We start from the raw sequence: 133,811 nt of genomic DNA, 5'->3' as shown, positions 1-133,811 counted from the left end.
TAGCAAAACCAATAAGGGAAAAGCAATTATTATTATTTTTCCTGTTCAGAGCAACATACACCAGAATTTAAAAAAAACAAAACAAAAAACAAAAACAAAACCTTGACATAGAATGTAACTCTCTTCTCTTGGCTTTTATTTAGACATATTTACTTTTACTTTACTTTGATTTTACTGTGTCATCAGTCTGTCTTTCTTCCTACTTCAATTCAGCAAGGAAAAAAAAAATTGTAAACACCAAATTTGGATCATTTTTTTAAGATTTGGTGTTCTTGTTTTTCATTTTTGGATTCTGACAACAAAAACAGAAAAAATGGCTTTGTTTTGTTTATTTGTTTTTTTTTTTTTGCTTTTGCTTTAAAATGGAAAAAATAAAATAAAGGTACCAAAACCCACCTTCCAGCAACCATAAAACTCACTAATTAACAAGTTATATGTCATCTGCTTAACCTATACAAAAAGTGCTCTGTAATAATTACATGCTTTTTTTTTTTTTTTTTTGGTGAGGTGCAGCGAGAGACATATACATATTTTTTTTAGCCTCATGTATCATACAGAGAGAGTGCAAAAGACATGAAAGAGACATCAATCTCCTTATCTAATTCTCTGTGAGAAAGCTATCAAGCATATTCCCCAAAATGTCAAACTGTTCCTTTTAAAAGGAAGATTGGTTTATTTGGGGAGAATGTAGGAAATTGCACAAAGAGTAATTTTATGTGAGCATGCCAGAATGTATTTTACAGCTTATTAACTTCAAACCAGACTATCTGTCCCTTTATTATTGTGCATCAGACTGGCACACACACACACACACACACACACACACACACACACAAACATAAGTACATTGTTTAGTTGGTGTACCTAAATCTTCACCACTACTTGGTTTTCCAAACCCTTAGGAATATTCACAATTACCACTGATGACATTTTTCTGATTTCTACATTTTATGCAAACCTTTAGTTGCCTCTGCCATCATAAGGAAATCTAGATAAAACACTCACAAGCACACACAGAGCCCCAACTGTGCTCGTCATCAGACTGAGACCCTTGGTGACATCTTGCTCCAATTTGAGGGAAACTGCATGGATTCACCAGCTTTTTCTGATCATAACCAGCACAGAAATTCCCTCCTGGAAGAGACCACAAAATTACAAAGTATAGCAACTGGAAAGTCAGAGAGGAAGGGAAAATGATGAGGATGAAAGAAACAACAAGTTGAGCTGGAGTCTCAGGGCTGCAATTTGGATAGAAGCTTCCTTTGGGCTGGCTGACACACAAATGCTTCTTTTCTCTAAAGAGCCTAAATCCAATACACAGTCACAGATCATGCATGTGCTCACACACACACAAACACACACACGTACATACACAGTATTCTCATTATTGGAAGACTAACATACTCAAACCACAGCCCCTCGCCTTGGATTCATGTGGTAATTACAACATTGCCCAAGAGGCCTGCGAACATTATGTCACAGGCTAAGGCAGGGATTCATAAAAATCCTCCTCCCTGTGTAATGTAACAGTAATTAAATGGAAATGAAATAATTATAATGAACACATGTGCCAGCAACACCCATCAACTGGGAGTGTTGATTACAGCTGCGGGTCAGCACAGGGCAGCGTGATGAAGCTCCTTAAACTCCCACGTCCTTAGGAAAAAGAGAAGAATAGCAGAAGCTGTGACGAGCTGGTCCATTTATACAGGCTATTAAAGCATTCTTTAGACTCTTGGAGAAGGATTGTTAGTGAACTGAGCAGCCTCACAGACAAGGAGATAATCTACTTATAATTTGAGCGCTGAGCAGTAAGATATGAACTCTTTCAAGAGGTTGAAAAAATAATATGTGCAGCTATATCAGAGAAGTTGATGACTTTTCAAACAAAGTTTGTCATTTGATGACAAAGTCAAAAACACAAATTTTAGGATGGTACAATGTGGTTTATGGTTCTAATGAGGTTTTACAGACATTAAAATTGGCTTCTGCTCAGTTCAGCTGAACGTGTGCCTGTGTCAACACAGCCGCATTGACATCAAGATTGTACCTGACCACAAATGCCCATAGAAATGCAAATCCTCAACACTCCAAACATATGCCAGCATATTCAAAACCTAATGCTCTTAATGTCACAAGTAAGAAAAAACAAAACACATTGACAGTAAAATTGAGAGCTGAGAGTGATCGCGTTTGCACTAATTTGAACAAAATGGATTCCTTATGTTTTTGGAAACACTATATTGAAACTAGAACCTCTCTGCTTGTCATCTCATAACACAGACAGACTGCTAATCACCACTGTAGGTCAGTCGTCTTGTTACAGTGGAGCAGCAAGGAATGTGTGGTGGGACGGTGAAAATCACATTGCAGACACTTTTGGTGAAACGACCTATTGTGAGGCTCATTGCCAACATTTTTAATACAAGCTAATTACTCACTAACACACTCTGTTTTCAGTCGACTGCTAAGACCAGTGGCACTCATCAGCCCCGAAAGAACCAAACAAAGTATATACTTGTGTCTGTTGAGACCGCAGTGTAGTTTATTCAGCTGAAAGGTTGAGCCGGGTTGAAGACAGTATTTCCACTGAGGGAAGGAGTTCATTCAGTGTGTGAGATGATTATTTTTAGAGGTATTAGGAGCTGTGACATGATTCTAGCTTTGAGCAGCCAACCTCATAGGTGTGTCTCTGTGTGTGTTTTCTCAGAGTGTGTGTGTGTGTGTGTGTTGGTGGATGAGTGTTGTTCTCACCCATGGGTTAAGACTTGGTTTCAGGGTTGGGGTTAGAATTAGCTGTAGGTTAGGGTTAGGGGTAAGGATTAGGGTTAGGTATTTATTTGTTATGGTAAGGTTAGGGTGTCAGTGAGTGTTCCCGTGGGCATAATGTGTGTGAGCAGAAACTCCTCATTTGTGGTACACTGCTATCACTTTACAGAATAAGGAGTACAATAGGGTTAGGGTTAGGGTTAAAAAAAAACTGCTACCACCTTAGAATATGTTTTGAGTGAACCTCTAAACCCCCACTGGATTCGGCATATCTGTTGTGAGGTCAGGGAGCAGGGCTTGTGTCGTCGATCTATGTACTCTCATAGAGAAAATTAAAATAAGTTATTTGGAAATAAATGGGGGGAAATACAAATAAATGGGGGGAAATACAAATGGAACATAATAATTGAATAAATAATAAATAACATTGATATTTAAATGGGAAAGTAATTAAATTGGGGAATTAATAAATTTATATAAAGGTAAATAAACACAGAAGCAAATTAAAACAGAAATATCAGTTTGATTAATGCCTGTATTTAGTTTTAATATTATTTTTGGTGCATTTAATGGCATATTAATTTATTTACTGAGTCATTTATTTTATTTTTTTATTTCGGCGGTTTCAGTCATAGTCAGTAGTAGCAAGTAAAAATAGTAGCAATTGTAGTGTTCTTTCTAGCACTTGTTTAACTGCTATAATTAGTTGAAACACTTTGGACACTCTACTTGTGCTAAAAATATCTCAACTACTTAAAATACACCTATTACCCCAACCTGTTATTAATGTAATCTCAACCCAGATTTATTTTATGACCCCTAGAGGGCAGACTTGACCATGCACAAACCTTAAGTCATACTATAAACTTTCCACAGAAGAATGAGTCCCCAAAACTGTTAAGCTTGTGCTCAGCATGGCAAAAAGGTGTGTATGTGTTTTGTTTTTTTGTTTTTTTGTTTTTTTTGGTTGAAACTTCCCTTTAAAGCTCAACCAATCTGAACCCTTAAGGAGTCTTCCAATTACTTCTCTTCTCTCATAGCAAACTGCACATCTTATTTTTTCCAACTTCTGGAAAGAGTTTGTGTTTTACTCTTCAGTTCACAAACAAATCCTCTCCAAGAATCTAAATAATGCTTTAACATCCTGCATGAATGAACCAGCTCTTCAGAGCTTCTGTAATGGACACAGGGATTTAGAGAGCTCTTCTCTGAACTACTGCTGATGTCATGGCCTGTATTTTAGCCTCATCTTCAGCCAATATTTATGCTGCTGCCACTAGCTCAAGCTACTTTGGCTTGTTCTTTTTATTAAACGGTTTCTCTTTTAATTGTGCTATTGTCAATATTGCTAATACAACCATACCAGTACTGGCAGTGGTAATAGGAGCAGTTCTGCTGCTACCTACTGGTGCTGTAGAAGAGCCAGGAGACTTATTTTAGTCAACCATCTCTTTTCCACCTTATTTTCTGTTTTGCTGCTCCTTCTGTCTGTCTGTATTTGCTCAGCTAATTATATCCGTCCATGAAAGTATCATTGTGTTTTTCTTTGCATCCAAGCATAGATCATCCGTCTCCTAATGCCAGGAAGTCAACACTGTTTCTATTTTTCAACTTTGTTACTGTGTCCTCTGTTATCTCCCCAGCCTCCTCCTGTTTGTGAGTGAGGACAGGAGTCGTAGCGCGATAACACCAGTGACCGTGACCTTCTGGCATCACGGCCAGAGTCTGCTGGGTAGTCTTGATAAGTAGAAGAGGAAGCAACCAACTGCCAGGTTTCCACTGCAGGGCCTAACACGGCTTACATATTATTTATGTCACACAATTTCCTCATAAACAACATTTTTCTTTTTTGGCATTTCGTAGCTTACTGGCATGGTTTGCCCACTGACTCAGCTATAGTTTCAGAAGAACAAGTAGTACTTTGGATCTTTTGCTGTAAACATTTTAAGCCAATCCTGATCCCAGCAAGTCATGGTTGGCTTCAGTATGTAAAAGTGGCTTATATTTGAACCTTGTGCAGCATCTCTCATACAGCTGTCACTGCTTTAGCCATGCTGCTGGAAGGCTTAAAATAAGACCATGGTGTTTATAAATACGACTGTTGTATTATAATTTACTGGCAGTACAAGATTTGGAGTGTAAATATGTAGGGCTTATCATCCCAGGCCTGTAATTTAACAGGAGAACATCCTGGCAGTGCCCTTGCCTGTGCATCTGTCCATTCTCCCCGACTGTCTGATGACAAGTCTTCCCTGCCAGGTCACGCTCCAGTCTGTCTGCTACATTACATTTTAGTTCAAGCGCCATTATGTCATCATTATTTTAGATGTTGTGTCCATTTCAATCAATCCTGTATCCTGTGTTGTCATTTATTTGTGCAAAATAGGATTGAAGAGAGGAATTTTGATCATTGTGAATCTGTGAAAACAAACAACAGATTAAAAAAAATCTCAGTCTGCATGAAATTCATCATGCTTGCAGTCAGGTCTCTTCCATCAGCTATGGGCAAGAGAATTATCGGGTGCTCACGGTTGTGCAGTAGTAAACTGGAGGTGCATGCAAGGGGCCCTAGAAGTTAAACTGGTCCACTGGAAAGAAGAGTACAAAAAAAAAAGTTTACTGCTGTTTTCAGTCACGCCCTGAGGAAGTGTGGGTGTGAGTTGAAATTGGTCGTCGTTTGTCTTTTTTGTGATATTTTTTTACTTAGATATGCCCTAACTAATAAAGGCTTTTTAAATGCATCCTTGATTTGGCCCCGAGGCCTCCTTTTGTCTGCAGCTCAAAACTCTTTAGGGGGGAGAAATGGGCATTACTCTGGTTTTACCACATTTAAGTTGCACATTTCCTCCCTGGAATTAATTCTCAGCCTCTTCATTATTGCTTCACAGCGTCAAAGCTTATTTGTCAACACATTTGACTCATTTCCTTCAGCTTAGTTCAAATCTCTGTGGTTTTTTTTTTTATTCGGATGTGCATTTAGCAGAGTGATTATTACTTACTACTCACTTAATTACAACCAGAATCTTCACCTTTTCAAGCATGTAGTTAGTGTAGTTTAAATTTGATTGGCCAGAAGGACACATTTCTCCTAAGACCTGAAGTTTAGAAAGAACAGACGTTAGAGTGGAAAAAGACACCACCACATCAGTTTAAATGTTCTTAATTTTACCGACATTAAACATCTGAAAACCCAACTTCCCTTCCCATTTACATCAAACGTAATGCTGCTCTGTGGGATGAAAAGTTTATTTAAAGATTATGTGTTTCTTACAGATTACTTCCTTTTAATGGTTGAATTCTGTAACTGTTCTTGGGTCGGACACAGATTGCAGCAGGCGGAGGGAATGCCGGGTGGCTGTGGAGTCGAAAAACCCTCAGAGGCTCGCTGCGCCACTCTGATGTGGGCCAATGGCAACCACAAGGATCTGACAGCTTTCTGACATGTGATTGGCTGCTGAACCTGTGGCTTCCTGTCTGGACCTCTGTTGGATGACTTTGGGGAACATTTTGTGCCAAATAGGATCTGATTATGTTGAAACTTTCATGTGATATTCCTCTTTTTCATTAGCTGCTACAACTCCTCTGCCATTTTCATGGTTTAAGGCCATGTTTGCAACCTTAGGGGTCTCATATTAAGGCCCTCTGCAAACTATAGTGTATACAGCCCTATTATTAACTCAGTGGGCTAAATACATGATGTGGCACTCATCTCTGACCCACCCAGCTGAGCTATTTTCCTCGATTCCCAGTTTCAAAGTGAGTTTCCGATTGAAGGTTTGCTCTTTTTCCCTCCGTCCATTTAGTCTACAGTTGTCCTGCAATCGTTAATCCACATCAGACTAAATCACATTACCCCCATGGGAGGCCATTGTAGTGGGTTTTACTTTGATGTGGTTAGGACGCCAGCAGCACCAGCAGCAAACCAGAACACCTCAGTGTGTCGCGTTTCACACTCTGTTCACAGGTTCTTAGTAGTTGTAGATAATAGATGTGGAGCCCTGAGGAGTTTCTTGTTGGACTTGGTGCCAATATCAGGTACAGAAATGATAATAATATGTTGTAGTTGCTTAAGTCCACAAGGAGGTCAGAAATCAGCAATAGAGCAACTGGCACCGATTCACTGTCCTCTAAAAAGGGGGGGTTGAACCCAGGTCGGCTCATTTCTAGAGTCCCTGCTGCCTTACTATATTTGTTTTATATTTATTAAATACTCATGTTTTTAAGAAACAGATGGTTATGTTTTTAAGAAACAGATGGTTACCTCTGACACTGTACACAGATACAAGCAGACCGACTCTTTCCACAGTATTCGTTGTTGCAGGGGGAAAAAAGAAAGAAAAAAATACTTTAATTTAACTTAATATGTTTCTGTTTTTTTTCATTCTTGTTTTATTATTTGATAACATCAAGTATTTGATTATAACAGTCTCAAATTATAGATCAAGTCATATAAGTGTCTATCCTTGATGGACAAACATGATGTGTAATGTGGATGTCCTGTTATCATTCACTGAGGAATGTGCACGTTGTGTTCTTTTTTTAAATATTATTTTATTATTACTATGATTTATTTATTTTACTACCTTATATTTTATATGTGTGAATCTTGTGTTTAATATATGTTGTAAAACCCAAACAAAAGCAATAAAGAGGTTTAACCACCAAAAAAAGCACCTGAATCTCCTACTGACATTAGTAAAATTACAGCATTCATTGATAAATTGGCATCAACACTGGATGTGATTAAAATAATATCTCCTATAGTCCCTCAGTTATAAGTTGGACTTAAAGTTCTGCTGGAAATTTTGCTGAATTAGTTTAAAAAGATGTAAAGAAATATTTTTGAACAAATGAATTGCTGATTGAGGAACCAAAAACAAAAATTCACAAGTCAAATTTGTAATGAAACAGTTTGTAATTACTCACATAGCATTTGCAAAAACCTGAACTGCACTGCTATCACAGTCTAACACATAAAATGAAATTCTGTAGCTTGTCTTTTCACTTACAGACTTCTCTTACATGTCAGTCACAAAATCTGTGATGATGCTGTGGTGCAGGAAATATTCACCTCTTATATCTAGTTATTAAGCAATAGGCTTTACTGAGTCATTTACAACTCTGTTAATAAAAACAAGCCTCCGTTTTAACAATGGGCTTATCTGCTTTGAACAGGGTTCATTTCCAAATGTTAAGCTGATTGTTGAAGACTAAAGATGACAAATCCACACTTTTGTTTTGCAGATGCTGACTGATTATCTTGTATCAGTATTATGATTGGCATCACAAAAGTTGGAATAGAGGTTCTGCCGCAGCCGTACCCTTTTGAGTTATCTCCAACCTCTCACCTTACAGTTATCTGGCCCCAGGTCTGTGTAAATTCCAGCAAAAAGGACACATCAGAGAGAGGAGGGTGAGAGGTGGAGGTACTGGAGACGAGTGCTGTGGATAAGAGAGGAGATCCTTCCGTTTGCTGATAGTGGTGGTGCCTGCAGCAGCACCAAAGACAGACTGAATGGAGGTCAAACTGGCTCTTTATCTATCTTTCTTTGAGAAAGACTGTCTTTTTTTTTTTTAATCTCATTCCAGCTCCGTGTGCCTCTTACTGTTTTAGCCAGCCTCCTGTCTCTCTCTGTTGCTTCCTTTTCATCCTCTCTCTGTCTTTCAGCTGTACTCAGATCTGTTGCTGCGGACTAGAGCAGGGATTTCCAAGCACCGGTACATGGACCCCAGGGGGTAGTTGTTCAATTGCCAGGGGTACTGTCTGCAAGCTACTGAGATCCATGCTCTTAACTGTGTGACTGCTGCAAGCAACTGATAGCTATAGTGCCATAATGTGGTAAGAAATGAGCTAACCTTTTTTTTTTTTAAATATTTGAGCTACCTCAGCAATCTCAGCAACCACTGAAATGAGTCAGTTAATTAGTTGGTTCCTTCAGTCAGTTAGTCAGCAGAAAATGAACCAACTATTTTGACTGAATAATTATTTAAGTCTTCCATCAAATATATCTTTTGCTGTTTTATATCATTAGAAATTAAATATGTTTGAGTTTTGGGCTGTATGGCTTTGGAGTGTTCAGGAAAAAGCAATTAAATGATGTCATCTTGGGCTACAGGAAATGCTGATAGACAGTTTTCTGTTCTTTTTTTTTTTTTTTTAACAAAGTAGACAAAATATGAAAGTAGTTTTTTATTTGCAGCCACATCTTACACATAGAAAAGCAGTCTGTATTACAGGCCCATTTAAAATATCTACACTGACCTCCTGCACTATTGCTCTGCCACATTTGGAAATTCCTGTGCCAGTGAAAAATATAACTGAACTATGGGGGTGGGGTGGGGGTCTTACTTAGCTAACTTAACAGAACAGGGTCAAAGGAAATGTAGGCCACTGTGCCACTGCGTTGGGTTAAAGTCACTTCAGCTGTGTGAAAACAGTTAAAGAAACACTTAGAAACACATAATACACTGCTGGCATTAATGTAGGTTACAGCTGTCAGGGGAACACAGTTTTGAAGCAGCTTCACTCCTTAACTCTAACTCTGCTTTCTTTCTGTCAGCATGTGAGAACTCAAACGCCTCCTTACTCTGAGTCTCACTGGAAACATTTGCATTATTACTGTGTCTGCCAGTGAGAATGAGGGAGGGAAGGGGGAGAGAGGGAGAGAGAGAGAGGAAAGAGAGTATACTGCAGAGTATGGTAAACTTCTGGCATCTGTCCTAATTTCTAAAGAGGACCAGCTGCAACTGGCATACTCTTTTATTCAGCGCTCCCAAGTTCCACTCCACAATCCCGATTCCCTACTTCCTCCAAGTCGCTGATTCTATTTGACCGCCCCTTATTGAGAGCACATGTGTCAGACATGTTTTCATAACCCCCAAATCATCATGCAAGCTTTCAGTTTTTTTTTTTCTCCCCTCTCTCATTCTGTGGGGAGTCAGGGAAATACTGTGATTCTATTCATACTCTGAGAGCTACTCTCTTTCTCCATGACGTTCAAATAAATTTAATCAGAATACATGGAATACTTGTGTTAATGCAGTCAGCACATAACGGTGCTCTGACAGACAGATACTGTCTGCAGTGCTGAGCGTATCCTACTGACATGTAGATGACATGTACGGCTGAGCGCGGTGTACGGCTGAGCACACTGAGCTGATGAAATGCAGGGTTAATGACACCTTAATTCCTTTTGCTGCAATTCAGTTATAATAATAGTACAGACCCTTGCAGCGCAGGTGTGTATACATGTGCTTCTGATTCAAGGTCTTTTCAATATTGACTGAGACAACAGCTGAATGTGTTTCAGCCAGGGTTTTGCTCCGTGGAGCTTTGTCTTGCACGCCATGTAACGACACACGCTTACATTCACAAGAACATTCATAAACAAATATGGATTGTACGTGCAGCCCAAAGAAATTGGTCAAGATTGCATTCATGTTACAACCCTGTTTCCAAAAAAGTTGGGACACTGTGTAAAATGTCAGTAAGTACAGAATCCAATGATGTGCAAATCATTTAAACCCATATTTAATTGAAAGCAGAACAAAGACAACATATCAAATGTTGAAACTCAACTCAACAAATGTTTAATGAAAAATATATGCAAAATTTGAATTTGCTGCCAGCATCACATTTCAAAAAAGTTGGGACAGAGTCATGTTTACCACTGTGTTCATCACCTCTTCTTTTAACAACACTCTGTAAACGTTTGGGAGCTGATGAGATCATTTGCTAGAGTTTTGAAAGTGGAATGTTGTCCCATTCTTGCCTGATATAGGTTTGCAACTGCTCAACAGTTCGGGGTCTCCTTTGTACTTTTCGTTTCATGATGCACCAAATGTTTTCAAAGACAGGTCTGGACTGCAGGCAGGCCAGTTTAGCATCTTGACTATACTACTACAGAGCCATGTTGTTGTAATACATGCAGAATGTGGTTTGGCTTTGTCTTGTTGAAATATACAAGGCCTTCTCTGAAAAAGACATTGTCTGGATGGCAGCATATGTTGCTCCAAAATCTGTATATATCGTTCAGCATTAATGGAGCCTTCCCAGATGTGCAAGCTGCCCGAGCCATGGGCGCTAGTGCAACCCTACACCATCACGGATGCTGGCTTTTGAATTGTACGCTGATAACAAGCTGGATGGTCCCTCTCCTCTGTAGCCCGGAAGAGGCGGCGTCCATGATTTCCAAAAAGAATTTGAAATTTGGATTTGTCAGACCACAGGACAGTTTTCCATTATACTACTTTGTACTATAGAATCATGTCTGTTTTTAATACAGTGCCGCCTGAGGACCTGAAGATCACAACCATCCAATATTGGTTTTTGGCCTTGTTCCTTGCACACAGAGATTTCTCCTGATTCTCTGAATCTCTGAACTGTAGACGCTGAAATTCCCAAATTCTTTGTTATTTTACATTTAGGAACATTATTCTTCAATTGTTGCACTATTTGCCCACACAGTCTTTCACAAACTGGTGAACCTCTCCCCATCTTCACTGCACAGAGACCCTGACCTTCTGAGAGGCTCTTTTTATAGCCAATCATCTTACTGCCCTTACTGACACATTAGCTTGTTAGCTAAGCATAACCTCTTAAATATCAGCAGTAAACAATAATAGTTGGCAGTTGTGTGGGTCGATCTTTATTTAACAGTACAACGAGACGTAACAAGCATAGAGACCTTTATTTAACATAGATAAAAGTCACAGGCTTCAGCGGAACAGTCCACTACTGTACACTGGACACTGATTGACTTGTGGCTCTGCCAAAGTAGCATGATGCTAACTCTGTAACTCTAAATCTGTAATTATCTGTTCAAGAGTTTTGAAACAAAAGGAACCTGTGATGGGATGGTGTGCTGCAATGAAGCTTCATCTCTGCTGAGCTTGGGATATTTTGTTCTTTTGTATTTTCTTTGATTAAACAGAAGTAAAAGGACGGTCAGTCTATGTAACTAATCTTTGGCCACCCCCCTTGGATCCTGGGAAAAAGATGAAGGAATTGTGCTAAAGTTGGACTTTTCTCTGTCCATCTCTCCTGGTGTATAGGACTGCCACCTAATGCTCCAGACCTTTGGGAAGAGGCTGACCAGCAGGTGACAAAACCCTTTCTCCCAGCCTGAACTGATCCCAGACTCTCAAGGAGGGAGCTGATTCTCTCTTTGTGTTTTCCCCTTTTTCTTACTTCCTTCCTTCTCCTTTCCCTTTTACCTTTGGGATGTGTGACTACCAGTTGTTCCTTCCCCATCCCCAGTAGGTGCCCACTCCCAAACTGTAGCCTAAGTGGCACTGGCCAACTCGCCACAAAAAAAAAAAAAAAAGAAAACAAAAAAAAAAAAAAATCATAAAAACATATAGAGATAAGATAAATAAATATATACAAATCAGTGAGAGTGTATGTTCTTGTTTTTTCTTGTCTCTCCTTCCTCCTCTCCTTTGTGGTACAGTTCTGTTAATGTGTGGCAAATTACCCTGTAAGAAAGTCTAGTAAGCGTCCAACACTGGGAAATAACGACACGGATCCCTGGCAGCTTCCATAGCCTAATGTTAGTGGCATGTGGGAGCAGAGCATTCAGTTTGTATTGCTACCTTGAAACTCCACAGGACAGGACAACATCCAGGCTACAAGGAATGGGTGAAGAAGCGTCAAGATGTGGTTTGACTGTAGTTCACAGCTCAGTTTTCTTCAAATGAGCAACAAATGACTTTGATTGCTTAAATATAAGCCCATAAAAAAGCCCCTATAAAACACAATTTCTAGAAGAGCATCTAACTTTAGTTTATTGTGGATATGACTTTATGTTTGATTTCTAATTAGAGTATAATTTGGTGTGATACTGTCTTATTAGGGTATGACTGTATATATTTACTATCTAATAAGGAACATATTATATCTAGTTTTTTTCTAGATACAAAGTAAGACTTGCTACATCTTAATAATGTACTGTAAAATAGAGTGCAACCATTTTATATAACAGCATTTTCAAAGGAGGATTGTTTGGACTGGTTGAGAGGGAATGGACAGGAGCACAAATATGGCTTTAACTTCCACTTCTTGATGCAAAACAAACACTTAACCAGTACATTGAAAGTCTTAACCCCAAACAGCCATTTCAACTTGTGGGGTCCAGCGTTTTGGTCCCCACAAAGCTGTCGCACCCCATAAGTATAGTGGGCTCCTCAATATAGAATAAGCCTGCCCTCACACACACATCACTTTACATCTTGGTTTTAGTTCTTCCTGTGAGACAATTTTCCTAAAGTGCTTCAAAAATAAAGCGTTGGTTAGAAATCAGTGGGAAGCATCACTGAGATAGCTTTATGTGCTGGGTGATGCAGAGCTATAGGAAGACTGTGACCACCAAAGGAATGCAACACAAAAGACTATATGGGCATCAAAAGCAGCAAACCTGCAGCAGCTCGCCATTGTTCATTTGACTTAGTGTGAAAAAGACTTGATAAGTGGGATAAGATGTGTGATTGTGTACATGTGCATGCATGCGTGTGAGTGCGGAATATCATTATTGCAGAAGATTCAGCACTTCTTGTCAGATCTGTGCCAGGTGTAAGCATTCCTATGGTTTCTGAGCACACCTCCCCTTCATTTTGTGTGTGAGCGATACTTAAGCGCATAAATCACATGCACGCAGCACTCGGCCTCTTTCTGCGTGCAGGTTTGCGTGGACTCCTCTGTGACCTTTTAAAGTGCTCCAAGAAAAATGTGTGTGCGTGTGCGTCTGTGTGAGTAAGAGATAGATACAGACAGACAAAGACCTCATTAGGTCTAGGAGGTGTCCTGTCTAGACAGTTTGATGACAGGATACAGAACCTCTGTTTAATGTTTCCTCCCCCTCCCTCTGCTTCCAATTCACCCTGCATACACACACATCACCTGCTCTGCGTCCAGGGATACACACACACACAGTTGCTCAATGTCAGGCAAAAATATTTAGAGGTATTTATATGCTTTTTTTTTCAATAATTGCACAACTTGTTGATCAAAGTTGGACATCATTTTAGGCGAATTGACAATAACATACAAAAGCATGGACCTTTCTGTAATTCATGTGAAGAGAAATAGTAATAATCTATCATTTTGCTGAAGTCTAGAGTCAGGAAGCCACTCAACTCTGTCCGTGTGTGTGTGTGTGTGTGTGTGTGTGTGTGTGTGTGTGTGGTGGCATTTGTAGCTTTGATGCTGGTTCTCACTCTTCACATACAGACAAGATAGGCTCTGGCAGCAGCAGCAGGGACACAGGGAGATATGGACACCTTGAGGCCTTATCACCTGAACCATCACAGTCTAAAGGACACGTGAAGACATAACACAGGTTAGGATGAAAGGAACCATAGGAGAAGAGAGGAAATAAGGATTTGAAAGGATTCCTGTTTCTGTCCATCTACAATGTATATGTATATGGATCATGTTAAGCTAGTACTAGATATTGTCATGATTTCAGAATATATATATAGATCTGTGGTATAATTTATAGTATATATCTCCCTGGTGTTGACATGAAGCATTTCTCATACAATTGTTAGAATTTACACTGGCTAATGGCAGAGGTGCAGCCCCACCATGAAGCTGCTTTAACGTCTTGGTTATTTAATTAAACGGCCAATTTAATGACTTCGGGTGATTTGAAATGTGTTTTAAATGAGATCAGATCACCACTCCTTTATGGGCTCTGTGTCATGGCTTGCTGTTTCCCACTTCATCGTCAGGGGTCGTGCCTCAACTGGACATTTACTTCACTTCAGCGGAGTGGACACACCTTAATCCTGGATGTGGAAAGATGTGAACCCTGCGTCATCATAGCAGATCTGACAAGTTCATATAAGTGCAAGTGAAAATTAGTAAGCAAGTAGGTTTTTATGAAGTAATTAAGTGGGGAAATTAAGTTTCTACACGTAAAGCCAAACCGTATTATAGGCCTACACAAAGTGTAACCCTTTCAGAAACATACTACATAGGCCACTGCAAAAAAAAAAAAAAAACCTAACAAATATAGGCACATCCCAAAACTGCTATTTATAACATATAAAAGTTTTGCAAACAATAAACTTGGATTAAGTCCTATCATAGAAATTGCTACGTAATACAATAAGTAATACGTATTACGTGCAATACTTGGGCTGTGCAGAGACTTAACTTGACGTATTTATCAGAATAGACGGGCTGTTATTGTGCAGCGGACAAAATATGGAAATATGATGTTGGAGTTGTCCTTGTAGCCTAGAGAGCTCCACCTCTGGTTAAATGCGCACGGAGTGGGCGGTTTCTGAGCACACACACAGACACAAGCAAACACAAACGTACACGCATATGGGCCGCAACCTGCTGATTCCTGTTAGACCCTCACACACAGCTCAGGAGGAGTAGGTGACAGTCACTGAGAGCAGCCCAACTTATTATTATTATTATTATTTTTTGTCAGAGCGCAAATTTGGAGAGCCATATATATTTTGGAGAGCAGACGTCTTTTCGCGTAAAATGGCTTTTTCTGGAGCGGCTGTTATTCTTTTCCTGGTGAGCTTCGTATCAAACGGTGTCTTCTGACCGACTTCGGCGAGCGCTCACAATAAAGTTTCACATGGTGCACTTTATCCCGGGGCACCACGGCGCGCTACGGAAATCAGAAATGAAAGCAGCACCGACGCTTCTCGGCGCATTTTGCTTTAGGAAGTATTTCAAATGGCTTGATACGCGACTCTTCTCCCGCTTTTGACCTGTGGCTGACAGACACCAGCGAGCTCGGGACGGACTTTGGTTACCATTACGCTCGTTTTTGCATTCGGACAGGCGACTGAACCTCCGGGGCACAGACACACTTGGGACTCCGCGGAGAGCACAGGCGGGACAACACCATGACCAGCTGCTGGCTTGCCTTGGTCGTAATGTGGTGGAGCGCTTATTACTGCATGTTCCCGGTGGCGGGGAGTAATCATTCACTGGATGGAAACAACGAAGTGCACCCGGGTTTCATCCAGCGGCGGCTGCGGACGCATGAGAAGAGGGAGATGCAGAAGGAGATCCTGTCCATCCTCGGGCTGCCGCACAGACCGAGACCGCATCTGTCGCACGGAAAGTACAACTCCGCTCCGCTTTTCATGTTGGACTTATACAACACCATGTCGAGCGACGAGAGAAGCCGGGCGCAAAGCGCGCTGGACGGGTATCAGTCGACGCGGACAACCCAGAGCCCTCCTCTGGCCACATATCAGGAGAGCGCCTTTCTGAACGATGCAGATATGGTGATGAGCTTCGTTAACTTAGGTGAGTCACCTGCAATTGTCTGACGGGTTTTTAATAATGTTTGGGAGGACGGATGGAGTGGGGGAATCGCAGCAGGCGCGGTTGAGCTGAAATGTGAACAGGTGTTGAGAGCAAGGATGAAGTGGAGACCCGCCTAAAGTTTGGCTGACATGAAGAATCTCATTTGTGTGTGTGTGTGTGAGGTGGGGTGGGGGGGGGGGGGGGGTGGGGGGGGGTTATTTCTAAAGATCTTGTGCTCATCTTAAAAAAAGAACAAAAAAAAAAGGAAAGAAAATCCTCTTTCGCACTGTTTGTCACACCTGGAGCTCACAGCTGACGCACACGTCACGACACATTCGCGCCACAGTTGGACCGTGAACTAGTTCGTTGTGTGAATCACACAAAGGCCAAACAATTCCCTCATCTCGTCTGTGGCTCAGCAGAAAAAAAAAAAAAAAACTCACGGGGTATGTGTTGTTATTTATTGTTAGTGCACGTCCTCTCTCCGGGTTGATTGGCCCTCCTCGGCTCATTTATATCCCCGAGATTCTGTGGTCAGTTCTGCTGTGCAGTGTGCTCCGTGATTTATGTCTTTGCGGGAAAAATAAAGACCTATATTCTCAGCAAACCATCAACCACCACCGCTGGTATTTGTATATAAAGGACTATTCCTGCCTTTGACCTCCAGCGCAGCGAGTTTGCGGCTTTTCCTGTGCGTAAATTGCGTCGCATTGTTTGTGTTACCCAAGCAGATTTGTCTTTAATTAGCTCCAGTGACGATAAAGAGCGACACTTTAACGAGTTTGGAACATAAAAGCCGAAAGCCCTTCCTTCCATTAGCAGCTCCAGTGTTTACTGGGAGACTCTAAACAGAGCGCCTGAAGATAAACAGAGCGTCAGAGGCTGGTGGACAAGAAGGCTTAAATCCAGATTGATTGTCACTCTTCTTGGGAACTAAGGGCATTGTCATGATAAGGCCACGGAAACAGTGGGAAAGTGTCATTGAGAAAAAATAAGGTCTCATGTTTTGTTTTGTTTTTTTATTCCTGACCTTTAGCATGCTTTTGAAACAGGAAGTCCTTTAATCCCCACCTTTATAAACCATTTAGTCACTTACTGTAGTACCACACATGAAGAAGAGAGTTATAATAGGTTGGGGCACATAAGTTAAAAAAAAAAAAAAATTGCTTCTCTACTTATTGGTCCTCTGAGTATTTGTGTTGCAACACGTGATGATGAAAACCAGATATTCAAACAGAAGGTGGTTACAGTTTTGGTCTCAGATATCGAAGCCCCTCTGTTGGCTTTTCGGTGAGGGGGGGAGTGACGGCGGTGTGTTTGTGTGTCTGTGGTTTTGGTATTCCTGTGCTGTGTCAGTTTGGGTTTATACTCCTGTGCTGTTGCACATCTGGCTCTCCACTTTGATTAATCACGTCCTGTGCATCTTTTGACGATTCCCTCAGATTTCTGCGGTGACCAGGGGATTAGGTTGCCATCTCTTCCAGCTGTACACAGAGTCCTAACCGCCCTGGAGGAGGGACGGCTTCCTCCCCGAATGTGATTGTAATTAATGTTGGACAGGCCAAGGCTTTCCATCTGCTTTGCAAATAAGGCCTTGCGCGTCTACCGTGTGTCATCGCCATCCGATTAGTTTTTAATGTGTCTCTTTCTCGATTGGAGCAGTTTGTTAGAAGGCTTTAGTAGAAAGTTGCCTGAAACACTTCTGGGTGGTCCTTCTTGTTTAAAAACCAGCCTAAAAATCTGGATATCATGTGTGGCCAAAGTGAAACTACAAATTAAAATCAAGATAAATGAAAGGAAGAAAGGCGAAGAAGCCAAACAATTTGTCTGAAACAATTTAAAAAATATGGGGTTGGATTAACAGACAGGGGCGAAAGCAGACTTCATGGAAAGACACTTCCAAGGCGTAATCTGTGCTGAGTCAAATCAAAGTGAAGAAGACTTACACTGACGATCTGATTTAAAACTGACTTCACCTGTTTACATTAGGAGATTCTTGCTTCACTGACCCATAGATAATAAAATGATGACAGTGATTTAAGCTTTGGCCCAAACTGATGTCTTTAACAGCCAGCTGTGGCAGTAGTACAGATAGAGAGCTCATTTTCTGAGGGTATTCTCTTGGGACACGGATAGATTTAAGAGCCCCTGTGTTACATCCAGTCTCAAGTGTGCTCTCTGCAAACCATGTGCCTCTTCGCCCCCCTCCCTCTGCATGATTCATATAGACCTCATGTTCAGTCATCTGTTCTCCTTAGCTTTCATCACTGGTACAGAATCATCCACTGGAAAAAGAAAAAAAAAATAGGACCAGAAGCATATTTGCGGACTTCTTGCTTTCCACAGAGGTCTAGTGAAGTGACACTGTGTGCTGTATGACTCATGCTGCGTGACATGCTGCAGCTCCGGACATGTCCTAATGCACAGTGGTGCGCTCAGGTAATTACAACGGTCACTGTTAATTAGAGTTTAGGGCTAGTTTACACTCGTTCTTTGTGGCTCAAACAGAAAGAAACACTGACTTCGAGCATGAAATCAAATGAATGTGAGAAAATTATGATAATCTTACATTCAACAGCCACATAAAAAGAAGTCCCTCCTTGTGTGATATTTTAAGTAGGCTACAAATACATCTTTTTTCATATGTGTGGATTAAGTGCGGGGGCGCTGACCAGTATTGGTAAGGTGCACCCCAGTGGAAAACAAATACATGAGGTCAATACTCACAAACGAATGAGGGGCAACATATTGCTGAACAAACACCCAAAGCCACTGTGAGAGCTTTAATAGCCAGCAGGGGAAATCATGATATTCCTATCAAGGTTGGTTTTTGTGGTTGAGCTGTTGAGCTTGTGGTTATGGTGAGTCAAGGATGCACAGAAATGGCTTTGGTTTCATGGGTCACAGAACAGGAACTCCAAGTGTTGTTCCTGTGTCATCTGCATTTAACTGTGATGAGTTTGCTCCGCCATGGCTCTCCCACGCCAGGCCGACAGACAGGTGTGGAGGCCTCTCTGAGCTTGGCTTGGCTCGCAGCGCAGCCAAAGTGCCCGTTGGTTGTTTGCCGTCCGTCCTTTTCCGTTTGTTTGCTGGGTTTTTACCAGAGGGAGGGTCCCATAATAATCCAGAAAAATACATCCATGGTTTTAGAGTCATTCTTGTTTTACTTTTCCTACCATTTTAAAATACCCTTTCATGATTAACGGGTGAGCTTGACCTGGCCCACCAATCTACTCGACAGACTCATTTCTCTTCAAAAACCTATTCGGACATTGTCAGATAAAGTCAGAGTGTTAATAAATACAGTTTTGTTTACATTTAGCCACACATATATCTATTAGCCAGATCACAAATCTGACTGCATTTGTCTTTGTTTTCCCTGGCTACTGCTAAAATCAGGGTTGGTACTACTCCTATCCAGCAGGTGGTTCGATACTCCAGAAGCTGTCTGGTAGAAGCTAGTAGGGTTGTGATTTGCCTGGTAGGACTATGAGCAAGACAAAAGGTTTCCTTGTCTTGTCTTCACAGGGTCTTATATCCGTCTTTCACCAATACAGATCATTCACCGGTTGGACTGATTAGGAGTCAGAAACATTTTATACTTACCCAGAAGAATGGTGGCAAATATCCATGTAAATTATAGTATTTTTACACTTTGATTGTTTTTTTTAATATCAGATAGCTGTGTAGGTCATTTTAAGTCTGTTCCAGTGTCTGGAAAGTTGAATCACACCCCCCCCCCCCAAAGGCCAATTATTATAAAATTATTTTATTCTTTTTGTACTTGTCAGTCATCATGGTGATCCTCATTCATCTCCTCTTCTCTCCTGTCCTTTTCCGCACAACCCATTTCATGAGCTTACCTCAGGCCTCTTACCTCAACAGCCAAGCTTTCTACCAACCTACCTCCCACACTTAAAAAGCAAACAAGCCAGAAAGCTTTAAGAAGTGGGCTTTCAGAAGATTAGCTGGGTCCAGACAGTGCTGGGCTTATTCTGAGTTGAAGTTTCCTCTAAATGGCTGTTTTCCTTGTCTTATGATGCCTGGTTGCATTTCTCAGCGCCTAAGCTCAGATAAGCCACTTCCTTTGCATCGAAACGTGTCCCAAAGCCCCTGCATGATCAAATAATTAGTTGGCTTCAATCAAAGAGTCAATTGTTTGATGTAGAAGGGAGCTTTGGAAAAGATTTCACAAAACTGTCCTGAGACATTTCCCGAAAAGCCTCAGAGACCAGAACAGGGGACCACCCGTTGCTTCACCTCAGCTTGGGGTATACCATAAACAGCATTAACCAGAAGTTAAGCGAGGAATTCAAGATATGCTGAGGTTGAATCAAGGATCTTCTCTGAGACAGGAGCTTGGCAGTTGAAACCCTCCTGCAACAGTGAGAATGAAATTGAAATGAAATTACATTAACAAACTACAAGCCTCTGTGACTGTTTTCATCTGCTTACAGAATCAGATATTTCACTGCCACTGCAAGTACATTTGAACTTGCAGTGATGTTCAAGAAGGGCCCAAGATATACAAATAATTCTGCTTATTGAGTTACAGTGTTTTAAAGTGCTTCCTTTTTCTCATGTTTGGATTGTATTAGTTGTCAAGCTCTCTGGCACAACATACAGCTGCCTCAAGAAACAAACAGGGTTGATGGGGAAAACATATCTGGTTAACCAGAGTATGTCTTTTCCAGTCCAGCTTTATGTCTGTCATAAAAGACGAGGTGTTTCAGGACAACTCTATTGTCCTTTTGAGATGTTGCTACAGACCTAACAATCTCTATGAGTGTGTGCATGTGTCTTAGCTGTAGTGTCCACAGCCAGTGGAACAGTTGACGAAACAAACCTTTTCCTGTGGGTGTATACACAGAGACGTACACACTCGGTTGGTTGACCCTCAGGTCAGCAGATAACCATTTACAAGAGATAGGGTTAACCCTAACCCTAACCCTTCCATTTACACTTGAAGTCATCTCTGTCATGCACCCTGCTCTTAGCACCGTGACTCCTCTGCCCCCCAGCCCATCCTCTGATGATATCTCTCCCTCTCGAGCCATAACTGTCCGACTTGACAAGATAACAGCTGAGATTGGGGCTGAGTACAGAGATTACACTTGCTGTGCATTTTTTTTTTTTCTCTCTCTCTGTCTTCACTTCTTCCCCTGTCCGCTCTCATGTCTTCATTGGACATTCCAGTTCAGACTGATAGTGGCGGAGGGTGGAGGAGTGTGACAGGTTTAGGAGGTGATGGGCAGCGGACTCGCGTCTGGTAACGATCTATCAAAGTGAGCCAGTAACCTTGATGGAACATCTGATTAGGACCCGCTACTCCCATTTATCACCTCTGGGTACAGGCATGCAGGACCTTAGTCTGTTTGCTCTGCAGCACCTCGAGGAAGAGGGGGCAGAGCTTCATTGCTCTCCCTTACATCTGTTGTTTTCTCCCACTCTGCCATTCTCGACACTTTCTCTTTCTCTTGCTGAAAATGATTCCTGTGTTTCATCTTGCTGCATTTACCCAAGTTCAAACATCAGCCGGGAAAAACCACAGGAGGACTCTTGACCCCATGATGTGCCACAAAATGCAACTAATCTGAAACAGACCAATATGATGGACTCCTTCAAGAGCTCATATAAACAGACAGCACATGATATATTAGACCACAAGCACTGTTATAAATATATTGATTATAGTATTGGTTTCACCAAGAATTCTGGTCATCCAGATGCAGTGTTAAAGGCTTTTCCAGGCGCAATTAAAATAATTCTGTTATGAAAAGTTACCATTTAAAGATATTTAAGGCTGGCAAAAAAATATCAGTTCATGGCAAAGTTGATACAAAACTAATCAGCATACAAAAATGTACACGTATTGGCGATCAGGCCTTTGGACTGTGTTCTTGTTGTAGTGCCCATTAAGACTTTTAGAAATTTGTAGCTTTATTCTTCTGCTGTAATGTTAAAACTTAAGTTTTGACGTTTACTATGCAGCCATTCACTGTAAATGTGTAAATGTAATTCAGTACATGACCCTTTTACATGTACATGTGCATTTGAGTGTGTGGGTATGTGTGTAAATCGAGGGGAGGTGGAGAGGGAGGGTGTGTGTGTTTTTCCTCCATCATGACTCTCCTGCTAAAAGTGCTGTAAAAGTGTCAGCCTTCATTTTGTGTTGAACATCTATGAGGAGGCCACGCAGAGGAGATTTTAGCAGACAAAAACTTGGAATTAGTGCTTATTGTGCTTGTGTCAGCCTCCGTTTCTCTATCTTAAGTTTGTATATGTAAAAGTGGGAAACAAAGAGGCACGGACAGAGGGTGAAGATGCAATCTTCTCTGTTTTAATTTGTGCATTTTCCCCTGTTCTCTGTGATTCTGTCAGGTGGGTCAAGGGGAAGTTTGGGGGGATTGCAAGAAGGGAACAACAAATATGTTTTATTACACAATTAATTTGACACCTTAAAGTTATAATCTTCATGATTACAGTCCTGGTTGATTTGTTGTCATCCATGGTGGAAATGGTGTAGTTTAATACTATACCCTCCTTAGATCTTTTCATGATCATAAATTTTATGCTAGGCTACACAGTGTAGGAGGCAAACCTTTTTGTAAACACTGGTAGGTATGTCTTTGGAATTTATGGTCTGCCCCGGTGTTAAAAAAGGTTGTGAACCTATGAACTGCTGAACTCAGACTCGGCATGTCCTTGTGTGCCCAGTGAACTCCATTAATTATTGTAATGACCCAGTCATTTGCTTTGCTGGAGAAGCTCCGTCTGGTAATGGAGATGACCGCGGCCGACAGGAATGGCGTAAATGTCACAGTAAACATTCCTGCTGTCACATTCTTCTCTAATACCACAGAGATGAAGCCTGCTGGGATTTATCTGTAGCACTACTAAAGCAGAAAAGGAGGAGGGAAGAAAGGAAAGAAAAACGGCACACCCAGAGGATGCTTGAGGGTCCGAGGATTCATTCTGACCCTACCAACTGTGTGCCTCAGCATAAATCAAGATTCATCAGACCAGGCTACATTTTCATCTGTCATGTTTTTGTGAACCCGTGCCCTCTGCAGCCTCAAGTTTCTGTTCTTGGCTGACAGGAGTGGAATCTGATGTGGTCTTCTGCTGTTTGACTGATACAGGGATGTCACAAGAACCAATACTTAGGAACCAAGTTGATACCAAAATTCTGACGGTATTTGTTTTTCTACAGTACCATAGTAATTACAAGTATATGAGTATGCTGACATTAGCATTCAGCTCAAAGCACCACTGTGCCTAAGTAAATCCTAACAAAGTTTCTGGTATGGTTTGTTGATCCTTTGCTATTAGCATCAGGATGTGGCTTTAAGATTAATGTTAGATATGTAATAGATTTGTTTAGGAAAATGTAACCCATGGATGCTGTTACATATCACCCATCAGTGATGATGTGTGCCTTCCAAGAGTTATCATTTGTTAAACCCTTGCATTTAACGTTTACTGATCATCCTGCTGGGCCAGTCCATCCGTCTCATTCTTGTGAATCTCAGTAACACCTTGAGGGATTTTCTTAAATAAACTGACAAAACATGGTTTTGGCCTCTTGGATGTGATATTTCAAGACTGTCTTGAGGTAATTTGTCAAGATTTGACACAAACATTAATTTGGACTCTAAGATGAACTGATTAGACTTTGGTGGAAACAGGTCAAAAGGTAATGGCGATCTCATGTTCTTGTGAATGCGATGTATCAGGAACGCCCACAGGGAATTTCACTGTTTCTGGCACAAACGTTCTCTTGGACTCTAAGATGAACCCATTTGAGTTTGGTGGTCAAAGGTCAAAGGTCAAAGTCACTGTGACCTCACAAAAGATGATTATGGCCAAAACTCAAGAATTCATACTCTAATTATGACCCAATTTAACTCAAATGTCTATAAGGATAAAATGAAGTGATGACATTTTATATCCAAATAGTGAAAGTTCAACTCCACTGTGACATCATAATGTTCTTCACCTCTGGCCCTTATTCAGGTAATTCTAGTTTTTGTCTGTGATGACTTCCTCTATTTTCCAAAATGCCTTGCAAGTGTTAAACTATTGCATTAGTCTGATGTCTGGATGTTGGTGTGAAATAGAGAGTTAGCGTATTTTCTGTAGGTGTCAAATACAATACAAAGTCACATTTTTGGAGAATATTTCAACAGTCAGCAAATATCAAAGTGTTTTGTCTTTGACCAGTTGATCTCATGAATTTGAAAAATGCACCACCATAAAACACAGGGGACTCAGAAACACAAGGTAGATCAACAATTGCTGTTTATTTAACAATGATAAGCATGTTGGGGTGGAGTTTTCCTTCAAGGCAAGGGTCAAGGGTTAGGGAATGAATGTAGTCACTCACTCACTCACTCAATGTCTTTACAAGTGTCTGCACTGATAATTTGAGCAAATTTGGATATATACGTGTCAGACAGCATGGACTCCCAACTTGTTATACAAGAAGTCTCCATCAAACACTGGTGTCAGAGAGAAAGCTGCATCCCTTGGCCCCTCAAATGTTCCCAGGCTGGTCGGCTCTCTAAAGAGGACGTGTCTGAAACAACCACACTGTGAAAAAGGGCCCCATGAGCGCCAATGCTCCTGACCCTTCTGAGCAAGTAGCCTCCCTTTCAGCCGCTCTGCCGCTGACAAATTTACAACCCCTAGGTTGACTTTCTAAACATGATACTGACAGGAAAACAGGCAGAGACGGGAGAGATGGTGGGAAGCAGGGAGGAAGAGAGAGATGAGAAAAAGAATAGGAGAAGGAAAGAAGCAAGATGTGTACATGCTGTGTTTTATCAGACACTAGTATTTGTGTAAAATCATAAAATTATCCCATGATTTAGCTAACAAATGTAGTTTTCATCACTGTTTTTCACATATTTTCATTATTGAAAAAACACCTTTTTGTCATTAAGCAAGTTTACAAGTACTTGGGTTAGGGGTTGGACGGCAAGAGGTAGGGATTCAATTAAAGAAAAAATATAGGAATTCAAGTAAAGAATTCAATGCAAATTTGTATACTTTTCATTCTAAAAGAAAGAAGAATAGGTTGGTGAAAGAAAGTAGATAAGAGCACTGACTTATAATGAAACTGATAATGGAGAAAAGAAAGATAAAGAACAGTCAGGTGAGATAGAAATAAGAAAAAAGATGATGGTATTCATATCTCAGTGGGTACAACATTATACTAATATGTTCAGGGGTCAGGGGGTTGACTGCCAATGAGAACACCCAAAAAAAAATGTATCCAATTCCAGTGCCATGAGTCTTTCTGGATAAAAGGATCTTATCACTAAGGATGTGCAGGGGAAACACCGCCCAGTCCTTCCTCCTGTACAGTTACTTTCCACACCTCCAAGCAGCCAGTCTCCTGGATACCTTATCTGAATGTTTAAAAGTCCAGTATGAATCTTTTTCCAACAGGAAGCCTCCCATTTTTCAGTTGTGTACATCTACAGTGTCTTTGTTATACATAGATTAGCTGCTGCCTAAGCCCAGCTGGTATTGTATACACTCTGAGAGGAATGCAACGTTGACATTTATCTAATCAACAGAATAATACAGAATTTTTCACTCAGGTCATGTGACAAATTAGTTATCTGCTATGTTATCTTCAAATAGAAAAATAACTAATGCCTAGACGGTGGTCCAGAATATCATGTCCCAGAGAACCACACAATTACATTTCAGTAATCAAGATGCATCCATCGTTTTGCTAAATAAACAAGCAGTCCCAATATGAACCTCACTCAAGTCCATGTGGCTATTTCTAAGTTTTGTCTACTGCTGAATGTGGTTTCTTGCCAGAGTGGGTGGTGGTGATGGTTGCTTGCCAAGAGCTTCAGCCATTGTTGCGTTTACAATATAAGAGGTTATAATATGCACTATATCTTCAGGGCAGACTGGACGCTACAGTGACTGGCTAATGGTCTGGCTGGACCGGGGCTAGCTGGTAGGCATGCTAACTTCATTAGAGGAAAAGCAGTGATAGGAATAGAAGAACAGAACAAGGGTTACTGTGGCAGGCAGACATTAGACTGAAGATAACTGCTGATGGAGCTAGTGGCTAAGTCTGTACTACAATCCTTCATTCATGAATTGTGCCATTCAAGGCACAAGACTGGCAGAAAAACAACTTGTCATGCTGTTAAGCTCTCAGTTCCAGTGGATTCAGAAAGTTTTCAGACCCTTTCACTTTGTGCACACTTCCTTGTGCTGTAGGTTCTATTTTAAATAGATGCAATGCCCATGAATCTATATTCAATTAGAAATATTTGCAAATTTATTAAAAATCAAAAACCTCTCATTTACATTTTTCAGACCCTGCTGTGGGACTACAAATTGTGGTTAGCTTCATTGTCTTTCCTTTAATTACCCTTGAGATGGGTCTACAACTTGACTGGAGTCACCCTGTAAAAAAACTGAAGTGATTGGACATAGTTTAAAAAGGTGCTACAATTCACGCTGCATGTCAGGACAAGACCATGAATTTCAAGAAACTCTGTAGACCTCTGATAAATGAGTGGCTGGGCAAAGATCAGAGAAAGGACATAAAACTACATTAATGTTGCGTATTCCCAGGAGCACAGTGGCCTCAATAATTGTGAAACAGAAGAGGTTTGAAACCACAAGAACTCGTCCTACAGTTGGCTGTCCAATTGAGTTACCAGGCAAGATAGGTGTTGACTAGGAATGAACTCAACTGTAGCTCTTACGGAGCTTCAGAAGTTCTCTGCAGAGGTTGGAGAACCTGCCACACGAGCCACCATCTCACCTCAAGCAGGCCTTTATGGTAGGGTAGCTTGACAAAAGCCCATTTGAGTAAAATGCATATGAGAAGAACTCCGAGAGCATGAGGAAAATGATTCTCTGGTCTGATGAGACAAAAACTAAACCCTTTGGACAGAACTTCGAACAAGATTTCTGGCGAACACCAGGCAGTGCTCATCACCTGGCTAATACCATCATTATTGTGAAGCATGCTGGCGGCAGCATCATGCTATGGGGGGGCCTCTCAGTGGCAGCGATATGGAGACTTGTCAGAATTGAGAGAAGGTTAAATGCAGCCAAATTCAGAGATCCTTGAAGAAAACCTGCTTCACAGTGCCTGTGACCCGAGACTGCAGTGACAGTTCAGCTCGACAATGACCCAAAACATACAGCCATGAAACCACTGGAGTGGCTTCAGGACAAGTCTCTGACTGTCCTTGAGGGGCCCAGCCAAAGCTCAGACTGAAACCCTATAAAACATCTGTGGAGAGACCTGAAGATTGCAGTTCCCAGACACTTCCCATCCAATCTTACAAAGCTGGAGAGGATCTGCCAGGAATAATGGGATAACCTGCCCAAATCCATGTGTGTGAAGCTTGTAAAGACTTGCCCAAGAAGACTCAAAGCTGGAATTGCTGCCAAAGGGACTTCTACAAAGTACTGAATTAAGGGTCTGAATATTTTTGTAAATGAGGGATTTCAGTTTTTGATTTCTAATAAATTTGCAGAAACGTCCAAAAACATGTTTTCATTTGCTCATTGTGGGTTATTGAGAGCAGATTGGTGGCAATGCTATTGATTTACAATTAAATTTACAACACAGTGTTTACAACAACAAAGTGTACAAAAAATGACCGGGACTGAATGCTTTCTGAAACTACTGTATTTTACTCATGCACGCTTGTTGGCTGACCTGTCTATAATGAGAGATGTAAAATCCCTAGTACACATATTTTATTTGTATTGTATGTAAAAAAGTAGAAGACATAAAGAAATAGATTTACACACTAATTTCCCCCTTTAATGCATTGATTGAGAGAACAGTGTTTTGGGAACAGTTCCCACTGGGGCTCCTCATGCTGAAATAACATCATTTTGAAAGGTCTAGTCAAATCATTTTTATTTATATTGCGCCAAATCACAACGGAGGTTATCTCAGGGCTCTTTTCATATAGAGGAGGTCTCTCTTTTTAATGTCATTTACAGAAACCCTTCATTCCCCAATGAGCATCCACTTGACAGTGCTTCTTGTAACAGGTAGAAACCTTGAGCAGAGCCGGGTCCCAGGTCGGCAGCCATCTGCGATAACTTAAAAAACATGAAGAAAGCCAAATTTCTCTACGCTTTCATCTCACCAATATTGTGTTGACATCAAGGACAGATGTATTATTGAGAACATTAATTACATTTCTTCTGATTTTCCTCAAGGACCACCTGCTTTTTGAATATCCAGCTATCTGGTTACTGCCACTATTGTTGGAGCTGTGCCTGTGTGTAAAACAAGCAGTAGTTCTAACATGTATGTCAGCCCGGGGGGGAGACTGAAGCCGAGCTAGACTGGATCATATGCTCTCACTCGAAGCCAGTGAAATGCATTGTGGTCACCAAAGACTTTCCAAAGGGAGTCCCACTGAGGCTAAACTGTCTGCATGACAGAGAGAGTGAAGGGGGAAGACAGGCCAACAGCGAGGTGAGCACAGGAAGATAGGATGGTAGGAACGATGTGCGGAGATGCAGAGAAGGAGGAGAAAGGGATGTGTTAATTGCGAGAGGGAGGTACGATAGAGTCCCAAACAGCATCGCAGAATGAGCTGGCCTTCCACGTTTGCGACTGTGGAATGCAAAACCACCAATATTTTGACTTCTCCTTTGGAAACAGCTGCGTTTCCTTTTTCAAAGATATTTTTTCCTTATTTATTGGATCCCTCAGGAGAGATCCATCTCCTGGCTCTGACACTGGCTTCCTCCTCTAAATCTGGGACCAGACCGGCCGATCCCAGACACACGTATACACACACTCACATGCACACCTGCTTCACAAAAGCAGACGTTAACAACAGATCACCTCTTTACTGCCTGTACTGGTGCACATGTTTATAGAGGCACACGGAAGACACACGAAAGTACGTGCAAACGCAGACAAATGAAGGCACGGGCAGGCAGCAACTACTTGTAAAACATCCTGAAAATAATGAAGTCGCAAACAATGTTGTATAACCTACAAAGTGTATCACACACACAGACACGTCCCCGTGGAATCAGTCTTCAGACGGTTTCCAAAAAGCCTCACAGACCAATAAAAGCGGATCCTTGATGACCATCATCCCTTTATTGACACAGCATAAATAAAATCAGAGCATATGCCACGGTCATTGACTTTCCTAATGTTAGTATATAGTATTTTGGGTCCATCTGTTATCCTGCATTTGAGCAACAGTCAAAAATCAGTTTATTTTGGTAGGTTTTCAGCACTCCTCCTTTTTTTTTTAGCACAGTCATAGACGCAGACAAACCCTCCTCTGCTGGCCATCCAAATGTTTTTTTCCCTCCATCATATGGCAACCAAAGGACAGCAAATCCTGACAGTCTGACCAACTCTAAACAACTCATCTTTTAGTGTTCAGTGCACTTGGAGATTAATGATTCTGGTTTAGGATTGTTGATGTTAGTCGCATACGTTACACAGCAAGTGTTTGGTGTCACTGGTTTTGTTTATGACTGCAGTGTTTTGTTGTGTTTATTTTCATGTTCGTGTCTTAATGAAACAGCGAAGTAGTTTATCTGCCAAAGAGAACAAGATGGTGGAGAGGGAACAAAATGGTCTCACGCATGAGTCCATTTAGTTTTCAATCTTTTTTTTTTGTTTTGTTTTGTTTTTTGTTTTTTTTAAATTAAGTGCAACCAGCATGCTGTGACCAAAATGGCAGGGCAGAATATAATTTTTTATCTGGTGCTGAAGGATTGTAAAGAGTAGAGTGTATGTCAGTGTATGCCACCAATAGCCTGACCGGAGACTGATGTGACAGCTGCTCTGCTGCAGAATGACATTCTTATTAACTTACCAAAAAGTGGAAAACAGGAATCTTATTTTCCAGTCATAATTTTATGGAATACCCTGGTAAATGTGAAAAACGTGTTGCACCATCTTTTGCTGACAGCTCATTGGCTCAAATTGGCGCCCAATTAAACAAACACTTGTTTTTACTGAGGCTTTATATGAAATCTCAACTGGCCATTAATGTCCAACAGACACAAATGCACTTATTATAGAAATAGCAGTTGATATATGAAATTTTGACATGTTTTACTAATCAAAGGACAAAACAAATGCCATATTTGGGACCCAAAGGATTAGAATGAAAGAGCCCTGCAGGCCTTTTTTTTCTTTTTTTGCATTTTTTCCAGCAACAATCTTTCATGAAATGTGATGCTAACACCATTTGTGATCTCTACGCAATGCTTGCAAATTCATTTTTTGTGAAGTGAGCACCTGAACCTTAACTCAAAGGCCTAACCTCAACTCATAACCCAAGATACAAGATTACTGTAACCTAAAATGGAGCATTAAATCTTAGTTTTTTCTTTGTTGTCTTGCCCTGCTGGTCCTTTCCCATTTCTATAATCTTATTTGATTTATGATATTTTCAACTACAAACCTGTAAAGTTTCATGGCTGTATCACGCAATTTTGTGATGCAATTGCGGCAACAAAAATTTAGCCACGGACGTATTCACCTGCCAAAGTAGTCAAAACTGCCTCTGCGCTGGTCCCTGCTACAGTAGGTGTCTCCAGGACCACATTTTGCCATGATGACACACACACACGCACACACACAGACTCATTGTCGCTGTCACAGTGTGCAATAAAAGTAGAGAAGAAGAAGGGTGACCAGAGCCTTTACTAACAGTGACCATCTCTCAGTGGACCTGTCTGTTCTCAGCTGTAATCTTGCTGTGATTTTCTCCATGATAAAGTCTCTCCATTACATTATGTTGGGGATGGGGGGGGGGGGGGGGGAGCTGTGGCTTCAACCAGGAAACTGTTACCATTTTCTTTGCTATTAAAAGCAGGATCCTCTTTAAATAAATAACTGTCAGGAAGTATACCCAGTATGAAAAGTGATGGATCTTTATTAAAGTTAAAAACCAAAACCTGTTTAATCCTTTTTTGAACACTCTTCCAAAGATTACAGATTTTTTTACTTTTTCTGTCAGTTCCTCAGTAAATGATATTAACAGGCCCTTTAGTTTGGATGGTGCTTTACAAATATTTTCCCATTCCTAAAAGGTTATGTCTTAGGTGTAAGAATTTACGGGCTGGTGGGTGAAGTTCCTGTGTTAGTTGTTCAAAAGTCTTCATGATTTGTCTGTTGGACATTTGTGCGATTATATTAACCCTTTGTTCGTCCATTTTTTATACCCTACATCCACAATAGATGTTAAAAAGAAACCCCAAAACTATGGGTTTGTTGCTACTTTAGCGCCCCTACAAATAGAGTTTGACAGTTTTCATTTCTTTCATACTGACCATATTTTCATCATTCCCCTGATCCAGTCATTACCCATCTTGAGTTTCTTCTGTACCGTTTCAGTCAAGAATGGGAACAATTCCAATGATACATTTTGACATGATCTTTACTCCATTCCCACCCACACCACATCCTTCTCCTTAGCTGTCCACATAATTATAGCTCTAAGTTGTGCTGCCCGATAGTAATTTTTTAAATTGGGTAAATTCAAACCCTCCCTTCTCATTTGGGCAGAGAAGTGTCATATTTAATTCTAGCTGTCTTATTTTGCCATAGGAATTTTGATATGATCTTGTCTAATACTATTACAGTACAACAATTATTCACAAGAAATAATGAGGGGAACAAAACAGCAATCCTGGTAATATATTCATTTTTCCTGTTTCTATTCTCCCCATCGAGTCGGAGGCAAAATCTGCCATCTATCCGAATCCCTTTTCATCTCTGTTATCAGTTTTCCATAGTTTGCTTCAAATAGCTGCGACATGACAGTAGCAATAATAATGCCCAAGTATCTAAACCATTTATTAGTTCATTTGAAATAAACCTTCCCTTTTAGTTCTTCTGAACAGACTGATAGCTTCTGATTTAGCTCCATTGGTCAAATATCCTCGTATTTGACCCCACCACCCCTCGTCCCTTGCTTCCATCATGTCTTTGTTTTGTCTAATAGGCTCACCCAACAGTTCAATATGGAATAATAACGGACTTAGACTGTCTACTTGTCTGACTCCTCTTTTGTGGTAGAGGAAATCTTAGCAACAGCAACAACGCTAACACTGATCCATGATTTTGGATCATTTTCATTTTCATTCATACAATATTTCTACTTCGTCCATTGTCTATGAAAGTTGTGTGAAACCCAAAAGCTGCCAATGTACAGCATAGGAAGTTCCATTTTACCCCTTCAGATGGCTTTTGTGCATCCAAACTGAACTTCATGGTTGAGTGGAAATCATTTTTAGTGCATGATATAATATTTTTTGTTCTACCAATATCGTTAGCACTTTCTCTACCAGAAATAAAACCTGTTTGATTAATTTGGTTACACATTTCTCCATTGTCTGCGCTAGTATGTTTGTCAATATGTTTAAGTCATTACAGATTAAGGTGACAGGTGTATATCATGTGGACATTTGGATCTTAGCCCTCCTTATATAAGACCGAGACGATGGCTTCTGGCTATCTTATGATACAGCATAGTTACAGATTTCAGATGATACTGGGGTGATCTCTAATGAAAAAGACTTTGAAAAACTATCCTGGGAATCAATCTGAATTTATTAGAGTATAGAGTATAAGAGTTTTTATGGTATCAGTTAGGTCCGGCTGTACCTATTATCATTGTGCTATAGGAAAAAAAAACACTTTGGCTTGTTTGTATTTCTTTAAACCAATCACAGTTGTCTTTGGCAGCATTAAGCCCAGGATACAGTGACAGTGCCCCCGCAGAATAGTTGAACATGTTGGTGGAACACTGGTACATAGGGTGGTGGGGAGTAAGAAAATACCGTTTCAGCATGCAGGCTGCTAGCTTGGAGGTTGTTGTTGTTTCCCTTAGCTAAAGGGATTTTGAAAACAGCACCAGGCTGGAAGCGAGAGGGTAGGAAAATGCTGCAAGAGACACGTAGCCAATGGCAGGCTGATACCTGCAGCCTACATCCGGTTAGTCAGACTAGTTTGTCCACGGAATAAAATCTCCTCTTGACACACAGGTATGACATATCTAGCTACCTGGAGGCCAACTGGAGACTCAACAGAGAGTTGATGACTGCTCCCACTCAGCTGTCAGTCCATCGATGGAAAATACTGATACTACACAACCCAACAGCCATACCTCAGTTATCTATCTGTTAGCGAAGCCCCGGCAGGGGCACAATTACAGCACATTATCCGTCTGTCCTGAGGGTTAGACAAACACACACACACACACACACACATTGCACACCAGCTGAAAATCTCTAAATGACAAAAGTTAGATGTGTATCCAGACCTCATTTTATCATCTTGTCTGGAATGCAGCTCAGTGGTGAAAGAGCTCTGGGAGGTGGGAACAAAAGTCAAATACTCTGCCTCTTTGGATGTGTATGAGTTTGTGTGTGCTTGTGTGTGTCTGGAACAGTGCGCCTGACATTATGTGTCATGGTTTTGGATGGGTATTTTGAAAAACCCAAATGGTTCTGGAGGATGATAGCTGCAGAAAAAAATGTGATTATATGGTTCAAATGGGGCTTTTGTTCCTGGGCATGCCTGTCCAGTGAGGTCATTATATATTGTAACCTGTGGGAGGTAATGGAAGAAGAGCAGGCTGGATATCCTGGCCATTGATGAATGTGTGTTTCTGTGGAGAGAATGCAGCCTGAGTTGTAGGCTCTCAGGATCTTCTGTATTAGCTTGTGCTCTTTGCATTTACTAAGTGTTTTGCAGTTGGGATCAGTGGTGGTATGACTCTTGTACTTTGACGCCACAAATGAAATGTATCTATCTGTAGTGCTTGCTTTTACATATTCAGAACTACTGTGTTCCAGTTGTCACATCTGTGCTTTGAAGTTTGTGGCATCCAGCTCTCAGTACCTTGTGATACTGTTCCAGCCGTTTCCTCCTTGTGTATACCTTGTGTTAATGACCTGTTCTAACCTAGCGTTTTTGATGCCTCTGCGTGTCTGAATTTTTGTGTACTGACCCTGATTTGGTTTTTGATTCTACCTGAGTTTTGAGCTGTGCTTTTGAGTCCGATTGTCTGAGCCCAAGTTTAATAACCTGGAGAAATGAAAGATGCATAAGTTGTTAATGTTGATTGTAAATGTCTGATGACGTGTAGGAAAATGGCCACTGAGAAGTTTGAATGTCAGTAATGCATCCCAACTTGGAAAATGTAGTGATTATGTGGTGAGAACTTGTGATTATGATGAGACAGTCATAGAGCTTCTTAGTATTAGTATGATGTGCTCTTTCTTAGTTACTGTTCATGATAACTACCTGGATCTTCTTTTTTTTTACCCAAACAAACCTGGTGGAAACATCAAACATGAAACATCACTTTCCCCAGGAGAGACACCCCTCACCTTCTGTTTTGAACAGTAATTTCTAAAGCTTTCATGAAGTGTCTGCAGGTTAAAATAGTCTTTGGAGCAAATGGACATTTTGTTACTTTTACTTGAAAATATTTAAACACATTTCTTGGCTGATCCAGCTGTATGTCAGGAACGGTAATCAGTAAAATCACTTTCTTGATTCCCGCTGGTCACCTGGGGTGGAGCTGTTGGCTTCTTTCTGTTTAAATGCGACCTGACAGTCACCAAATCAACTGGTCTCCCTGCCTCATATCCTTGCTACTGACTGTAGCAGTCTCTTTGCCACACAAAGTGTGCATGGAAATGTGAGTGTAAGCCCTTTTGTCCTCTTTTTCTCATGTGTGTGTAAGATCATATAAGTGTGTTTTTTATTTATTTGCTTCTACATTGACACCTGTACCTGTGCATATTTCAATGCCTGTAAGCGTGTCATTAGTATAACATCATGCATGTGTGTGAGGGCTTTTTGGACATTTGTGTCCGTGTTTGTGCGCCGACATCCGTCAGACATAAACTGTCGCTCTTGCCAGTGGCCCTTGGCTGGTCCTGTGGTGCTCAGTGTGTCGGCTTTGATGCTGGGTCAGGGGAGAAGATCAGAGCACAGGATGAGTCTCCAAAGACGCGCACTCACACCCTTGCTCAGTGCTGATGAAAAATCCCAGCGGACTACAAGCCCCTTCATCCATATCTCGACCCCAGGAGCTACCCTGCCAGCTGCGTGACTACAAAGAGCCAAAACACTCAGCAGAAGGCGGAAACAGCTCCTGGTGGCAGCCAAGCATAGTGGCAACTCCACAGGCAGCTCACACCACTGCGGTGTGTGTGTGCGAGTACTGTAACCTTTCAGTATTCATCTGCTTTGCAAAAATCCACAGCTGTACCCGTGTGTAACCTTTCCACACTGCACCAATGCCAAAGAGTTTGAAACATAAAATCTGGCTTGAGCCTCTTAAGAAAGACTATTGTTTACAGCATGAATAATTCCAGATGTTTTTCTTTCTTAAGGATTCTTCTTAAGTGGCAATTGGTGAAGAGTTGTGATTGTGTCAACTGCTAAAGTTTCCAAAGAAATTCAATCTGTCAGGAACTCCGAACTCTTAATTAGATGTTACTTTGGTGGAGTTAAAGATGAATGGAAGACAGTGATATATCTGACCTAGCCTCAAAAACCATCAAGTCTGAGAGAAAAACCAGACAGATTATGGACTGGAATTACATAAACACAGATGGATTCTTCTCATGCCTTGGACATTGGGAACATTTTTCTATTGGTTAAGCCATCTGCAAAGTCTTGACAACATTGACAGGTTCTTGGTGTGCAAAAATTAAAATTGAGGAGTGTTTGTGAAACTGTCTGCTAGTTTATTCTCTTTCCTTTCTCTTGTTCGCTTTCATTTTGTCTCCCTCTTGTAGCTTCTCATTGATTGTGATGCATCATTGTAATGGTAAATTACAGATTTAATTCTTCGTCTTTGGGATTCAGTTTTGGCACGCTGCTTATTTAAAACCCCCACAAAGAGGGGTTATTGAGAAGATACTGTAATGTTTGTAGTACAGCAGAGAAAAACTCAAGCTCTTGTTTTTTCAGCTACTCTGGCTTCTTGTTCCCATGGTAGTTCAACAAGGTCAGTGGTTCCTTTTCTTTCAAAGGACTGCAATCATCCTATTTCTTTCAGGAGACATTGAGAGAAAAATGAAATGCCTGCTACAGTGACAGTGAACCAGAGCATGAGCATTTAACCTGTCTCACATACCAAATGTCAACATCCACTCTTTCCTGTTCGGATCAAGAGGAAGAGGAGGAGTACGCCCTGGGTTGTGTGCACTATGAGATAGGGCTGGGAGGAAAAAAGACTGATGAGAGTGAGGCTTACAGGTTTAATTCATGTTCCAATGTATATTCAGTGATAATGTTCAGTATTAACGCAGGAAGGACTGTGTTTTTCTGGGAAAATAAGGGTGTGGAGATCATGGTGGCGAATGGGCAGCAGATGTCACAAGATTAGAGCTTTTATTAAGTGTAACCATCATCAACCACCATCCTTTCCCTGACTTTAGCCGTGCTGTCATTGCCATGTGCAGATCTTACATAAACCTAGGTTTGCAGGATCATCCAATACTGATGTTCTTTAACTCTTTAACACAATGTAATGTTTTTTTTTTGCTCCAGTAGAGTTGTCTCAGTAAATGTGCTTTTGCCAAATTAAGGTACACTGTGCTCTGGAAATTTCCCCTGGCAAACCAGTAGCCTGCTATTTTGATGTACCTGGACTACAACAGATCTGCACATCTCCCAGGTCACATCAGAGCAGTTTCATTTTGCAGTGAGAGCAACAGTGCAAATAATGTTCTCCTGCTAAAAATACCAGATTCCCTGTAGAAATGAAAACACACCCTTACTCAGTTTAACATGCTCAAACAACTTCGACTTTGCACACACAGATTGAGACACTGTATCTAAATATAAATGGCAGTGGCTACACTTTCTTCCTACTTTCTTTCCTTCAGAGTTTCTGAATTAGATTGTGTCACGTACCTACTGGCTAATGCTAACATTAGCTACTTTCTAAACATTGCATGTAGTTCCAGTCTAGCTTACTAAAGTTAGCTAGCTGATAGCATGCTCTGTCATTTCCAATGCTGGCATTTCATTACAAAATGTCATGTAGGCTGTTATCTAATTTTAGCAAACCCTCAATCATGAACAGTGAGACAGTGGAGAATTAGTTGTTGCAGAGATACGTTTTGACTTCAACATAGAGTTTATTATTTCATTTTAATAATCTTTTGTGTGGCTGGTTAACTTTGGGCTTAGTATTTTACCTTTTTGATATTAGCTTTTAAAGAGGCGACTCCTTTGTTTTCACTCAGGAATTCAGGGGTTTTATCTTTTTGGATAACTGAACAATATTAAAATGCATGTGTGCTGACTCGTATTAGCAGTGGTTGAAAGTAATGAAGTAGGCCTACATTACCACAGTGTATTCACGCACTGTACTGGGCTCCCTTTTGCATTAAAAAAAACTGCTCCCCCACCTCCCTTGTCTTTGTATAATTCACACTGATTAATGGTGATGTTTTTAAGGCAGCTGACAACTCAAAATAATAAGAAAGCAAATTTAATATTCCCTGTAGCACAAAAAAAAAACAGAGGTGCTTTGGCATGCTCCTGTCTGAGGTGAAGAGATTTGGATGAGTGTACATGTCTGCAACTGTAGGAGTTAGAAAAAAAATCCTGTTTAACTTGGCAGTACGAACCAGATCTCTCCATCTGTCATCAAACTGGTACTTACTAAAAGCTTAATGACAGATCTAATAAGAGCTCCCTTAAGACTCTGCTATCTGGGTCACAGGTGCTCTTTTCTCCGTAATCTGCAGTGGACCACTAGAAACAACAGGAGCGTTTACAACAGTAATGACGAAAAGAAAAATGTTTTATCAATCAGATAAATTCAAAGAACAGGCAGCTTTAGTGTGGAATCTAATTCTTAGATATTGTGGCAACAAACCTATTCTGGTGGCTTCCTGCACATGACAAACGTCTCAACACCACAATGGAAAAGTTAATTACTCATTTATTACTGTTGGCCTGCTTATTCTGCTTCACACCCAAGATTTGAATTTGGCTTCCTTCCTTCCTTCCTTCCTGCCAGCCTTCTATCTTTCCTTTACTTATAGCTTTCATCCCACTCTGCTCTTTTCTTATTCTTACTTTTCCATCATACCGCCAAAGTTTGCCGTTGCATCCTCACAAACTGTTTATTGGCTGACTTTATTTTTACTCCAGAGGTTGTGGTTATTAATAACTGTCAGATTCACTTTTGTCTCTTCATCTATCTTGTCTGCCTGGTTGTGCACTCATCCAGCCCACCTCTCCCTACAGTCCTCTGGCTTAACGGTTCACTCACTTTTCTGTCTTTCAGCACCTTCTCCCCCTTTTCCTTCCTTTTCCTCTTAAAGTCCCAAACATTGCCTCATGAGCAAGCGCATGACGACAGTGGAGCGGAAAACCTCCCTTTTAACAGGTAGAAACCTTGAACATATCCCAGCTCTTGGTGGATGGCCGTCTGCCTCGACTGGTTGGGCTGAGGGGGAGAGAGAGAGCTAGATAGAGAGGCGGTAGGGAGCGAGAGAGGATGATGGGGGAGAGAGGAAAGAGAACATAGCACAATGCAGGTTCCACATATGTATTATATATATTTATATATATTATATATGATGTATATTCATAATAATGCTAATAATAATAAGAAGAGTAATAAGAAGAACTAACAACAACAATAATAATCATAATAATCATGATAATAATAATAGTGGTATTAATAATTGCAGCAGTGTGTGTTCAGGTCCAGACTCTACAGCTCTGTGGGCAGAAATACCTGCAAACGAGAGAACAGCTCCTATAAAAGCGAAAATCTGCAACTCGTCCCTGTCACTTTCCTTCTGTCACTAGCTGCCTCCATCTCTCCTCCTCTCATCGCATCCCAGACATGTGGTCTCTCTATCTGCTGTGACAAATGACTTTGTCTTTCTTCATCTGGTCTTGTCATTTTATCCTCTTCTCCTCCTGTTATCTTCTCCTCTGGCATCATTTTAACGGACATAAAAAAAAATTTATATCGATATAAAAAATATACAAATTATGCTTTTTGTTTTTTGGTGTAATCCTGTTCCGTTCAGCTCATCCAATTTTATAGATCAATCATTCACAAAAAAAAAATCTTTATATCACAGAATCTTTCCTCAATCCATTTCTTTTTATCATTTCTTCCTCTTCACTACCTCTCCACTTAACCTTTCACTGCTTTTCTCTAAGTCTCTTGTCTTTAGCCAACTTCTCTGTGATACTCACGTGACAGCTCATTTCATTTACAAGATTCAGCAACCGGAACACACTGACAGAGTGTGTACATATACTAAAGGAAACAGGTGAAAACAATGATTAGATGTGGTGCTGAAGCCTGAGCCGGGGTGCACTGCCCCGACAGATATCACATACACCATAGTGTTTAGCAATCCTAACTCACCACAGGGGAAATTCTCTAATTTCTCTTCATCTTACTTTCTCTCTCCAAACTTTCATTCATATGTTCTCAGTCTCTCTGCCTGTATCAGCATTCAAGGAGTCATAATTTACTCTCCTCTCCTCACTCGCTGTCTTTCTTTTCTTTCTCTTTCCGCCTGTTGTGTCTGTCTGTTTCTCATCGTAGAATAAATCACCCAGTGTTTTGGTAGATCATCACAGAATTTCCCCTTTATTGCAAGGTTTTATGTTTGACCTTGGCTGCCTCTGTGTGTTTGTGCATATGTTCAAGGGATTGAGGGATTTGTTTGTGTGCAGTTCAATTGTAGACCCAAAAAAGGGGGCAGGTGAGGCAGAATGGAGATGGCTTAGCGGGAAAGAATGGCGAGGGTTGGGTGTTTGGGGTGGTGGAGGTTGGAGATGACGAGGTGGGACAGGTGAGGTACACTGGAGATGCAATATATAAGTGCAATATCCAAATTGCAGGAGCGACAATGTTTTTTTTTTTGTTGTTTTTTTTTTGGCTAAAGATAAATGTGTCACAACGTACCATAAATGAAGCATTGTGGTGCTACAGAAATTTGCTACAAGTCATTTTCTCCAGATGTAGAGGAACGTGCTTGTTTGGTCCAACACCCAGCAGAAATGACATCATCATCATTTTTTAAATGTTTTTTCAGTAAAAGTGAAATCCAATAACGACCATTCTCTCTGAAATTGTGACTCATATTGCAACCGAAATATCTGCATATCATAATATGAAGCTGCTCAACCCTAACAGTTTGTTTGTCACCAGGATAATGCAAAGAGTAAAATCTATGCTAATTTTTTTTTATCACTTTCCTGAACATTGTGAGGCCTTTTTTTCGATATTTGCAGAAATGTCACAGGAAATAATGTCGAAAAATCAGACATATGAATGTTGTTCAGACTCTGTCCAATTTGGAGCAGATCCCATTAATAATCAGGATCTGACAGAAACATGTAGGATTGTTTGGCCTTGGTGGAAATAAGTGCTCTACCGAGAGCCATTCTAGTTTTTCATGTTTTTGTGTAACGATGTGGGAGTGTGGTAATAAAACAAAGCCATAAATTAGATCCACAGTATTCACACACACACATATAACACATAAACACTCTTTTCCCACAGTTTCCATTGCACACTGTTTGCACCACATCACAAATATAATCACTTTCTTCCCACCTGTAGAATCACTTTGAAGGAATTCCTCCCTGAACCATCCAAATATAAATCCCTTTTCCCATCTGTGTGTTCTCATCTCAAAGCTCACATCATGGTAGTTTAGCAAAAAGGTTACGCTCCCTGTATAAAGACTTCCCTTTGATTTTACATGTGAAACCTCAGTGGAATTCTATCAAATGGCTGGGAAAGTGGAGAAGCAGCAGGAATGCTTTGTGGCTGCTAACAGTGTGGCTCCCAGGCTGCTGCGCTATTGCTATGAGAGATGTGAGAATGTGGCCATCTTCATATTTCATAGTTTTAATTGTTTGTCTTCACTGGATGTGGTTCAGAACGACTCCCTTCTCTGAGCTTAGAAAAAATGATTGATTTGAACTTGAACAAGCTGGTGAGTTGTTAAGTGAGCTCAGGAGTGCTTTGAGATTTTGTTAGGACGTGAAGGAACATGTGTTTGAGGAAATGTGTCCTGTGAATTTCATTAAAACTTAATGAAGTGATTCTTTTTCACCCAAGTGTTTTGTCTGGTTAGGTTTTCTCCTTTTATGATTATATTAAGTTTTGAAACATTTTTTCAGGAAATGCAAAATATAAAAAGTTTCCAGTTGAATTCTAGGACCAGACTGGTAACACCCTTGCTGCTTCGCCGGAGTTGGTTACTGGAAGACTGTGGCTATAATGGACAACTCCCAGATTGTTTATGTGTGGATGTGTTCGGTCCAAGGCTACACAAAGTTAAAAAATGGTTGTAAAGAAGTCAGAGAATGCACTTGGTGCATTTATATAATATTGCACAGACAGTAGCGTAATGAGCAGCCTTGTGGGAAAGAAGAAAAAAAAAAAACTTTCATGTCAGCCTCATAGTTATAAGTTGGTTGAGTCAGAGATTTTGTGAATTTCTCACAGGTGGAAAATCTTCACCATGGTTAAAATAATTATAAAACAATATAATTATTAACATACCTTTAAAATGGCTGCAAAGTAGTAAATAAATACAGTATTATCAGTATTACAACTGATTGTGCAAATTAAAAAGGAACTATACACTGTACGTACAGCAGTTTCAGTTTTTTATGTACCACTATGAATATGTAACAAAATAGGGAATTTAAGCTTAATTTACATTTAGCTCCATCCTGGAATACTTCATGAAGGCTCTCAAGTTTCAGCCTTATGCTCAAATCAAAAAGAAATAATCAAGCTACTCTCGATAATGACATAACAACCAGAATTTTCAAAATGTTTACAAATATATTAAAAAGGAAAAACTGAATCATATCACATTGACATAAGTATTCAAGTGCCTTCCATTTTTCTTTACCTCTGGTAAATTCAGTAAAGTGGACAATATCCGTGTACCTTTTATATGTGTGATAAACTGAACTGCCTATAGGTGGACTCCTATCAAGGTGAGCTACTGTGCAAGTGTCATAGCAAAGGGTCCCAATACTTATGTAATTGTGATTTTCTAGTTTTGCTTTTTGAATGAATTTGCAAAAAACATTTTGCATTGTCATCATGGTGTGAAAAGATCGAAGGGTTCTGAATACTTTCTGAATTTACTGTACAATGCAGCAAGCTGAGTGGATCTCCTCCTCCTCCTCTTGTTTTTGTGCCTCTATAATGCTCTGTCAATAGATTCCTAAAAAGGGAATATGAAATTCAAAGCTGTTGGTCTTTAAGCCTGGGGGTGTTGTGAAGGGAGCGTTGTAAAGTCATTGAGAGTACCATGACCTCAGCTGAAGGCCTCCACACACACGCACAGAAGCCTGGCTGATCTATCCACCCTTCAACACAAGACCAGACCCAATATCACACACAGTTAGTGCGACATCTGTGTGTGTGGGCAGCTTGTGGAGAGAGATGATGAAACGGTCAATGTCACATCTGATAGAAGTCACAGGGAGCCTGATGTGAATAACATTTCATTTGCTGTAGGTTTCCTTTGCTTCACTGGAAAGTGTTTGAAGAACAGAAGGGCAGAACGGGCTGAGAACTGGGATCCTTCACTTATCATAACTTGTTTTGACCGAGTCACAGCACACACATTTTGATTTTCCTCAGAAATGCAACGAAGCCAGAATGTCATGTCTTCCCTCCCTGCCTTCTCAAATGAGTTTGTTAATTATGTTCAGCATTTATGCAGCTTGGAAATGTCTGGGGATAAGGGGAGTTTTGACCTTCCTAGGTGTGGGTACAAGGCGGGGCTGGCACTTTTGGGAGAGTCTGATTGGTTCCAGTGTTCCCACATCAACACAATTTTCTCTTTGGCTATGACTCAGGGAATGAAATGTGTCATTGGTCCATTTTGGGTTAGTCCCCACATCATAAAATAACCAGACAGTTTTAACAAGCCTGGCTCAAGTTAACAAGTAAATTCTTGTTACCTCAGGTTTGGGCCGAAAAAATATCCAAATGAATCTTGAAAATATAATATATGTTAAAATAAAGTAAAAATATTGGGTTCCTATTCCTCCCCTTTACTTTTTTTTTGACTGCCTCAGATGTATTCTATTGTAAATATGTCTTAAGCTGCTGAACATAAAAAAATATGAAACCATGTGATGAGTTAATGCATGAAGCACATGAGTATTAGAGCTAGGGATAAGGCCCCTTAAAATGGTACCCTCTTTTAGATTGGTCAAAAACTCATGACAAAATCATTTGTCAACAATGTGAAAGGGTACATTCGGCACTTACTTTCCCGGGTCAAATGACTCCGCAGTAGTCGCAGGTATTTATCAGCCCCAGTTCTGATCATTAGTGATATAAACATGGCACTCAAGTGAACACACTTATTTCTGCCCCTTTTCCCATGCTGTGACATCTTTCAGAGCACACAAGCACAACAACAGAGCTGTCTCCTGCCCAGCACGGTGCTGTTAAACACCTTCAGCTGACAGTGAGCTGCAGCCCCCAAATAAGTTTTAAAAACACACAATCACTAACTGAAGCACCTCACACAGAGGCTGCGACATTCAGGAGCACCAACCTTGGCATGAGATGTGATGGATCCATTTTACCAGTCTGCATGGCAGCTCACTCATTTCATCCTGATTGCAGACAACCAGTTTAAAGCTTGTGCAAAACAGTGTAACAACATGCATAAAGTTATAAATGCTAAACTTTAGTCTGGTGATCTTAATCCAGCACATAACTCTGTATAAATCCTCAACTTGGTGTTTCTACACTTCAGATTTTGTGTGGGTTGAACAAATGAGATATAATGTGTTGATTCGTGAGTTTTAAGGTTGTTGGTGGGTAGATTTTGTCAGCTTCAGACAGCACCAGGCTAGCTGTTTCCACCTGTTTTCACTTAAACCTGTTTCCACTGAAACACTTTTGGTTTGGACTGATGACAACAGGCGAAACTGGAAGCCAAAAAACCCATTAGACCTCATTTATAAATCACGTGATCATTTTAAAGGCTTCTATGGTTGACCTCAGTGAGGGTTCAGTGAAAAGGTTATCAACTCACCAATCACCTCTGTATATTTACACTGAAACCCTGTTTGTAAATATGCAGTTTCACCTTATTTGTAGGAAAAACTTGGTGAGTAGAACATGAGTGGAAGTCTTGTATAACAGTATTTAATTCATCCAGAGAGAGTAAATAACTACTTTTTCTCTTTCCTTGCCACAGTGGAGTACGACAGCGAGCAGTCGCCACAGCAGCGCCACCACAAGGAGTTTAAGTTCAACCTCTCACAGATCCCTAAGGGCGAGGCCGTCACTGCAGCCGAGTTTCGCCTCTACAAGGAGTGTGTGAGCCGCACCTTCCGCAATGACACTTTCCTACTCAAAGTCTACCAGGTGGTCAAGGAGCACCCTGACAGGTAACACGCACATAGTGATAAGCTATTGACAGGAAGATAACAGGTTTCAATCCCTGCAACAACTGAGAAATGCAGGGTGGGACGCTAACCTGCTAATTTTCCCCTTAAATGTTTTACCATAATTATTATTTTTTTGTTACACTTCATATATAATGTATTCAACAAGTACAATCAACAAGTCAACAAGAAATAGGGAGTTAATGAAAAGAGCAAGTGTACTCAGTTGACTTTTTTTTGGAAACAAAAGAGGTTAGGATTTAAAAAAAAAAAAACAAAGTTTCCTTATCCTGTATGTTACTCTCCATCTCTGTCATTCTCCCAGAGTGTTACACAGACTCTGTGCTCTTGCTATGTTTATGATGTAAAATCAAGCAAAACCACGTCTTACAGAAATAGCACAGCTTCAGAATCCTCCTGTCCCCCTAATGAGCACAGCTAATACATTCCAAACATTTACATTACATCTGCAGGGGTAAATAAACATCCAGGAAGATTCCTTCATGATATTTGTGTTTTATCAAGCTTGGCCTGTGAGAAGCAACGCTAACACGAAGAGAATGTCTGAAATACATTTTTGGGCTAACAGCTTACATATGCCAGTATATTTAGTTTATCAATGGATATACACCAAAGCAACTTTCTACTTTAAAGCTGTTAATATAGAGAGACACTAGTCTGAGGCTAAAGCTCATCCTGTTAGCTAAGTATATTCTTTTGTTTTTCTGAAGGTTTCTATGAGTATCATTAGTTGGCCTATGTATTTGAGGAAGGAAATAACTGTAAAGTCTTTGTTGTTGTTTTTCCCATTTTCCGCCTTTTGCACATCTGTATCTTTTGTAATCGCCCACTCAGCGGGGAGCCTGTTAACTTTCTCATGCTCCTCCTTCCTGTAAAAACCTTGCTCCTGTTTTGACTCTAAGCTGCAATGATAGGCACTTAATTAGCCTGACACCCTGTGTACTTTTCATTTGACTGGGGTGGTTTCGCGAACAGCAGGTAAGAAATGTGAGAGATTACAGTGCCAAAAATGTGACAGGCCTGATATCATCATGAGAAAAGGCAGTTTGCTGAAAATGCTGTTTTTACTGACCAAAACCCAGCCAGCAACATTTAGCCAGTGATTATGCTGTGCCTAACAAGATGCTTTAATAATTGTTTGCCCCTCTGTTTTGTCTTTATTCTAATTCTTAAACTTTTGCTCCGGTATACAGGTATTTAGATCCAGTTATAATAAAGTAATAAAGCAGTTAGAATCTCCTCCTTGTATGGAGAACCTCTGACAACCTGTCCCTCCAGATGTCTAACTTACATGTTGCTTTAACAATCTTACAAATATGCCTTTTCAACACTCAGAAAGATGAAAGCACACACAATAACCAGGCCTGCTGTGAGCCATACTCTCCCACCTTGACCAACAGTCACTGACAAGACTTATAAAGGAGATTTACTGTAGCAAAAAACTCAACTTTGACCCTTGACCTTGTTATTCCAGTTCATTTAAGCAGTCAGTCAATAAGAAGTTTTACAGTAGGCTCTCAGTAGTAGCCTTCGTCCTGCAGGCGGCTCTCTGATGGACCCCTGCCATCCTTCGTCAGCTGAGCTATGTGTGTGTGTGTGTGTGTGTGTGTGTGAGGAAAAACAGGGTGTAGAGGCTCATAAGGAAGACATCAGAAACACTCTCATTAATGACCAATAAAGAGAGGCTGCTGCTGCTGCAGGGGCATTCTCCAAACACCTGGATGATTGGCTTTGATGTTGGCTGCGGAGGAGTGTCTGACTGACCTGATGCTGTGTTATTACTACTGTGACAGCTTTGTTGGATATTAAAGCTCTGAACTTTAAAGGTCGCTTAGTGACTGCATCTTGTGCCATGTTATGTGGGTCTTTTACTTCCCGTTTCAGATGCTCCTCCTTTTTGAAGCCTTATTTCATTCGCAAAAATCATTTTAACATACCTCTCTCTGTCTCTGACTGTCTTCTTGTATCTTTTGAAATCGTTGTAACCTAATGTGCTAAATTTGGCATGTTTAACCTACAGTGATACATGAGTTTGGTATCTAGGCTGTCAAAAAAAATTCAAAGGTGTTTGTAATATTCTTTGTCTAGTTTAACATAGCCTTTGATGACAGTTTGTAGTAGTACAGTTTGATAGTTGCAACTTTTAGCTTAATAATTTTTACCTTACCGTAAAAACCCTGAAAGACTTAAAATCCTGGTTAGCAAATCCAACATTCTTACTAGCTAGCTTGGCTGTTTTGAACTTTAAAGGTCACGTTAGTGAACTGGATAAACTAGTTAACTTGGATGGGCCTCTTTTCCAGTTAGCTAATTTTCCTTCTTATATTTTCCATTAGATGTCTGTCTTGCATTGCATGATCTAGCAAAAAAAAAACCAAAACAAAACAAAAAAAAAAACCTCCACTCAGTTTGAGTTTGTGATTTAATCCCTCGGAGTGGTTGTTCTTTTGAGAAAAGTTCATATGGCTATAAACACATTTCATTTATTACTTTTAATCCAAGCTATTTTCTTTTGTCTCCCATGATCTCCTAGAGAGGCAGACCTGTTCCTGCTGGAGTCTCGCAGACTGTGGGCGGCTGAGGAGGGGTGGCTGGAGTTCGACATCACCGCCACTAGCAACCTGTGGGTGATGAGTCCGGTGCACAACTTGGGGTTGCAAGTCAGCGTGGAGACCAGCAGTGGTAAGGGATATGATTACATTTGTCTTCATGGTAGAAACCTATTGTTTTAACTTCCGTTATTATTATTATTATTATTATTATTATTATTATTATTATTATTATTATTATTGTCTTGTGCCGTGGCTAAATTGCCATGGGCTGAAATGAGCTAGAAACATAAAACTTGGCCCAATAACTGGAAATGATGTGCATGTGCTTCCCAACATGAGCCCAATATACCAGATGGTGGCGCTGTAATTAAGGCTTGAAACTGCAATTTTGGAAAGGCTGCACACCTCACACTGTTAGTCCAACTGGCACACCATGTGAGCTCAATGTGCTCTACAAAAAGCCTCTTGGACTCTTGGACTATGAAGGTCCGCCATATTTGCTGTTTTTTTTGCTAATTTGCATAATGTAAAAAAACAGTAAAATGAATGCAACTTTTTTTGTCCCCCAAATAGGAGGCACCAGAAATACCAAAAATGGGTTCCTCAAAACCTGGTACAGTTTCACCAGATTTGGGAGTATTAACCAAAATCTGAAGGGCCATATTGATTGATGCCAATAGTCAGATATTTGCTCATAACTCAAGATGCCTTACAGCAATCCTGACCAAACTCAATGGAGACATCCCGTGCCTCTTCATATTATTATAATATAATTTTTTCCTGATTCTAGTTTAAATAAGTTCATTCCTCTAAACAAAATAACCATCAATAAGCATAATTGAAAACACAATGTAATTTAGGCAACTTGCAAATCAACACGACCATACTAGTAAATGTTGCCTTGTGTAGTTTTAAGGTGCTGTACCCTCTCATACAGGACAGAGCATCAGTTTCAAGGAGGCAGGCCTTGTAGGACGTGACGGTGCACTGGAGAAGCAGCCTTTTATGGTGGCGTTCTTCAAAATCAGTGAAGTGTTCATCCGCACCACCCGGTCCACCGGGGGCAAACGTCGCCAGCAGAATCGCAACAGATCCACACAACCACAGGAGGGATCCAGAGGGCTGGGCCTAGCAGGTCAGTCTTACGTCAGCTTTAATCATTCTCATCACAGAGTGCAACCATGAGCACAATCAGACACAAAACTGACCTCAGCCTGACCTCACTACAGATCGGTTTGAAGTCTGGTTGAAATAGTCGTCTTTGAGACAGTTAATAAATTGGATGTGGCTTCAGTGGGATCTCTCTAATCAGCCCCCATCAGACAGAAATCCAAGCACAGGGATGATGTCCGAAATCTGTTTTTACTGTAGATTGTCTGAATGGATTAAGTGTAGTGCAGTGTATCACAAAACCTGCCTCCTGAGCAGGGAATATAATGTATTTATTTATTTATTTATTTTCAATGGCAAGATGTGCTTCTTGTGAAAGGGATTGAGAGCTGGGGGTTTGGCTAAAAAGCTAAAAAGACTGTAAAGACAAGATGGTAAAGTTTGAGTATGAGACAGATAGGCAGCATTGGAGTGAGAGTATAGCTTAGAAAGGAGTTTAAGAATTGGGGGCGGAAAAGATGAAAATTAATAAGTGTATGATAGGGATAGAAGTAGTAAACAATGCTTAAAAAAAATGACAAACCTCCTCATCGGTCCTCGCTGCCTCTCTTCCTATTCTGCAGATGATGTAATGAGCAGGTATAAGCCTGATGTTATGAACTCTGCACACTTATCAAATTAAATCAAAACCTAATCCATTTCCCTTTCACCTGCTGCATAACTGTGGATAGACTTCATAGCTCTTAAAAGCTCATAGTGTGACTACTGCAGTACATAAAGCTAGCGCTCAGGGAGCCTGCTGTTAATATCAGCCTGATCCCTGGCTAATTTGACAGATGAAGCGTCATGTTAATATTAAGTCTCCGTGGCTCAAAGCTTTGACTCTGCTACTCGTCAGAGCAGAGCCCTGTGTGGTAGTGGCAGTAAATAATATGTTCCCAGCAGTCAACCTCTATATTTTCAGTTTTGGTGATATTTCTAAGAATTCATATATTTGAAGTTTTCTTAAGTCCGTTGGCAACATTTCAAAAATTCTCTCTATCATTTCCATAATATCTTTGTATGGTAAATACAGTATGGTTGAAGACTTGTGCTTATGGCAAATAGAGTGAGGCTAAGGTAAAGCAAATAAATCTCTAGGTTAGGTTTAATGACACATCATGGCTGTAGCTTATAAAAAGGTGAGCTTTCCATGTCTCTACAAAAATACTTACACTACTTCCTGTGCTAGTACTGAACTTTGACACTGGATATATTGGTGCTGAACATAGATATAATTCCTGCAGATACTGGTTTGTAGGATCATTACACCACAGCCTATAACTTCAATAAACTTAAGCAACTTAAATTAAATCAAATTGCTAGAGAAAATACTTGTATAGTCAAACATGGGTTCAAAACTTGGATAACCTGATTCCACAAATAGACAGATAGGTCAAACTGAGTTCAGGAGAGCTTACATCATACTATTGTCTAGATAGTGCTGTTTTTACACATCCCATAAGGCTGTGTATTTGCTAACCTTCAGGTAGCCAAAATTGTTTGGCCCAGCAGCAGCCTAAGTTCGGCACACCTGTTTTCTGGACAGACTTGTGATAAATGAAGTGTTAGAGTCATTCCAAGTATCCTTGCACTGATTCCAGGGGATGGGACTCTCTCAACGCTAGCCACAGTGCTGCTAACTGAAGCTAAAGCTGAGACCAAAGAGGCGTCACTCTGCACCCCCAAAACGGAGGGAAAATCTGGGTCATAGCTGTCTCACTTTTCGTCCTCTGGTACCTAAGCACATCTTCGTACGCTGACACATAGCCACAAACGGCCCATCTTGGCCGGCTACCTGGGAAATGATTTACCTCTGCTACTGTGTATAATGGCTCTACCATGTGTATGGCATACAGACATATTTGTAGGACGAGTTGGTTTTGTCTTTATTGCTGCTCTCTGAAAATCCTTTGCTGGGATTTGTTGGCTCTATTTTCTGTTTGTTCAGAGCATTTTCAGAGCCTTTCTCAGTAGAGGACACTGTTCTGCTGTTAACACAAGAGACTGTGAGCTGAATTCCTGCAGGGTTTTCCCTCAGTAATTGTGTTAGATAAAAGCTTTGGCTGACATAACAGAGAACAAAGATGTGTCATTTGTCAGGCTACAGGACAGTTAGAGTATACCACAGGCTCCAGACCTATACTCTCCTCTACCCAGCTGTCACCTTTGGCTTGACATATCCTAAGATTTCTCAACACTTCAAGTCAAGATGTTTTTTGAGATTTAGTGATACTGGGGTACACTGAGCTAACATACAAACCATGTGCTCACAATGTGGGTTAGCGCTCCTGTAGGGCATGTCATCTCAGTATATGAGAGATAATTTATGCCAAATGTAAATAAATTCATAATTAAAAAAAAAACAGAAATAGTTTCCTGTTATCATAGATATTTAAATGTATTTTAGGTAGGTTGACTGTAGTCAGCTTTTGTGTCCCAGTCTGTCTCAGGAATTTGAGAAAACTGTGAATCTGAATCAAAAAATCTGCTCTAACAAGGGCAATCTGTTAAATATGTGTCCTGGAGGACTGGCCTTTACATAACCCAAAACATCAAGACCTCTCCACCTCGCCACTCGGGATGACGGGGAGTGTAAATATTTAGATCCTACACAGGAAGCGGGGAGGCCCCCCTCGCGACAGCCGAGTGTCCACAGCCAGCAGTGGACTGCTGGGATTGGACGGGATGGGAGGATCCATGAGGAATTCAGGAGGGCATATGGTTTCAATACCGCATCACTTACTCCAGAGACAGGGAGGAGGACAGGATGGATGGGGAGAGCATCCGTCTTGTGGAGCACACGTGGGGAGGAACAAAAATGTGGACACTGTCCCCTACTTTCTGTTTGGCATGGAGCTGCAGAACATCACTGCAGGCCACCACAACTCGGAGGAGTACATCACTGGTGATTCACCCTGATACTTTCTCCGAGAAAAACACGAGATCTAAGGCTGACGGGCAGCAACGTGATTGTTTTTGATTGCTCTACTGAGCGCTGCCTTTCACATAGAGGCATTTTTGAGCATGAGTTACTTTACTCTGGGTGTTTTCAAAAAGAATTTCCCTCCTCTGCTCAAACTGCACACTCCTGACCTGTGTGGTTAGCCACGGCACTGATTTCACTGCATCTTTTTTTATCACTTTGGTGCCATTTTGTCCCCATCTTAACACTCCGTGATATCTTCAGAGCTATTTTTGTCAATGTTCATTTTGATTTTATAAATGTGATTGTAGAGCTCGGCTTTGTCATGAATAACTAAAATGCCTTCATCAGTCTGTCTAGGGATATAAAGCAACCTTTTAACTAGGAAACTATTATCCCAACTATATTCTCTGTAGGGTTTTGGGTCGTGCTATTTTCTCATTTTCGCAATTTTTTAACGAGCTGGATTTAATATGACGTGATATTAAATTTCTTCCAGATGACAAAAGAGGACAAATTCAGCCAAAAGAATTTCTGCAGAATTAGTTTTGAGATAATTATGTGATTATATGAACAATAAATCATCTTTATTTTTCATTTTTCACCCACAAAGCAGACCAAGCTATTTCTGTCTAATGTCTTATTTGCTTGTCTAGTGGGGAAATTGACCTTTTTAATATGGGTTTTCACTTAAATTTGGAGTTAAGAGGAGAATGCATGAATATTTTTGTCAGAAAGGTGCCTCAGACACCTCTGGGTGTGCCTGATTTGCACACAGTAGGAAAGGCTGCTGCTGTGTACCTTGCCAAAAGAACAATACAACACCTTTAAAGGTAATTTGGGGTTTTGCGGGATAAGAAGGCTTGGGAGGTAATGGGAGTCGGGTTGGGCTTTGGCTGTGGGGGAAGTTAACAACCATCTAAGGAAGGAATACCACGTCCCGGCAGAGCACAGGCGGCCTGTAATTAGGCCTAGCCAGTCATTAGCTGCACAGCTAAAAGACTGACCACGCTAACAGTATCGCTTAAAGAATTATAATAACACAGCACACAGCCAGCTGTGTTTTTTCATCTGTCTCCCTTCTCCTCCTCCTCATTCTCCTCACTCCTTCCCCACCCGACCTCCTTTTGTTTACTGTTGGAGTAATTAGACATAGCGGAGCTCCCTTGCAGGGTTTAATAACCTCTGTGATGAAAGACAGGAAGAAAGATAAACTTCACTAGTAGTGGTTGGCGGTATGGGGAAACGTCAGAGATAACAGTGACGTTCTCCTTTCATGTCTTCATAGCCATCGGCTTCTTCTGGGTTGAGGACCCAGATTTTATTTTAAAGATCGGGCCAAGTTTTCTGTCACCACCACCACCTCTAAGTGAGTTCATGTAATTTCTGCTCTAAAAGCTGCAATCTTTTCGTGCTCTAAAAAGAGTCCTGATTTGAGAAATTGCCGGAGCAAACTATAGAGTGACAGTGGAGTGGTTTGAGGGATTGCAGCTTGCACTGGCTGAAATGATTTCTTAATGTCAAATCTCACACACACACACACACACAGGTCACACACTTCCTACATGGAACACCCGGGCTATAACGACTGCATTGGCACCATTTGATTCTTGTATTTTCAGAATGACATGTGGTAAATATAATTTATAGACTTTCCCTCCTGACAGAGAGGCTGGTGAAAGTGTTTCAGGCGTTTAATGAACTGCAGGTAGTGTAGTGAAGGGTTAATATCAGGCCAACACTCATACAGTTAAGTATATCAAAAGTCTCAGTGTTAAAGAGAGCTACAGTGCTTACATTCAGTAATGAGCAGTGTTTCCCCTGCTATTATAGGCGGGGTGGGAACCGGCAGCCACTGTCCCACCTCAATGAATGCAATATGAATTGGTTTTAGTGCAGCATTTTAGTGTCACATGGTCGAACGGATGTTTGTCTACTCCCAGGGAAACATTGTTAGGTAAGCTGCCGAAATGTGGAAGTAGAGCTCAGCGCTCAGTGCCGCTGGCTCAATTCACATTACCATGACGTCGTAAAAGGAAGTTATCAAACTGCTTTCTTTCCATTTACTATTCAAATATCTGGTTTTAACGGTCATGTAAGAAACTGGTGAAATTAGAGTCCATGGTTTGGTTGTGCTAATGCTCCAGGAAATTGGTCAGTATTTCAGGAAATATATTAGTTTCCCTGCGGAAGGTGAGAAAAAAAGATTGGTACTGCTCTCATGTCTAGCTAAGCTGTAGCTTCATACTGAACACACAGACATGAGAATGGTATCGAGTAAGCGTAATTTCCAACACTGTTCCTTTAATGAATGACAGTGATAAAACCATCTGAATTATGTTATTTTAATTGTTTTTGCAAATCTACTGTGACAGTGTGAAACTAGAAGTATAGTAAGGACAAAATTTGAATTCCCACCCTTGCTCTTTGTCAAGGAAAGCAAAAAGAAATTAATGGAGGCCTCATGGGAGCCAGAGCTCAGCAGTTACTGTGTGGCATTAAATTTTTACAGGCAGGAAGGGGAGAAGAAGTTTATGGGCAACACAAATCTGGGCCTTTGCACTCAGTGAAAGCCCATAGTAAATATCAGCTTTATTCCTCTTAAAGAGAGCCACAAACTGTAAATGCTGATGGCTCTGAAGGCCAAGAGGTGCAAGGAAAATGAGTCGTGTGTAGATATGTGAGGAAAAAAAAGAGAAAAGAGAATATGTTGCTAAATGCTACACCTTGTGCTGTACAGCATATAGAAAAGTAAGATATTCCTGTCAACTGTCCACATTCGATTCAATATGAGTGTGAGCAGAGTGCAAGGATTGTAGGAATCAGCTGATAACATGAGAAGTGACATTACAACAGCATGTCATGGAGAGCGGGGTGGAGGGTGGGGTTCATTTACTGCTTAATGAACCTTTCAACTGACTCACTGCAACTAACCAATTTAATTATTTTTACAAATTTAAAAGTATTTTCATTATTTTATTTTGATACTACAGTGAAAACTGCTGATAGCAAGCACATCTGTCCAGGTCAAACTGATCACTATAAGCAGATGATTGTAATATCCTTCTTCTTGATTTCTCTTGCAGCTTACCATTTAATTGATGGAATAAATATAAAGTATTGAAACTGAAAGCTTTGCCATTTACTGATTTAAAAAATAAAATGAACGGTGCCATGGCCCTCTCCTGCTCCAAGACTAGTCTAAATGGTCATGTAACACACCTGCTGCTGTGAGCGCGTGGGGACAAGCATTACACACTGTTCAAGTCCCAAATGCAAACAGACCAGGAACAGGATGTAAAATAACTCAGCCACTGTGCACAGATAGTGCATGTACACATGCACACATACACACACACACACACACACACACACACACACAGTGAACTTATGTTGGGATAACATGCAGGGACAGTCATTACCAGTACACACAGTGTCCACTTTTTGATCCATATAAGTGGTTGATCACTGTGTCCGTGATCAATATAAATCACTATGAGCAGTTTTTGTTGTACTGTATGAGCGAGTAGGGGGCCTCTGTGAGAATGTGTGTATAATAAGGGTGTATGCAGTTAGAGGCAGTGTGAATGTCAGGCTTCAGAAGTACTCACACTATGTTACTTATGGGAACAATGTTTACTAGCAAACAGATGCTAAACCCAAAGTTATTAAAACCCCAACAGTTCATATTCCAGTTCACACTCATAAATCTCTATACATTAACTCTGTGAAAGCCCTATCATTCTGCAGTGCCGCAATGTGTAATTTCTTCTCTCTGTAAACATCACCTCAAGTTTATATCAGGTCAGCAAGGTCACTCAGGCGGGCTCTTTCAATGGCACTTTTCCTCTGTCCTCAGATGTTTCCTCCTATATAAACACTTCACGCACTGCAAGTTTGCCTTACAATGCATGAATTTTTTTGTTTTTTTTAAATTTTTTATTGTTGTAATTATAGGAAGAATCAATGCGGTCCTACAGCAGCTGGTTCAGGACCAGTCTGTTTCCTTATTAGCGAAGGTTTCCACACAGTAAATCTGCTCAATCCAAATGCTCTTTGCTGTTGAGGACTCTGGCAGGTCAGTCGGTCCACAGGGAGGCAGGATGAAAACATGTGACCCAGTGTATCATTTTCACACACAAGCTCGGCCGTACACACACACACACACACACACACTCATATAAACTCTGTGTTTCCACATTAGCACACATCCCAGTGTACTGCCTTTCCTTTTGGAAAGGAAGGAATCTTAAACTGGGGAAACACCTGACTGCATGTGATGGTTACAGATGATGCCCTTTGACCTCACCCCGTCACTGACTGTCATGAGCAGTCTCACCTTTCATTTCCTGTCGCTTACAGAATTAATGCATCTAATCATATTTACATGTCTTTACATGTCCACAGTGGGCTGCAGTAAAAAGACACACATGCACAGAATCTGATCACATTTAATCTGTATCTCATTGATTTGATCAGGAGATGTTAAATATTTGATCCACTGTAGACATTTCTTGTATTAATTTAGACCATCTTTAGTAGGTAGGTGCTCTTATACATAGTTCTTTATTATTGCAAAACACCTGCGCGGGTGTAGAAGCTGAAGCCTGAACTCAGGCAGAGTGAGTACCGTGGGCCATTTCTTTCCCCCTCTCTCCTCAGTTACTTCAAGCTGAGATTAATCCAAGTGACAAGACCAGTGTGTGTGTGTGTGTGTGTGTGTGTGTGTGTGTGTGTGAACTCTGATTAACTGCACAAGGCAACAAGGGAAAAAAAAAAAAAGACTACAATTTGTTTGTATGGACTTCAGCCTGTGCATTTTTTTTATTGTTGATGTATCACATGACAACAGTTTCTTGTTTATTTGTATTTATTGTCTATGAGTAGCAAATAACCATGATTTTATGGCTGGACGGGACAAGCAGCTACACCTAACAGGCTGACAATGCAATGAGCAAGTTTTAGAAGGTAGAAAATTACTGTTTTGGATATAAGAGCCAGCTGCATATGGACTCAAAGCTCTAAATAGTTTTTCCTTGCAATGTGTTGAGTTATTGTAGCCTAATTAACTTAAGCAGTAACTCTACTGGGCTAAACATGGAATCAGAAACCCGTAATGACAAGTTACAGTAAAAACAACAAAAATAGGCAACCACCATGAGGTTTTCTACCAACATTTTTGATTAACACTTTTATAATTAACTTTTCTGCACTTTGAGCATCTGCTGACCAAGAACCAACTGCAACTAGCATTAACACCTCACGGCCATAAGCCTCTGCCAGCCAGTCAAGTTGCAGTTTACATCCATGTCTGTCCAGACGCATACATGTAGTGAAGACTTTGAATGAATTTAATAAGAGGTTTTAAGTGTATTTTTTGATTTGTGATACAGGGATATATAAATAAAACTCATTTGACTTAAGTTTGTTAAGCTTTGTTGTTCTTGTTCTGTTAAATGTCCTCTGCATTAGTGTGTACGTTTCTTGAAAGAAAAAAAAAAGGTTACTTTCCTAGAACATGTTCAACTGCTTGGCTTTTAAAGCTTATTCTGACAGAATACAAAGCTGTAGCCAAAAGCATATTTGTCACTGTATCACCACCATCACTGCCTTGCAATATTTGAATGCTGATCAATTCAATTAGGTGAGAGACACATTCATACATTGAGAGCCCATGCTGGGTCAGAGGAGGTCTGTGTGCATCTTCAGAGATTCAGTTTGCTGACGATCTGTGTTTCTTTCTCTTGCAGATTACAACAGCAGCGATCAGAAAACAGCATGCAGAAGACACGAGCTCTATGTCAGCTTCCGGGAGCTGGGCTGGCAGGTAGCAAACATTTTCTTATTCCATGGATCCAAACCAGACCCAATACACATATTAGTGATCCTCACACTCTTGTCTCTGTAGAACTTGTCTGATATCCTAATCAGTGTTTACTCAGAGCTACATTCTGACTATAACACAACATTACAGCCTGAGAAAAACATGAATATTGAGTTTGTGAAATGGAATTCAATATGTTGATGCATAGATACATGACACTGGATCTAAATCTACCTATGACAGTGATGACATTTTTGAAGTTGAAGTTTTTTTTTTCTAAACAATACATATGTACATCTACCATGTGCATAGTGCCACTACATCATTCATGCACACATTATAAACACCACTGTTTGTCAGGCTGATGTGAAACTGGTACCACCAAGAAACAGTGGGAAAAAAAGACAGTCACTTAAAGTACCTTGGAGGGATCAGGCTTAAGTCTTGTGTGTATTAGTGTGAAACAGACAGAGGAGGCTGTGAACACAGCACTGACATCTAGAGGGAGACTTCCAGCTTGTGTTTGAGAAAGACAGACAGTCCTACATCTTCTACAGGAGTCAGGTAGACTCCTGTAGAGCATGTAGGACAATGCTGCATCCTATTTTTAAGGTATAAGTACCGACAATGACTATGTCACAGAATGAATGTTGGCATTAATATGCAAAGCTTATTCAGCCGTTTACAGAGATGCAAAGATAAGCGGATATAGTGGAATTACAAAACCAGACGTGACCTTTCTAGTATCGCAAAACAAAGATATACAGTCTTGCCTCTCTAATAGACTAGTTTTATTTACTCAATTTGATTGTTCTCATCTGCTTTTTATGTTTACTGTGTTTCTCTAAGGACTGGATCATTGCTCCTGAAGGCTACGCAGCCAACTACTGTGACGGAGAGTGTTCCTTCCCTCTTAATGCCCACATGAATGCCACCAACCATGCCATCGTACAGACACTGGTAAGACCAACCTGCAGGAATTTATCATGCTGACGACAAGTCATTGTAGGTTTAGGTCCCATCTCATCTGCCAGTATTCTTTGACAGTACGTTCATGGGACTGTGTTATGAACTCAGTGAGTGGAGTTTGAAAGACACATGCATTTACCAGGCATGGAGGGTCTAGCGAAAGATACCACTGAGATGCATTATGGGGAATGTAGTGGTTTTGGAGCTTGACCCATACTAAGGATTAAAGCTCAGGATATGTTGGCTTCTGCTGCTTTGACATTTTTTCTCCCATGACTCCCTCAACTCAATAAAAATGTGATGCTGAATTGCTGAGGGCCTCTTTAAGACCATCTCTTATCTTTTTAATAACTACTTTCCGCTCTAGCGTTGTAATATTTTAACCCCAGTCCACAAATGGAGTATTACGTTTGTGCAATAAAGCATACTTAGTTCATTTTGAATGGGAACAGGGTGGTTTGATGAGAGTCAGTGCTGTGTGCTAAATACAGACTGATGCAAGAGGTTTTAAGTGTTTCCTTTGTTTTTCAGGTGCACCTGATGAACCCTGAGAACGTACCGAAGCCATGCTGCGCCCCCACCAAGCTCCACGCCATCTCAGTGCTCTACTTCGATGACAACTCCAACGTCATCCTTAAGAAATACAAGAACATGGTGGTGCGGGCCTGCGGCTGCCACTGACACCATCACGGACCAGCAGTGCTCGACTGAAAAATGGGTTGGCAAAGGGCTGCAACTGGAGCAGTGACTCCTGGGTGACGCTGACCTCAAGTAGACACCAGTTTTCCTTAGCCTGCAAACAATGTCCAAATTTTATTACAATAATCTTGGATATCTTCAAATATCCATCTAATGACATGATTTTTCGTCAAGGCATCGCAATGAGAGGGGACCATTGCAAAAATGACACCATATGGGTGTCAACTAGAGGCCTCTTCACCCTGCTCCAGTGTTGAGTCACCAAATGGTCTATCACCTTCTCTCCTGGCTTTGGAGAGGAGTCTTTCTTTCATGGGTCTGCAAGTGAATGAATGACTGTGTGTGCGTGTTTGTGTGTGTGTGCATGTTTGTGTGTGTTGGGGAGGGGAGGGAGTGTTTAAGTCTGTATATGTGTTTATGGAAGTGTGTGTTTGATTGCCTAAGAGGCCACTGCACCTTCTCCCTCACAGAGAGGGCAAGGGCAAAACTGAACTGTCGTGGGACCAGTTCGAGCGCTGCTTTCTTTCCCTTCTCCTACACACACACACACATATATATGTATATATATAAAACACAGTGGATCAGTTCTCAGAGGCCCACGTAATTGCTGATGAACACCTTCTCTATAACGCATGACCCCAGGTAGTTGACTCAGTGTTATCGCAGCACTGAAAACCAGCAGTAGTCAGTGACATCACCTGTTCAAATGACAGGATATATGTGTAAATGGTTTGAGTCAGATGGGAAAATACAAGCCCAGTTTCCTTTTCAGTGCAAATGTTGTTAACCCAAACAATCTAATACTGAATGAATGATGCATTTGGAGTCAGTAGTTTCAGATTTCCTTCCTCCTTCCCAGTGTATTTTCTTCTCAAGCCATATTTGCCTTCCTAAAATATAATATGGACTGAACCAAAGTGACCGCATGCAATTTTAGCAGCACACCTCTCCAAATATCCCCTCCATGTCAATATTTGCCAGACTCACGCTGAGCTGCTTTTCACCAGACTGGTTTAACATGATGCACAATCTGGCTAAACTGATGTTTTTCTCCGAAGAACCGAAGAATACAGCCTTATCCCTCTGACATACCACATTTCCATGTTGCTGCGCTCACGAAGTTGACAAACGCTTCCACCCCTGACAACTCATCAAGAGATTGTGGAAAAACATTTAGTGAGTCAAAAACAGATGGCAGAAAGGTTTCTGTGCCAGCTTTCTGAAATTAGCCCTTTGCTTTTTCAACCCTGAGGGTAAAATTATGTTGAGATTTGTGTCCAGTGGCAACGTTCCTGCCAATTGAACATGTTACTGTGAGCTTTATATATACATATATATATCTTTTTTAACATATTTTAATAAGAAACTAATACCATTAAGAATCAAAATACCTTACATGCCTAACCAATCATAAATTACAAAATATACCTCTGGTGAGCTGCTGTTTACATTTGTGATCATGTTTAGACTGTTTTTTGTAAATACTTGTACATTCTCAGTTTATTTATTGCACCTTTTATTAAAAAGAAAAATCACATACCTTATTAATAAAGACAAATGCAAAAACACAATGAAAGCATAGACTTATTTTTGAAAAAGAAATTTTATTATGAAATCTCATGTTACAACTTGCCATTATTTACTCTTTTTTTTTTTGTACAAAATCCATGGGTAGTGCACAACCCATGACTCACAAGGAAAAAAAAAACTTCTGTCACTGGAGTTCTTTAGACCATGTGCTATCCATAAAAACTTTTACTGAAAAATAACTGCTATGTCTCTGACTGTTTGTGTATGTGCATTAGACAATCAGTGGTACCCTGCATCGTGCAGTACTTTTCACTTCAAAGAGCATTTGCAGTGAAACGAGCGGGGCCCAGCTTATGGTTGTTTAAGATGCTGGTCTCACAGCAACTGGCAGAAAATATGACATTAGATTATTTGGGACATGGAAAAGCAATGTTGTAGATCCAAGTTCAATCACTAATGATAAATCACAATCATAGTCAGAGAGGAGATATGATGTTCGTTAATTCACCTGACCCTAAGCTTGAGTCGGTGATCTTTCAGTTCTAACTTCATGGAAGATGACCAGGAGAGCGGTGCCATCAGTACGAGCTGTCACTGAGGGTTCAGCACTAATCAAAGTAGATTACCCTTTCCTCTGAGATCATGACCTCATGCTACTTGTGTTTTAAACCTCAAAACTAGGTCCAAGCAACAACTGTCCTCTCCTGCTCCACCTGTTGGTTCTCAACACCTTTGTACTTGAAACTGGCCTCAGAAATATAGCAAAAAAAAAAAAAAAAGCCTTACATTCACCCTTTTGTACAACAATTTTTGTATTTGATGATATTATGAAGGGATAGTCTGCTGATGACCGTTTCTGAATAAACAAAAAAACAAAAAACTAAACAGAAGCAGCAGTAACTTTTAAGATGTTCAGTAATAGAGATATGGAGCAACATGGCCTGGGCCTGAGACACTGAATGCTAGAAGGAGCTGAGAGGGGCGGTGAGAGGTCACAGGAGTCAGAAGTGGAGCAGGGTGCATGACTAAGATCTTTGACACTTTTGTATTTGAGTGAGCATGAGAAATCGATCTGATCTTTAGTTTCCTCTTAGTCGTGAAGAGAAAAATTAAGTCATTTCCCTGTGCCATGTCAGACTCCTGTGACAACAGTAAAGCCTCTGTCACAATTCCTGCTAGCCTGCAGGCGTGTTTCCCTGAGAGTTAAGTCAGATAGGCCATTACTGGCATGGATATGAGGTACCCTCAACTTAACACTCAACTTCACATTTGGGTGACACAAATTTACCACCTTTTGAGTGACAGTACCGTAACATTAATGGCTCATGATTTAACAACAGATCCCATGTATAAAATTTTGCATTTAAAAAAGGTCAAACAACTCATTTTGAACTGGAACATTTGGCCTTCAGTGCTACCTTTTTAATAAACATTATGTGTGTGGTTCTGATCAGTTCAGCCGTGCTTGCAAAGTGGATATCAGAAATATTATTTCATTTGCAGACCCAACCAATACAATAGTATTCTCCATATCAGGAGATTTGGGGACGGGTAACAGCAATGAGAAACACACTGACATCCCAAACACTCTGGAGAAAGAGCAGACTTCAGTCTGCTATTGGCTGATTCCTGTCTGACGAGAACCCGATTGGAGAGAGATAAAGAAAGGTCTGGCAAGTGTATGAGAGAGAGTGGTGTCCTACTGGCCAGACATGCAGTGTGGGCGCTGACTCTACTATTTCTACAGCTCGTCTCTCGCCTGCCTCATCACAAAGCTGTGTAAGCTCTCCAGGTCCCGCCCACCATGATGCTCGTCACCCTGTTCTCCTGCCCTGAAGATGATCAATGTGGGGTAACCTCGCACCTGCAAAGACAGGACAGGACAACGGGGTTATTCAATATTCAATTTTCACTACAACAATCTGTCTGAGTGCTTACATACAACAGTATAAACAGCTGTTGCAGATCCCATCTGACACACACACACACACACACACACACACACACACACACACACACACACACACACACACACACACACACACACACACACACACACACACACGACAGCCCCCTGAGAAAGCTTTCTTTGTGGGCTCAGACCGGGGTCAGTGTGTGTCAGTCAGAGGTTACAAAACAGACAGACAATGCAGATGTAGGTGGGAGCCGGGATGTGGAAAATTATTTTGATAGCATTCACACATTTTTGTGTTGGGGAGTCAAAGTTATAAATGGGACACAAACTCTGATGTGCACAGAGCAGTGGTGTTCTCCAAGTTTGATGCAGTTCCTCGTTTGGCATCCACTTTGTGTTCACATTTTTTGAAAACTGGATATCCATCCTTGAGGAAAAGCCCATGTTCATTTTTGTAATATCCAAAGTAATCCCACACTGCTAATTTTAATCTCATTTCTGGGGCATGGACATTGGTGAGATCAGTCTTGCTTCTCTGTCGTTTTAGTAAGTCATTAGAATACTTACAGAGTACTTGTTGCAGAGTGTGCGCTCAACAGTGCAGTCCACTTTGGCTATCTTGACATCGGTGAGGCCGGGAAACTCTTTCTTGGAAAGATCCTCCCATGTTGGAGCAAGGTTCTTACAGTGGCCGCACCTAGAGAGCAGGAAACACAGAAATTACATCATTTTAACTGACTGAGAATTTAAATTTAAGCTTTGACTAAAATTAAGATTCAGTTTCTTGACTCTAATTCAAATTCTTATGCTGGCACTTTAACAATAATACAAGAAGAAATTAGGTGAACTCCATGAACCATTGATTCAGCTATTAAATTCAACTTACATTTACAGGCTAATTAATTCTCTTGAAATATCTGTATGATTTAAATGTCACAAAATGATGATCTTACCATGGAGCATAGAATTTGATGAAGGTGAAGCCCTTGGCCACCATCTCATCAAAATTATCCTCTGTCAGGACCAACACGCTGGACTGTAGACAGGAAAAGAACAGAAAGTCTGATATTAAATTATTCAATTATTTTACCAAAAGCCCATTCACTTCAAAGAGTTTATGAACGCCTGCTTCACAAGTATTGCAGCTATCTGTAGATCCACAGTGCAGTATAAACATACCGCACAAATGTACCACCAAAAACCAGGAAACACATGTATATAACATGGAATAAATCATTTATGCGTCTTTTTATTTTGGTTCTTGTCACCCACCTTTACCTCCTCTTTCTCTGGCTCATCAGTTGGCAACTCGTTTGCTTTTTGTTCCTCACTTGGCTCCTGCTCCTCAGCAACGGCAGCCTTCAACTGGTTGTCCACAAAGTCTTTGAAAGAGTCCAGGTCTCTTTTTCCTTTGTACTGTTCAGTCTAGAAAATGACAAACACAAGACGCATTTGTGGAAGCTATTAATAATAACAACAACAAAGCATAGTGATTTCTACTATTGTAATGAATTTTTTTTTTATTTGGACCTCTGGAACTCAACGTATTATAAATGTCATAATTGAGAACTATTTTTTCACACACAGACCGGTTCATGCTTATGAGTAGGATCGACACAGAGCCCATGCAGTAACCGATGCAAGTGACCCAGCCACTGTGAGAATTTATACTTGTGAGCTGGTGTGTCTGCGTCACTCTGCAACCACATTGCCGAAACAGTAGTTGGTGGTGGGTTTTCTATGCCACTGCGTTGAGTTTCTTTGTGTACTTCAAACAAAGGTGACTGAAACTGAGCAGATCATGTTGGAGATGGAGCTGATAAATGTTGAACAACTGTTACTGAAATTTGTGAAACACAGAAGAGAGAAGACATCAGAGGAGCTGACATGTACAACCACTGAACCAACTGAGGCAGATGGAGGGTCAGTTTTCTGTGCTTGTCCAGCCACTAAGAGACTAAGCCAACCAGTTGCAGTTGCTGTAGTCTGCGTTGCCATGGTGAGCAGTCAGGCCTCAATTTTTCTGAGGAGGTGCCTCGTCAGACTACAGTGTAAACTATGATGTGGGGTACGCACAAAACCATACCTACGACATTGATTCTATGCATAAGTATAAACTGGTCTTTAGAACTCAACATATAGCAAAACTGAATGCCTCACAATAACTGGAAGTAGTTTTAGCTAAATCAAAAATTATCAATCATTGTTTAACTAAATCTTCAGTGGCAGCCGTGTAAAGATATTATCGTGGCTGACATGCTAGTTTTTTCCCCTCTTTCTGTATTTTTGTATTTAGTCAGCATATTATGATGTAAAATCATGGAAGTTGTTAAATGTTTGCAGTAATTCTTAGAAGGTGTCAAGAAAAAAACAACATAGCAGCCAGAGTGGAAGCAGGTCAGATGGAGTCAAATGGCTTAAAGAATGGAGAGTTAGTATTAGTCCATAACTTCTTCCATACCTTCTGCCCATTGTAGAAGAAGAGCAATGTGGGATATCCTCGTACACCGTTGTCAGAGCACACCTCATAGTGCTGCGTACAGTCCACCTAGGCAATGAATACATGAACATGTGTTATTCAACTATGATACACAGATGCAAACACTCACCCTGCAAATGCCCTGCACAGCAAATATGCTTAAGAAGCAGTTGGTTAATAACCCAGAATACAAACAGGTGGCTATTCACATGACCAGTATCCTGATCTGTCAAACAGATAACTGGAATACAATACTGGCAGTGTTTTAAAGTTACTTGCAATAAAGACAGTAATTGGAGCACTGCTATTTGGAAACAGGACTCAGACCCCGACAAAAGGCAGCTCATACTGTGGGATGGGTTTAAAGAAAAAAAAAAAAAAAAAAAAAACAGCAAACCTTTTTTGTGGAGTCAAAGTAGCCATTATTATAAACGTTACTACTACTTTGGTAGTTGCCCTGATTTTACCTGTCACAGTATGTGGTGCTTGATTGTTTTAATATCTGATTAATTATTTAGGAGTATTTGTTAGCAAGAACCTGTACATGACCCACCTTTCCTATCTTGACGTCTTCGGAGTGCTCAAAGGTGGTGGCCAGCTGTTCCCAGGTTGGGGCCATGGCTTTGCAGTGGCCGCACCACGGGGCAAAGAACTTAACAAAATGAGCACCTGAAATGAAAGGAGAAATGCCATAAAACAAGCAGGAAAGCTAAACACAAATGCAAACCAAAGTATTAAAGAATACACACAATAAGTACATTTAAAGTAAAATGTTTTTCCTAGTGTACCTATTTCTATGTATACTAATTTCTCACAAGGGCACAACTCTGTACTAAAGTGAGGCTGAACAAGTTTATGGGTTCGTATTTTTCATCTGATGGAGCAAAGTCAAAAGCTGAATCCACTACAAACTCCACACAGCTGCTGTAAATGAAATTATACACCTCTTATCCTGAGGTTTTACGCAACCAATTACACAATGTTTATTGCAGCTCTGTTGCCAAGATGTTAAGGTGGGACCTATAAACACTGTTTTAAAATGCCTATGTCATATCCTGCCTTTTTTCGTCTGCAAACAAGAATAATTTATTTTTCTTCAAAACCAAAACATTGAACTTAGACAGAGCTTAAAAACCATATTTTTGAGGAGAAAATTATCATGAGCACTGTTTATTTTTGAAGCCGTTGTCTGAAAAATCCAGAAACATAACACGTCGACTGAGGACTGTGGGTCAGGTAGTTGTGTTGAACTGTCAGTTATGTAAATCAAGGCAATAAGGAGTTTCCATTCTCTGCTGAGGGATCCAGGAACCCTACCTAATGTGCCTGAAAACATAGTTTGTTTAAAAATTAAGACGAAACAGAAACAATTTATCTGTTAGGACAGGATACAGCTGTGTGAATACACAAGACAATGTTACCTACTCATTTGCCTAACTTAGCTGTTACAACAGTACTTTCATGAAGACTTTGACAGCATCTTTGTACTAGAGCTTTACCTTTGGCTATATGGGCCTTAAAGTTGAGAGCAGTGAGCTCATACATGCCCTGTTTGGGCTCTGGGGCTTTGGGAGGCTCAAGTTCACTCTCTGGTTCCTGGAGGACACACATGAACAAGCAGCTATGAACAACACTGTTCTTACAATGTAAGGTTTACTGGTGTATAAACTTGGGGTGTTAAGTGAGTGAACAATTTACCGAAGGCTCCTCCTGGAGTGTCTTCAGCATCCAGGTCTCCAAAGACTGCAGATCTCTGGGCCCCTGGTACTTCACTGCCTCCTGGTCTGGCTTAAACAATTTCAACCTACACATAACAGAAAAAAAACATTTTGAACTGAAAGAATTGTAGCATGGCAGAGTTATGTTGCTAATCTGAAGTATCACAAGAGAATGTACTCAAACTCAAAGACCCATGGATGCACAAACTATTTCCCAACGATTCTATTACTCATCATTTCAAGCTATAGGACCTGGTAATTTTTTGTTATAGAAGTTCTGTAAATCATTACCTAGTGACTGCTGTGTTTGCAGGTGAAGTTTGCAGTGAGCAATCGCCAAGATTTAAGAGGATGTCATTAAGTCATTACTGGCAGAATATTCAACTTCATGCAGGTCAATGTGTCACTTCCCTGTCAATCAGTGATGAAAAAGGTTATTTTTACGTGTTTGTGTTATTTTTATCCTAAATGTCACAGCTGGTGTATTATTTTTCATTAAGGCTTCAGTTTCTGTTAGTTGCCCTAAAAATTCAACATATCTAAGCTCACTTCATCCATGCCAATGAATTGATATGAACTGATAAACCGTGCTGATGTGAATCTTGTACTTACGTAGGGTACCCTCTAACCCCATGGACATTGGAGCAGAACTTGGTGTCCTGGACGCAGTCTACTTTTACCACATACACCGGGGGCTCATCCATGCTGTTGTATTTGTCTGCCAGTTCATTCCATGCTGGCTGTAATCTCTGGCAATGGCCACACCTGGATACAACAGGGCACACAGTGCATTCAGAAAGTATTCAGACACCTTAAACTTTTACACATTTTGTTATATTATAGCCTGGTGCTAAAATCATTTAAACATTTTTTTTTTATCTTCAGCAATCTACACTCAATATCCCCATAATGACAAAGTGAAAATGGACTTAATTTAAGACATGCCATAAGTATTCAGATCCTTTACTCAGCACTTCATTGAAGCACCTTTGCCAGCGATTACAGCCTCAAGTCTTCTTGGGTATTTTCAGGTCTCTCCAGAGATGTTTGATCGGGTTCAAGTCAGAGCTCTTGCTGGACCACTCAAGGATATTTACAGAGTTGTTCCTAGGCCACTCCTGTGTTGTCCTGGCTGTGTGCTTAGGGTTATTGTCTGGTTGAAAGGTAAAGCTTTGTCCCAGTCTGAGGTCCTGAGCACTCTGGACCAGATTTTCATTAAGGATGTCTCTATAATTTGCTTTGTTCAGCTTTCCTTCAAACCCGGCCAGCCTCCCTGTCCCTTCTGCTAAAAAAGTACCCCCACAGTATAATGCTGCCACCACCAAGCTTCACTGTTATGGTGGTATTGGGCAAGTGATGAGCATTGCCTGGTTTCCTCCAGACATGACATGTGAACTCAAGGCCAAACACATCAATTTTTATTTCATCTGACCAGGGAATTTTGCTTCTCAATCTGAGAGCCAATTAGGTACTTATTTGCAAACTCCAATTTCGCAGGGAAAAAAAATCATCAAATAAAAATCATAGTAATAATAAAGTTTGGATACCTAATAAAGGAACGTGCTTCCTACTAGTCAGTTTGGATTTAGTTATTTTAGGCACAGATAATACACAATTTCATGTAATGTTTCAAGCATAAATATGAGTAACTGTTACCTGTTACCATGCATATTACTCCTTGATGAATACAGAAACAAATTATGTGCATCCATGTCATTGGAAAAAGAGGGATGTCAGTAACAAAGTCAGAAATTCAGGCTGAAACCTGGTGATAGCAATGCTGTGTTGCTATATGTTATTTATTTATATTTAGTGCAAATGTAAAATGACTATATGTAACTCTAAGTTTACACCAGTCTGGGTATTAGGCAAAGGTGTGGTAAAAGAGGTGCCTGTGGGAGACCTGTGACCCTTTCTCCGGCTTTAAAAAGGAGTTCAACCTCCGCTCTTATCTTCATATTCATTCTTTGACTCTTTCTCCGTCTCCCTTTTTCTTGGTTGATCAAAATGATATCGTTTTATTACGAATTCATGGGACTCCACTCAGGGACCTCTGGAGGTCCGCGGACCCCACTTTTGAAACCACTGACATAACATTAGTCAATCAGTGCGTGCCACGTAAGCTTCCCAAACCACAACTTTCAACTATGACTGATTATTTTCAGCGTTCGTTTGCAGCGAATAAGCATCGAGCAAAAACCGTATTTTATTGTTTTTGGTTCCCCGCTAAACATTTACTAGAAAGTTTTCAACTTTATTTCAACTTACAGCAAACGGTTCGCACTCTTAGCACCGAGGCCCGAGATGTGGAAAAAAAAACCGTTAAGCTACAGTTGACTAGCGAACTGTTTGGCTATGCTAGCTAGCTAGCTAGCTGCTAAGCTAACCAAACCGGCGGACCAAAAGGGGCATGTAACCAACTAGCTTGCATGCTAACTAGCTTGCCGGCTAATGTATCAGTTAACTGTAACTGTAGCAGGCAGACTTTTCTATGTTCTGTGCATATGGGGCATATTAAAGAAAGTCTAATGTTGCTGCCAGTTCATTTATTCAACGTCGTCTGGGAAAAAACTTGGTAACTGTTCACTTACCATGGGGCGTAAAACATGACAAAGTGGGGTGCGGTGGGCACCGCCTCGTTGAACATCTCCACCGTGTACGTGTGCTTGGCATGCTCATCTTCTTCTGCATCCGTGTCGCAAAATACACTGGCGAAAAGCAGCGAAAAAATATAAATACAACGCAAGATACGGGGTGTGCAATTCAGTGCTGGAGCCATTGTGAATCTCTCTCGGTGGCTGAAGTGTCCCTGCTGGTGTACTGTGAAAAGACTGACTCGCAGCGTACACGCCCCTCTGGCAGGCTCAGTTCAAAGGAATGTGGACTCTGGATGGGACACGTACATATGGAGATTCCCGTAGTTACATCTGGGTATGCGATCAGGATGTTGTGTAGATCTGTGGAAGACCGTACGCGCTTTGCAACCCTGTCCAACCAGACAGGTTCAAACAAGTGTCAGTCTTTGATGAAGTAAGGAAGCCCACTTGGTAAAACCTCGCTTACGGGGAAGATGATGCATGCAAATATTTTTACTAAAGCTAAATAAGATTCAGGAAATTAATCCTACAAGAATGTTTGTCCTGTTTGTCCCAGGAGATTTATTGCTGCATGATAGGCTAAAACAGTAACTGGGTGTTTGTGGACAGTAATAGTGATTTTTGTGTTATGTTGAGTATTTGCTGCAACCCATTCGGTGGTACTTACTCTAATGAGACAGTCACCCAAAGAGGTTAGGAATTAAAAGATTTCAATGGGGGAAAAAAAAAAAAACTACTTCTTTACTTTATACTTGATGACCAAATTCATAATGGTAACACATGGTAGCACCAGCACCATTCTCTAGTAGTCCATTATTACCATGATTTGATCATGCCAAGAGGAAACTGGGATACTGATTACCTGAACATAGGTTCAACGAATGGAATGAATTTAGTGCCGTCCAAATATTTAATGTGATTGTTGTGGGTCATAATGAGTCATAATTTTAAAGCATTATTATATCTGACTTTTAATCAACAGGCTACTATTACTGTTATGATTATTTTTATTTATTTATTCATTTTAATTTTGGGGGGGATTTGGGATGGGATGATAGCCATGCTACATCACTACATCCCCATTTGTATTATGGGCATGCTACACTATATTTAACATGATGAATGTTAAGATAACAAAACTTCAAATGTGAAACATATGAAACATCACTTTAAATGTGAAAGGAAAGTCAATGAAGTCCTAATAGGAAGCTCAGTGACAAAAACATCATTAGGGTGTAATTTAAATGACATTTGGAGAATTGGAGAATTTGTTCACCTCTGGTAGAGTAACAAAATGCCAAATTGGTTTATTGTTTATGGTCCAACAAGTTCCAGCTGACTGCACCTCTTTGGCAGGTGATGTCATTTTCCTTCACACCTAAGATGATCTATCCACAACAAACTGGCCACTCTTATAATACCTAATGGTATAAATTATAAATATAAGACATCAGAGAAGATGAAATATTATGAAAATAGACACTGGATTAAGAGAACACAAAGTTATCATTTTGCCTCAACTGTAAAAATATGGGCACCATAGCTCACATCACTGCTGGTTCACATCACAGGTGGACAGTTGTTTTTCTTCACCATTGGTCAAATATGAGTCATAATTACCTCCTCATCATAGCTATAGTAGCCTACATTTTCAGGCAAATACAATTAATCCAATTCATTACATTGCATAAGCAGTGCCTCTCGTGGGGGCTGTAGCTTTGTGTAATGGCGACAGTGAATATAAATCGTGTCTATTCCTCCGACTGAGTGTGTTTGTGTGCGTCTGTTCCCAGAGTAGCAAGTACCTGCTTTCTCTTTAATCATCCCCCCTTTTCCTTTCATCCGGACAACAGGAAGAGTGGGAGGAGGAAAGGAAGAGGTTACAGCATGGAAACAGAAGTGTCGCCCAGAGCAGCACTATGGTAACGTATATAACACTCTTCCAGACTGTCAAAGGTCTTTCATAAAACCGGGTCCTCTTTAATGTCTACATTCTAAAAGTGGGCAAAAATGATCCTACATGCACAGTATATATATATATCTTTATCGAGATAGATAGATAGATAGATAGATAGATAGATGGATAGATAGATATAGAGTTACTGGTTGAGGTGTTTATGAAGTGCTCTGTGCTCAGTGTGTAGATGAGTGTGCGTCTCAGTCCTTTTGAGGCAGCTAGGGTGTCCGGTGATGCCCTGCTGTTCCCTGGACAGCCATTAAAATTCCACTGTTACATACACATACATGCACACATGCACATAGACGCACACATGCACATAGACGCACACATGCACATAGACGCACACATGCACATGCACGCACACATTGTTTTGCCCACAGGGAGTGCAAGCATTCAGTGGAGAAGCAATATACTTGTAAGAGACTCCCTCACAGAGGGAGATGATGCTACACCGACCCCAAGGCTGACAAGAGGCTTTCTTTAACCTCTGGCTGTAAAAACTCGAATGCACATTTTCTATGAAGAACTTCATGAAATGTTCTACGCTTTGGCTGTGCCCGCCCTCACAGAGAGAAAACTTGACAAACCCACAGGGTCAGCGGTCTGCAGATATCTGAATGCAGAATGGGATGATTTCTTGGCTGGCCCATGGCAGGTATGCACACAAGAAATAAAGCATTTGTTTCCGTGTATGTAGGCCTGAGGAAACATTGTCTAATGTACACCAAAGCATTAAAGGACAAGTTTGACATTTCTGAAAATACTATTTTTTGCTGCTTGGGCTGCACTCACTCTAACTGCTCCGAGCACAGCACACTCTCAGCAAAGGTGTACAATAACAACCCTCCTCTTAGCCGCTGTGGACTACTTATCACAAAACGTATCTATTTCAAATTGGGGTCTGTTTTTCAACATCGCCAAGGAACACACTGAGAAAACCTTTAAGAAGACTTTCTGGAATATTTCAGAGGCTATTTCTGACCAAATCCTATTCTGTCATGTAAACATATGGGAATTACCCTGTTGGAAACTGTAGTAATGCTTTCAGCACTGTCTTCCCACAATTGGACATCATACAGTCCAAAGCCAGACGTGTTTCCATTAGGAATACAGAGACGACTCATGGTCATGAGTATCGTATCCGGGACACAGGATGTGACCAACGGAGGGGAACCAATGTCATTTGCAGACAGCTCACTGGAGCCACTTCAGCAGGCACCCGTGCTGGGAAAAGACAGCAGAGAGAAGGCTCTCCCACATGTTTGGAACAATCCCAGAAAAAAACATTAAAATGATGGAAATCGGTAAGCACCTTGTCTTTTCATCTGGGTGGCTAAAAGAGGGACAGATTTAGTTACACCAGTGGTTCCCAACCTGTGGGCCAGGGCCCACTGGTGGGCCGCAGAGGTATTGCAAGTGGTGTGGTATTGCAACAAATCATTAGCATAACAGTACAATTTTGGACAAAAGATGTAATTATATTTACAAAATAAATAAATAAATAAAAATATTAATAAATGAAATGAGAGCTATCTTAACGTGATTGCGCACTAAAAGATCATATCCATGGCAAAATCTGGAGTATTAAACTGGATAGCTGGTTAGCAAAGGGAAGAGTAGCCTGTAATACGGGAAGACAGAGGGTGAATCAATAAATGATCTCTCCTCTGACAAACAAAAAAGAAAAACTGAGCTTCACCTGCTTTTTGTTCAATCCTGAATGTTCAGTCGTTATCATTAAAATAAAAAACGCCCTGGATGTATTATTTGGCCTCCATATTGTTACGCAGTCGCCGACATTTTCAATATTTTCAAGTGGGCCATGAGTTAGAAAAGGATGAGAACCACTGAGTTAGACATTAAACTCTTTTGAAAGAGATCTTGCTATATTGACATTAAGACCACTCATTATGCTGGCTCTGTTTGTGTGCACTGAACAAAACCAACATAATGCTGCCCCAGTGTGTGTTTATAGCTAATAACATACAAGCGGTCTGGAATCAGAGGTGTGATGAGTGACGCTTTGTCATGTGTTCATACCTTTTATAGAAAATAGTGAGGCAGAATAAAAGTGCAATATTCCTGTCTTGAACAGGCTGTATAAAGGGTGCTAGTGTGAGAGAAGAGTGAAAGAGAATGAGGGAAACAAAGTAAATACAAAATACAAAATACAAAATAATAATAGTAATAACCTTTAGCAAAAGGAAGCAAATGGGTGGAATAAAGAAAGAGTGGATGACTGAGAGAGGAAGGAAGGAAGAATGACGTGAGGTGGTGTGGTTGTGGGTTACCTTAACAACTCCTGCTGTATCCCAAATGTTACGTTCTACTGCTTTCTGGTGGATTCGCCCTGTAAAGTGCCTTTAGAAAATGTAAATTATGATTTGGTGCTATATGAATATATTTGAATTGAATAAAGCTGCACCAATTCTCCTGAGAAAACTACACTATTGGAACTACCATAATTTCTTACAAGGCCTGTGCACTCACAGGGTTATAGCCGCTTTCCTGCTGGAAACTCCACGCAGAAGCTGTAAACAAGTTGCATATTGACTGGTGCAGCTGGAAATTGCAGTTGTTTGAGGAAAAATCTGTTCCTACAAAAATGATGTTGTTTAGGCATATTTGCTTTCTTGTAGACAGCCATGTAAATAAAAGTATTCAGAGGTTGTTTTTTTTTTTCAACCATCATGAAAGTGAATCAGCACAAAAAGGTCATAAAAAGCAGCAGTGCACAGATAACAGCAGCAGGGATTCAATGCCTATGATACAGGACTATGTCAAAAGAGAACACATTAATTCACTGAGAAAGCTCAAGCACACACTAGAGATTGGCTTGTAAACTTAATACAATTTTTATATTAAAATGGGGGAAAAAACAAAACAACTAACCACTAACCGTTTGTTGAAAGCTCTTTATGGACCAATTTTTTTGGCATGTTAGAGTACAGCCCTATGAAAGGCATTGTTGGTCACCCACCTCTTTGGTCCTTTTGTAGTTGAATGTTGTTAAATGAAACATCTCGACAACAGCTTGATGGATTACCATGAAATTTGGTACACACATTTGTGTTCCCCTCTGGGTAACTTTGGCGATCCCCTAATTTTTCATCCAGTTAAACATTTAAATTCTCTAAAACTTTGGTTTATGACTTAATGATTTTCCCACCTGTCTCTGCTGGACTCATTTGGTGTTAATCAGCAAAGATTGGCATGCTAACACGCTCAAGGGTTCACCTTCGAACATAATAATATTTTTTTAACCACTTCTTCTTCACTTTTATTAACTTTCTGCTCCTGTTTACATATGGCTAGTGATGCCTGTTCTGATCATAATAAAGTTATAAGCAGGAGGCTACCACTTGTCATTTACTTTCTTGTGTATTTCTAAAAGTAGCACAGCACTGCACTTTGTTGAAGTCAGACAAGTCACCTGTGGTGGTGAGACATCACAGGTGGTGACAGGACCTAACTTGACTTGGAGGCTGCCTTTCACAGACACTTCTTGGTCCAGTGCCATCACTGTAAAAGCCCCGCTTCCTGCTGGTAAAGCTATCAGGATATACAGTCCAGAGTGTGAGGGAGTTGAGGTGAGGCAGAGAGAGGGAGAATATTATAGATAGAAGAGAAGAAGGAAGAGAACAAGGAGTGTGAGAGAAGATGAGAAAAGAGGACATGGACTCGTGGATATCCTTTATTTCCAAATTGCATGCCAGCCGCTTCAGTCTCCTACCACAACCATTGGTGCCTCAGGGGTGAAGTTTTTAGCTCAGCGGAATAATGCAAATGAGTCCCTCTAATTTAAGGCCTTTGGAACCTTGACATGTTATATTTATTATATGTGATCTTTTAATTTACCATCTTGTAAAGAAATTATTTATGGACATATTTAGAGTGTTTGAGATGTTTTAAATCCTTCACAATCCATTTTTAAGAAGGGTTTAGAGGAATATTAATCTATCACCCTCAGCATTATAAAACGGTGACACAAACATGTGACACAAATTAATATTGTGGTATAAATAATAACAGAAATCCTTGAAGCCCACACATTGGACAGCATGCACTCTGCTGAGGTGTCCTTGAGCAAGACGTTGAAATGCTACCATATCCTTGGGGTTAGTGTTTGTAGCTGAGCCCAGCCTCTGAAATAGAAAATAGGATTTTCCAACAAAGATCAATAGAGGATGACATACTATTTTTGTCCAAGAAAAGGTTTCTCTTTCATGGATCATGCATCCAAATATGAGTGACAGCCTACAAATCAAATGGCTGCCATGAAGGCTTGAAGCTGTGAGGAAAGTAGGGCTCTAAAGTGATATTTCAGCAAACAGTATTTCATGTGAGGCAAGCCATAAATGTCATCAATAACTTTTCCTGAAGCACTTAAAGAACGCCCTAGTACCTGCCTTCATTGCGTCAAGGTTTGTTTTTATTTTCTCTCCTTTTTTTTTTTTTAAATAAATAAATGTGACACATGCTGTCACCCTCTTACTGGCACTCCTGCTGGCTCTCATGGAAAATGTAAAAGAGGCCCTGCCTTGTTGAGGTCAGGCTGACATTGCTGGTGAGAGGTGGCCAAGTCTTACAAAACAGATGTTTACTGTTTTTCTGAAGATGATTTTTTTCTCTGCTCAGTATTGGTCAAAACCTAACCTCGTTCCCTTTAAGAGAGGACTGTGGGCAGACAGGTGCACAATTTGAGACCAGGGTGTTTTATTGTTAATGTGGGTCTAATTGTACGCATGCTTCATCAGTCCATGGGTACTTAAACTGAGTTTATGATTCTGACAGGTGTCTGGATTTGTCTGTACTAAAGGAGGTGTGTAATAAAATGATCTGATGGATCATGCATAGGAAAGTTGTGTGTATGTGCGTGCTCTCCTGGATGTGTAACTCTGTGTAAGCACAGAGTATAAACCAGTTTCAGGAAGTCTCTGTCTGTGTGTTTGTGTGTGTGTGTGTGTGTGTGTGTGTGTGTGTCAGTCAGTGCAGCCTGCACCTCTGAGCGTCTGCAACAGCAGTCAAGGGCCCAGTAAAGGTCTCTCCACAGAAGCCATTAAACAGTGTGTCTGTTGGAATAATGTGTTTGACTTGGCCGCGCAGCAGCAGCAGGTGCTGGGAGGACCAGCCTGGAGCTGCTACTCACTGCCTGCTATGATCTACAGGCCAGGGACCACTCTTCCTTTCTCTGCGTCTTTCTTTCCACTCTCATCTTTGTCCTCCCCCTTTCATGTTTTTGTTCCTTTCTTTCCTTTTCTCGTCCTCTCCCAGTTTTTCTTACTGTTGTAATTGTTACCATTTGCCTTCTCTGTCACTGTTTCATAGCTCTCCTCAGTTTCATCTGTGGTTCTTTTATGTTTGACTGTTTCTTTCATGATTTCCCTTTTCAGGTTACCTTCAGATCTCATTTTTTTCTATACTTTTTTTGTATTTGTCTCCCTCCTTACATTATCTTCTCCCAGAAGTTAGTTATGGAATTGGACAAGGCACTGTACTTGGACCACTTCTTTTCACCTTAAGGCGCCTACAGACAGTGATATTTCATATGACTTTATTACAGGCTACACTGTGTGACGTGGATCTAACAACCTTGGATATGACATCAAGGTTGATTTATGTAGACTGCACACCTGAATCGTAGATTAGTCAGTATACAAAAATAAAACATTATCGGTGCCACTATTGTGGCAATGAAGCTGAGCAAGAATCGAACCCTTGCAATTGTGGTATTTACTTGTATGGAAAAAAATCCAAAGAAAGAGAGGATCCGGTTATGGTTAGGGAAAAGGGGTGAACTTGGGATGCCAATCTTGCAAAGTAAGTCAATTTTGTAAAAAGAGCTTAAGATACATATTCTTTTATCTTATATAAATGTACCTAGCTGTCATTTCATGCTGCACTCCTATTGGTTGGTTAGTAGATGTAGGTAGTAGCAGCAGTCACGTTGTGAGATGCTTTCATGTAAATCTTTCATCTGGGACAGCCCAAAATTGCACAGTGTATACCCTCCTTTATATATGCTTTCTTTAGGCAATATTACCAAGAAACACTGCGTAAATGTGTGTTGTTATGCAGATGACACGCAATTATATTTACCAATTAAGTCAGATGAAACCAATCAGTTAGCTAGGACTCAAGCATGCCTTACAGAGTATAAAGTCCTGGATCACCTGCAATTTTCTGCTTTTAAACTCAGACAAAACTGAAGTTATTGTACTTGGCCCATAATACATCAGAAACATCTCTATGTCAAATGATATAGTTACTCTAGATGGCATTGCCCTGGCACTCCCATAAAATCTTGCATTTATCTTTGGAATATGTCCTTTAACTCCCACATAAAACAAACTTCAAGCACTGCCTTTTTTCACCTACCTAACTTTGCAAAAATCAGGACATTTTTACTATCGTCCATATTGTCCTCTGCTGGCACGAGAAATCACAGTAGCTTTATGGCACATCAAGATGTGATATTAATGATATTAGCAAGAAGTTGAACTTGATAGGCTACCTGCAGTGACTAAGATCAGGGTTAGGATAAGTCTCTAGGCCATGAATGAAAGTCCACGTAATGTGCGCTTCAGTCATTAAAATATAAAATAAAATATTCTTTTTTTTGTTTATTTTTTTCTTTTGTTTATTTTTACATGGACTCCAACATATCTGTTACTTCAGTCACTTCCCAGGAAACCAACACACCAAGGCCTTATGTTGTTCGCTCTTCTCCTCTTGGTTCCATCACTTATTTCCTTCAATCAATACCCATATAATAACTAATAAATAACTAATCAACATCACTCAGAGCAAATCGTTTTGTCATGACCAGTCGATTAGATTCAGATTTACCCTTATTTTACAATTTCAAAACAGAAACATTTCAAAGGAAGAAGATATAAATCTGGAGTGCAATGAGATAGCAGGAAGTTCAGTAATGCATTCATGTAAACTGACTGGAGCATAATCTCTTGTGTTTGTTCTAACTGGATATCCAGTGAGAGATTATTTGAGGTGGCTACGTTCAATATTTTTATATCGACAATGCATCACATGACTACGTTTATGTTAACACGGTAATTTGTTGTGAAAAATCCAAAGAGATTGGACACAGTTGCCCTCAGCCTACAAGGCTTTCCAGTGACTTTCAGCTCATTGTTTTGGCTTTCTGGCTTGCAACTTTACTTGTTTGCTTCACTCTCACTGCTTTCATTTAGTAATTTCCAGCCACAACATGCAACTGCTTTTACCAAAAAAATAAATAAATAAAAATAATAAAAACTCACAGTGCACTACCTGCCCAGCACCAAACAGAAGGTAGACAAGGCTAGCAACTAGGTCCTGAACACAGTGGATCATTGAGCAACTTAAGAATGCTAACACGTCCCGTGTTGTCTTACAACCTGTTTCTGCTGCCCCCAAGAGGCCAAAAAAGCATTCACCCAAAGGCATTCAGATTTAGCATCACTGAAACCACAACAGGAGATAACATCAGGAACAATACCTGTCTGGTACAGAAAACAGGGAAAATCAAAGCCATTCAGAGGGTATGTGGTCGGTAGTGATGCCAGACATTCTTCTAAAGTTCAAGAATCTAGACGACAACAAGCTTTCATGCTGCTGGTGGGCACTGGCCGATGACAAGCCATTCTCCATGTACTGTCTGGCTATTGTTTGCCCTGTGATCGACTGAGGAAAGTGCTTGTTGTTGCTGGACTTTAACCTGTGTTTCTTGGACCTGGCAGGAACATGGAGCTGTTGTATTAGTAAGGCTGCCTAATGAAACTGAACAGATGCAAAACACATTCCAAACAGTTCAGCTAATTAGACTTTAGGTCATTTGTTGCACAAAAGATGGCAACAGAGTCTGTGTCTATCAAACAATGAAGCAAAATCTGTTCTGAGGCAGCCTTTTTGAATGAGGGTAAGAAACTGACTCTGTTTATTGTACAGAACAAAATCTGACATGTTTCAATGTGAGCCTTCACCGGGGAGCATAAAAGAGCTTGCTAATAGGGGGGTGCTGGCAGTTATTGTGTAAGGTGGGACGTTTAATTTCCAACTCTTTTCTTTCCAATGATTGCTTTTATATGCCACCTAGTGCTCATTTTCTAAAGCTGACAGGGGCTGAGACTATCCAGCATGCTTTGCCTCCCTCCCTAAAAGAAATATCAATTTCTTAATTTGTTTTACTGCAGCTTTTAGCACTCTCCCTCTCTTACTTAGCGACCCACTGGGTGAATGTTTGCTATTGCCAAAGAATTCATATTACCACATGCATTACCATCCACCTAGCACCCATCACCAACCCAACACCCCTGGGGTGTTGTTAAGCCAGGTTATTAACTTGGAAGCACAGTGCTTTTGTTCATTGGCATTTTCATTTTGGACCCCTCAATAATTGAGTAACAGGGGCCCATCATGTTGCACAAAAGAAGGAGAGTGAGCATGCAGAGGCTGAAAATTCTCATATAAGCTGTCTGGGGAGCGTGGGTGAATGAATACCTCCTAGTTTTCTAATGTTCCAACACAAAGTAGTGAAATTGTGTCCCTGTTAGACCTGTTTTTTCTCATCAGTCAACTGAACTGAAAGGTGATCAGGCCAAAAAAGAAATGCTTGGGAATGCCAAGTTTGCTGTCAGCCTCACAGGAACTATAGCAGTTCAATGACGTCAGGTCTAATTAATTTTTTCTTTAACGAAGTTCAATCTCCACTGGTATTTTATTTGTTTTCAAACAGTACAGCAGTGAGGAAGAGTGAATGGACACATACATATGTGGCATTAACATGAGCTGTACTTGACCTAACTATCATAAAACGTGTATATTGTACTTTTCACCCTGATGCTGTCATATTATTGGTTATACAGGAATCATCATGAACACCAATGCAATCTAGTAAAATATCCTGCAATGATAATTACTGGTACAATTAAGTTTATAAAGACCAGCATTTGTTGAAATCATGCAGCTGTTCATTCAACCCTGTAAGTTAAATTCTGAGGCCTGTATACAAAAACAACGCTGACCATATGTATATTTGTAACAGTTATTATTAAGTTGAAACTTGAAATCTGTTGGTGTTTGATATGTGCCTGAATCGATCATTCAAAGCTTCAACAGTTGTTATAGGCACTCCATTCGCTGAAGTGGTCAAGCTGTGCAAACTGACTTACTAAGATCAGATCCTGTTTTTTAGTAAATGTCTCCATTACATGTTATCTGCACATTTCACCCGTGTGAAATATTTCATTCTGTTCCAGTTGATGTAGAGAACTTTTTTTCAGACAGAACATCAGATTGCATTGACCAACACACTTATCTCCAGCTCTTGCCCAATGGGGCTCCAGCTGGGTGCTGCTGCTTCCTTTACCATTTATGTTGGCACAGGGAATTGCATCTCCATGGCCCGGGAGCACCGCTCTCCCTGCAAAACAGGAAGAACACACTGCTCTCTGATGGACACAGGAGACAAAACACAAGCCAACTCGGATCCAGAGACACGAGGCAGCAGACCGAGGAGAATGATAACAGGAGATTTCGGTCTGTGCACTAGCCCTTTTGTGACCATGGAGTCGTTTTACAGGATTGTATGCTCTAATCTGTGTAGAGGGAAAGTTTCTGTGCCAGCAGCCTGAGTACACTGACAGTTCCCTCTTCATGTTTGATGGATATCTGGCCACATAAACCACATTCTCTCTAAAAATGTAAGATAGCTTAAAGTTACAATTAGGCTTTTGCTCTTTATACCACTAAATGGGGCACTGATAAGGTAATAAGGTATTACTCTTCACCAGGTGCTGAGATTTCTGATTTCAGCTTCTTTTAAGCCTGTTCTCTGGCTCAGCCTCGTCACTATAGGCAGCGATTTCTGGTTTTGTGGAAAACCAGGGGCCAGTGTCACAGGATTTTAGAGTGGTCTGTCATTTTAGGCCAGTCTTAATTTTTCCCATAGATTACTCTAATGCAAGTAAGACTGTTCCACAAAGACTGACTAATTTTAAGCCACATAAGCAAGCAAGCAAGCAAGCAAGCAAGGATAAAGTTTTTTTTTTCTTTTCATTTTTTTTTACTGTTACACTCTTGTAGTGTAGTTAGTAAAATGTCTTTATAACTGTTGAATTCTTCCAAAAGACAAACATTTTCTGCTGGGGTAAATGGAGCAGTTGGATCAGGTTCCTTAGTCCTTTTTTTCCCTTTATTTTGAAAAAAGTCATAATTTACCCAGAATACATTTTACCACAGTCTACTTTAAGATAGTCAAGAACTAAAGCAGTTTGTGCAATGGATAAATTCAAACTTCATCCATCTGAAACCTGACTATTTGTTATATCTAAGCTCAAGTCCCCGTCTATCTTTGTGAAACCAGCCCCAGGCCTGACAACAACCAACATCCCTTAATCTAGAGGTAGAGCAGATTAGGTGTTGTTCTTTCTCTCTGGGAATTCTTACTCTTTCTTTAAAAAACAAACTTGGGCTTACTAGTTCATGACATGATCCGAAACTTCTCTGACTTAAATTTCTTTTCAAATCTGATACTGTGCTGCAATGTCAAAATTCCCTGTCCATTGAAAACAAAACAAGCAGGGGCTGTTGAAAAGGTGCCTCCCTGGCAGAGCTCGGTCTTTTTCCGTACTGTCACTCCTTGTTCGCAGATGATGGGCTGTCCCCACGATGGACAGCTGCACCCAGTCACCAAGGCGGGAGGTAAGGCATTCACACAAACATACATTAGCGCTGCCCTTTGCCTCTTAACTTCTGATGGCATGTCTGTGCCCATTCTGATGACGCATCATCTACTGTGTCCTGCCAAATGCACACATGTATGCACAGACACACGCAGAGCGAGGGGGTGTGGGGTGGGGTAGGTCACTCGTGGCGAAATGGAAAAAAAAAGCTGTGGCTTCTGTGAAAGAGGAAACAGCAGCAGTGAATTTACTTCAGCTGTGTTGTCAGACGTCAGATGCTTTTGCAGAGGGACTCCCTTTGTTTTATTCTCATTTTTCTTAGAGAAGCTTTTTCCTTCAGCTGATGGATGGGGTGTCCAGACCTGCATCTTCAGATGACAATGGGACATCTGACCTTTGAGGTGTCTGGGCAGTAAGAGTATGTGGTAGGGATGTGAAGGGAATTATGTGAGGTATTTGTTCTAGCTTGTCTGAGCTGAACTCTCTTCTCAGTCCTGCTGAGAATATGCCCAGCGCAGTCAGTGTTTTGTCAATGCTAAAGGCAGACACAAAAGGGTCACTGAAGGGTTGGGAGCTGAGACTGCTGCTAACCTTTGTTTTGACTGTTTCTCCGATAACTTATGAATGAGACTTTCAGGAGGTTTTTACCGGCAGCCGAATTATCTGCAGAGGTGTCCTCCTCTCCATAACCAGTGGACCACGGGATTGAAAGTGTTAGAAATACCGAATAAAGCAGTTTCACTTTAAAAATCACTGATTTATGGATGCTGTTCAGACGCAGGACATCTTGCAGATCCAGACGTCCAATAACTAAAATCTTTCATCCGATTAAAATATACAGTTGAAATGAACCTAGGTGTAAAAAATGTGGCTTAAAACTGGATAAAAGTCCATTTTGAGCTTCTGGCAGGTAACCACAACACTGATGCATGAGCATGGGGGTTATGACGTTACCATGATTATAATCATGGATTTCTTTAGGTTTGAGAATTGATGGAAACATTTGGTATAATGTAAGTACACAGCTCAAAATATATAACATAGGTCCAGTCGTTTTTAGACATTTTAATGTGGAAAAGTTACATATCATAACTATAGGCCCCTGTGGTCCATCAATCACATAAACACAACAGGCAAAATATAAATGAACTCTTGGAGTTTGTGTTGATCATTCTGTACATTTTCAGCACTCTAAGCACAAAGTATGACACAACTGAAAACTTGTTTAACCAGCAATAAAAATATTGGATTTGTGACTCATTAAAATCAGATTTGAGTTGGCAAAGCAAACAAAAAAAAAAAGCCAGCTGCTGCTGATCATTCAAGCCGGTGTCAGCAGTAGCCTGTTATAATGAAAGTTAAAGAATGTGCAGCTACTTGGAGGTTAAATGTTCTAAACACAGGAGAGCTGGTGAGGGATGGTTTCTTCTGGAAACACTTCTGTCTGAGCTCGTTTCAACAGCGCTTGCCCTGTGCCGGGCTCCTTTCAACATGAGGGCGATGCAAATTTATCATCAGCACCCTTCAGGCAGGCATCCATTAAAAATCCTGAAATGCTTCACAGCCTTCAGTGATTGCTTGTTTAAAAGTTACATACTCCAGACCCTTTGCACCTTTTGCGTGCCTTGCTGGTTCAGTGGGCAAAAACTGTGATTTTGATGGCCTGCGAAAGTGCCACATTATTAATCACACGTGTATTTATGATTTGGAAAATGTTGACTCTTGTGCAGGAGCATAACCTCTGTTTCTGGCAGCCACCACGTATATCAATCAAAGCCAGTATCTATATTCTACACATGCACAAAAGACACCCACATCTGTAACAAGAGTGTGTTTGTTGATTTGTACCCTCACAAACATCAACTGATTAGAAGGGTGAAAACTTGGTAAGGTCCATCTTCATTTCACTGTAATGGGTGCTGAGTCGTCCCACAGCCTTGTCGTGCTCCTCATCCACCTCCTCCTTTAATCTCTGCTGCTCCTTCAGAAAGTCTGTCCATTCATCTTTCAAATGCTCCATGTTCGTCTGTAGCTGGGCGCTCTGGAAGGACCAGGAAGATGAGAACACGACAAAAGGGGGAAGAACGTTTTTTGACTGCACAGCTTGACCAGAGGTTTTAGGGGATAATCAACAGTAAATGAGACACATGTTTATATATTTTAAATTTCAACAAGACAACGGTACAAAATTTAACATGTGGTGCCTCCAAGTTTGTCTCAGTTAGCCCTCGTGTGCTGCTTTAGCTCTCACACCTCCGCGCATTCACACATTACACTGAAGATGATGATGTAAGGCACTGAATAGGGCTTCACTGTGGAGTTTGGACTCCTGTGTCCTGCATACAGCACATTCAGGCATTCAGCTTAAATGTGCTGTGCACAGGATCCCCTTGAATTTGAGATGATGTATAGCACCAGTCAAGTTAATGGGAAAGTGTTTCCAAACTTTTGACTGGTGATGTATCTCAAGGGGTTTACTCTGATATAACAAATGTAATGAATACAGTATATTCATATGTCATGTAATAAATGCCTGTATTATTTGCAATGCAATCCAATGCTTTATGAGGCTATGATATTTTTGCCACCTGTGCTGGAAGTCCTTTGTGAGAGTTGTTTTTACCTGCTGTGCCTCTACCTCCCTCTGGTGGACTCTGTCTGCCATGTGATTGGCAGCTTCCACTGTGGGAGGACAGCAAACAAAAATATCAAATAGTCATATTCAGATTATACAGTTACTCTAATGCAACATTGATATGAAAAAACTTTACAGCAATATATTGTGGCTTAAAGGAAATAACTTTCAATACGAAATAGAGAATAAGGATAGAGACAGTGACCATAATTTGCCACAGTAGGTTTCTTGTGTCATCATTCTATTATGGGAAGTCAAAATATAGTAAAATTATTTCAAACAAAGTGTGGATTTTCATGTCTTTAGTTGTAAGTTTACATGCATTGCTGTCAAATATGCCCTGCATTAGTACTTCCAAGAGGCACGTTCAAGAAATACATAGCTGTCGACAAAAAAAATCATCACTTCATTGTTTGATCTTGTCAATGCACCGACCAATGTACAAAACAACAAACCACTTTTTCTATCTAAATACATGGCAACAAATACAAGGTTAAACCTGAAATGACACAATATTAGCACAAACTAAAAGCTGCAAGTGTGAATCTGAGACAGGAGACTTACACCGCTTAATGATGTTAGACATCACACCCTGGTTTAGATCCTCTAAATTTGTGGGCAGCACTTGCTCATTTGCTTCCACCACCATCTTATTGAGATTCTCCAGCAGTCTGCTCTCCCTGTGTCCACGTTTCTCCTGAACGGCAGAAGAGGAAAGCTCAGTGTTGTCCCAGAAATACCACATAATACACTGAAAACATGCTTCTTCATTGATATAGTACTCAGTCTTAACATGTTGCCTCCATTTAAAAAAAAATTGAAGTGAAATAATAACTACAAATGGGTTGAAGTCATTTCCCGGTACTGTCTTTTTAAAAAAAACAAGAAACCATTCTGTATCATTAAAGTATATCGATCTCTCCACTGCAGATGTTATTTGGCTGGGGAATATTTCTGAACAAGCCAGTTTCCACCAAAAATAGAAATATTAAATATTATTTAATAGTATGAGAAAATCAAAATCAATTGCTTAATGAAATTGCTATTAGCAGAGATAAATATAATATATTGAAAGAGCCTTAAATAACATGAATGCAGTGCAACTTTTGGATATCAAACAAAGGCATAAACTGTGCCAAATTAAATGATACATATATATATATATATATATATATATATATATATATATATATATATATATACACACACATCTAGACACACACACACACATAATAAAAATAATGTGCTTTTTCAAATTCCTCTACAGTGATGTCAGGGTTTGGTTCAGCTACAAAACAGCGGCTATGAAGATCACAGAGAGTGACTGTCTGGCTAAAGGACACTTCAGCAGGTGGACACAGATGGTGAATCAACCCTCTGAATGACAGACAAGCTGTCAGTACTGTACACTACACAGTTGTGCCCCAAATACCATGTGAGCGTTTGCAGAGTGTGTGTAAGTGTCCTGTGCATTCGGAAAGTATTTAGACTCCTTCACTTTCTTCACATTTTGTAATGTTGCAGCCTCATGCTTAAAAAAACACTTGCTCCAAACTTCTTCCATTAAACTATTATGGAGGCCACTGTGCTTTTGGGAACCTTCAAGGCAGCAGAAACGTTAATGTAGCCATCCCTAGATCAGCGCTTTGACACAACCCTGTCTCTGCAGGCAGTTCCTTCCACTTCATGGCTTGGTTTTCACCCTGAAATGCACTGTCAGCTGTGAGACTGAATTGACCACAGGTGGACTCCAGTCAAGGCGTGGAAACATCTCAAACCTGAGCTAAATTTCAAGTGTCATATTTATGTCAATGTGGCGTTTCTGTTTTTCCTTTTGAATAAATTTGCAAAAGTTTTGTCATTTTTTTTGTCAATGTCAACTTTTGTCATTATTAGGTATTGAGTGTAGATCAACGAGAGAAATGAAGATTTTCTTTATTTCAGAATAAGGCTGCAAAATAAAATGTGAAAAAAACTTGTCTGACTCTTTTCTGAATGCACTGTGCATGTGTGCAAGTGCAGGTTACCTCGAACTCTCTCACAAAGAAGCGGATCTCTGCATTGATGATGGGTCTGTGGTGTAGAAGACGGGACTGGATATCACCCACATCTGCAGAACCAACACACAAGAACTTAAAACTCAGCTCAAACGAGGAAAACACAAGAGCAAATTTTACACCAATCTTGTGACAAAGTAGTATCTTGTTTTAAATCAATACTTTCAGCACACTTTAATAGACTGTGATTTTAAGTTTGTGTACGTAGCCTTCAAGCTATGAAAGATATATCTTATTACTATTAATTCCAATCAAGTCTTGCATATATATATATTTTTTTTAATCCATGTACTCTATAAAAGTTTCTGAAACTAAACCTAACTATACTAAAGACAAGACACAGATTGTAATATCAATTCCAGCGCTAAACACAGTCAAATACCATTTTAATGAACCTCGCATCTGCTCCTTATCAGACCAGCTGCCTTTAAAAGGTAAACAGCGAGGCTAACATGCTAACATGCTAACATGACAATGATCGTCCCGCTATGGACTTCACTCACCTTTAGCAATCTTGTCCATTTTTATAAACTCTGCGAACCCGTTGGTTTTGACAGTGAAATCAAAGTTTTGCTTCCTGTGGAGCAGCTACCTCAACCTGATGCTAACTGCTAATCATTTGCTAAATGTTCCTAAAGCTAAGCTAACCGACAGCTATTTGTAAAAGCAAAAGCGCTGCTTAGCAGAGCGAAACAATCAGTCATTAGCATAGACTTATTATTTATTGATGCATATCAGCTACAAAATGAAAACATTGTTATTGTCTTCTGCTAATTAGAGTCATGTGAGTGGAAGTTAGCTTCTTCTTCTTCTTCTTCTTCTTCTTCTTCTTCTTCTTCTTCTTCTTCTTCTGTTGAAATTTGCTGCAGACTAGACGCAGCAAAGGTTGCTGCCCTCCACAGGCCATTTGCAGAATTACATTCAATGTTAAATCATAGAGACCAGTGAGACGGAGAAAATTAATTACAGTTTTTATTATTTCACAATTTACTGCGGTGACGTTTGATTTCAATGAATGATTCATGACTCCAATTTCTGAAAGCTCTGCTTGCGTGAGGCAATTCTCTCAGTGTGATAATTCACACATTTCATCAAGGTGTGATTTAGAGTTTCTCCACAGATGCATTTTCCACAGGGGTGCATGCCAAAACCATTTCCAGCCCGTGATTCAGTGCACATTGACCCAGGTTAGTTGTTACCCTATGGTCCGTTCTGCCCATCCTTGTATTTGATATGTACTTCAGTGCTGAATTGAAAAATAAAACCTGCCTTTGTTCCTTGTTGTATTAAGCTCTTGGACTCGACCCTTCCACACAGTACTTCCAAATGTAATTCTTCCTGTTGATGGCTCTTTACTATCTTGTCAGTAGTTTTCCTACCTATGGCTTCCATGTGTGTTGGCACGCAGAAAAACCCAACAGTTTTCCCCAACTTAGATAACACAGTCAAAATTTCAGTATTTAGATCTGGCCCAGCCCCACTTTTCCCATTGTTCATTGCCATTAGTGCTGCAGTAGAATCTGAGCATACGATTATGTTTCCTGGTCTACCTTCCTTTCCCCACCCAAGTACCCAAAATATTGTCACAAGCTGTAAATATTTAGAACTACTTCCGGGCACAAAGCCGTGGACTGAACCAGGTAAAAGGGGTGTGTCACAGATCTGACCTTTTTGGAACAAAGTGGCATCAGTCCCTATTTTTTAAAACAAATGTCCACACATTCCCTGTGTGTCATTAATCTAGTGTATAAATCATTTTCTGCCAGGTTGTGAGAAACGTCTGCACCTCGTGTTTATTCTCCTACAGCCAATTGTTTGTTCATAGAGTAGACAATACTGGACCACTTACCCTGTGGCAAAACCTGCAGAGTATCTGGACCAAATTCCATTTATTTAGAACAACTTTCAATTACCACTCCTGACAGTAAACATCAAAACAACAGTAACAGTAAAAACAAATTAGACAATAAAATAAAACTAGGAATATTTGAGGATGTTGGTCGCCTTGCAAAGGCAGTGAGAGCTGAATATGTCACTCAGTGAAGGCAGTGGGGAGCTGAACATCGTCTGTGTGGTTTGATCCTCCTCTGAAGAGCTCATCTGTCCTTTGCAGAACAGCACACTTTCAATAGTGCGGTGGTAGAAAGACACGAGCAGCTGCACAGATTGGTGATTTTTTTCTTGAGAGTCCTACAAAGGCACAGCCTCTGTTGCGCCTTGAATACTTGCAGTGCTGTTGGTTGTCCAGGAGAGGTCCTCATAAATGTGGGTTTCTTAGGAATTTACAGTTGGGAACCCTTTCCGCACTGTCCCCGTTGATAAGGACAGGCGCTATATTCTCCTTTTTCATCCTAAGGTCAATTATTAGTTCCTTTGATTAGTGCCAGGTTATTCTCAGTCTAGACTGTCATCCCTGTCTGAAATTAGACCATTCACCATCATGTTCTCTGCAAACTTCATGATGGTGTTTGTGGGATGGTATGGTGTGCAGCCGGGTATGGGGTGTAAAGGAGTGGAGGTGGGAGGTGGTGATGGCCTGCACCAGAGACAGACTGAAGATGATGGTGAAAACATCTGCCAGTTGTTTGGCACAGGGTCTGAGAAACCTCCTGGTATTCCATCTGGGCCTGCAGCGTTCCTCCCATCTGCAGCCCTAAGCACAGGTCTCACATATGATGTTTGCACCGTGAGTGTGCGGCTTATGGAGGCTGGAGGGGGAGTCATATCAATCCCATGTCCTACCGCCTTGAAACAAGCACAGAAACAATTGTACTCCTCTGTCTTTATGACTATTTGGCTCCCTTGAGACCTGGCAACCCTGTACATTTCCCTGTCCTTAGACAACAGTCTCTAATAAAGTTTTGGACCTCTTTTACCACTGAGGGTTTCTGATTTGAGTTGCTAGTTTCTGATAGAGTTTTACAAATTTTATTTTAATTTCATGAATGGATCACCCAGATTTAAAAATCCATAATTAGATAATAGACATGATGAACATCAGCCAGAAGGATTTTTCATAACCTGGCAACCAAGAAATTGCTCTCATTAAGGAACTTAACTGATTTATTAAATATTAATTAATTAATCTATTAACCATTAAAAAAAAGCCATTATTTACAACGTGTAAACCCTTAATAAAGGATGCCTCATTCGAAGATGTTACTTTTTATAATAATGGTTTGATATAATTTCTAATCTTATAACTACAGAAAGGACAGCACCTATAGTTCAATACACAGTGCTGAGTTTTCAGTGACCTAATGATGCTTGGCAATAACAATATTCTGCAGGTGCATGATAGTTTTGAGTTCTGCTTTGATACTTAAATGATATCCTACTGCTAAAGACTCTTCAGGAAACAATAAGGTGTTGTATGATAAAGTTGATACAATATTTGTTAGACTCTAAGAGCATATGAAAGGATTTATTGTGTTAGTAGAATATCACAGGAGATAAATATAGTTAAATTAAAATTATAACAATACTCTAAATAAATACACTTTAATCTTTGTTTAAATACACTTTAATATTAGACTGAGTATAGAGCAGGTTAATAGTTTCCTTTGTTTTGTTGACCTATATCAGTACAGTACCTAAACAGGGACAGCTGAATTCAGATTTTGTTTATACAATGGTCACATTGATCAAGATAGAAATATAAGACTAACAGTCACAAGTTTAGAAGAGAAATTGTCTTCACCAGTCACCACAAGATGGCACCAAATCTAGCTTTTAAAATCCAGTGCTGGCAAAATCTCAGATTATCAAATGCTGTTATTACACTTTATGAAATGCAAATATATTAGCATGAATGTATTAATGAGCACAGCCCTTGTGGCAAGAGCAAAGTACATACAGATATTCAGTGAGAGTGGGAAGAGGCAGCGTTTGGGGCAAACAATGCATATAAGTTGTCAAAAGTTTGTTTGTGAACCCTGAATTCATTAGGACTGTCATGTTACGTTAAGGAAAAAGCATTAAAGCACCACTTAAGTTCCCAATTGTTTAGTTAAACACTTACATTACACGCACCATTAGTTTTCATTTGGGCCTATTAAAGAGATGATATGATTGATCAACAGCTGAAGGATAAAAACAAGCCCTTCACTGTAGCCTGTTTGTCTGAAGAAACACGAGAGGATCTCTGACAACAAATCATGTCAGAGGGTCTTTACGATTGGAGCGTACATGCTGTTATTTAGTTTATTCATGACACTGCAGGGTGAAATTAGAAAACAAAGATCTGCTCTGAGAATGGTAGGGAATTGAGTTAAATCCATTAATTACTGTATTTAAATCAAAGCAGATTAACATAAAAGTAATTTTGTTGTTTAAAATATAAAAGAGGACATACTCAAATTATCACCAGAATTACTTTACATATACTGCATATTTTTATTATATTTTGTAAATCTTTTTTTTTTTTTTAAACTGCGAGGTTTTGACAGAATAACAATAATAATAATTCTCTTAAAACATGTTTTAGGAGAATTTTATCATGTTTTAGTTTTTACATTTTATGTAAATAGTGAGTGATTGAGTGAGTGAGTGGGATTTATGTAGATAACATTAGTATATTTAATTTAATTTAAGTTTAAGACTTTATCCATCTTCTTATTTTAAAAGGGAGGAAAAAAAGTTCAGATCTCCACTATTCTAAAACTTATCCAAAGTTGCAATTTCCACAACATTAAAGACTTTGGTGAGTCAGGCCAACATCAACATAACGAGGAAATATCTGTCCTTTTGCATCATTATATGCAAGCGTTTTGATGTTGGGCTGCAGTTTGCATGCGAGAGCTTGTTGCATGAGAGCACATAATGTGTTTCTCAGTATGTCAGTCCCACAGCTCCATTAAGTGAATCCTGCTTTTTATTTGACACTCCGGCGCAGAGCGCGAAGCCTCTCTGGGACACTCTCCAAAATTGTCACTAAAAAGAAAGCAAGTGTTCAAAGCTTTGTAAAACCTAAAGTAAATATGTCAGCACCTATTTCAACTTTTCAGCAGTTGTCCTTATTTTAAGTCTGTTCATATGTTTAACTCTTCGTAACATTTTTTATTGAATCCAGGTCAGTTAATTGCTGTTCTGCAGCACTAAAATTCAGCTTATTTCATTAGTCATTTTTCAAAATAAATGATCTTTTTTTTTTTTCAAGTGCTCGTACTGTAAATGACATGATGACGTTAATGGTATTTTGAAGTAACTCTGCAAATGACATTCAATATTATTAGGTACCAATACAAATGAATGGAATTTAGCACCTAACCTGTTCTATGCAATGCAAACAGAGTTAAAGGTAAAGGTAAAAGTAAAGAAAAAGCCAATACATATACTGTGTAGAAAGATAAACAAATGTACACTATGGGGTAGGGATGGTAAGAATGTAACCAGAAACCAGTGAATAATATGTAAAGTAAAAAGGGTCTGGTTATGTTATTAACAGTATAAACAGCGAGCAGGTATTTAATAAAGGAGACAATATGTGCAGTTGATTATGGCATATGACATTTGAATTTGTACCCTTTCATTGTCAGAAAAATCCAAATAAAATCAAGAAATGATTAATAATGATCTGATGACTGAAATTCTACATTTTCACATTCAGTAAATCTTTCAACAATCTCTCAAAGAAACATATTTAATAGCATACTATATGAATATAAACTTCATGAAATATCCACTGAAGAATACTTTATACATTTTATTGTGAATTACCTGACCATACAGTATGCATGGATCTTTTTTTCCCCGTCATATAAAACACCCTATCTCCTCCTCATCGTTACACTTTGTGCTACAGTATAGTATGTAGGACCAAAGCAGCAGTGTTTGGCCACTCCTGTGTATATGATCACCAGTATGCAGATGATGTCCTGCAGCACTTCCACAAACGGTGCTTGAGCAGTGCAGTGGGAGGTCTGTGAGTGTGGTTTACTAAATATGCCCAGTGGCCCTGCAAGCTCACCCTGGTGACACTCTTGCCTCTGTGTCTCTCTCCTCCCTGGCCCGACCACACGGCCCCTGCAACGATAGTAATCGCATTACCCATTGGGTATAATTATTCTGCATTTTGGTGCTCTCCTCTCTCTCTCTCTCTCTCTCTCTCTCTCTCTCTCTCTCTCTCTGTCTCTCTCAGCTTGGCTGGGTCTTGACACTGGGGTCCAGACGGAGAACTGCAGGGGCGTTGCTTTGTGTTCACAACACCCTGAGCGCCGCTCGCTTCACCGTGGCTCTGAACAAGTGGAGGTCAGTGACGGAAAGAGGGAAAGGGAAGGAAAAGTGTGTGGGGGGGGTGATACTCTCTGGATGCCAAGGCCTCTGGGCTGGACAGGAGGTGGGGGTCGTGGGAGAGGACTTTCTGCCCAGTAACCCACCTACCCCCTCCTGCCTTTCTCTCTTACCACATTCAGTGTCTTATTTCATTTACCGTCTCTGTCTCAGTTCCTGGGCAGCAAGCAGGTTGTTTGTCCTGATGGCATCACTCTCTTGTCCCTCTGCCTGCTGGAGGTGGGATGCCTCAGAACTGCCCGCCAAGTAGAGGAGGTGGGGGTGAAAACCGAAAATAGAATGAAAAGTATACAGTAAAAAGGTGTGTAGCAGGAGGGTAAAGACCAAGTATACTTTTTACACAAACATACTTAAGGCCCTTAGGCATGGGACTTTACAAGTCACTGTGTAGCATGACACTATCCTGCTGTCATTCTGTCCCAGGGCCTGATGGGAAGACACAGTGGCGGTACATGGCTCACAGCCAGAAAATCAACATATGTACTCATCTTCCTGTGCTTTTCAGGGAAGGAAAGATTTTTTTTCTCTTTAGCTGCAAACCAGAACGAAACCTTGTCAGCCGCTTCTTGCGATGATGGTGAACTTCCCCTTTTCCTTCCAGCCTGAGATCGACACTCAGGCATTAAGGGAGGACTACAAGTGTGTGCGTGTGTAGGAGGAGACCACTGTGTCGGCTGCGATTAGCGTTTGCAGTGGGCCCCTGCCGCCATTTCAGAGCCCGTCCTGACGATTAACAGGAACCGCACTGTCATTTCTCCTGTGGGGGGCTGTCCCCCTGTCCCCTCCTGTCCCAGCGAAGGGAGGGATCGCATTTTTCTCCAAGAGGCAGTGTCGAAGTTGACTGAAGGCAACAGGCTGGGGAGACTCCAAACCTGTTGAGGCAAAGTGTCTCGCAAAGTGTCCACAATCGAAGTGACAGATGTGGGGTGGATGGAGTGCTGGACGAGGATATGTCTACCTTTGTGGTGAACAGAATTGCTTCTTGTGGCTGTGGCATTTCACGCACACGCACACATGCACTTAAATAATCCAGAAACATGCATACAACTTAAACAGAGGAGGGATTGAGACAGTGACGTGGAGGGGGAGCATCGACTGAGCTCCTCTTTATGGTTTTTGAAGTTTCCCTTCAGTTTGTGCGTGTGTGAGTGTGTGTGCTGGGTGATACAGGACGTGGGACAGAACAGGAGAGGAAGACAAGGAGTAGGAAAAAGGGGGTCTGCCCTGGGGTCAAACACACATGCGCACAAAGTCAAACACACAGTCATATGAACACATGCACACACACGCACACACACTTCTTGGGCTGCTGTGGCATGTTTGGAGCAGTGCCTTGTCAGATTAGGGCCATGCTGGCTGTGTTTGATGGCCAACCTGGACAGACAAGGCCTGCCAGGCACAAACTAGTCAGGCACATGATGTTAGGGCGGACACACACACACACATGCACACATACACAAAAATTATCCCGAGCCAGACCAAAGAGACAGATGACACCCAGCATGAAGCTAAAGCCAAATCTGTAAGCGTCCACTGCGATCCAGCTGGCTAGCCCTAGGGTACCTGTCTCTGTGAAGGGGAATCAGCGTCACCCCTATGAGCTGTCAAATTAGCTCACAGGGCTGGAAATGCTGAAGAGATTTGGCCCCTCGTTGTGGAATAGCAAAAAGTGGGGGGAGGGGCGGGTGGTATTAAAAAATGTTATTAATTCATCTTCCTGTTGGGAAAAAAGGTTAAACTCCCAACAACATAAATAAGGAAGGGCGGGGGGGGGGGGGGGGGGGGGGGGGGGGGGCACATAACGAAGACGCACAGAACACATGTGTGTCTGTATAGACAGACACACTGTTCCAGCACCAACGAACACAGGCACAAATGCACATGCATGCCGATACTAACGGATGCACAATATCAGACAAAGAAAAAAACGTTAGTGCGTGCGTATACACGTATGCACCCTGCATGCTTATTCGCACATACACACAAACACAGACTCACATACACAGTGCCAGGGGCAAGCTTTCAATTACTGCCAGTGCTAAGCAGTCACCTGGGAGAGATGTACCATGTTTGAGTGGAAAGGCATTTCCACCAAGATTTTTTTTTTTTTTTTTTTTTTTACCTCTTCTTGTCCCAGTTGTAAGACAGCTGTGAATGTCTGGAACATGATCTGAAATGACATTAAACAAAACAGTAAGTGTTTCCTCAGTGAACATTTACACCAGAGGAAATTATAAAGGAAAGCTTGTTTAAAAAGTGAGAGTGCTGTAACAACTGCAGAATGTGTAAAAAGGCCCAGGATTGAAGGATGATTAAAGGATCAAAATAAGATCATAACTGTGAAAAAACTGGAAACATAGTTGATTTAGTTTGAAGATAATCTGGCAGCATGAAGGAAGACATCACATATTAAATTGATTTTAAGTTATGAAAACAACAATATTTCAAAGTAAGAGCTGCTGTCATTACCTCATCACTAGAAAAGATTACGGTAAGGGACTGTATAAAAATTATTGCTGTAAAGAGAGGGGCTGAACTCTCTGCTGATGTTCCACGTCATAGAAAAGTACAAAATTGGTACAATTATTTTCACAATTAATTAACTGCCAAAATTATGACCTGTATCCCCTTTAAATTTTGTGTTTTTTGCAAAAAAGATATGGAGTAACTGATTCTCCCCTTTCTTGAAAAAATTTGACTACCCTCGGTTTAGCATAAACAAAATATGTAAATATGTATATATCAAAATCTCCCCCTTTGACTTCAACATTTTTTTTTTCAATGTAAATTATGGTTAAAATCTAAACAAGAGAGATGAGTTTAAAAAATAAATAAATAAAAGATGGCTGCCACGTTTTAGCCACAATGAAGTCCTCCTGGGTCCAAAGTGTCCCTGCCATGCTGGCACGCTAATAGCCACAGCGGGTTTCCTGTGGGTGGGGTGACATTGACAATAGTTAAGAAGTAAGGACTGCCAACAACAACACTGCTCCCTGGTGTGTGTGACAACATGTTGACCCCTTTGGAGAGCCTGTCCTGCCCTGAAACAGACCAGTGTGTGTATGTGTGTGTAGTTGTGCGTTAGGGTATAAGATGGAACTTGACAGGAGTTTAGCGCTGATGACCACCCTGGTGAGAGATGGCAGCGCTCCTCCTTGAGGGAGACACTGTCACTCCTCTATGTTTGAGCATGGGTGTGTGATTGTTCTCACTTGTTGAGCTTCTTCAGGCGTAAGAAGTGTGTTTTCTATATATCGTGTTTTCAACCAGGAAATTTAACAGTTGTGGTTTTGAAATTAGCTGTTGACAGTTGACATTCTTGTACAAAATGTTGATCAATTTGTCATTTGATAAAAAAAAAAAAAAAAATTAAGGGTCTTTCTGACCACATGAATACAGTTGAAGTAGATTTTTTTAGCGGTCATCACAATTTGAAGATGTAAAATATGTTATACAAGTTTGCACCAAAAACGAAAGCATAAGGTAGACCACAGGATGAAAAGCGTTACGTAAAGCACTGACACTAGAACACCTGTCTAGAATATGACATATACATGATGCAAAGTGGATATATGACAGCTGAGGTATCTCCATGACTTTGAGATTTTAGCCGCGCTGGCAGCATGGCTCTGGGAGTGGTAATGCAATGTTTACCAACTGTGACAGCGTGGCTGGTATTGTTCTCACCACGTGTGTGTGTGTGTGCGCGTGTAGCAGGAACTACCACAGAGGCAGTTTTGAGTACTTTAGCACGTCTTTAAATGTGCAGGATACAGTCATTACACTTTCCAGGTGTGTAGTTCAGATTAAAGAATGAACCCAAAAAAGAGTAAGTAGTAAGTACTCATGTAAAAACTACTGAGTTCTTATGGGCTGGAACTTCAACATGTTGACGGACATTGTGGCTGGTTTGATACCATCACTGATTTTATTCCATCTTGATCTAACAAGGTGAATCCATCTAAGGAAACTTCTCTTGCAAAGACAGCAGCATAAAAAGCTAAAATAAAACAAAATAATACAGAAGAAGCGACACCAGTCCACATGTTGACATTCTGAGCCATGAACACTCAGTAGTTATTACTACATTATTCCAGTACTCATGGGTTGGAGCATGCCCATTTTCAAACTCGCTGTAACTCATGACTGTTTTTCACGGTTCTGATGCTATCATGGTGACAAAATCTGTCCACAGACATATAAACATCTGCAAAATTACTCAGGACCGCCTCTCGCAGGAGGTGTCTCCAGGACCACATTTTGCCATTATCACACACACACACACACACACACACGCACACACACACACTCATGAGGTGAAAACAATACCAGGCCAGCTGTCGTGGCTGGTAACAATACTAAAAACAGATAACAATCTTCAAAAAATGCTAAGAACAGAGAGACAGAATGAACTTTTCTGTGTTCTGTGTTATGGAGATCAGTGTACAAGATCTAAGTTTCACTTTAGTTGAACTCAGGCCACAAAACCTGGTAGAATATTAGCCTAGTGCACACTGCTTTGGCTCAAGCCCATGGTACGGAGAGCACAGTCACAGTCACCGCTGAAAATACTGACTAATAAACTGGCACATTTGATGTGAGAGCCGGGTTAGATTACAGTTAGAGTAAAGTGCTGGGTCGTGCCCAAGCTGTTAAATTTCATCTCAGTGAGTAAAACAAATGTATCCATTTTACCTGCTTCTATTCCTCATAGCATACTAACAACAACACATTGAAACGACTTCACAAATGCCACACGAGATGCTCTGTCATCTTCAAACATGCTGAAAATTATGGATTCTTATGGACTGCAGCTTTAAGGCACTTCTGCATTGCCTTCATTGCTCTTCTCTTTTCCTCTCCTCTCTATTCCTCTGCTCTCTGCTGATGTTTGTCCCTGAAGGTGCTCCCTTAATGTCTTTGACTAAACTTCAGCCAGTCATGACAGTGACAGTGCCCCATAGGAGTTGAGAGGAGACCAATATGATTGTAATGGAGGGTTTGCGGGCAGGGTCTATCACACTGTGTCACCTATAAAAAGCACAACAACCAACTGGCAGGGTGCAAGGCACTTCTGGCTACAGGGATGGAAAAAAAAAATCATATAAGCTACTCAACTGTTCTTTAAACTTAAAAAAGAGATGTTGTAGAGGGAGGGGACATTTTTGTCTTCCTGTTGTGTCACACTCACCACTGAAGCATTGAAGACTGCGGTGTCACATGAGCTGAAGAAGGGAGTTTTATAGAATAAAAGCCTCGTGGAAAGGTGACATTATCTTATTTTTGTTTCATAATGAGGAGACCAGGTTTGAAAGCGTGCAAGGATTATTTAATTTGATGACATGCACTCGGCTGAAGTGCCTTTATTTACAGTGAGTGCATTTCAGTTATACGTAATTGATTTTGTTCAGATTAAACTGCATCAGAAATAGATCTAGATTTGCTTTTTTGACATTGTAACAGCTCACTATGTACATTTCCACGAGTCTGCTTAATGTGCATTTTGAAACTGCAAACTTAAAAACAAGTAATAGCAATGTGAATTTTGAAAAAAAACAAACAATCAAATGTCACAAAAAAGTAGTATATGCTCGCGTGAGGTGGATTTTCAGACTATTCCACAAAGCAATATTTTGCGAACACTTTTTTTCGTCACATTTAATTGGAATGAGATCGCGAGCTTTATTCACATGACATCACTCAACGGAAACAGGCCATTCGCAATTGTGTTTTGTCGACTTCTTCTAGAAAAAATGCTTCTATATTGTGCGAAGCTGCAATGAAAACCTGGCTATTGATACAGATAATCATTTCCTGCTTTTATTGTGTAAAAAGAAAAAACATTCAAAATAGACTTATCTATAATGATAATAAATTACAACAATAATATAATGAACCTGTTCTGTTGATATAATTAGCCCCTATTAACACCTACTTGACAACAGCCCGTATCATTGGTGGAACACTATGAAATTAGATTAGACCAAATAACACACCACATTAACACCATGTCGGCGCTTGGCAAGTGTCTAAACTTTTTCCTCGTATCTGTGCATCTGTGTACGTAGTTTATGTACACAGGAGCATGCGATGTGGCATCATCACATGCTTCTGTCCCCGAGGTCAGTGGATGAATGAAGGCTGTAAAGAGGAGCATGACAGCTGTGAAAGTCACAAGGGGAGTCCACTAGTGCCGTAAAGAAGGCAAAGTTTCCCTGCCTCCGGGCATGACCTGAATGCGTATGGACATATATGTTTCCATGAGGGAATATAATGGTGACAGTGTATGTACATGTGTAGGAGACTGTGTGTGAGTGGTTAAAAAATGTTTGTTTCTGTGTCTGCTTGCCTGTATGCAGATCTGCCTTAAGCTAAATGCCACACACTGGAATCTATTGTAGAGCCTATCAGCACTTAATCAGCTGCCCACATCCACCGTCCCCTCACCCATCCCTCTGTCTCATCAACACCATCTTTCATTGCCGGCTCACCCTCCCACCTTCATCCCTGGGGCAGGCCCTGTGTGTGTGTGTGTGTGTGTGTGTGAGACTGTGTGTTTGTGTCCTCAGGAGCTCTCACTTCAAAGGCTGGTGGTTTTGGGTGGGTCAAAGTTTGTGAAATGCTGAGGCTTCTTTGAGATGGATAGATAGTTCACAGAGTGTGTTTGTGTGTGTAAATCTCAGCAGCATGATATTAAGGATACAGAGATGACTTTGTGTTTTGTTTTTTTCCTGACCAGATGTCGATTTCACGCCACCCTCGTTGTCGGGAGCTTTTCAAAGACGCCAGTGATCAGCTGTGTGTCATGTGCTGTTAAATTTAGCCTGGATAAAGAGAGCTTTTTTGGTCCTCCCTCAAGATCAAATGCTATTAACACTGCACTAAAACACACTGTCCACACACAAATCAGCGATTGTGCCTCTGGGTCACTTCAGACAAGAGCAGTTTTTTAGGGCATATATTCTCTTTATGACATTTGAACTTAATCAATAATGTTTATCTATCCAACTATCATGCTATTGACTGACCACCTTTGAGATGCAACTGGCAAATGGATTAGAGGGTGTGAATCTTCACTCTGACTACGGCCCACTGGCTAGTGTACATCACAGAGAAGCTGTAATTCATTTCATGGGACACCACCAGGGAAAATAAAAGTGTCCCTCAACAGCACACTCTGCAAATTGGTGAATTATCTTGCCTTTAACCTTTCAGCGATCTGTTTGTCTTCTGCTTATCAATGCCTGTCAGTGTTAAACATGAAGTTTCTTGTCCAGGAGCAAATCTTTCTCACTGATTTCATTTTGGATTTGACACCTTAAATGAATTTAGATTTCGCTGCTGATTTAAAATGTAAAAACATTATTTCAGAGCTGAATCTAATAAAATACAAAGGAAAAATATTTCCTTTTGTAACACAACTTAAATTATTAACCAACATACCAGTCTTCTTAATGGTATTACGTAGTTTAAAGCTGCATTAAATGATCTTTGACTACTCTGGAAAGACAAAGCCTGATATCAGCTTAACAAGCTGTTATTAAGCAACAACTTACAAACATAGGCATAATTTGTCATCACCTGTCAGTCCCTGCATCACCGATGCTATAAGTCTGGTTTGATCTACCAGCTCCAGTATAACTGACTCATTTGATGTCCAACATTCCTCACAAATCACTAGTTTGCTTTGGTTCATTCCCATTTTATTGCTGCACCCGTAGCATAAAGTGAGTGATTTCATGGGCCAGGAGCTGAGAATATAAAGAATGCCTTCGGTAGACAGCAAATTTACATGCACACTCAGAAAACGTATTCTACCAACATGTAAATGCAACATGTGGGTTAAAGCTTCTTTTGGTATAAGAATGAAATAAAGAAAAATAATATTTCCAATCATATGAAGTGAAGTTTAAATAACAAACCAATTATTTTTGCTCTAAATTTTTTTTCTTGGAATAATTTTCAAATTTCATGAGACAAAAGTTATAGCTCCTTGTCTCCTTGTAACTTCCTCTCTCTGTTCACTGAACACTGATTATAAATCAATACTCTTCTTATAGCTCCACAAAGTCCACGGGTGCCTTCACAGACTCAGGACCTTCTTCCTGTGTTTACCTTCCTGCTCCCACCAGAGAATCTGACCAATAAGGGGAGGGATTGTCCTCACAAGGTTTGTAGAGATGCCTTTTGGTTCACAACCAAACCAACCAAAATGCTTTAAGCTTTACAAATATATAAATGAATAGACAGCCAAGTTACGTGTAGGCCCCTCACCGTCCTCCTCCTCACTCATCTTTCTCTCCCTCTATGCTGTATGTTGCAATGATTCAGCCCTGTTTGCGATTGTGTGTGTGTGTGTGTGTGTGAGAGAGAGAGAGAGGGTGGGGGCGGGGGGGCAGACAGAGGGATGGCAGGGAAGCAGCCATTTGAGCAGACACTTGGTCAGGAGCAATGTTGGCATGTCTATCTGTGTGTGTGTGTGTGTGTGTGTGTGTGTGTGTGTCAGTGGGGGACTGTCACTGCCAGATTGCAGCTTCATGCCCTTAGTCCAGTATATAACCAGTCAGCAGTGAAGCCACCCTCCTAACACACACACACACACACACACACACACACACACAGGAAGAGTAAAATGTGTGTTTCTGGTTCATAATTGCGTTCTGTCAAGATTAATTATTTGAAATACTGTTGACTGCTGTCCTGTCCCTCACTCCAGCTCATACTGTATGATGTACTGCACTGTATTGTGTCATTCATATACATAACATCATACATACTCTACCCATCCTATCGATCTGCTTGTCACTACATGTTTGCTAAACACACATAAACTGAGATTACTTACTGTTTTTTTCCCTTTTACTGTAAATCTATACTAAGCACACAGGAACAAATACAGAGGCGAATGAGTCTCAGAAGGGTTTTGAACTGTCTGAAGTCTATTTGTTATATTTAATCTATAGTCTAAGTCTGTCTTAACAAAACATAGGTCTTTAGTCCTCTGAGCCTCACAGGTGCCTCATTTAGCAAATTTGGAATATATAAAATATATAATAAAAATATAATTTTTATTATATTGTTTGCATATATCTTTGATGAATTATGTTGATATGCAAGTATTCTGATATATATACATTTTACAGCAAAAAAAATAATCTTTTTTTGAATTTTTTTCAAAGATTGTCAAAAAAGCAAGATTGTGAATGGCACGGTTGACTGATGTGTGGCTTTGACTTGAATCCAGTTTACTGTAGAAGGAGCAAACTGCTCAAAGCTGTTCAATAAGAAAAACTTCATCAAGATAGTTTCACGTTGATGACCCTAAATGTATTTTACAAGTCCAAAATCCTGCATAAAAATCAAATCTAATCTATAGGAGATATGGTAGGTGGAGGTGCAAAGTTAGAAAAAATAAATACAGAAGTAGCAATGATTAGATTATTACTGCTCCTTTAAGGGGAAACAGAGGAGCCCACATCATGTTTAACAGAAATACTCTTTATCTGTGTTCTTGGATTAATCTCTGCCCAGGGGAAACCGCTGATCCTTGAGTTTACATTTAAATTATTGGGGACTTTCTTTAATTGTCTGCAGATGGACTCCCTTTCTCTTTGGGGAAAAAAAATACAATCTTTTGTTTTTATGGTGAGAGTATTGTATCAGGTCACTTCTTAGCACAGCATTCATCTGCATCAGCCGTAACCACCAGGCACCACATCCATGTCGTAATATGAATCCTTGTTTATGTTCTATGAAATTGTCATCAGCCCCCTGTTTTTTTTTTTTTAATAATAAGGGGAAGTACTCTGCATTTAACTCCAGGTTTAAATAAATTAGTCATCTCAAATTAAAACCAACCTGTTACAGTTATAAAAAAAATAAAAAATAAAAAAAATTGGGGAATAAAAAATTCAGTCCTGTGATGTATGCAGATGAGCTGGAGAAATATGCAAATTAAGAGACTGTTGCTGTTTTATTTCCCATGGAGGTCAAATTACAGGAAATGGCTGAGGGCAGTGCTCTCTACTCCCTGCTCATCCAGGAGTCTGTCTATTATCCTCACCCCTTCTCTCCCCTTACAAATACTCTCTATGCTTATTTCAAATGCCACCCTCCCTGTGCTGCACCCTCTTTTTTTTTTTTTTTTTTTCTGAGTACATCCCCCTGTCACCAGGTTTCAGCAGTGAGGAGTGAACTTCCCTGGAGGCTTCCTATCAGAACCTATTACAGCAGAGGGGGAGGCTGAATGACCTGTGGGCTGGGGGTTCGATGGACTGGGGGGGGGGACTAATTTGTGGAACATTTAAATAAAGGGATGAGGACTGTGACAGGACCACACAATGTGACGGCATGGCAAATGAGAAACCCAAGTGAACTATAACACATACTTAGATTAGACAGTTAAAATGTGTAAAATGGTTCAAACTTTTGTGTTACTCAGAAAAGAATTTATATTTTTCAAATTTTTTTAACTACAGCTACAGGCCCAATTTTCTCAAATCATTCACCTGAGTGGGTCGACCTTTTTTTTTTTTTTTTGCCTCCTTCACCCTCAATTCACCTCTTACCCCCAGGCCAAACCCATAACCCCATGAATGGGTGCATGACCACACACACATGCACACATACACACACTGAAAAAATGCAAAGAGGCTGCAGCTGAGGTAGATCAACAGAACGGGTGAGGAGCAATCGAGGCGGCTAATGCAACAGTCATCCGTGTGTGTGTGTGTGTGTGCGTGTGTGTGTGAAAGTGAGACTTAAGGTGCAATCTTGTGCAATCTCCTTGCCCCGGGTCACACATATGTACTTTCGCACCTACGTGCCAAATCAGCCACCCATCTCTCTGATTGATGAGCCGAGTGGTTGCATCTCGTAAAACTCTTGTCTCGCTGCACACCTGGGATCCTTACGCAATGCAAGTTGAGGCTGTGCTTAGCAGGAGAGAGCGAGAGAGAATAAAAACAACTTGTGAAGTTCTGGTTGAAGCATAAAGAAACCGCAACCATCAGGGGTTAATATTATGTTACGTTGGCAAAATTCTGCTGAGGGTCCTACCTGACCTGTGAGCCATGTTTTCAAATATAAAATACTGTCTATACTATGGCTTGGCTGAATACTTGACGCTCATTATTTACTGAGAGATGTGCATCCATATTGTTCAGTATACCCGGCTAATCAGAAGAGGAGGAGGAAGAAGAATCCTTCATTTACCCCTGCTTACATATTAGTAAAATATTCATATACAGTAGCCTATACAGTATACAGATTTCTATCTAGACACAATATCTGATCCTGCAGGACAGTATGGACTTGTCGTCATTACCTAATTATTATATTTTCTCAAGGATATGCACTTGCCTTACCCAAAGTACTTTTGTTGCTCTCCACAGATGGGTATCTGGATGTGGACTCTGATCTCGTCATTCAAGAAATATGTTGATTATGCCCTACAAAACATATTTGATGTTGCAGTTGAGTTGTATAGAAACATCAGTTCTGGGAGAGTGGGTTGGATAGAGAGCAGTGAATATAGTGGACATGGCTTCAATAGCTTTGTGTTAGTACAAAGAGAAGATGACCTACGTCTTTTTGAACTTGCTTCATGCTGAACAGAAAACACAAACAATGTGAGATGACCAATCTCAGTTCTTCAAGGAGCCATTTGTAAGTTTTGCTATCGCTACGTAGCCAGCGTTAGCATAAACTGCTATTTAATTATGAGTCTAGAAGATACGTTGCAAGTTCAGCATCAAACATCACTCCTTTACTTGCCAAGAGCTGTCTCCAGCAGTGGAAAGCATTGCTTTGCTTACTTCTTTTCTTTTACTGAGGTTAGCATGCTAAGCAGTTAGCTCCAGACTGGTTGGCATGTCTCGCCACGTTTCGAAACTGAGTCACTGTCCAGTCTGTCGTCTTCAGTCGTGTCATATCATGACCTCTTGTCTTGGAAACACAACAATGGCAGACGCTCTTAGCAAGACTAGTAGTTAAACATCTGTTAATGCTAACATTGGCTATGTAGCAGTAGCAAAACTTTCTTATAGCTCCTTTCAGTTCAGTATTTCTGTAGGCACCTCGGCCATGGTACATTTTTTAATAAGCTGTAGCTATAGTGTAACCACTTAATGAAGAAGTATTAATGAGGCTAAACAACAACACAACAGCTCTCATCGTCTGGGTAACAACTTTACTGTTTGACTTTGTTGTTGTTTGGCTAACATGGGATTTTGGTTACAGCCTGTATAACTGTCTGACTGTCTTCTTGTTGACTTTCTTGTAGTTTTCTCTAAAGCTACAAAAAAGAATCACACCCTCAGAAGAACAACAGGAAGTCCTGGCATCCAAAAAAAAAAAAAAAAAAATCACCCAGTTCAATGCGTGACACTAACACCACCTCATACATTAACTTGTGATTTTGCAAATTTCTCAAATAAATACATAAAAAATAGATTAAAAAAAGAAAGAAAGATAGAAAACAAAGACAGATAAACCAACTGAAAATAGTCTATAAATGCTCAGAAGTTATAGAAGATATTGTGAACTGGCGGTATTATGTAAGTACTGATGACGGTCTTTATCTTTTCAACAGTGACATGTTTGCACATACAGAACGTCCCAATCTTCGAAAGGTAAATACACACCTCTCTCCTGTCTATATAAATAACTATATAACAAGAAGTAAGGATTGACGCAGCTATGAAGGACACCCCCTTGTGTCCTTCATAGCTGCATCCTTGCGCATACATTCATGTAACTGCAACGGACAATCAGATGCCATCTTTATAGTCGCATGGTACAACTGTCACAATGTGTAAGAGCACGGTAAAGCGCGGTCGATAAGTCCTGTCAAAAGAGTTTATGACATGCTAACGCTCCCCCTCTCCACCACACGGTGTTGATTGTTCCACTGAATCAGTCAGCGAGACACGGCGAGCCCTGTCTTAGCAGATGTCGCGGAAGATGCGCTTTCCTCTCCCTGATGTTAAGAATTAATGAAGGCTAGTGGTGTGGGTGGAACGGGGGCTGTCCGTCTCATGTGCTTAGTAAACTTGAGGTGACAAAGGTGTCGGGTGATGAGGTGATACGGGTAAAACCTAAACGCTTCTCTCTGTTCTCTCATCATTAAGTGAAAACCGTGGCACCTGCTAGAAACGCGTCCCGCTTTTGGCTCCGTGCAATACACTGACTGCACTTTTTGTGGTGACTCATCATGTTATGATGCCAATGAGTACACCTCACCTCCAAAATTTCAGAAATGAACTCCATTTTCCATTTCTCCGTGGACCTGTTTCACAGTACAACCACTGTTATGCATTGATTACCCAACATTTTATCCATGGTTTATCTTCTGATTGGCAACCTTTGAGTAAGACAGGTCAATATCGCACAGTGTATGGGGGCCTTAGGACCTCAAGGACCCCCTGGTTCATCAGATTTAGTGGATCTTTTGAAGCCTGTACTGTGGGAGTTATTAATAAAGCTTGGATGAATGCATGAAATATCAACATTTGCAGTTCAGTTCAACCTGCTGTTATATTTTGCTCAAGAGAAAGAGACAGGAGTTTTTGCCAGAGCTCCATGGTGAGAGATGAAGTCATCACTAAATCTTGATAATAACCCAAGCTTAATGACCTTTGACCTTTCCCTCACCAGGCGGTGGGCTAAATTGCACCTTCATTTGGCTGCCGAGAGGCGGGAGCACAGTACGTAAAGAGGGTGGGTCTTGAGTGTGTCGATCCGGGGCCATGGCGGGGCCATCACTCCTGCAGAGGGACGCTCCTCTTGCTTTCAGAAGTAGGTGGGAAGGTCGTCCCTAATTGTTGCCTCCGCACTGGCTACCTGCTGTGACCTCATTGCTGCGGCGGAGGAACCTCACTGTGAGACCGTACCACTCGAGCATTTTGAAATCCTGCCAACAGTGAGGACAAAGCCACTCAGGAAAAGAAACCACTGATTAATCTTGATCATCATCATTTAAAAGTTGAAACAATTTTTAAACACTTTGAAGAATATCTTGCTGAAATACATGTAACAGTTCAAGTTTAGCTTAGGTTTAAATCCTCTAAAAATACATAGGTGTTGAATCATTTCTTGAAAAATGGAGTCCAAAAGTCATATGATCAATCAGAAGCTGATTCAATTAATTGGTTGAATGTAATGTTGACAATGTAATGAAAAAAATAATAACTTAAAAAAGCATTCACTTTAAAATGTGAATGCTTTTTTAAAATCAGTATTCATTTATTTAATGAAAATAATGTCAAGTTAAACAGTGCTCAGAAAACTGATAATGAATGAATGAATGAATGGGATAGCCATTTAAAGCATCTGCACTTTGTGTTAAGTTGTACCTAATGAAGTAAAAGCGGTTTGTGGCTTGGCATCATATTACATCATTTAAATGTGCAATCATTCATTGATCTGAATTTTCATTATCTAAATTTTGCTGTTTCCACCTGAGATGAATTATAATCAGTGGTTCATTTTATCTAATGTTCTATGGATTTAAATGGATTTTACGTGAATATCTACAGTATAAATACTTTGAGTTCCACTATCCTTACAATTAGCTGTCAGTGGTAGTCTTGATTTTACTGACATCTTAATTAGATGATTAGAGGAAGTGTAATGTCTTTATCCGGCTGGAGTAACAAATGTTCCTGCTGTGCACTGCTTATCTACAATGCTGCAGGATCATGGTCTATGCCAGTCTTGCTTTACCTGTTAAAATTTTCAACAGATGTTTTTCATGGGCACAACAAAGAATTCATCTTTTGCTTTATGGTTAAGTTATTTTGAAACTTGCATGCTCTGTAACCAAGGTATCATCACAAACACAAGTCAATCTAGAACAATTTGCCCAGCTGCAATTTTTGTGGGCAAAACTTGAGAATAAGTACAACTGATGCTGCACATTCCAGCTGAATGTTTGCATAATTGGGAGGACAAGGGCTTCTTTAATGGTAAACCAAACCATAAACTGCCCCAACTAGTCACAAGACACTCTCAAAAGACTACAAGCTGTTTTTATCCGTCACATCTTCGTAACACTTGCGACAAACACACAGTGGGCTGTCTTACAGAAGTTCATTGAACAATAGCTCTGTCTTCTCGCTGGTTTACATAAAACAAATTGGAGAATACAAAAAGTACACTGGAAAAAAAAAAAGGAACTGCAGAAAAGTCAGGGGTCATGAGCTGCGTATCCCTTTGATTTATTGGCACAGGATGAACATCATACAACAGATAACGAATCACTGCATCTGTAAGCCACAGACACAAAGATATGCAGAGCATGTTAGCACAGAGAAACTGAAACTTGGGAGCATTTACACAGAGGAAGACAGTAAAGAATAAGACACAGTGATGTGAAGAATTATCCATAGACTAGAGCTGAAGGTTTTAGTCAGCTCTTTTAATGGTTTGATACACCTGCAAAATCAATGTAAACCGAAAAGTGTACTGAATTTGTAAGAGTTATTCCTCTAATCATAACTCATGTTCCTACTGTTCTGTGTCTAACACTTCCTCCATAATATTGATTTACAGGTTCTCCTGCCGCTGCCTTGGCCTGTTAATGATGCTAATAGCAAACATCCAGCCAGCAACGGTAAGGCTTTCGGAGGCACGGATCATTGTTCACGTCACAAAAAGATCCCTCGGCCTCTGGGTGCTCTTTTTCTCTCTCTGTGCCCCCCATCCCCCCCCCCCTCCCTCTCCCTCTCTCCAGTAGGGCCTGTGGGATTGTAAGGTTTGAAATGACACACAGTGGCTGACTGTCGCCCAGGGGCCTAGGTTCTGGCCTTGGCTGGCTGGATCTGTGTGGCAGCTGGTGAGCCCGCTGCCCTCTCTCTGGCCTGCAGCATCAACAGTGGTGGTAGTGGGTCTGATTGGAGCCTCACTCTGATCTCTGACTCTGCGGCTGACGCTCAACTGCTCACTGCTGCCCACACGACTGCCGAGGAAGTGGGACAGAGAGCGGGATTGTAATCGGGAACACACACACAGAGAGAAACTAAACTGTCCAGTGAAATGCCTGGGAGTGGATGTGACAGACATAAAATACACAAAACACAAAAAAAAACCCAAAACACCACAGTCCTGATAGGGATGAAAGCTGACCTGTACAGCCTTCCCTTAGAAAACAAACATACAACCGTAGGCTTCTGAAAAATCCCACGAAAATTGCAAACAAAAAACACTAATGTAACTGTTTCACGTCATTACTCCCTCAATTCTGAAGAAGGGTTAAGACTTAAAACCTCTTAGTGTCAGCGTAATTAAATAATTGAGAAGTTAAGATGACAACTGACCTTCTTGCTTCCAGTCCCGACTTTTGTTAAATTACTAAAAACACTGACATTTTTAAAGAATATGAACTGAACTATTTTTTATAAGCAATAATTCCCTTAATAGAGTTTTGTACCTTAAAAGAACTTTATTTGTTCTTTGCTGATCTCCTTCATTAAATATATGTTTTAAAAGAATAAAGAGCAAAGAGTTCAGGTACCATATGACCAAAGGCAAGAATCATGATCCAAAAAACAGTAATAAAAGATCTTGGATAGAAATGACTGGATGGAGACCAGGGATGTGTGTGATTAATCGACTAAACCATAAAACACCTTGCTCGTCGGCAACAGAAACACTAGTCAGTTTGGGTTGGGTCTGATCAGATTTCAGTGATGCCTGCTGGTGTAAATTCTGTTCCTAAGCACAACTACTGGAGAGAGGTGGCGTCGGATGCCAGGGTAGTGCTGGATGTGATCGAACCACCGTGTCACATTCACATACTGCTCCTTCTCCTGGATGGCAAGGTCCACCTGGGTGTGAGATGAAAGAGGAAAAATTTAGCCACTGAACATGAAGTCGGTGAATTTACAGCACATGATGTTGGTTACATGTGAGATGTAGGTTGTCGTGGTTGAATAATTTATGGAACTAAACAATACTGGGGCTGTATTTTCAAAGTAGTGTTGGACTCTCCAGTTTAGGCCTGTACAGCATGTTTTAATGTTATAATAATAATGTTGATTATTTAGTGGTGAGAGCGTCTGATCAAAAAGTAATTTAGCTGGCTTTACGAGCATACAGCACCAGAGCATCAAACAGAAATTAGTTGTGTTGCCCTCCATTTCTTCTATTTGCTGTGTGTGGCAAATTTTAATTCATTCATTGATTTGAAACAGTCACCACCTGCTTGGTAATGTTACTTCTTAGCTAACTTTACAGACGGTGCCTTAGCTGTGTGTTAGTTTATTAGCTAAAGCATAAATTTAGACAATGTCAATATATCATTGTGGTCTTTTGTAATCATTGTAAACAAAGCTTGTACATGGACGGTGGTGATTGCAGTTATATCCACAGGCACTGTGGTTGATTTGCGTGTTGGGTCGTAAAAAAAATGAACACTGCTGAGTATAGGATGGGTTGTGGGTGGTGAAATGATTCATCATTCACGTCACATTCTCTAAAATGTGAGCAGAGCAGAACAACGGCCCTGTTATGTGAATAAAACGAGTGTTTTGACTCTCAAACCCCCCCCACCCCCCAAAAAAAACGGGGAATACCGGGCACGGAGTGGCTAATTTGGGAGGCAGAGGAGGATGGGGGAGAAAGATCGAAAGTGCTGTGTGTGGTGATCAGCCCGGTGGAGCAGACTGCGTGGCCCACTGTGGTTCTGTGTGGCCATCATCAAATTAAAATTATAAAATGTCTGGTGTTGATTTTACTGTCACATAACGTCACATGTGCCAGTTGTTCTGTTTCATGCATTGTTCTACAAATTATCATTAATTAATCCTCTGCTCACTGTATACTGCTGCTTGTAAAGTGTGAGACAGGCCATATACAATGATGGGTTCTGGTCAGCCAGTCTAAGTCAGTGGCTGGGGGCCTATTCCCTTCATTTCTTCACTATTCCCAGTCCGTCCCTGAACCTTAGGAGATACTAATAAATACAGACACTAATAGAGGTTATCAGGAGCAGAAACAGGACTGCAGCAGACAGCCTACATCCTACTATATAATCTAACTATAAAGCAAGAATCTCTGTCCGTCTGTCTGCATGTGTGTGTGTGTGTGTGTGTGATAATAAAGTAAAGAAACAACATTTTGATTTTGGGACCATTTAGATTCACTTCAGGACATTTTAATTTGTTTTTGAGGATGTTGGTGGAAAAAAGTTCATCTGGAGCCCCGTACAATGTCTTGCAGTTTTGCTAAGTCAAGACAAGTCAAATTAATTTAAACAGCACAGTAAACCAAGATGAAAAGATAAATAACTGTAACAGACAAAAGGTGGGTCTTCAGCCTTGATTTAAAAGTGGTGATAGATGGGAAGGATCTGATAGTGAGGGATAAGCTGAGAGCATGGAAAAAGCTTGGTCACCTTCGACTGGGCATGAGGAACAGACAGAAGTAAGCGAACAGTGGAGCTAAGTTAAAGCTAAAAATTCTCAGGCCGCTGCTACAGACAATTCAAGATTTTTAACAGTAAACAATTACAAACTGGGATTTGTTGGCAGAAATTAGATTTTTATTTTGATGAGGAGCCAGAACTTTAAATTCCTCACACAGACTCAGTACTGCAAAAGCAGTGCATGATGGGGAATAACTTGACTGTAGAGCAAAGCGTAAAACGAGAAAAGTTTGTATTAAAGTGACATATTTGCACTGTGGGGGTAGCACAGTATAACATAACAGCACAATACCACACTGCATCTGGATGTCTTTGGAAAATAAATCTTATTAGGTGTGTGCTTTTTCATTATCTAATTAATTTCACACAGAGACAACAGTCTGCCTTAAAACCATTCTAGCATCACTTGGGTTCAAAGCTGGTGTCATGTTGTTTTCCGTGAATTGAACATCAGGGCAGGCTGTAGTTAAGGGTTGGGCTAGCTGACCCCTTGTCCCCAAGGTTAAAAAGCACATTGATTGCAAACCAAAGTGACGCTCCTGTGCCTGTTGGCGGGAGGCAATCTTCCATCTCCACCACAACCACTGACATCTCACAACATGTGATGTCCCCCCTCCCTCCATCTCATTCCAGCTTTCCCATTTCTGAACTCACTTCTTTTTTTTTTAATCCTACAAGGCATAACAAACTTACTTGTCCCTGGTCTGAGGCTAAAGACATCACTTTGTGCCACATCACTTTATTTCTTTGAAGAGAAGTGAGAATGTGTTTATAATCTGTGTGTTTACTGTTAACTTGTTCTTGATGCCCTTTGGCCATGTGACTGGTCTAATTGTGTGTTATGCACTGTGACAAATTGCTTATTAAAGTTGTGGTTTGACTGAAGTAAGCACTGATAGGGAGGGAAAAGGATGGATGAAGGGGTGGATAGGTGATAGGCGGATGGGTGACTCCTTGTTAAATGGTGGTGAGAATGGTATGGAGACACAATAAATCAATCTAATTTATCCCTGAATATAAAATGTTTCTCCTAAGTTTACTTTCAGTCATTATTATTGACAAAAATATTAACATGTATCCTTGGAGAGGTGCCTAAATTAGTGACACTATCTTGATACTCTAAACCATGTGACATTGATGTAAAAAAGTAGATACTGAGGAGAACTCAGGACCACAGTCTAAACTTTTTACACATAAACTATCTCTAGATTCCTTTTTACTATGTTGTGTCAATATTTTAGCATCACATTTAAGGACTGACAAGATTAAATTGTACTTTTTAGAATAGACGAGTGCCTGTAACCCATTAAAAAAAAAAAAAAAAACAAATACAGAGGAGTTAATGGGCGCTAGATGCCCATACACAGAAGCGAGAGAAAAGGCCCTCCCAGCAGATCATCACACACGGTCCTTTTTACTTCATTGCTGCAGAAGCAGCATCAACTCTATGTCTGATTAAAAAAAGAGCAGAGGAGCAGAATCGCTTCGAAACCGGTGTGCCTCTGTGTCGCGCGAGCAGTAGCCTGGATGTTCACACCTGCCTCAGTCCTCAGCACAGTGGACAACTTGTCTACTGGTTTGTCTCCAGAAATAGCGACATGTCGACATGCTGTGGGGTTAGTCTGGTGCACAGTCTGCTGACTGTGAGATCCACAGACCTGCTCAGATGGTTATGATGTACTGTGTAACTGTGTAATCAGTCAAAATTGTTATTGTTGGTTAACAGTTAATTGTGGAGAAACCTAGTCAGATTACAGTTTAATAAGCGCTTTCATATCTGAGGTGTGTGACACATAAGGGTGAAATAAGTAAGAGAAATGGTAACTTACTATAAGAGGTTGGATTCCATAGTACAGGAGAATATCAGCTAGGGTGAACTGGTTTTCTGCCAGGTAGACCTTGTCTCGCAGGTAGAGGTTGAGGTCCTGAAAGAGAACATTTCAAAACATAATCAGCTATGCAAATTAGCTCAATACTTCCAATAAATGAATGTATTATGGGAAATATTTCTCTGTAAACAGACTGGTCTTCAGAATATGGGCCAGAGGTAGGGTGGGGAGCTTGAGTTTGGTCATCTTCACTGTATTAATTGGTCAGGTGCTTGTGATTTGTTGTTTCATGTTTTTTTTAATCTACATTTTTTGTTTTTAGTCACACTCCACATTGTTACTGATTTCTTTTTTCCATCTCACCTTATCTACAAACAGAAGAATCAGTCACTCTGTGGCACACATAGTGTGAGTTCAGCCAGGCCATACCTCACTTTTTGTACATGACTCTAATGTTTTACTCACAACATTGTTCATCATCTTGGATGCGAACACATGACAATACAACACAGTCAGAGAAAGTAAAAGTTAATGTCCTCACAACTCTTGTTATAAAATCGTACCGGGCTGCTGACAGGGCTGTCAGCTAGACCTGGAGCTGAGAGTAACGGGTTGCCCTGCGTCACACTACCCTCTGTTTGCATCACCCATCTCTACTTCCACCAGAGTTAGTTATGTCGTTTGGTCATTGGTTTGTAACGTTTACAGCTACTCAACACAGTTGCTCCTGCGTTGTTCTGTGTACTGTGAGTCAACTTCACAAAATGCAACTGAAGTCTCCTCAACTGATGCATCTACTTATGGACTTTTAGGGGACTGTCCTAGATCCTAGCTTGCAATGGTGTCTGTGTGTTGTGCTATGTGAACAGGAACAACATGTAACCTAAGGGGGTTTAGCATTTCTCCCCCTGACTGGCGACTTAGTACAGATGTGTACAAAAACGGCTATTTGTTTACTAAACTACCCAATGACTAAATCTAATGAAGCTGTCCTAAACTTGGACAGCATGATGTGTATTTTTCGGTCCATGCATGTGTGTTCAAAGTTGTGTGTGGAAGTGCTGGTCCCAGGGGAAGGGACCATCTTTAGCACTTGTACATTGTGCGAAGGAAACACTCCACGCACACAGAACATCTTGGGGGCAAATGGAGTTATTGTGCAGCAAGAGTGGGTGATGCCAAACAAGGCATGAAGACTGCAGACTTCCTCCCCTTCCACAATCAGATCCTTGCTTTTCTTAGCCTACAGCCATGGAGATTAAGCCCAGTCAAGCATCAGATGAGAGGCCGCTCTCCTGCCACACCCCCCCCAGCACATGGTGATCCAGACCTGCCCCCACCTTAACTGTGCACCCTTATGCATAGATAGATACTGTAGATATACTTTATTGATCTGGTGAGGATAATTATCAAAGCTGCTGCAACAGGCCGCTGTTCTTACAGTACCATTTTTTAAATCATTGGCACATTGACCTAAGATAAAACTGGCAAAGTGTGTAGCGGGTTTTAGACAAAACACCACTGTACAACAAAGTTACACTTTCCGAAACTCCACTACACTGCTGTATTACTTAGGACTGCAAAATATGGACAAAATTTCATACCTCAATATTTATGGCAGATATCTCCATAGCAATACGATTGAGCTCATAGTTGGATTGTCTGAGTTATTTGAAATTTTAAGCAAGAGTTGTTTGCAGACTTTATGTTGCTAAGCTAGCAAGTGTTTTGAAGTCAGTCTATGGTAATTTTTTCAGAGTTAATCAGCCTTAATTGATTGAGCTAAACTTGGAGTTTCCGAATGTGTTTAGCTGCCACAGAGGAAATAAGTTCATTACGATTGAAAATGAGTTCACAGTGTCTCTTGACGTCTTTAATAAAGAAATAAACCAGGGAGAAAATCTGTCAAACAGCTAAAAATTGTGTCAGTCACAGATGATGAGCTCAAAAAGACTTGTCTGAAAAATGTTAATGTCAAAGAAAATAAGTATGCCGGGGGAGTGGACCTGCTGCAACAACTCAGTCAGCTGACCAGTGGCTGCAGGGAAAGTGAGCGGTCTACAGACGTCTAACACTTGATAAGCAGTGATAACACTGTTACGTTGTCAGGCTGTGGGAGGATGAGAAAATTGCACTTCAAATCCATTCACTATAACTCTTGATTTATGAATATTATTTCATATGGCACACAGTGCAATCACTCACAAACATGTGAAGGGTTACTTGAGGTCATAGTGCTTACTTCAGTTATCATGTATTCTGTTACTCCCCAACACTGCTCAAGGGGCTGGCTTTACCTGCGCATGCAGGCGTCTGTGACGAGGGGGCAGGGCGGGCGAGAGAAATTTGATGTTGATATGATAGCATTATATCGTTCCGCCCTACTACTACTTCTGTTACAATTGCAGTTCACTGCATGTCATTGTGCCCATTTCTTTCTGATTTACTTCTCTATAGATAAGTACATCTCCTTGGTTGCTGCCTTTCTACACATTCGTTCCAGATACAGGGACAAAACTCTCTACTGGCTCTAGGCCTTCAGGCAACCGTTACTTTTGATGCCTAGCTCAGAACTCTTAAAAATGTATATGTAATATAATGGCCATGGAAAATCCAGGGTTAGCACCAAGCTCAGGAGGCATGCCGAACCACCCTCCCAGGCCTAAGCATCGGGGACTTTGGGGCGACTTAGCTGGAAACCTAGATATGAGGGTTGGAAACCGAACCAGCGACATCCGTTGGGCAGAAAGCTTTGGTGTCTGAATACTTTCCAAATGCACTGTATGTCTCCAGCCACCAGGCCTAACAACTGTACTGACGGATACTGTGGAATCTCGAGTTTATGTTTTCTATCTTTGGTTTTGGAAAAGAGACATCCATCAAATTCAGAAATCATACACCCTGTGATGAAATATAAGGAGTTAAAGATGTTTGTGATTTCTGTTGACTAAAGACAAAGAAGGAACTGACCTCACCCAGTATTAGCCTAAGTGGGTTAAAGTGGTGTGACAGACTTCCCCCAAACCTTCAGCTAACTTTGGGTTCAGGGCCAAAGCAGCCTGGCTTGTTTACAGTCACATTACACTAGTGACATGATGACTTCTGAAACAAGTCTGAGCTTGAAAAATTATGAATTTCTTATTTGCGTCCTGGGGTGAGAAGGTTCAAGAATTCATGCAGTTGACAGTTTTTATCTCTGGATAATTTAATGGGAGATGACTCGTGTGCTTGACAGAAGAAGAAGAAGAAGAGCGTTACGGACGGAGCTAAAGCAGCAGGACAGGACAGGACAGGGGGCCAACGGGCACCAGAGCTGAGCTGCTCAGGGCAACCTCCTTCTGTAAGTGGCACCATTAAAATATTTAAGAGGCCTGTCCAGATAACATGCTGCCACACAGCATGACTCCTCACCCATACCACACACACATAGTGCACACACACTTCATGGTGACAGGACAGCGCCAAGAGGCGCCTAGCGTCCAGTGGACCAATGGCTGACGATCCATTTCATGCTGACTGGCGTCAGGCATATTAAAACATTTTTCTCTGTCATGCGGGGCCATGTCACTGAAGGGCAATACATCAGTCTGTATTCCTGTCTTTTGTGCCTTAACAAGACCAGTGCACACACATGCACAGTGGTTTAGCTGGTGGACAGAGAAAAAGGAGCATGAGAGAAACTGATACGCTGAGAAACTCAATTCTCAAATAGCTTGGAATAAGCTGCATTAAAATCTAGGACAATCACACGAGGATCAATTTAAGTCCTACAGGGGCAAATGACGAGGAAAGAGTTCAGAGATCTCCTTGAATATCAACCTCTCTACCTTCAGGATGGTCTTGATGTCGTCTTTTGTGCAGTTGTTCAGCTTGGTGACTCTGTACTCCAGCCACTGCTGCACCACAGCCCTGCTCTCTGCAGAGTCACCCAGCAGCTCTGCACGCTTCGCCTCTTTCACCAGGTGACAGGCGATTGTCACCAGTCCCACCAGGGGAGAACCATTATTATTCTGTAACACAGGTACCTGCAGGGGGAGGTGAGACAGAGACAAGGCAGTGAGATGGAGATGGAGAATTTCATTTTACTTCATTCAAGTCCAGACACAATTAAGCAATCAGTTCAACACAAATAATATGGTCAGACACTGGTCATGCTGCTTTCAGTTTCATAGACAGCAAATGTTGATAACTTAACATATTAATGAATAAACTGAGTGTCTCATATGCACAGTGATGATCAACATTTCACTTGATAAAACAGATTAAATGATACTGTGTACGTAGATTGTATGAGATTGCGCCTGTGCGTTAACATCCAGATGAGATCCAGGAATAATGTCTGTTTTTACTTTCAGCACAGCAGCCTTGAAGCAACACATTTTAAGTTTTCCCCTTGTCCCTCTTTCATTCATCAGCACCTACACACCTACGTACAGACGATCTCTGATAGACAGCTCACTCCACCCATCACTTTACTTCTACTACCGGGCATGCGCAGAGCATGGAGCTATTTCCATTGTGCTAACGTGTGGAATGAATCAGCTGTCAACATGTGTAGCTGCCTGGACTTACTCTGAATATCATCCTAACTCATGCGTAAAAAAAAAACTGGATATCAACTGATAACAAGAGGTAGATATGCCAAGAAAACTACCTATATTTCCAACACGCATGACTAGCTTGTTAGCATTACCATGCTAGCTAGTGTTACACAGCTTACAAGCTTCCTTTCAAATAAAGTAGCGGCTTAAAGTCGGCAGCGGACGCCACAACAGTGAGCCGCCATATCACCTTTGTATCCCCCTGAGTACTGTACTTGTTCGGCTTTTTAAGTCCTAAATATTTCTCCAGCGATGAAAGCTCCCGCAGCGCCATGTTTCTCACTGTTGGAGGGGCAGTGAGTGCAGTGTGCGTGTGACCTGATTGGATAAAAGCGCAAAGTCCCGCCCATCATAGTTTGACTGCCTGTAGACTAAACCAATGAAAATATAGAACTTGTCTTTCATTACGTTGCATCACTGAGTGAGCCATCATCAATAAAATGAAATCTTCAGCAGTGGGTCAAGTTGATGAGTGAAACTGGAAGAATGAAATTTCACACTTACAGTTTCTTATTTTTTTTGATCGGCTTCAACATCAGTTATAAAAATAGATCACAAAGATTTATGTCAGGATAGGGAGGTCTACAGACATACATTAAAGAACAGACCCTTCCACCCTCCCTTCAGCCACCACAGATGAATGTTATCCATACCTGCTAGTTCACAGTAACAGGTCCGGTCTCACCGAACTTCTCCATGAGGATTTGTGGTTAATTGGAATCAAAGTTTCAGTTTCACTCTGAAGTCCTGCAGCAAAGTTTTCCTGCCCTGTGTGTCTGTCTCTGCGCTGTGTCCTGGCTTTGACATTGTGTGTGTTGTGTCTGTTTGAGTTTGTTCTGTGCCTGTCCCATTTCCCCATAACCATGTCACCTGTCAGTCAAAGCTGGGCTTGCTAACTACTATCCAGGTGTGTGTGTTAGTATGTACTTGTTTATGTATGTGTGACACCGGAGAGAGTGACAGCTGGGCTGAGGTGTCACACTACAAGCTTTCTCTCCTTCCCCAGTGGTTCCTCTTTGTAACAGCTCACCTGGATGAAGAGGCTTGAGGTGATGTTGGCGACTGCAGCAATACAAATTCACTCTTCTTTTTTTTCCCTGGATTTTTATTGACTTTATTCAGACGGCAATAAAATAGACAAGGATATGATGAGCTGGGAAGATGCTGACAAGTCTGAAATGGAGCCCTTTTGATTACTTTTCAACTGTAGTCTACAAGGACTACGTTTACTGACAGTGTTGGGCAGATTTGTTCTGTGGTAGAAGACATATTCATGTCTTTATTTGAGTAAAAGATGCAAAACAATAATGTAAATGACACCACTACAATTGAAAGTAATGCATTCAAAAATTGACTTAAGTAAAAATTGGCAGAATTGACCTTGCTACTGTTATATTAGTATATCACATTGAATTATTATAAATGAAACATTTTTGTGGTCAGTTTTTACTGCTTTTACAACATCAGTTAAACACTCACTGTGCAGGTGCAGCGAGGTCATATCACATCGCCATAAATCAACAAAATATATATATATATATATATATATATATATATATATATATATATGATAGATAGATACAGGAGCAAACTGCCCGGTGCAATATTCAAGAAAGCCAACTGATGTACGTGACAAAGTGAAAGTCAAAACAAATCAGGCCAATAAGGGCTACCAGCAATTGGATTAATGACCCTTGCCAGACATCTGCTTATTCTGCTCCATATTTTTTTTTTCACTATGAGGAAAATAGTGAATATAATGTCCCTATTGCAAATCATCAAAAACAATGTAGCTTTTTTAAGGCCAAGGCCAACAGGCCCACACTGTTCTGCTCAGCTTGCAACCATGAGAAAGCCACAGAAAATTTTAACCCAGTTGTCATCATCGCCGAAATACTCCACGGTCCTATGGTGTTCCAGATTACCCCGAGCCTTTCCAGGGCTGTCATACTTCAAGCCACAGTGTGACTTACTTCAGCAAAGCATCGAATTTCACACAGCAAATCATCTGTGAATATCTATCCCACAGAATATTATAATAAGTTAACTATGAATACCCGGGTCAGTCTAATGCATCAGTTTAAAGTTGAACATCTGGCGCCTCTTGATCCTCATATAGGCAGCAGTTGCACTTCATGTGAACTACTTTCATTGATGTTTATTGCCTTGCACATCCACAGTATGAACATCATTCCTTTTCATTGCATGCACTTAATATAAAAGAACAGATGATATTTTTAAACCCACTTTGTCGAGAAAAAGCTGTCCCAGAAAACAAATTAATTATAAGAATGAGTACACAGACTATCACAAATGATTAGATGCCACAAAACAAGGTAAAGCTAATTTTCTGTATTTTTTTTCATCCAACCTTCCAGTTTTGCTGTTTGTTTATAGGCTGTAGCACGTCATACTTTTACCCTAGTAGGCCTTCCATAAATGCATGCCTGCAGCGTTAAAGAGTGTCTCCTTTAACTAAATGCCTTGAAGCTGCCACATCCTGTCTGTACTCAGGCGGACTGAGGACAACGATCCCCAGTGCCCAGGACTAACTGTAGCCTGTGGGAGTTTTCTCATGCCGATTGTGATACACAATCTGGGGTCACATTAGTAAGGAAATCTACAGTGGGGGTCACTGACAATGCCGTGGGGCTTCCCAAGGCAGGCACAGCCATAAACACAGCCTCAGTCCTGGTAGATATATTCCCCTCTGCCTAGTCTGTAGCTTACAATATGCTGTTACACTGATTTGTCTAGCTGGGATGCAGGGTCACAGCCCCGCCTGTCTCCTCTGCTACCTTTCATGACCTGTGCATGCTGACTGAGTACTGTATTTTAACCACGCAGATGCTTGCAGAAGGAGAAGGGAAGGATTGGTTGTGAGTAGTCGACATGAACGCTGTCAGCACAGATTGGTGAAATTGCATATTGGTGCTAGGTCGGATCCCCAGTGCAGAGTGAACAAGGAGAGAGGGGCCAGGCGGCTGGGTGACAGTTTGGAAAAATGCTGGGAGTTGTGAGATGATGACAGACAGATGTATGTGGGTTGGAGTGCTGCGTGTACCTTCAGCTCCTGTCAGGTTTTATTTTTGATTTTATCTTGTCCAAAGAGGTTGATGCATGGGGTTAACTTTTTTGAAGAAATGATTTTGATAAAAAAAACATATTCATTTGTGTAGTGCAGTGAGTGCACTTTAAGTTATATAATGATACTGAAAGAATTATGGTAAAATTAGTTTTTGTAATGTTAAAAATATATAAATATAAAATATGACATATCATATAAAATACAAAATCTTTTGGAGGTTGAAGAGGAAAAAAGTCAACCAAAATCATTTCTGACAGTATGTTTTAGTTTAAATGATTGCTGCAACTAATGATTATTTTCATTATTCACACCTGTATCCAACTGTATGGTCAAAAAAATGTAAGAAAATAGAACCCCCCAGCCACAGTTCCCCAAAATCCTAAGGTGGTGTCTTTAAATGTCTTATTTTGTCCCACAAACAGTTCAAAACCCAATTATGTCAATTTACTATAATATAAAAAAGAGAGACAGTTATTCTGCATATCAATTATGAAGAAAAATTGCTGTTTATTTTCTATTAATTAATGAATCAATGACTGGTTCAGCTCTAGTTATAATGTTTCTGTTTTGAAATTTAATCTCAGAAAAAAAAGAAAGAAAAAAAAAGAACTCAAGCCCATCTCCACAACATGTTCTCATTCATTTCCAAGCTGGAGGTACTATACAGTGAGTCACTTTCAGCTAGTGTAGTATGTGACTAGTGGCAGTCCGCACAGTGTGTCTTTTGGCTCCGGAGCTGCTGGCTCTTGTAGTGGAGGAGAGTCAGAGGATGCCAGAAATGTCGCACCTCCAGGTGAGGCCTTCGGGTCGTCATGACGACAATAGTGATGGGATTATAGGAACCACTCTGCTGCTCCGTGCAGAAACAGGCACCCAAAGGCTAAAAACAACAAGCTAGTCCCCCACTCCATCACACACAATCACACAAACACACACACACACATACAAATGAGTGTATGATAGAATTTCTTTACAAGGGGGATGGGTGAAGAGTTGGATGAGCCAGTGACAGGGGTGGAGCGATGACACTGACATTGTGGTATTTCATGTCTTTCCCTTAACATCTATGCATGTGATTAGCATTGGAAGGCAAGTAAGTGTGTGTGTGTGTGTGTGTGTGTGTGTGTGTGTGTGTGTGTGTGTAGAGGGATGGTGGTTGCATCTCTGGCTGATCAGAAGAGGCCCCGGAGACAAACGAATGAGTAATAAAGGCAGTTTCTCCATTTCCTCCTCCTCTGCTTACATGCCAACCCACAAGGCTGTGGGACATGCTGGGAGACACAGTACCAGCTCACAACAAACCATGTCCCTGCCTACCATCCAGCAGAAGTCACTTAGGACCATTAATTACCGCTCTGAATTTCCTCCTCCTTACCCGTAGTCATCCGTGTCCCCCTCAGATAAACAACCTCGGTGGGAGGATCTTGATTATTATAGCTTCTGAAAAGTCAGATTGTCTTTTATTGAAGTTGCCCACTGGCCTCGCAGGTTTCTCTCCATCTCTCTCTGAGCTCGCTCTGTCTCACTCTCTTTCTCTGTGTCTCTCGCTCATGATTCAGGCGAAATCTTGGAGGAAACTGTTATGCTGTGGCCGCGAGGTTGATGAGGGAGACTCCCATGTTGTTGGAGGTTTGAACTCACGCAACTCATGTGAACTTAAAGCATGCAGACACATGCACAAACACACACACACACACACACACACACACACACACACACACACGCCAAACCCTGGCTGTGGGCTGCACACGGAGCTGCCGTTCTGCCGTTCCCCAGCAGGGGGCACTGTGGGTCTTCCAAAAATCACAAAGTCCATCTTTGCTCAGAGTCCAGTTGGAGCTAAGAGAACTGTCTTGAAAGAATGAACTTTTTTAAAATCTGAAATAAGAAAGTGATTATTAAAAAGAGACTGAATCATGGGGAACTTATAGGAGTACTGAAATCACTGTAAGTGTATCTTGAAAAATAATGAAACCAATTTGTTAAGTTTTCATTGAGAGAATGAACCACTTTCACTGTCCTTTAAGAGCATTATAACTCAACATAGAAAATTACTCTATGGTTTTATTATTTTTTTTTACTTTTAAGATTTAAAAGTATGTGTTGACAAGAAAATGTGCATGTTGCTGATGAACTAATATCTAGGCTGTGCAATAGAATAGATGAGGAGCAGGGTCAGATGTGGCGCGTTGCTCAGGAGCACATTAATAAATATGTTTTACTTGCAGTTTTAACAAATCCATCTTTTCGACTGCAGAGTCTGAAATGTTTAAGAATCACAGGTATATGAGAACACATTTTGGAAAACTCTAGCCAGGTCTTAATCCTCCCTGCTCATCTGTCTTCATGTCTTTAACCCATTAATTTGATTCACTGCCTCTGGAGTGGGAAAGTGAATGCTCAGGCCGGCACTTGTCTCTCATATGACTGTGTCCACTATATCCCTTTCATGTGGCACTTTATGGCCTGCTGGAGAGGGGTAGAAGGGACATGGAGTTGTGTGTGTGTGTGTGTGTGTGTGTGTGTGTGTGTGTGAGAGAGTGTGTGTGGCAGAGAAAGAATAGGGAGAGTAAGAGGGGGAGAGTGGAGAGATAGATATAGGGAGATTCAGAGGGTTATTTGTCCCTCTTCCCCTCTCTGAGAGCTAGGAATCATGGTCTGCATGACAGGTCGCCAGCCCCCATCGGGAGTGATCTATATGAGACCCTCTTTATTGGCAATTTCAACCAAGGGACAGATGAGACTGCAGCCAAGCAGCCGGACAGCCAGACTATGATGAAAGTGCCCAGGACTCACCTGTGACTCTCGCACTGAAGGCTAGAGAAATAATACATCAGAGGTTATATGTGGAGATATGTGCTGTGTGTGGTGTGTAGATGTTCGAGTCATAAGTATGTGTGTGTGCCTGTGTGGTAGAAATAATGTATGGCTGCTGTCATGCCCAGAGGTCTCTGTTCAGTATGGAGGGAATCACTGAGCCTTGTTGCAGGCAGATTTTGAACGAGATGCTTTGGTTACTTTACATATTGTTGGAATGTAGGGTAAATAATTCAACTCAGAGCAACAGTCAAGACTTATTGCTTTTGGCCTCTTTGGAGTAACAAGGCTGTTGAACATACGTCCATAACAAAGCACATACTGCACTGCATGTGAACCATATAAAACTCTGAGTTGAATATTGTTCTGCCTGAGTGCAGAAAACATTAAAAAGCATTCTAAAACCTTGATGTAACGCTGATTGTAATAAAACATTAAAGCCACCATAAGTACTAAAACATCACTTTAAGATTCTGATTGAACTGAAACATAACTCCATTCTCCCACAGACTTTCCTAACATCCTGCACTGGGTAACACTGATATCACATTCAGCCCTTCTCTCCCAAGTATGCGAAACACATTTCCCATTTTTCAAAGTCTCAAATCGCACGAGGCAAATCACTGGGAACTAGCATGACAACATTCAAGCTCTGAGCAGACAATATATCCCGGGGCCATTTTTCCATCCAATGCGCTGCTGAATGAAAGACAGAAGCTTGCAAAGTGACGAACACCATGAAATAACCCTGTAATGAACAACTGCTCTCATATGAGAAGGCCTGTTCAGTTAGGACCAGCCATTAGACCCGTGTCCCTCTGTTCACTCTAAATCGATTAGTACAGTCGGCAAAGCATTGATCAGCGCTTTGCTTTCAAGTGTCAGGATGGTGGAGCGGTCTAGAAAATACAGATTTAATAGCACCGAACAGGTCTAGAAAGAAGAAAACTAAAGTTGTGGTCTGAATAAAGCCATGAGTGTGACAATACAACAGCAGCCTTCTGATTCTGAGAGTAGTTGAAATTCGTATTGTGTTGTGCACTGCTTCTCTTCTTTGTAGCATCTTTATAAATCCTTTTAAGGTTGTGTTACTTTAACCCTGCTGTTTTTCGGGGCAAACTGGACCCCTCTTTAACAGCTCAGAAAGATTACTTAACATTGTTTTACCACCTTGATACATAATGACTTTGAAAATTGCTTATTTTAATGTATTCTGTTTAGGGTTTCAAAGACCCCAGCTTTAAAACATGAAGAGATCTAACAGAGAGTTAGACCCAGTTGACCCCAAACATACAGTGCTTAGGATAACATACTGCACATTTCTGTGAGTGATTTTCTTGGCAAACAAAAGGAATGTATTTGTCCGTGCGTATCCCATATAACACATAAAACTTGCAATAGTTCCATATTTGGTGTAACACCAACGTTTTATGGAAATACTTGCCACTTTCATCAAATGTATGAGCTCAGTTTGTGGCAATGTGAAGCATTAACTCTCAATACTTTTTGGGATTTTAATGAGATCATATGAAAACAAAAAAATACGAGTAAAACAAAAAAAAACATATAACAGTGATGTCTTTTTGACGAAGAGGAAATAAAGCCAAAGTCAACAAAAATCAAAATTAGAAAATGTGTTTTAGGGGTGATGTCATGTATTTACATCAGCATAGCGACCTATTATTCATTTGACCTGTGCAATTCTTTAGGCTTAAGAAATAAGTTTAAAAAAGGTAGAAAAAAAGTCTTGTGATGGTGATGAAGAGATTTAAGTGTAGAAATTTTAAGAACTTGTAATTGCTCCTTCAGTCTTAACCTCATTGACTGACTGAGTGATTCACTGTTACTATACTGTTGACACATTGCAAATGTCTTGCCCTTGTGGTGTGTATTGCTTCTGGCCAGATCTATTCCAATAAGTAATCAGTAATGATTTCACCTCCACATTTGCTGTAATGACAGACATGCAGGTGCACAGGCTTAAAATATTTAATTTCATTAGACTCTAATAAAATAATGATTTATATAACACAATCTGGATCTGTGTACATTTTTGTATGATGGTCTTCTTAAATGCACAAAAAGTAAACACACATACAGTGGGGTACAAAAGGTCCCATTTAAGTGAATTGGAAATATACTGTATGTTATATCTATATATTTATATGCATGTGTATTGATGCATGATGCATGTATACTATATGTCTATATATACATATATCTGTGTGATTACCTCCTGTGCATTGTGTTGTATTCTCCTCAGTGGCTGTCAGCGCTCCTCAGTGTTTGTCATTCTGTCTGTCTGTGTTTGTCATCCTGTCCCAGCCCCAGTGTACACTCAGCCTCTAATTAACTTAATAAAGTGTAGCAATTTTGACATTTAGGGGCCTAATTTGCTCCACAGTAGCGGGCCGGCTGACCGGCATTGCAGATAAGGCAGACTGACAGGATCAGAGAAAAGTCTGTTTATCTGGGAAATTAAAGGGTAAAAAGAGGCCTGGCTTGGTGATAGGTACTCTCCTGTATGGTGTGTGTGTATGAGTGGGGGTGAGGGGAGAACTTTTGTGCTTGTATGTGTGTGAACTTGGGTTTGTGCACTTGTGTATCTGTGTTTTTCTGTGTGTGTAAGTGAGAGACAGGCCCGGTTATTACTTAAATGGCTTTTGATATAGGCTGATACAGAATGTCCGCTTGTTTAGGCCAATCAACACTGCCCATCTAAAATGGTGAACTTGTAACCTTTGTCTCGGGTTTCTCCAGGCTTGCTGGTGGCGCTTCACATGTGCTGTGCTCTGTCTTTGCAAATCTCCCTCTTAATAAAGCTATCAGATTTACCAATAGGCAGAGAGACACGCACACACACACACACACACACACACACACACACACAGGCAGCAGTGCTCTGTTTGCAGATACAGCCAAAGACAATCTTCCCATCTACCTGGGGGGACCTGCTAGCGCTAGCGCTCGCGGCTATACACATCCTCCATCAAAACATCACTGACAGAGAAGTCAAGTCGCTCTCTCGCTCCCCTCCTGCCGCCTCCGACCCGTAAACCATTTATCTTGAGATAACTTTGTCAGATTGTCAACCAAACTCTCCGTTGGGAGCCGAGCCCAAAGCCTATTACTGGGGAATCAGTGCAGACCGAGGCTGGTCACTGCTAAACGGATACTCCCTCCGAGCTCCCCCCCCTGCCTTGACTGCATTATTGGGGCTGCTGTTCCCACATCCGCTCAAGTCAGCCACAGTTAGGCAGCCAGTAATCGAGTTGCTGAAACTGCATTGCTTTATTGAATACATAAACAGAGATTGGTTATCAGTGAGCACATGTAATGCTTGTAAAAATGTGAGTATAACTGCATTCAGTGTTGTTGACACCAGTGTCACTCATTCCTGTCTTCCTGCCTTCCATCTGGCTGTTGGGAACGAAATGCGTGTATATACTGAGTAACCAAAACACTTCTCTGTGTGTGTGTGTGTGTGTGTGTGTGTGTGTGTGTGTGTATTTTGTCTGCACGTTTCCCTTAACCCCAATGCTTTGTGACATGTTGCCCAGGCCACTCTGTGCTATTCCCAGCCAGGAGACCTTGGGTTCCTGAATAATTTGCCACCTCTAATCTCGAGTGGTCTTGATTTATTCTGGGATGCCTTTGAAGTGCCAACATGCTGAGGGCTTTACAGGGATGGCTACCAAACTAAAGAGACTAACAACAGCAATAAAGGGATTTGAAAGCGGGAGTGCCACAGTAAGAGGGGAAGGAGGGGAATCTGTACTCCTTAGAAAGTTGCTGCTCTGTTTTCAGAGATCTTTCTCAACAGATTGTACTCCAAGGCTTTTCACACAGGGAGGGAGCTGTTTGTTATATAACAGTGTGAAATGTATAATATAGTATATATTAGAGTGAACTGTTGTCATACCGCTGACCTTGCAATAACGTCAAGTCAGTATGACTTATTGATTTGGCATCTGACTTTCAGATACCAAAGTTCTCTTGGCTGACTTGACTTGAACATTTCTATACATACAACAACAAATTTAAAGAGGAAATATGTTGACAGTGTGGACAGTTGTGTCAATGAACCTTGTTTTGTTAAGAAACAACAAACTGAGAGATGAAAACCAAGAGAAACGTCCGACAACCTAGCTTATTATCTCGCTTTCTACCAAGCTAAGACAAATAAAATGACCTGCTAACTACATATGTGGCCAAAATTATTGGAAAATTATTGGACTAAATTAATTGGCATCCACTATCCTCTATTCCATATTTAACAGGACAGACACATTGCTTTTGAATTATTTTGAATAATACGACAAATGAAAATGGCATGGGTGAAAATATTTGGACCCTGAACCTAATATTTTGTAGTAATCAGGCCAGCTCTTCATGAGACTTTTACACTTTCCACTGGTAGTTTGGCACTCCAGTTTTCTCAGGTCCCATGGATGCCTTCTCCCATATGCGAGTTTCAGCTTTTTCCATCGATGTTCATTTGGATTAAGATCAGGACTCACAGCAGGCTGCTTCAGAATGGTCCAATGTTTTTCTCTCACCCACTCATGGGTGCTTTTAGAAGAATGTTTTGGGTCGTTATCCTGTCGGAGGAGCCATGACCTGCAACTGAGACAGAGCTCTGTGACAATATGTAGGTATGTTACATTCAAGGCACAGATTCAAGCCCCATAGCATAATTGAGCCCCCTCCATGTTTCACAGCGGGGATGATGCTCTTTTCTTTGAAGGCTTATTTTTTTTAAATTCTGTCAACGTAGCGTTGATGTGACTTACCAAAAAGATCTAATTTAGTTTCATCTGTCCCAAGGACATTCTCTCAGAGGCACTGTGGTTTGTCAACATGTATTTTGGCAAACTCCAGTCTGACTTGTTTGTATTCGTCTTTCAAAAGTGGGGTCTTCTTCCACTGGAGCCCACTTTCACTCAGTGACTGCACATTGCTGTACTTTGATCTTGGAGGTCGGCTTGTATCAGTTTTGAAATTTTCCTTGGTCCTTTTGTCAGTGTTTGATCATTTTTCCCACGTTCAGGGAAGTTGATTATGAACCTTAAAAACTTCCTCCTATTAGCAACTGTGTTCACAGGAACATGAAGCTGCTTGGAGATGATCTTGAAGCCTTTATCACTTTCTTTCGTATTTCCTCTTCTTTCTCTTGTTCATGTACAGTGTGGTGGACACAATGATGCCAAATAGCACAGTAAGTTCTTTTTTTCTATTTAAATAGGCTGAATGACTGATTATAAGATTGACGGCACTAATTAAAGACAATTATTTCCTTGAAATATCACTACAATCCACCTATTTTTCACCACCTAAAAGGGGTACCAATAATTGTGTCTGTAGCTAGTGAAAACAAAAAAAATAAAAACCAACCCCCCCCCAAAAAAAGAAATATATATATGTATATGTATATATGTGTGTGTGTGTGTGTGTGTGTGCTCTATAAATTGAATCTAGATATTTTGCTTGCGAGCTAGATAACATAGATGTAGAGAGTGAAAGAGAGACCCACCCATGTCATCTCCCCTATAGCCCTCTTTGTGACACCCAGGTTTAGTTGTGTAATGACCCGGCACTAACAACTTTCATTTACAGAGATTAATAGATTAGACATAGATGGTTCATTTATTAATCACTTAGAGGATTTTACAATAACTTAGACCTAAATATATTCAAGCAATGTTCATACATAGTGTATAGCTTTTTTTTGTTGCTTTTGTTTAATATGTCTGTTCTGTTCTTTTACATTTGTTTTCATCCTCCAGTACTGTTTCACTATTGTGGCTTAAAATCTTGTTTTCCTCACACACCTAATGTATACTTTCAACTACACTGCCATGTAAACACACTTTTAGCTTTATACCATATTAGGTTATCCTGTTCCCAGATGGTTGTTGAGGAAGGTGAATAACGTTTAGTGTAAGATATAATCAGAGTAATGTCATAACGTTTGTCATGTGAAAGCCAGATTTGTGAAGAAAAACACAATTTAAAGGTAACTAGTCCAACTGCTAAATTAAATGCTTTGACTTCTGATGGATGGATGCTTCTGCAGTGCAACCAGCCTCACTTGTTAGAAAACGATGACAAACAACCACTTTGACAAATAAAGTGACCTACTCTGGAAGCACAATCTTCCTGCATGTCTGTTAGCGTTGACCCTGGTTAGCGTGGTGTGTGTGTATATATAGATGTTATAAACTGTTTAGGTACAGACTGCGGTCCCAGGTGCTCTCTTGCTTGTTTTGGGGCCAAGCCCCTGAAGGCCATGATGGGGGCTTGTTGTTTGGGCTGCGGGGCTGAGCACTGAGATTTATTCTGAGGAGGAATCACTACACTCATTACTCTCAATAGGATCCAGCGGTGTTTACTGAACATACCTGAGGCAAAACATGGCAAACTGTTTGCTGAACCAGATCCAAACACTAATGTTGTGTGCATTCATGTTTTTCTGACTATTTCCTGTCAGAAACTCACATTTTTAAGCCACTTTTGTTTTGGACAGTGCACAACTAAGTTGCTTTGGTTTAGCCTGGTTCCTACTGTCAAAATCTCCAGCATGTCTATCTAAAAGTGAAAAAAAAAGAAAGCAAGTCCCACAATTTACATGATCCCCACAACAAAAATGACTATTAACAATTATTGCCTTGCCAAACGTGATAACTTATGTTTCTATGCCACAGAACTACATAGCTGTTTTTGGGAAATGCTTATTCGTTTTCTTGCTGAGAGTTAGATGAGACGGTCAACACCACAGTCATTTCGGCACATTAATTATGAAAATAAAGGTAGGGAAGCTTAGCTTAGTACAAATCTAATATCCTTATGGTCTTTACTATTTGTACAAATTAAAAAAACAAGATATGATGTGATAATTTGTGAGCTCAGATTTGGGTTTTTAAAGGTTTGGAAAGAACCAGGATAGCTGTTTTCCCTTGCTTCCAGTTTATGTAAGTTAAGGTATAATGGTGGTTGCTCCATATCTAATTAACAGACATGAGAGTGGTATTGATTATACCATCTTGGCAAGCTTGTAAATAAACAATGTAGTGAAGCAGTATATTTCTCAAAATGTCAAAGTGTTCCTTCCAGATAGCTTGGCTATTACTGCATCATCTTTATCATCTTTTGTTTCAGTTTTTTGTGAGCTGGTTAACTCATGATGGAAGAAGTTTCAGGAGACCCAGCTTCCATATATGTGTGAAGACTCTATGGAAGGGTTGTTTATTTAGTTTGGAGTGGGAACAAGTTCATGAAAAGGATTCTGAATGGGGGGCATGAGAAATATGTCTTGAAATATGACTAATCACATTAACAGCTAAAGATACAGTTAAGGACAACAACGTGTATATTGTATTTTGTAAATGCATAACAACATCATCATTATTGTATTGTATCAAGACACATAGGCCCAAACCATTTCTACATTCAAATGACAACATACACCATATTCAGAAATCTGTCATAGATATTACACAGACATTTAGAATTTCACTCATTTAACTAACATCCTAAGTACCAACATTAGTGCTTAGTATGGTTTTTATGGCAGATTATCAAAATTGCTTCAGCCCACAACAAATTATAAAAAGATCAAACAATCTGAAACAAAGCCTGCTTTAAGTAATGCTGTAGGCGGAGGTGCAGCCTAAGCCAGACTGGGTCAGGTTAGCTGTTGCAGCTCCCCAGAGCAGCTGCAGGTCCACAGTTCCTGTGACACGTGAAAAGACATCAAGTTAAAAGCAACAATGATAACTAAAGCAATAAATCTAGTGCCACAGTGGGCTACATACTGATCAGGTATGCCACCTGCAGCACGATAAAATGCAAGGAATAGGTGGACCTAATGACAATGATCTGCAAGAGGGTCACTTTTGAAGGAGGAGATGTTGGAAGATCCACAAAACTGACGAAATCTTCTGGTGGCGAGCATCAAAGCCCAGAGGGAAAGTGGTGTCAAGATTAGCATGGGTTGTTTTAAAATCCCTTCTCAAGCTATGTTCTTTACATTTCTTCCAAACAAAAAATAATAGTGAGACGGTGAGGTGAGACAAACACAGTAGTAAATGTGAAGCAGGATCATACAAAATAATAAACTTCAGGTATTTTAAGTTATTTTAAATAATTCTTTTCTTCTTTTTAAAGCAATACAGAGGCTACTCAAAGTGCCCATACAACTACCTCGTGGGCCTGACCCTTTTGGTAGAAGCTGACCTCAGACATGAGAAAGTGAGAAACAGAGACAAACAGCACAGTATACTGAGTGTAACGCACACTATTGATTTTGAATAACTTTAACTTCTAGTGCAGCACTAAGGGGTTTAGACAGAGAAACACGGCTGAAATGTCTATTGCCCTGGATATAAATTCACTTCCTAATCTACTTAACCAGGATGAACCTGAACCTGTCATTCATCAAATGAATATTAAAAAAGTGCAAGTTTATTACACTTTAAAGGTAACACTGTTGACTGTGCACTGGGATTTGTACTGGAGGCACTAAAGGCACATTATATTCATCTTAACTTACTGTTTTCTTATATTTAGAAATAAAAAAAAAGATCATTCTAATCAAATAAGTTTAAGTTTAAGTATAGATATCTGAATTATTATAATAAGATTGTTAAAGGGATCATAGCTTAGTCTTCAATAATTCAGGCTGCTCTGGCTTGCTCATTGGACCGGCCGCCATGTTTATGATGCCTTGTTTGGAGGTGACAGCTTTGTATGTGCACTGTGCTTATCAAATATTACCCATTGGTGTAGTATACGCTCATTGACCTGTACCTTCTTATTCATGCAATTATCCAATCCACCAATTATTACAGTGCAATGCATTAAAATCATGCAGGTACAGGTGAAGAGCTTCAGTTAACGTTCACATTTAACATCAGAATAAGGAAAACAATGTGATCTCAGTGCCTTTGGCTGTGACTTGACAAGCCAGTCCAAACTGCCGATCGTCTGGTGCTTTCAACCGTCCACAGAGTTTACTCAGAACGATGCAAAACACACACACAAAAAAAAACATCAAGTGAGCAGCAGCTCTGTGGACTGAAACACGTTGTTGATGGGAGAGGTCAGAGGCGAATGTCCAGACTGGTTCGAACTGAAACCGAAAGTCTATGGTAACTCACCTTTATTTATGTGTTTATTTGCAGGGACACTGCAGTAATTGCACCGAAGTTAGCAGGCAGCTAATTTTCATCTGTTGTCCCAGGGCAGGCAGACAAATTACAGCCACGTGACAGCAAATACACGTAAATATAACAAATATGAGGCTATCATTGGTGGTGACACATTTGTGCTGACTTCAGCCAAAGCTTGAGGCTGGTTTTAAACACCGCAGAGCTTCCTCAGTGTCTGATGTTTGTGGAGCTCCACTTATCCATTATGTTAACCAAAAGTAGACTGACCTATGAAACTGACCAAAGGCTGTCTTTCTGAACTGTGGTACCCAGTCACCCCTAGTAGATGCTCTAGTCCCACTGGTGTTGTCACTGCCGGGATAGGCCCAGAGGAGGGGAGGCAGGATTATGAATAAATGTAAACATCAGGCATGAATCAGAGTAAAACAAGAAGTTATCAGAATTGTGGAAATTATATTTTTTCAGGACTGAACTGGAGAGTTGCGGCGGACAAATCTGCAGAAATCTATGTGACGCAATTGCAAACATATCAACATGGACCAAAATCTGAGGGAATGTGTGTGTAGAAGTTCCTAATAAAGAGCTCGGTGTGTGTGTGTGTAATGAGGCAGAGAGAAGCAAACAATAATAATGATAACTTTGATGTGTTTATAAGCAATAAAGCAATAACAGACCGGAAAAATCCCACATATTACCCAACGCAACCTGTTTGAAGACAGCCAGATGATGTGTGCAGTGGCCGTGACTAAGTACACACAAATCATCAGAGAGACAAAATGAAATGGGGTGCATTATATCGATTTCATTTTTTTTTTTAACTCTTTTGTTTTCAGAGGTAACTGTCCGAGACAGACAGCCCCATTATTACCCAGCGAGACGGAGCAGGGAGCCTCCACCTCACCTTCTCCGTCAACTGGCCCAGTCAGGCCGGGGACCGTGGCACGTGGAGAAGGGAGGGTGGGATAGGATGGAGGAGTCGTTGCAGTAGCAGAACGGGTAGCCTGCCTGTCATCTCTGTCTCGTCCACCCTCGCCAATCTCTCTAACTATACTCTCCCACGACCCAGGCTCTTTCTCCCTCTCTCTCTCTCTCTCTCTCTCTCTCTCTCATCCACTGGCTGGGTTTTCTACCAGTGCTGACAACCCACATGTAATTAAGGGCCATGAATGCAGTGCTACCTATAAGTGGAGCTGACAGCAAGAGGCCTACCTATAGCTTCCCTCCTCCTCCTGTGCACTGGTTGAGCAGCAGCTCAGCGGAGCAGTGGGGAGGCTGAGGGACGGTCGCAGACGCACTGGCCCTAATTGATGGTCTCTTATTCTTCAGAGGGTGGGTCTGGGTGGGTGTGAGGAGGCGTGAGGGTGGCTG

General features: G+C 40.6%; 4 protein-coding genes across 6 annotated transcripts; 1 reads left to right on the top strand and 3 right to left on the bottom strand.

Moving 5' to 3' along the window:
• Window positions 1-15,109: 15,109 nt before the first annotated feature.
• Window positions 15,110-60,914, top strand: bmp6 (bone morphogenetic protein 6). Its single transcript, XM_071485519.1, has 7 exons — window positions 15,110-16,051; window positions 44,318-44,510; window positions 47,062-47,210; window positions 48,018-48,215; window positions 56,906-56,982; window positions 57,829-57,939; window positions 58,480-60,914. Exons 1-7 carry the CDS (start codon window positions 15,643-15,645, stop codon window positions 58,627-58,629), a joined length of 1,287 nt encoding a protein of 428 aa, XP_071341620.1. The 5' UTR covers window positions 15,110-15,642; the 3' UTR covers window positions 58,630-60,914.
• Window positions 60,232-69,214, bottom strand: txndc5 (thioredoxin domain containing 5). 2 transcript variants are annotated; one of them, XM_071485521.1, is made up of 10 exons: window positions 68,881-69,214; window positions 66,902-67,054; window positions 66,270-66,375; window positions 66,071-66,167; window positions 65,125-65,240; window positions 64,554-64,640; window positions 63,365-63,517; window positions 63,046-63,128; window positions 62,660-62,789; window positions 60,232-62,041 (listed from the first exon to the last, which is right to left on the bottom strand). In XM_071485521.1, exons 1-10 carry the CDS (start codon window positions 69,066-69,068, stop codon window positions 61,919-61,921), a joined length of 1,236 nt encoding a protein of 411 aa, XP_071341622.1. In that variant the 5' UTR covers window positions 69,069-69,214; the 3' UTR covers window positions 60,232-61,918. The 2 variants fall into 2 exon arrangements, with proteins under 2 accessions (XP_071341622.1, XP_071341623.1); XM_071485522.1 differs by having other exon boundaries at window positions 63,371-63,517.
• Window positions 69,215-82,581: 13,367 nt separating this feature from the next.
• bloc1s5 (biogenesis of lysosomal organelles complex-1, subunit 5, muted) lies at window positions 82,582-87,070 on the bottom strand. Its single transcript, XM_071485524.1, has 5 exons — window positions 86,727-87,070; window positions 86,194-86,276; window positions 84,731-84,863; window positions 84,155-84,213; window positions 82,582-83,572 (listed from the first exon to the last, which is right to left on the bottom strand). Exons 1-5 carry the CDS (start codon window positions 86,743-86,745, stop codon window positions 83,399-83,401), a joined length of 468 nt encoding a protein of 155 aa, XP_071341625.1. The 5' UTR covers window positions 86,746-87,070; the 3' UTR covers window positions 82,582-83,398.
• Window positions 87,071-107,708: 20,638 nt separating this feature from the next.
• Window positions 107,709-117,711, bottom strand: eef1e1 (eukaryotic translation elongation factor 1 epsilon 1). 2 transcript variants are annotated; one of them, XR_011691899.1, is made up of 5 exons: window positions 117,559-117,711; window positions 116,595-116,792; window positions 112,768-112,863; window positions 109,143-109,340; window positions 107,709-108,472 (listed from the first exon to the last, which is right to left on the bottom strand). XR_011691899.1 is itself a non-coding variant. In XM_071485523.1 (4 exons), exons 1-4 carry the CDS (start codon window positions 117,640-117,642, stop codon window positions 109,197-109,199), a joined length of 522 nt encoding a protein of 173 aa, XP_071341624.1. In that variant the 5' UTR covers window positions 117,643-117,711; the 3' UTR covers window positions 107,709-109,196. The 2 variants fall into 2 exon arrangements, 1 of the variants encoding a protein (XP_071341624.1); XM_071485523.1 differs by having other exon boundaries at window positions 107,709-109,340.
• Between the last annotated feature and the right edge of the window lie 16,100 nt (window positions 117,712-133,811).

The sequence above is a fragment of the Trachinotus anak genome, unplaced genomic scaffold (genome assembly GCF_046630095.1).
Source record: "Trachinotus anak isolate AG129_WGS33_773 ecotype Australia unplaced genomic scaffold, CSIRO_AGI_Tana_v1 ptg000009l, whole genome shotgun sequence".
Lineage (NCBI taxonomy): Eukaryota > Metazoa > Chordata > Actinopteri > Carangiformes > Carangidae > Trachinotus > Trachinotus anak.
Note: the sequence above shows the minus strand (reverse complement) of the source record. Positions and strands in the feature narration are given on the sequence as shown.

What these genes read in the sequence shown, in the direction of transcription:
- bmp6 (XM_071485519.1), top strand. Translation starts at nt 15,643, where the DNA reads ATGACCAGCTGCTGGCTTGCCTTGGTCGTAATGTGGTGGAGCGCTTAT. An exon ending in GATGAGCTTCGTTAACTTAG is followed by an intron (nt 16,052 to 44,317) that starts GTGAGTCACCTG and finishes TCCTTGCCACAG; the next exon opens with TGGAGTACGACAGCGAGCAG. An exon ending in GTCAAGGAGCACCCTGACAG is followed by an intron (nt 44,511 to 47,061) that starts GTAACACGCACA and finishes ATGATCTCCTAG; the next exon opens with AGAGGCAGACCTGTTCCTGC.
- txndc5 (XM_071485521.1), bottom strand. Translation starts at nt 69,068, where the DNA reads ATGGCTCCAGCACTGAATTGCACACCCCGTATCTTGCGTTGTATTTAT. An exon ending in TAAGGCCCATATAGCCAAAG is followed by an intron (nt 65,241 to 66,070) that starts GTAAAGCTCTAG and finishes CTTTCATTTCAG; the next exon opens with GTGCTCATTTTGTTAAGTTC. An exon ending in CACTCTGCAACAAGTACTCT is followed by an intron (nt 62,042 to 62,659) that starts GTAAGTATTCTA and finishes CTGTCTTTGCAG; the next exon opens with GTGCGAGGTTACCCCACATT.
- bloc1s5 (XM_071485524.1), bottom strand. An exon ending in TCTTTGTGAGAGAGTTCGAG is followed by an intron (nt 84,864 to 86,193) that starts GTAACCTGCACT and finishes TCTGCCGTTCAG; the next exon opens with GAGAAACGTGGACACAGGGA. An exon ending in GGGAGGTAGAGGCACAGCAG is followed by an intron (nt 83,573 to 84,154) that starts GTAAAAACAACT and finishes TGGTCCTTCCAG; the next exon opens with AGCGCCCAGCTACAGACGAA.
- eef1e1 (XM_071485523.1), bottom strand. Translation starts at nt 117,642, where the DNA reads ATGGCGCTGCGGGAGCTTTCATCGCTGGAGAAATATTTAGGACTTAAA. An exon ending in GTACTCAGGGGGATACAAAG is followed by an intron (nt 116,793 to 117,558) that starts GTGATATGGCGG and finishes CTCCCCCTGCAG; the next exon opens with GTACCTGTGTTACAGAATAA. An exon ending in ACATCAAGACCATCCTGAAG is followed by an intron (nt 112,864 to 116,594) that starts GTAGAGAGGTTG and finishes GTTCTCTTTCAG; the next exon opens with GACCTCAACCTCTACCTGCG.